The 144,179-nt window shown below is 42.7% G+C and overlaps 2 protein-coding genes and 1 pseudogene across 4 annotated transcripts; all 3 read right to left on the minus strand.

Annotated features, from left to right (window-relative positions):
- Positions 1 to 34,172: 34,172 nt before the first annotated feature.
- On the minus strand, positions 34,173 to 91,528 carry LOC311105098 (ras-related protein Rab-28). Of its 2 annotated transcripts, XM_084147100.1 has the most exons (8): positions 91,314 to 91,528; positions 83,311 to 83,407; positions 80,048 to 80,136; positions 77,814 to 77,943; positions 39,737 to 39,840; positions 39,436 to 39,513; positions 37,083 to 37,181; positions 34,436 to 35,196 (listed from the first exon to the last, which is right to left on the minus strand). In XM_084147100.1, the coding sequence occupies exons 1-7, from the start codon at positions 91,386 to 91,388 to the stop codon at positions 37,089 to 37,091; spliced, it is 666 nt and encodes a 221-aa protein (XP_084003226.1). In that variant the 5' UTR covers positions 91,389 to 91,528; the 3' UTR covers positions 34,436 to 35,196; positions 37,083 to 37,088. The 2 variants fall into 2 exon arrangements, with proteins under 2 accessions (XP_084003225.1, XP_084003226.1); XM_084147099.1 differs by lacking the exon at positions 37,083 to 37,181 and having other exon boundaries at positions 34,173 to 35,196.
- A 9,457-nt stretch (positions 91,529 to 100,985) lies between these two features.
- On the minus strand, positions 100,986 to 104,337 carry LOC311104642 (protein dispatched homolog 1-like; annotated as a pseudogene). Its single transcript has 2 exons — positions 104,299 to 104,337; positions 100,986 to 103,794 (listed from the first exon to the last, which is right to left on the minus strand). The product of its transcript is annotated as a protein dispatched homolog 1-like (transcript).
- Positions 104,338 to 118,834: 14,497 nt separating this feature from the next.
- On the minus strand, positions 118,835 to 120,388 carry LOC311105187 (homeobox protein Nkx-3.2-like; the record flags this gene model as incomplete). The annotated part of the gene is made up of 2 exons (XM_084147244.1): positions 118,835 to 119,271; positions 119,995 to 120,388. 2 exons carry the CDS (start codon positions 120,386 to 120,388, stop codon positions 118,835 to 118,837), a joined length of 831 nt encoding a protein of 276 aa, XP_084003370.1.
- Positions 120,389 to 144,179: the final 23,791 nt, after the last annotated feature.

Below are 144,179 nucleotides of genomic sequence, written 5' to 3' on the forward strand. Positions count from 1 at the left end.
GAAGAGGGCACGACAAAGCCTATTCCCCCTCAGGAGACTAAAAAGATTTGGCATGGGTCCTCAGATCCTCAAAAAATTCTACAGCTGCACCATCGAGAGCATCCTGACCGGTTGCATCACCGCCTGGTATGACAACTGCTTGGCCTCCGACCGCAAGGCACTACAGAGGGTAGTGCGTACGGCCCAGTACATTACTGGGGCAAAGCTTCCTGCCATCCAGGACCTCTATACCAGGCGGTGTCAGAGTAAGGCCCTCAAAATTGTCAAAGACTCCAGCCACCCTAGTCATAGACTGTTCTCTCTGCTACCGCACGGCAAGCGGTACCGGAGTGCCAAGTCTAGGTCCAAAAGACTTCTCAACAGCTTCTACCCCCAAGCCATAAGACTCCTGAACAGCTAATCATGGCTACCCGGACTATTTGCACTGCCCCCCCACCCCATCCTTTTTACGCTGCTGCTACTCTGTTAAGTATTTATGCATAGTCACTTTAACTCTACCCACATGTACATATTACCTCAACTACCTCAACTAGCCGGTGCCCCCGCACATTGACTCTGCAACGGTACCCCCCTGTATATATAGCCTCCCTACTGTCACTTTATTTTACTTCTGCTCTTTATTTTTTTCAACACTTTTTTTTGTTGTTGTTTTATTTTTACTTTTTTTTGTTTAAAATAAATGCACTGTCGGTTAAGGGCTGTAAGTAAGCATTTCACTGTAATGTCTGCACCTGTTGTATTCGGCGCATGTGACCAATCAAATTTGATTTGATTTGATTTGATTTTGGCCCATTCCTCCATGCAGATCTCCTCTAGAGCAATGATGTTTTGGGGCTGTCGCTGGGCAACACGGACTTTCAACTCCCTCCAAAGATTTTCTATGGGGTTGAGATCTGGAAACTGGCTAGGCCACTCCAGGACCTTGAAATGCTTCTTACGAAGCCACTCCTTCGTTGCCCAGGCGGTGTGTTTGGGATCATTGTCATGCTGAAAGACCCAGCCACGTTTCATCTTCAATGCCCTTGCCGATGGAAGGAGGTTTTCACTCAAAATCTCACGATACATGGCCCCGTTCATTCTTTCCTTTACACGGATCAGTCGTCCTGGTCCCTTTGCAGAAAAACAGCCCCAAAGCATGATGATTCCACCCCCATGCTTCACAGTAGGTATGGTGTTCTTTGGATGCAACTCAGTATTCTTTGTCCTCCAAACACGACGAGTTGAGTTTTTACCAAAAAGTTATATTTTGGTTTCATCTGACCATATGACATTCTCCCAATCCTCTTCTGGATCATCCAAATGCACTCTAGCAAACTTCAGACGGGCCTGGACATGTACTGGCTTAAGCAGGGGGACACGTCTGGCACTGCAGGATTTGAGTCCCTGGCGGCGTAGTGTGTTACTGATGGTAGGTTTTGTTACTTTGGTCCCAGCTCTCTTTAGGTCATTCACTAGGTCCCACTGTGTGGTTCTGGGATTTTTGCTCACCGTTCTTGTGATCATTTTGACCCCACAGGGTGAGATCTTGCGTGGAGCCCCAGATCGAGGGAGATTATCAGTGGTCTTGTATGTCTTCCATTTTCTAATAATTGCTCCCACATTTGATTTCTTCAAACCAAGCTGCTTACCTATTGCAGATTCAGTCTTCCCAGCCTGGTGCAGGTCTACAATTTTGTTTCTGGTGTCCTTTGACAGCTCTTTGGTCTTGGCCATAGTGGAGTTTGGAGTGTGACTGTTTGAGGTTGTGGACAGGTGTCTTTTGTACTGATAACAAGTTCAAACAGGTGCCATTAATACAGGTAACGAGTGGAGGACAGAGGAGCCTCTTAAAGAAGAAGTTACAGGTCTGTGAGAGCCAGAAATCTTGCTTGTTTGTAGGTGACCAAATACTTATTTTCCACCATAATTTGCAAATAAATTCATAAAAAATCCTACAATGTGATTTTCTGGATTTTTTTGTCTAATTTTGTCTGTCATAGTTGACGTGTACCTATGATGAAAATTACAGGCCTCTCTCATCTTTTTAAGTGGGAGACCTTGCACAATTGGTGGCTGACTAAATACTTTTTTTCCCCACTGTATATGTAAGGGGGCTACCTAGTCAGTTGTACAATTGAATGCATTCAACTGAAATGTGTCTTCTGCATTTAACCCAACCCCTCTGAATAAGAGAGGTGTGGGGGGCTGCCTTAATCGACATCAATGTCTTCGGTGCCTGGGGAACAGTGGCTTAACTGCCTTGCTCAGGTGCATTTCTACCTTGTCAGCTCAGGGATTCGATCCAGCAACCTATCGGTTACTGGCTCAACGCTCCTACCACCAGGCTACCTGCCGCCCATATGTAAGTAGGTGTAAAGTGACTATGCATAGATCAAAAACGGCGGGGGGTCAATGCAAATAGTCCTGGTAGCCATTTTATTAACTATTCAGCAGTCTTATGGCTTGGGGGTAGAAGCAGTTAAGGAGCATTTTGGACCTAGACTTGGTGCTCTAGTACCTCTTGCCACACTGCCAGGTCTCTGACCTCCTCCCTATAGGCTGTTTCATCGTTGTCGGTAACCAGGCATACCACCGTTGTGACATCGGGAAACTTAATGATGGTGTTGGAGTCGTGCTTGGCCACGCAGCCGTGGGTGAACAGGGAGTACAGGAGGGGACTAAGCACGCACCCCTGAGAGTCCCCCTGTTGAGGATCAGCGTGGTAGAAGTGTTGTTGCCTACCCTTAACACCTGGGGGGACCCATCTGGAAGTCCAGGATCCAGTTGCAGAGGGAAGTGTTTAGTCCCAGGGTCCTTAGCTTAGTGATGAGCTTTGTGGGCACTATGGTGTTGAAAACTGAGCTGTAGTCAATGAACAGCATTCTGACGTACAGTGCATGCTGAAAGTATTCAGACCCCTTAACTTTTTCCACATTTTGTTACGTTACAGCTTTATTCTAAAATTGATTAAATCGTTTTTTTTCCCTCATCAATCTGCACACAATAACCCATAATGACAAAGCAAAAACAGGTTTTTCGTTTTTTTTTTTGAAAATTTATATAAAATAGAGAACTGAAATATCACATTTACGTAAGTATTCAGACCCTTAACTCAGACCTTTGTTGAATAACCTTTGCAGTGATTACAGCCTCAAGTCAGCTATTTTCAGGTCTCTCCAGAGCTGTTCGGTCGGGTTCAAGTCCGGGCTCTGGCTGGGCCACTCAAGGACATTCAGAGACTTGTCCCGAAGCCACTCCTGCGATGTCTTGGCTGTGTGCTTAGGGTTGTTGTTTTGTTGGAAGGTGAACCTTTGCCCCAGTCTAAGGTCCTGAGTGCTCTTGAGCAGGTTTTCATCAAGGATCTTTCTGTACTTTGCTCCGTTCATCTATCCCTAGATCCTGACTAGTGTCCCAGTCCCTGCCGCTGAAAATCAACTCCACCTCATGATGCTGCCAACACCATCCTTCACCGTAGGAATGGTGCCAGGTTTCCTCCAGACGTGACATTTGGCATTCAAGCGATTACAGCATTAAGTCTTCTTAGGTATGATGCTACAAGCTTGGCACACCTGTATTTGGGGAGTTTCTCCCATTCTTCTCTGCATATCCTCTCAAGCTCTGTTAGGTTGGATGGGGAGTGTTGCTGAACAGCTATTTTCAGGTCTCTCCAGAAATGTTCGATCAGGTTCAAGTCCGGGCTCTGGCTGGACCACTCAAGGACATTCAGAGACTTGTTCCGAAGCCACTCCTGCGTTGTCTTGGCTGTGTGCTTAGGGTCGTTGTCCTGGAGCAGGTTTTCAGGCCAAATAGTTCAATCTTGGTTTCATCAGACCAGAGAATCATGTTTCTCATGGTCTGAGAGTCTTTAGGTGCCTTTCGGCAAACTCCAAGCGGGCTGTCATGTGCCTTTTGCTGAGGAGTGGCTTCCATCTGGACACTCTACCATAAAGGCCTGATTGGTGGAGTGCTGCAAAGACTTCCTTCTGGAAGGTTCTCCCATCTTCACAGAGGAACTCTGGAGCCCTGTCAGAGTGACCATAGGGTTCTTGATCACCTCCCTGACCAAGGCCCTTCTCCCTCAATTGCTCAGTTTGGCCGGGCAGTCAGTTCTAGGAATGTCTTGGTGGTTCCAAACTTCTTCCATTTAAGAATGATGGAAGCCACTGTGTTCTTGGGGACCTTCAATAGTGCAGACATTTTTTGATACCCTTCCCCAGATCTGTGCCTCGACACAATCTTGTCTCGGAGTTCTACAGACAATTCCTTCAACCTCATGGCTTTGTTTTTGCTCTGACATGCACTGTCAACTGTGGGACCTTATATAGACAGATGTGTGCCTTTCCAAATAATGTCCAATCAATAGAATTTACCACAGGTGGACTCTAATCAAGTTGTAGAAACATCTCAAGGATGATCAATGGAAACAGGATGCACCTGAGCTCAATTTCGAGTCTCATAGCAAAGGGTCTGAATACTTATGTAAGTAAGGTATTTCTGTTAATTATTTTGAATAAAATTGATAAGATTTCGAAAAACCTGTTTTCGCTTTGTTGTTATAGGGTATTGTGTGTAGGTTGATGAGGAAATGTTGTTATTTAATCCATTTTCGAATAAGGCTGTAACGTAACGAAATGTGGAAAAAGTCAAGGGGTCTGAATAATTTCAGAATGCACTGTAGGTGTTCCTTTTGTCCAGGTGGGAAAGGGAAGTGTGGAGTGCAATAGAGATTGCATCATCTGTGGATCTGTTTGGGCGGTATGAGAATTGTAGTGGGTGTAGGGTTTCTGGGATGATGGTGTTGATTTGAGCCATGACCAGCCTTTCAAAGCACTTCATGGCTACAGACGTGAGTGCTACGGGTCGGTAGTCATTTAGGCAGGTTACCTTGGCGTCCTTGGGCACAGGGACTATGGTGGTCTGCTTGAAACATGTTGGTATTACAGACTCAGTCAGGAACAGGTTGAAAATGTAAGTGAAGACACTTGCCAGTTGGTCAGCGCATGCTCTGAGTACACGTCCTGGTAATCCATCTGGCCCTGTGGCCTTGTGAATGTTGACCTTTTTAAACGTCTTACTCACATCGACTACGGAGAGCGTGATCACACAGTCGTCCGGAACAGCTAGTGCTCTCGAGCATGCTTCAGTGTTGCTTACCTCAAAGCGCGCATAGAAGTAATTTAGCTTGTCTGGTAGGCTCGTGTCACTGAGCAGCTTGCGGCTGGGCTTCCCATTCTAGTCCGTAATAGTTTGCTAGCCCGTCCATATCCAACGAGCGTCAGAGCCGGTGTAGTAGGATTCAATCTTAGTCCTGTATTGACGCTTTGCTTGTTTGATGGTTCGTCGGCGGGTATAGCGGGAATTCTTATAAGCCTTCGGGTTAGTGTCCCGCTCCTTGAAAGCGGCAGCTCTACCCTTTAGCTCAGTGCGGATGATGCATGTAATCCATGGCTTCTAGTTAGGGTATGGACGTACGGTCACTGTGGGGACGACGTCATCGATGCACTTATTGATGAAGACAGTGACTGATGTGGTATACTACTCAATACCATCGGATGAATCCCTGAACATATTCAAGTCTGTGATATCAAAACAGTCTTCTAGCTTAGCATCTGCGTCATCTGACCACTGACCACTTGCACATGTGAAATGAGGTAAAACAGATTTTCCTGCATTAAAGTCCCCGGCCACTAGGAGTGCCGCCTCTGGATGAGCATTTTCTTGTTAGCTTATGGCCTTATACAGCTCGTTGAGTGCAATCTTAGTGCCAGCATCGGTTTGTAGTGGTAAGTAGACAGCTACGAAAAATATAGATGAAAACTCTCTTGGTAAACAGTGTGGTCTACAGCTTATCATGAGGTACTCTACATCAGGCGAGCAAAACCTTGAGACTTCTTTAATATTAGATTTTGTGGACCAGCTATTATTGACAAACAGACACAGACCACCACCCCTCATCTTACCGGATTTAGCTGTTCTGTCTTGCCAATGCACGGAAAACCCAGCCAACTGTATATTATCCACGTTGTCGTTCAGCCACGACTCGTGAAACATAAGATATTACCGTTTTTAATGTCCCATTGGTAGGATCGTCTTGAACAGAGCTCATCCAGTTTTTTCTCCAATGATTGCACGTTGGCCAGTAGGACGGATGGTAGAGACGGGTTACCAACTCGCCGACGAATTCTGCATCCCCTGTATCGGTGTCTCTTCTTCATGAGAATGACGGGGATTTGGGCCTGGTCCGGGAGCAGCAGTAAATCTTTCGCGTCCAACTCGTTAAAGAAAAATCTCCATCCAGTTCGAGCTGAATAATCACTGTTCTGATATCCAGAAGCTCTTTTCGGTCATAAGAGACGCTGGCAGAAACATTATGTGCAAAATAAGTTACAAACAACGCGAAAAAACACACAAAATAGCACTATTGGTTAGGAGCCAGTAAAACGACCGCCATCCCCTCTGGCGCCATTATCATCCCAAGTTGCTCATCAAATGTTTTGCCCCTCTGTCACTCATCAACACCCAGGCAGGCCAGACCTGGATGAGATAGTCCCTTTTCACAGCTGGTGAGTAGATTCCATTGGATAGGCTAGTGGAGGAGGCTTCCCAGATATGCATCAGAGTAGCTGTGCCTTCTGTGATGTTCTTGTAGAGGAAGATCAAACGCCTGCTATAAACCTAAAGATTAATAATGTGGAATAGATGGTCCCATATTTTTTTGTGCTGTCTTGCCAACTCATTCTCATGCCAAACAACCATAGGAGTTGGCAATACAACAGATCTGGAAACAGGAATTATCTGCCTCTCACTGATAGCTTGACAGCCTGCAAAGTTAGTTTTCTGGTTTCTACCAGGGTAAACAAACACATAATAAACAGTCACTCTTTTGGAACCCAAATTCCCTTTAATCCCTGTGATTAACTTTTTCCTGACCATTGTCAACTTGTTATAACTTCATTACATTGAGGGTTCATATTCCTCCCAATGGAGATTGATACCTTAAGTTCTATTGTGCATTTGTTCTGGAGAGTGGAGAAATACAAATATTGGGAGATACAGAGTTCTCACACCTTCGCCACTTCTTTATTCTGCCAGTTTAGGGATTAGTTACCAGATACAACAGATTCCAATTACTTCAATTTCATGAATATTATGTGTCGTCAATATTGTGTTGCTCGATTTAATTTCAGAACATCATAACATAATGGAGGAAAATATAATTCCGGGACCTTACAAAAGAGCTGTAAGTGGTGTTAAATCTTGTTAGATGAACAAAAGCCACAGAATGTTTTTGGGTGTCATCTATACCAACGATAATGTTTCAGGTGATATTCTCCAGCGATACACCTGAGACAGGTGACTTTTGCGTCCAGAGGATTATCTGTTATGTGGCAGGCCAGGATATGAATAACCAAAGAGATGGCTGCGAAAAGGGGGAAGACGCTGGCACTGAACGTCCCGAAAGATAACAACATTATCTATAAGCATTAATTAATAAACAAGTTTAAAATACATACTTTAGGGGTACCTCTAACTAATCACCAACTCCCCCCTGAAAATGATACACTAGCACCAATAGCTTCTGAATAAATGATTGGGTTTCCAAATTTGACTCAATTATTCAGAAGACAATTGGCCCAGCTTGATTGGTTGTGGGGCATAAAAGATTCACAGCGCCTCTTAAGTGCGACACATCAGACCCCACTTATAATGATGACAGATGGCTGTTTGTTGGGTAGGGTGTCAGGTGGGAAGGCTTTGTCATATTCACACTACCCCTTGTTAGGGGGCGGATCAGGTTATTTCTCCCAGAGCGTAACACAGTTTTTCTTTTTCCGGGCCCAACTGTTGACACTGTTGAATTATTGAGACACTGTTCACTGATGAAGTGACAACCACCAAGGGTCTCAGCCGCCACCTCACGAGTCAATCGTTTTTTCTGTATTTTGGGGGGGCTTAGTAAAGTGCTCTGTAAGGAAAGTTCTACAGTTTCTTGGTCAAAAAGGTGTAATATAAGGAAACGTTTTCAGATTTCAAAATGTTTCATGTTTATGATGCTGTATTCTTGTATTCAAAAAATGAAAACAGGTCTTGCTTATTATGACAAATGTCTGCAACAGTAACCATGTTTCCATCCAGAGTTTTTATGTGCATAAAGTCATACCATATCAAAAAAGATCATGACAGCTGTTATGGAAACAGGAAGTTTTGGTACAATTTTATAAATGGTGACAGATAATTTTTTCGTTCGACATGCTGGGGTCTTTTTGTGTCGGTAAAATAAATTATGCAAGAAATGGCAGTGGAAACACCTTTATACGCAAATATTTATATAATAATAATCATACTGAAGTAAACATATAGTCAAGTGATGATATGGTTTGTGGTCCTCCCACTATGACTCGGGAAACCATGCAGTTTATTAGGCTACAGATGAAATAAATTATAATGAACTTCACAGGGTGGTGAAATGCATGGTGATCTTGATGCTCCTTTCCAATAAATATCGAGGGTCTTATTCCCTAGTCAAAAAATCCTATAGGATTAGTGATTTTTCCAATAGAATCCTATAGGATTTTCACAGTCCTTTAGGATTTTGCATCACCTCTATCAGAATCCTATTGGAATTCTATTGAACTACTTTTTTTTCCTATTGGAAATAAAAAAGAATCCTATTGGACCTTATATGATTCTCACAATCCTATAGGATAACTTTATTTTCTTAATTGAACCCATTAAATTATAGGTTGTTGTCATTAGTTGCAGAACAATATAACAACATTAATTACAAAATGTTCATTCATCTGAAACAACAATTCTATATTCATCTGTTTTATTCCCCTGTAAGAAAGCCTGTCCTTTTAAGAGTGACTGATGTCACAGCTAGCATGCGCTTGCAGTGTTAATTAGCAGTGTTAATTAGCTGAACGCACACCACCTGTGGCTGTGCAGAGAACCTCCGGTTTTCTAACATTATTATTCTAAGTGTTTTATCCTTCACTATGCATGAATGCAAGAACTGTGAGAACAGTATTTGTTTTCTTATGTTTGATGACAAAGTTGTCAATGTTTTAGTCATATTTTCTTCATTGTATAGCATTTTATGCACTCGTATTTATGCTAGCTAAGAAACTACTGTTAGCCACATTTTGCCTGTCAGCTGACTAGCTAGCTAGCTAAGTTATAGCCATTTGTATGTCGTTTTTGAGTCACTGTACTGTTATAGCAGATGATAAATGTTTTTTCTTGTTTGTTATTGCTAAATATATGTCCCTCGTTATAGGCAAGTCAACCCCGTTTTCATGATTTCTGGTAGATCGTCAAAATAAATAAATCACTTCACGTTTTTGGACTCATTCAGCAGTTTTTACCTAATTAAGTAAAACACTATTGCAAATTAATGTTGAAAGTTCCATTTATATTCCTAAAACATAAGTTGAAAATGATGCTGTTGCTGCTTTCCATTGACTAACTTTTTGATAAATAGCCCAATGTCAAAACACTATGTCCAAATCAAAAAACAGTTTGTGATATATTGAAAACCTAAACATAAAATCTACACATACATGTGCCACAATAATAATCATGTTACTTGTATTCTTTTAAACTAGCACCTTATAAACTGCATATGCACCAAAAACCCTGTTGTTTTGTGGCAATTAATCACTTACATTGATTAGGGGGGGGGGGGGGGGGGATCAGGTTGTATGCACTGTTGAAACTAACACAACTCAAAAACCACATGGAATCTGGAAATATTCAGTGTTTCTCAATATGCATACTACCGTGTTCCATACTCATGCACCGAGTGCATTCTCCGAGGACGTTCTCTTGAGTATGTTCTTGTGAGGATGAGAGTGTGGAGAACGCATAAAACTTTTGAGATGCACTCGCACTCCCTTACTGTATTACCTCATGCTGCACCTTCTCATTAACTAAACCTTCTTCGAGCCAGGACAATGGCAACAATAGAGACGAAAGAAGATATACACAAAACAAACGTTTTACTTCATATTTATAAGCTAGCTATATGTGAATCGTAATAATCCAGTTAAACAGGCAAAAATGACCGAATGGAATACAATGGTAGATGTTATCTACCAATTTTCGTGGTTAACTAGCTGTGCATCATTTCCGTTGAAGCTTGCATCGATGGATGCTTCAAAATATGTACAAACGGAGTGCACATTCGAAAAGTGCCCTCCGTGCTCCGTTTCGCATACTTTGATTTGGACTTACACTCCGACTCTCCCGTACTCCAATTTGCGTGCTCGGAGCACGGTAGTATGAATTTTGAGAAACACAGATTGTTTAAATCACTCGTTAGAGGGCAACCTGCTGAAGACAACCAGCTACATTTTGGAGTGATGCATTTTGATTTGGGGGTCGCCAAAATGGAAAGAGAAATGCAACAATTATTTGTCAATCACTCATATTGATATTACGTTGAAATCAATAGAATGAGAGGGGGGAGTCGGGTTACACGTCCTGTTCAAATTAACCTTACTAAAAAAGCACACCGAATCTGGGAATAATACTGAGAAAGTGCCTTCAGAAAGTATTCACACCCCTTGACTTTTTCCAAATTTTGTTGTGTTGGTTGACTAGTAATGGTGCCGGACGGGATGGCTGCCGTTTTACAGGCTCCTAAACAATTGTGCTATTTGTAACTTATTTTGTGCATAATGTTTCTGCCACCGTCTCTTATGACCAAAAAGAGCTTCTGGATATCAGAACAGCGATTACTCACCTAGAACTGGACAATGATTTTTTCTTTAATGAGTCGGACACGAAGGATTTACTGCTGCTACAGCCACAGGCCCAAATCCATGTCATTCACTCTCAGAGGACACGTCAACACAGTAGATGCAGATCCGGGTGCCTTATGAGAATTCGTCAGTGAGTGGGTAACCCGACTCTAACATCCGTCCTATTGGCCAACGTGCAATCATTGGAGAATAAACTGGATGAGCTAGCTCTGTTCAAGACGATCCTACCAACGGGACATTAAAAACAGTAATATCTTATGTTTCACAAGTCGTGGCTGAACGACGACATGGATAACATACAGTTGGCTGGATTTTCCGTGCATTGGCAAGACAGAACAGCTACCTCCAGTAAGACGAGGGGTGGTGGTCTGTGTCTATTTGTCAATAACAGCTGGTGATAGAAATCTAATATTAAAGAAGCCTCAAGGTTTTGCTCGCCTGATGTAGAGTACCTCATGATAAGCTGTAGACCACACCATTTACCAAGAGAGTTTTCATCTATATTTTTCGTAGCTGTTTATTTACCACCACAAACCGATGGTGGCACTAAGACTGCACTCAATGAGCTGTATAAGGCCATAAGCAAATGCTCATCCAGAGGCAGCGCTCCTAGTGGCCGGGGACTTTAATGCAGGAAAACTTACATCCGTTTGACCTAATTTCTACCAGCATGTAATGTGCAACCAGAGGGAAAAAAACTCTAGACCACCTTTACTCCACACACAGAGAATCGTACAAAGCTCTCCCACGCCCTCCATTTGGCAAATCTGACCATAATTCTATCCTCTATCCATGCTTAGAAACAAAAACTAAAGAAAGAAGTACCAGTGACTCGCTCAATACGGAAGTTGTCAGATGACGCAGATGCTAAGCTACAGGACTGTTTTGCTAGCACAGACTGGAATATGTTCCAGGATTCATCCGATGGCATTGAGGAGTATAATACATCACCGGCTTCATCAATAAGTGCATTGATGACGTAATCCCCACAGTGACCGTACGTACATACCCCAACCAGAAGCCATGGATTACAGTCAACATCCGCTAAAGGGTAGAGCTGCCGGTTTCAAGGAGCGGGACTCTAACCCGGAGTCTTATAAGAAATCCCGCTATGCTCTCCGATGAACCATCAAACAGGCAAAGGGTCAATACAGGACTAAGATTGAATCCTACTACACCGGCTCTGATGCTCAATGGATGTGGCAGGCCTTGCAATCTATTACGGACTACAAAGGGAAGCCCAGCCGCGAGCTGTGCAGTGACACGAGCCTACCAGATGAGCTAAATGACTCCTATGCGCGCTTCGATGCAAGCAACACTGACGCATAAATGAGAACACCAGCTGTTCCCAATGACTGCGTGATCACGCTCTCCATAGCAAATGTGAGTAAGACCTTTAAACAAGTCAACATTCACAAGGCTGCAGGGACAGACGGATTACCAGGACGTGTATTCAGAGCATGCGCTGACCAACTGGAAATTGTCTTCACTGACATTTTCAACCTGTCCCTGACTGTGTCTGTAATACCTACATGTTTCAAGTAGACCACCATAGTCCCTGTGCCCAGGAACGCCAAGGTAACCTGCCTAAATGACTACCGACCCGTGGCACTCACGAAGTGAAGTGCTTTGAAGGCTGGTCATGGCTCACATCAGCACCATCATCCCAGAAACCCTAGACTGACTCCAATTCGCATACCGCCACAACAGATCCACAGATGACGCAATCTCTATGGTACTCCACACTGCCCTTTCCCACCTGGACAAAAGGAACACTTATGTGAGAATGCTGTGCATTGACTACAGATCAGCGTTCAACACAATAGTGCCTTCAAATCTCATTACTAAGCTAAGTTAGGTCCCTGGGACTAAACACCTCCCTCTGCAACTGGATCTTGGACTTCCTGATGGGCCGCCCCCTAGGTGGTAAGGCTAGGCAACAACACATCTGCCACGCTGATCCTCAACACGGGGCCCCTCAGGGGTGCATGCTTAGTCCCCTCCTGTACTCCCTGATCACCCAAACACTGCGTGGCCAAGCACGACTCCAACACCATCATTATGTTTGCCTATGAAACAACTTGGTAGGCCTGATCACAGACAAGACAGCCTATAGGGAGGAGGTCAGAGACCTGGTAGTGTGGTGCCAGGACAACAACCTCTCCCTCAACGTGATCAAGAAAAAGGAGATGATCGTGGACTACAGGAAAAGGAGGGCTGAGCACGCCCCCCCATTTACATCGACGGGGCTGTATTGGAGCAGGTCGAGAGCTTCAAGTTCCTTGGTGTCCACATCATGGTCCAAACACACCAAGACAGTCGTGAAGAGGGCACGACAATGCCTTTCCCCTCTCAGGAGACTGAAAAAATTTGGCATGGTTCCTCAGATCTTCAAAAAGTTATACAACTGCACCATCGAGAGCGTCCTGACTGGTTGCAACACCGCCTGGTATGGAAACTTCTCAGCATCTGACCGCAAGGCGCTACAGAGGGTAGTGTGTACCGCCCAGTACATCACTGGGGCCAAGTTTTCTGCCATCCATGACCTCTGTACCAGAAGAAGGCCCTAAAAATTGTCAAAGACTCCAGCCACCCTAGTCATAGACCATTCTCTCTGCTACCACACGGCAAGCAGTACCGGAGCGCCAAGTCTAGGTCCAAAAGGCTCCTTAACAGCTTCTACCCCCCCAAGTCATAAAACTGCTGAACAGTTAATCAAATGGCTACTCAGACAATTTGCATTGACCCACACACAATATCCTATGGGTTTTTTTTATGTTTACAAATTAATTAAAAATGAAAAGCTGAACTGTGTTGAGTCAATAAGTAACTCCTTTGTTATGTCAAGCCTACATAAGTTCAGGAGTAAAAGTTTTCTTAACAAGTCACATAATAAGTTAATAGTGTTTAACATGATTTTTGAATAACTACCTTATCTCTGTACCCAACTCATACAATTATCTGTAAGGTCCCTCAGTCGAGCAGTGAATTTCAAACACAGATTCAACCACAAAGGCCAGGGATGTTTTCCAATGCCTCACAATGAAGGGCACCAATTGGTAGATGGGTAAGGTGAAATAAAAAGAGACATTGAATATCCCTTTGAGCATGGTGAAGTTATTAATTACACTTTGAATGCTGTATCAATGCACCCAGTCACTACAAAGATACAGGCGTCCTTCCTAACTAAGTTGCCGGAGAGGGAGGAAACAGCTCAGGGATTTCACCATGTGGCCAATGGTGACTTTAAAACAGTTACAGAGTTTAATGGCTGTGATAGGAGAAAACTGAGGATGGCTCAACAACATTGTAGATACTCCACAATACTAACCTATGGAGATTGAAATCCCTGAGCGGATCCTTCCTCTCCGGCAACTGAGTTAGGAAGGACGCCTGTATCTTTGTAGTGACTGGGTGTATTGATACACAAGTTCACCATGCTCAAAGAGATATATATATATATTCAATGTCTGCTTAGAAAAAAAAAAAATAGCCATCTACCAATAGGTGCCCTTCATTGTGAGGCATTGGCAAACCTCCCTGGTCTTTGTGGTTCAATCTGTGTTTGAAATTCACTACTCAACTGAGGAACTGTACAGATAATTGCATGTGTGGGGGTACAGAGATGAGGTAGTCATTCAAAAATCATGTTAAACACTTATTGCACACAGAGTGAGTCCATGCAACTTATTATGTGATTTGTTAAGCACATGTTTACTCCTGAACTTATTTAGACTTGGCATTACAAAGGGGTTGAATACTTATTGACTCAAGACATTTCAGTTGTTCATTTTTAATTAATTTGTTTAAAAAAATAAGAAACATAATTCCACTTTGACATTACGGGGTATTGTGTGTAGGCCAGTGACAAAAAAATATCAATTTATTCCATTTAAAATTCAGGCTGTAACACACCAAAATTTGAAAAGTCAAGGGGTGTGAATAATTTCTAAAGTGAATCTGCAGGTAGATAAACAGCTAACAAACTAGGTTCAATGTTAGCTAGCTAACATTAGGTTATAACTAGCCATGCAAATGGATTTCTGACTCAAATAATATAGCAATATAGTGTGTGAAAGCGGCCGTGCGTTTGGACAATTGATAGACACTGCAGTAAATAAAACCTAATAAGAACATGTCAGTCTTGTCCAGGACCAGACTCTACACAGAACGGTGTTCCATAGCCTATCAGGGGCCTGCCATCATTCACTTTAAACTGGATTGTGTGTTTACAGACAATAGCGACAGTGCGACTTTAGATCATTAGAAAGAAATTGCCCAAAATCACAAAATACACCTGAATGGATTTATGCAAATATGTAAATACCACGGGAGTTCTCTTACATTTGGGAACTTTACAGTCCTATTGATCAAACAGCCATGAACAGGTAGGCTCTCTATCCCTCAGTTGCCTATGCACATCAACAACAATAACATCAACAACTAATGTTAGCCAGAACGAGATGAGCTAAAAACGAGGCAACCGTAGATAAACCCTCTCAAATGTTTAGCTTGTAGTTGGCCATAAAAATTGCACTGATAAACGATGGGGAATAGTAGCCTGCTCGCCTTTCTGCAGCTTGCCTGCTGTTAGAAATTGCGTAATTCAAATCTGGTATTGGAATAAGAGAAAACATAATCAAGAGATATTCAATCCAAGCTAAATTTATTATATGCAAAATGTATGTATGATAAGTATGATGGTTCGTATAGGGGCTCACTGAAATACCACGCAGGGCAGACAGAGAACTGACTTCCTCATTCTAAATCCTTCCGTAAATACCCTGACAGAGATAGTTCCCGCTCCCTGCTGGCCAATCAGAGTAGAGACTGAGCGTGGTTTAGACTTACTCAGCCAATCCGTTGGCGCACAGGCTGGTCCCAGTCCCTTGGCGCTCCACTGTTGCACACTGTTGCCAGGCATAAGTTGTTATCATAACAACCTGTAGAGTCAGCACCCAAAAGACACCGTTCCACTGTACCTACGTTCAAGGACGGTTCACAGACAACAAAGACGCAGTGTTCGTATCTGTAAGAAATACAAGTCTTATATCATCCTTTCCCCTAACGTTCCTCACATGAATCACAGCTTGTTAGGTGAAACAATTTATATCAGTACAGTACAAACCTTTTATGCTTTAATCATTAATGCATTCTTTCTAAGTTTAGTCATCACATCTAGATCTGAGAAAACAAATCCCCACACTGCCAATGCATGCTTGTCCCAACCCACGTTTTGACAACTGAATGGGAACTTGCCTGTCCTCCCATTTGATCGATGCCAAATACATTTGATTGACAACTAAGAGATATGCTAACTGTGGATAACAGTTGTTCAGCATAGCTAGCTAGCAAAGTGATTCACATTTCTTGCTAGCTAACCAAATGACACCTGCATCTCTAACTGTAGCCACCTAAAAATGATATGGGGGAAAGAGTTGGCCACTCATCCACTCGTTCAATGAGATGGCCTCCTCCCTGCAGCTAGCTAGCTAGCTATCTAGCGTTAGGCTCCGTGTTTTTAGATTGCTAAATAAATAGCTACATAATTAGATAAGCTAACCTATTAGCCACGTTATGACTGACTTGTGGTCCTTGGCCTTGCTAGTTTGATTGTATTGCCATTCCCTGTGGGTGTGCGTGGGTAAAATCACTGGGGAAGCCAAGCCAATAAAACAGCCATATTACAACCTATGTTGTGATATTTGCATTGTTTGCTCTATAACCCATTCGTTCATACGCCACCATGATACACAATAAGGCTGTGACGACAACAAAAAGACAACAGTTACACAGTGGTGGAATAAATTGAACTACACAGGTTTGTTTCATCACAAAACCGGAGAGCAATATCTGTCCGGTGAAGTCCACAAAACAAATATTGCACATAAACAGTTATATGACCTGCAGCATGGTCAAGCAAGTTCATGTTTTCGACAGTTTACTAAACAACTAGCTACTGATTTAGAACCACAGAGTTACCGCAAGTCAGCACAAAGACTTCATGGAATTTTGAGTCAAATATAACCTATTTTTAAAACCTCTTTTAAAGTTTGTTATGTAGCATAAACTGGGAAGTTGATATTTTTGCCTGATATAATGATTGTCTGTTTGTTTTATATCGGCAAAGTAGTTCTACTTTAAAGCACTGAATGGCTCCTGTATCATGTTTAGGATCCACAGTATTTTTGGAAACAGTATGAAATTAATCACAAAAGCACAATACCTTGTAATCTGCCTCAGGCCTGACATTTTAACCACACATATGAACTTTTTTGTGTCTCTCTGCTTATGGATGGGACATCCAAGCAGTGACATCCAACTCAGATCCCTCTCAGCAATTGTCTACATTGTTCAGACATGCCACTTCGGGTTGGTTTCTGGCGCCAAAGACAAGCCGAAGTGGAAAAGTGCCCAGGAGTTTCGTAATTAGTCATTTTAAAAATAATAATATCACTGGGGCGGCAGGTAGCTTAGTAGCTTAGTGGTTAAGAGCGTTGTGCCAGTAACCGAAAGGTCGCTGGTTCTAATCCCCGAGCAGACTAGGTGAAAAATCTGTCGGTGCCCTTGAGCAAGGCACTTAACCCTAATTGCTCCTGTAAGTCGCTCTGGATAAAAGCGTCTGCTAAATAACTAAAATGTAAAAAATAGTTCTGTCTAATGGAGGAGATCTTAATCAAACACATTATATACACAGCCCTCCTCAATAATGAGAGCCCTCCATTATCACCACATAAAGGGACATGTTCATTAATCACTGTCTCCTAGGGGACAAGATATCCTTGCAACAGTGTTTGCGTTGTCTCTCTCTCTTTAATACACACAGGGGCAGATTGGCAAATGCCAGATGGGCTGGCCCATTGTTTTGTTGGGTAGGTTGGTCAAAATTGACATAGAAAAATGAAACAAATGTGGGGCCTGCTAAGAATTTGCCTGCCTGAGGCCTGCTGCTTTGATGAGCGAGTCACTCTCCCTCCATGCACTCAAGAGAAAAATGTGTTCTGATCGTATAACATTTCAAAATGCAATTGCGGGAAAAACACAGCTTTCTGTAAGTATTTTTATTTCTCAACTCTCAATATTCAACTCAATAACTATTTTACAACCAAAATATTTGATATGGCTTTGAGATATGGAAATGCGCACAAGCCATTGCGAGGGCATCGCAACTATTTAACCCAATGAGTCCAACCATGACGCCAGTGTGATTTGAACTTCTAAACACTTTTAAACATTGTGTTTCAGCTACAGACTTCTGGGTTGTACCATTGGAGGGGGCCGGGTCTTTTTACAAAAACGTCTGTAGAGTCCGAATGGTTTGAGCTACAAACTATTAAAAGCTAGATAGATATGAAAAGCTGAGACTCTCATAAACATGCACATGTTTTGCTCAGGCTTTGCTCTATGACCACTGGTGATTTTAGCATGTAAACCTTGGTGGGACAAAAAAAAAAGATGTATGCCAGCAAAGCCACTACACAACACAACACTAAACAATACATTAATTGGACTATAACGGTGACAAGCGGTGCTCACAAACTGTTAGGGCCTACATAACAGCAGTCCCAACACTTTACCACTGTTACACCTGGCTATCAGTGGAGCTTTGTCTGGCAGCGAAACAGTTCATTCAGCCTCATTTACTGCCTTTAAAAAAATACATAGCTGATATGGCTGACTTGCTTAAACAAATGTGTTTTCTACTGACAATTGAAATGTACAAACTATGGCATACGAGGAGCGGATAGGAGGAAATCCATAATTTCTATTAAGACATTAACGAGAGAGCTAGGACGGATGTAGTCAATATAACTATTTGTTCAGCACTTTTGAAATGTACAGCGACAGAATTCAGAACATGGGCCGTTCTTATAGTATTCTCCCTGTACACCAAGTCAGAACAGTAGGCTAAATTATGAGGGGAAAAGGGACCAAATTATTAGGGTGAGGCACATGGGCTACAAACAGTACACTCAGTATTACTTTCTTAGATACAGTATACATATCTCCCTGGCATATTACATCATTTATGCAGCAGCATACAATACATTTTTGGACTCGCCTTGTTGTGCTGTGCTCACTTGAACAGGAAGGTGGCGCGGCGGTCCTTCGTGGGCAAATTTTGTCATCCAACTTTGTCATCAAAGTCTGGCATTCTCTGGATTTATGGTGCTTTCAAAACAACTGGGAACTCGGGGAAAAAAACAAGGTCGAATCATGACGTTAGTGATCTTCAGGTTGGAGCTCTAGAAAGAGGCCCGAATTCCCGACTTGGAATTCCAAGTTGGACAACCGTTCAAAACGTATTTTCCCAGTCTGACCTCGTTTTCTTCCGAGATCCCAGTTGTCTTGAAGTCAATGAAGTCTGAGATTTCCCAGTTCAGAGTTTCCAGTTGTTTTAAAAGCGGCAGAAGTCATGCTGGATTGACAGCATGGCCAATGTTGAATGTTTTTTCCTTTTAAGCTTGGAAAAGAGACCCTTTAACCCAGACTTGGACCACACATCCACTCCACTGAATAGCAGGCCAGTGATTGCTTTGCAATGCTTGCAGTTAACCACTGATTCCTTCCAAACCACTCATTGTTGAATTTACGATTTCCAACTTGTTGTGTAATGTTTTTCCAATGACCGATGAGCACCGACACGTTTTGTCTATAATTTCTCTTCATATGAAAACTCAATGATAATTTTTATTTACATTGTTTGCAAAGTGATATGTGATACGTATTCATGCCTAAATAATATATAAAACAGGCAAAAAATTATTATATATATATATATATACACAGTACCAGTCAAAGGTTTGTACACACCTACTAATTCAAGGGTTTTTCTACATTGTACAATAATAGTGAAGACATCAAAACTATGAAATAACACGTGGAATCATGTAGTAACCAAAAAATGTTAAACAAATCAAAATATATTTTAGATTCTTCAAAGTTGCCACCCTTTGCCTTGATGACAGCTTTGCACACTCTTGGCATTCTCTCAACCAGCTTCACCTGGAATGCTTTTCCAACATTCTTGAAGGAGTTCCCACAAATGCTGAGCACTTGTTGGCTGCTTTTCCTTCACTCTGCAGTCCAACTCATCCAAAACCATCTTAATTGGGTTGAGGTCGGGTGATTGTGGAGGCCAGGTCATCTGATGCAGCACTCCATCACTCTCCTTCTTGGTCAAAAAGCCCTTACACAGCCTGGAGGTGGGTTGTGTCATTGTCCTGTTGAAAAACAAATGATAGTCCCACAAAGCGCAAACCAGATGGGCTGGTGTATCACTGCATAATGCTGTGGTAGCCATGCTGGTTAACTGTGCCTTGAATTCTAAATAAATCACTGACAGTGTCACCAGCAAAGCACCCCCACACCATCACACCTCCTCCTCCATGCTTCACGGTGGGAACCACACATGCAGAGATCATCCGTTCACCTACTCTGCATCTCACAAAGACATGGAGGTTGGACTTATCAGACCAAAGGACAGATTTCCACCGGTCTAATGTCCATTGCTCATGTTTCTTGGCCAAGCAAGTCTCTTCTTCTTATTGGTGTCCTTTAGTAGTGGTTTCTTTGCAGCAATTTGACCATGAAGGCCTGATTCACCCAGTCCCCTCTGAACAGTTGATGTTGAGATGTGTCTGTTACTTGAACTCTGTGAAGCATTTATTTGGGCTGCAATTTTTGAGGCTGGTAACTCTAATTAACTTATCCTCTGCAGCAGAGGTAGCTCTGGGTCTTCCTTTCCTGTACCTTGTCACAACACAACTGATTGGCTCAAATGCATTAAGAAGGAAAGAAGTTCCACAAATTAACTTTTAACAAGGCACACATGTTTATTGAAATGCATTCCAGGTGACTACCTCATGAAGCTGGTCGAGAGAATGCCAAGAGTGTGCAAAGCTTTCATCAAGAGAAAGGGTGTCTACTTTGAAGATGTCACGACTTCCTCCAAGGCTGCCTCCTCTTCTTGTCCGGTCAGGCTTCGGCGTTCGTCGTCACCGGCCTTCTAGCCACTGCCGCTCTTCATCTCATCATTCCATTTGTTTTTTTTCTTGTTTATTGCACACACATGGTTTATATCCCCTCTTCAGTACCTGCATAAGTGATACCTCTGCCCCCTTGTCTTTGTGTGTGATTGTTTATGTTGAGGATCATGAAGCTCGGTTGAGCTCCTTGTATTTTGTATTCAACTGTTTTTTTCCCCCCCGTGTGCCTTGTTGGTTCCAGTGCATCTGTTTTGGGCACTGGACTGTTTTGACGCATTTCTGCGTGACTCTGTATTCCGGAATAAATCCTCTTATTCTGTGATTACCCTCCTGCGCCTGACTCCTTTAAGTCACCCATCACAGAATAAAACACCCACCATGGAGTCAGCAGGAGAGGAGCACATGCCTGGAGTCATGGCACGGGTCCGGGAGCATTCGACGATGCTAGCCAGCTTGGAGTAGCGATGGATCGGGTTCTCCAGGTTGTCCAATGCCTGGAGAGGAGAGGACCTGATCTGTCGGGACCAGTTGGGCGACCGGATCCAGCCACCCACACCCCAGCACCCAGAGGGATCCATATATCCCGACCATGGGACTTCAACAGGACAGGGATTCCTCCTACAACTGGAGTTACCGGATGGCAATGGCAATGTCCACCAATTGATCGAAGGACAACATGGTGTCCCGGCAGGCTAGCTCCCTCCGGATGCCCTATCATAGATGGCACCGGAAGTGGTCGATAAGGGTCCGGCTCCTCGTCTCCTGCCTCTCGGGGAAAGCCCTGGAGTGGGCCAACGCTGTCTGGAGTGAAGGAGGAGCCGCGTTGGACCACTACGTGGAGTTCGCTCGCCTCTTTCGAGCCATCTTCGATCACCCGCCCGAGGGTAGAGAGGCAGGCGAGCGGCTGGCCCACCTGAGGCAGGGGACGAGGACCGCGCAGGACTTCGCCCTGGAGTTTCGGTCTCTAGCGGCTGGGTCCGGGTGGAACGAGCAGGCCCTCATCGACCACTTCCGGTGCCATCTAAGAGAGGACGTCCGAAGGGAGCTAGCCTGCCGGGACACCATGTTGTCCTTCGATCAACTGGTGGACATTGCCATCTGGTTGGACAACCTGCTGGCTTCTAGAGGACGTCCTGGAAGGGGCCTGACACTCTTGCAACCACCCCGTGAGGGGGAAGTGGCGTTGTCATGCCCTCTTCACTACAGTGTTGGTGTGTGTGGACCATAATAGATCCTTTGTGATGTGGACACTTGAAGCTCTCGAGCCGCTCCACTACAGCCCTGTCGATGTGAATGGGTGCGTGCTTGGCCCTCTGTTTCCTGTAGTCCACGATCAGCTCCTTTGTCTTGCTGATGTTGAGGGAGAGATTTTTGTTCTGGCACCACACTGCCAAGTATTTTGTTCTGACCTCCTTCTTATTTGTATTTGCCAAGGAGGCAGCTACTCTTCCTTGGGTCCAGCAAAATAAAGGCAGTTATACATTTTTAAAAACATACAATATATTCATAACAGATTTCACAACATATTAAGTGTATGCCCTCAGGCCTCTACTCTACTAGCACATATCTATGACACAAAATCCATGTGTACAGTGCTTATGTTAATGTGTGTTTGTATGCATGTGTCTATGTTTGTGTTGCTTCACAGTCCCCGCTGTTCCATAAGATGTATTTTTACCTGTTTTTTAAATCTGATTCTTATGCTTGCATCAGTTACCTGATGTGGAATAGAGTTCCATGTAGTCATGGCTCTATATAGTACTGTGCGCCTCCCATAGTCTGTTCTGGACTTGGGGACTGTGAAGAGACCTCTGGTGGCATGTCTTGTGGGGTATGCATGGGTGTCCGAGCTGTGTGCCAGTATTCCAAACAGACAGCTCGGTACATTCAGCTTGTCGACACCGCTTACAAGAACAAGCAGTGATGAAGTCAATCTCTCTTCCACTCTGAGCCAGGAAAGACTGATATGCATGTCATTAATGTTAGCTCTCCGTGTACTTTTAAGGGCCAGCCGTGCTGCCCTGTTCTGAGCCAACTGCAATTTTCCCAAGTCCCTCTTTGTGGCACCTGACCACACTACTGAACAGTAGTCTAGGTGCGACAAAACTAGGGCCTGTAGTACCTGCCTTGTTGATAGTGTTGTTAAGAAGGCAGAGCAGTGCTTAATTATGGACATACATCTCCCCATCTTAGCTACTGTTGTATCAATATGCTTTGACCATGACAGTCTACAATCCAGGGTTACTCCAAGCAGTTTAGTCACCTCAACTTGCTCAATTTCCACATTATTCATTAAGAGATGTAGTTGAGGTTTAGGGTTTAGTGAATGATTTGACCCAAATACAATGTTTTTAGTTTTGGAAATATTCAGGACTAACTTATTCCTTGCCACCCATTCCGAAACTGACTGCAACTCTTTGTTTAGCTGACATGTATAGTGTTGAGTCATCCGCATACATACACACACTGCCTTTACTCAATGCCAGTGGCATGTCGTTAGTAAAGATGGAGAAAAGCAAGGGGCCTAGACAGCTGCCCTGGGGAATTCTTGATTCTACCTGGATTATGTTTGAGAGGCTTCCATTAAAGAACAACCTCTGTGTTCTGTTAGACAAGTAACTCTTTATCCAAAATACAGCATGGGGAGTAAAGCCATAACACATACGTTTTTCCAGCTGCAGACTATGATCGATAATGTCAAAAGCCATACTGAAGTCCAACAAAACAGCCCCCACAATCTTTTTATCATCAATTTCTCTCAGCCAATCATCAGTCATTTGTGTATGTGCTGTGCTTGTTGAATGTCCTTCTCTATAAGCAGGGCAGTTAGAGGGACATAAATTAGGTTACTTTTATGTGTCTACCGATGCCCGTGATGTAATGTACATTTGCTGAAGCATTTTGACAACTCTGTGTCACAATGGTAGGGATTAGCTGAGCTGGGCTTGGGTCATTGCTAAGTCATTGTCTCAACGCAGCCTTATAATGCTGTGAAAGGATCCAGGAACCCAAATGATTTTGGTGGATCCCATCCTCCTTATAAAACGTGTTTTGTTTCCAAAAGGTATCGAAATTGTCAACAAAAGTTACACCCATTGAGCTGCAATAATCACGTAGCCAGTTGTGAAGAGCAAGAATCCTGCTAATGCGTTCAATGCCACGATTCAGAGTTGGCACAGGGCCAGATGTTTTTTTTTGTTAGTGTCTAGCAGAGAGTCAATCAGCTCTTTAAAATCCAGTTTCAACTGTTCAGAGCTGCCCTTCATAATGTAATTAAAACTCACATGGACTACGATAGAATCGATTTCCATGTCCTGACTTAGTACATTCGGGAGCAGCTTAGTAATGTAATTTACTCGAGCTCTGGGATAGGACATTGTTTTTGCACCAGGAACGGTCACATTTCTTACCATGGAGCTGCCCAAAATCACGGCTGGCGAGAAGGATGAGGAAATTCGCCCACTCCCACGCTTCACAGGATGCAGGCCTCCGACAGATGGAGAAGCCCCGCTTGATCCAGAGCAGGGATGGAAGGTTGCCGACGTCGACTTCGAAATCGTGGTAGTAGGCACTGCGGCCGCAGACACAGGCACCCCCAGCAACGAAGGTGCAGGAAGATCAGACTCCAGGACGGCGAAACTATTCGTTATTTGTATCCGCTCCGGGCCTCTCGTTCGGAGTGTAGACTGCTTTGTGGGAGGTCGCTGTCTTCGGCTTCAACGGCTCGTGACATGCGACAATGGCTCGTGACATGCTGTGCTCCTTCGACGGCGCTATCAGATGGGGGAGCTCTGGGCAACACCGGCCAATCGGATAACGACAAACGACATAGGCCTGATCACCAACGATGATAAGACAGCCTACCACCGTCGTGTCGTCGGCAAACCTAATAATGGCGTTGAAGTCGTGCGCAACCATGCAGTCATGGGTGAACAGGAAGCACCCCTGAGGGGCCTCCGTGTTGAGGGTCAGCGTGGCACGACGGTGGTAGGCTGTCTTATCACTTAGTGGCAGATGTGTTGTTGCCTACCATCCCCACCTGTGGGCGGTGTGTCAGGAAGTCCAGGATCCTGTTGCAGAGGGAGGTGTTCAGTCGCAGGGTCCCAGGGTGTTGAACGCTGAGCTGTAGTCAATTAAAAACATTTTTGCTTTTGGCTGACCTTATTTTTTCATTGACATTTGTCAATAAAACTCATGAATGCAACTGTTTATGTCAATTTGTTTTGTCTTCTACTTGTAGCCGGGTTGTCCTGAAAAGAAAATGGTAAACACTTAGTTGTGAGGCTAAATAAATGGGCTGGACATGCAAATAAATTAAAGTCTGATAAATGAAAAGCTGATTTTTGCTGGGGGCTGGATTTGAAATATGGAACAGCTTGCGTTCGAAATGCGCACCAGCCATTGTGAGGGCATAGGTCTATAGGTCTCATTGGTAGTAGCCTATAACTGCAACGTTTTCTCATGAATTTGTTGGTGGCGCAAGCAGGGATGTGGGCTGGTGTGGAGAAAATGCCAGGGTCAAAATCTTGTCCCAGTCTGCTCCTGCACACACATGCACGCAGGCACACACACACATATTACCCACATGCTATCAGAAATAAATATTTATGTACATTTAGTGATCTCAAAATCAGAAAATACATTTTGAAGTTATTGTGAAGTACGGTAAGTGTGTGAGTGTATAGTATGGAAAGGGATACGTTCAGTCTTCTGTCCCTGTATTTGTCTGCTTCAACATTTTAGTTTTTCCTGGCTGGTCCTTTCACCAGACCGCCTGACTATAAATAAGGCTGTTCTGATTGCCCACATCCTTGCCCCTAAAATAAATCCTCCACTATATGGCCAGAGCAGAAACCCAGCACCTATGAGAGACAGCGCAGTCTGACAGAGCAAGCCAAATAGCCACACTCTGCAAATAAGAGGAGCAAAATCCTCAGTCCCTCTGCACGCACGCACATACAGATACACACACACACACACACACACACACACACACGTACACACACACACAGAGAGTACCACAGAATGGGAGCCAGGGTGGGGATCTGGGGACTGGATCCCAAATGTTACCCTTTTCCCTATACAGTGCACTACTTTTGGACCAGGGCCAATAGGGGCCATTTGGGACGTAGCCCTGAAGCTCATCAGAATGGTTGACTCAGTCCTCCTTATTCCCTCAACACGGTGTGTCTGACAATGCACAGCTGTAAAAGGGAAGAGAGTGAGTGGCTAGTCAGTAGGGTGTTGGCCCCTCTCTGCCCACTAACTTTATCCACAACCATAGCCTCTTAGTTACTGTCATCGCTGAGTCTTACCAACAACAAACACAGTCAGTGAAAAAAAAAAGGGGCGAAAGGGGGGGAGAGACTAGCAATAGTAAAAACAGTAACACTGCCTTGTTGGTGCCTACTGTCTTTGAGAGAACACAGGTGCAAAACCCACTGTACCCCTGAGGACTGAGCTTCTATCAGGCCTACAGAATTATATGTGCAAAAGAAGATTCTCAGCGTTGAAGAACTACTTGCAATATCACCTGCTGTAGTTTAAACAACACACAAGTCAATATGAACAGCACCCCATATGACTTTACACATGTCCATTCATTCCCTCTTCATTTGTGCAATAGGCTACTTTCCTTTTGTAGACAATTTTTAATTGTTGCCCTTATCCATGTTCATTTGAAAATAACATTCCCCATTTTAAGCATACAATCATTCATAAGAAACAGGTGAGAAACAGGTAGGCAAATGCATTTTTACTCAAACCCTCTTACCAATCAATCTGTCAAAGCCTCACCCCTTTCCTCACATTATCCACGGTATTATTATTTTTTCATGTCTTTGTGGGGGCACTTCACTGTTGTGAGAATTTAAGATGGAAACTGTCTGCATTTGTTTTCTTTACAAAAACACCTGTCTAAACAGTGGCAAAGCCAAGGGTGAGTCTCAAACAAAAATCCAGTAGAGAAAATCCTAAAGACAACCACTCAAGCGAAGCAATGCAAGTGCGCTGGATGAATTATCCAAGATGGTATAGCAGTGAGGTCGTGTTTTCTGTAGTGTCCTCATGTAAATAGCCAGTTTTTTTGTTTTATTTTGTTTTTTTCGTATATATTTCTCAATCTCACTTTCCATCCTTTAACTAAATATACTTTCCTGCAACCCGCCTCACCCAATGTGGAACGGATTCTATTATTTCTTCATACATTTTTATTCAGAACCTCTGGCTGAAATTAGCCAGCTAACTAGCTACTTGCTATTAGCCACCGTTAGCGGGTTTCACCATTGTCCGTGGCCATGGCCTGCACTACCTACCAGCCAGCTCTAGCCTGGACAATTATCGGCCAGTCTGCACATCGCGCTATCGAGCCAGAGCATATCGGATTTTCTGCCGGGATCACTGAATCGCTGGACCTTAACACTGGATCATCGCAACTAGCTAGCTGCAACCGAATGGCTGTTGTCGTTGTTGGGTAATCACCACTAATCACCACTGTCCTGAAGCTAACCCCAGTTAGCCTTGAGCTAGCCTCGAGCCAGGCCCATCTCCCGGCTATTTACCTCTCTGTCAACCGGACGGGACCTCCTAGTGTTGACACGGAGCCCCGCCGATCCATCCCGACTGGTCTGCCGACGTAATCGACTGTGGTTTCAACAGGCTTCCCGTTGCGACGACCACGAAGATCCATCTGCTAGCCCCGGCCCGCTAGCACACGCAATCAACAGCCGTGCCTCCAGCTCGCCTGTAGCGTAGCAGCCACTGAACTGCTCCCGGACTTACTTATCGCTGTTCACTGGACCTTATGATCACTCAGCTACACAGCTGATGCCTGCTGGACTGTTCCTTTATACGGTACCCCATCCTGTTGATCTGTTTAGCCTCAGCTCAAACTTTCGTCGCCATTACCAGCTGATGTCGTAGCTCTCTCGAATAACACCTGTGACTGCTTTATGCCAATCTCCCATGTCAATATGCCTTGCCTATTGCTGCTTCGGTTAGTTCTAACTGTACTTTTTCAATGTAGAGCCCCCAGTCCTGCTCAACCTGTCTCAGATAGATCCTTTGTCCCACCCCCCACACACGCGGAGACCGACTCAATCGGTGCCTCCAGTGATGCTATCTCTTTCATCTTTACCCAACGCTTAGGTTTACCTCCACTGTACTCATATCCTTCCATATCCTTGTCTGTACATAATGCCCTGAATCTATTCTACAACGCCCGGAAATCGGCCCCTTGTTTTCTCTGTACCCAACGCACTAGAAGACCAGTTCTTAAAGCCTTTAGCCGTATCCTTATTCTACTCCTCCTCTGTTCCTCTGGTGATATAGAGGTTAACCCAGGCCCTGTAGCCCCCAGTATCACTCCTGCTCCCCAGGCGCTATCATTTGTTGACTTCTGTACTCGCAAAAGCCTTGGTTTCTTGCATGTTAACATCAGAAGCCTCCTCCCTAAGTTTGAGTTATTCACTGCGGTAGCACACTCAGCCAACCCTGATGTTCTAGCAGTGTCTGAATCCTGGATTAGGAAGGCCACCAAAGATTCTGAAATGTCCATTCCCAACTACAATATTTTCCGTCTAGATAGAACTGCCAAAGGGGGCGGAGTTGCAATCTACTGTAGAGAGAGCCTGCAGAGCTCTATCATACTATCCAGGTCTGTGCCCAAGTTTGAGCTTCTACTTCTAAAAATCCACCTTTCCAGAAATAAGACTCTCACTGTTGCCGCTTGCTACAGACCCCCCTCAGCCCCCAGCTGTGCCCTGAACACCATATGTGAATTGATTGCCCCCCATCTATCCTCAAGAGTTCGTATTGCTTGGTGACCTAAACTGGGATATGATTAACACCCCGGCCGTCCTACAATCTAAACTAGATGCCCTCAATCTCACACAAATTATCAAGGAACCTACCAGGTACAACCCTAAATCCGTTAACAATGGCACCCTCATAGATATCATCCTGACTAACTTACCCTCTAAATACACCTCCGCTGTCTTCAACCAGGATCTCAGCGATCACTGCCTGCGTCCGTAATGGGTCCGCGGTCAAACGACCACCCCTCATCACTGTCAAACGCTCCCTAAAACACTTCAGTGAGCAGGCCTTTCTAATTGACCTGGTATCCTGGATGGATATTGACCTAATTCCGTCAGTAGAGGATGCCTGGTTGTTCTTTAAAAGTGCTTTCCTCTCCATCTTTAATAAGCATGCCCCATTCAAACATTTCAGAACTAAGAACAGATATAGCCCCTGGTTCACCCCAGACTTGACTGCCCTTGACCAGCACAAAAACATCCTGTGGCGTACGGCATTAGCATCGAAAAGCCCGTGCGATATGCAACTTTTCAGGGAAGTCAGGAACCAATATACACAATCAGTTAGGAAAGCAAAGGCTAACTTTTTCAAACAGAAATGTGCATCCTGTAGCACTAACTCCAAAAAGTTTTGGGAGACTGTAAAGTCCGTGGAGAATAAGAGCACCTCCTCCCAGCTGCCCACTGCACTGAGGCTAGGAAACACTGTCACTACCGATAAATCTACGAACATTTCAACAAGCATTTTGCTACGGCTGGCCATGCTTTCCACCTGGCTACACCTAACCCGGCCACCAGCTCTGCACCCTGCACTGCTACTTGCCCATGCCGCCCCCCACTTCTCCTTCACCCAAATTCAGATAGCTGATGTTCTGAAAGAGCTGAAAAATCTGGACCCCTACAAATCAGCTGGGCTAGACAAGCTGGACCCTTTCTTTCTCAAATTAGCTGCCGAAATTGTCGCAACCCCTAACACAAGCCTGTTCAACCTCTCTTTCATATCGTCTGAGATCCCCAGAGATTGGAAATCTGCTGCGGTCATCCCCCTCCTCAAAGGGGGTGACACTCTAGATCCAAACTGTTACAGACCTATATCCATCCTGCCCTTCAAAAGAATTTGAAAGCCAAGTTAACAAACAGATCACCGACCATTTAGAATCCCACTGTACCTTCTCCGCTATGCAATCTGGTTTCCGAGCTGGTCATGGGTGTACCTCAGCCACGCTCAAGGTCCTAAACGATATAATAACTGCGATCGATAAAAGATAGTACTGTGCAGCCGTCTTCATTGACCTGGCCAAGGCTTTTGACTGTCAATCACCGCATTCTTATTGAAAGACTAAATAGCCTTGGTTTCTCAAATGACTGCCTCGCCTGGTTCACCAACTACTTCTCAGATAGAGTTCAATGTGTCAAATCGGAGGGCCTGTTGTCTGGACCTCTGGCAGTCTCTATGGGGGTGCCACAGGGTTCAGGGGGTGCCACAGGGTTCAATTCACGGGCCGACTCTATTCTCTGTGTATATCAATGATGTCGTTCTTGCTGCTTGTGACTCTCAGATCCACCTCTACGCAGACGACACCATTTTGTATACATCTGGCCCTTCATTGGACACTGTGTTAACAAACCTCCAAACGAGCTTCAATGCCATACAACACTCCTTCCGTGGCCTCCAACTGCTCTTAAACACTAGTAAAACTAAATGCATGCTCTTCAATCGAACGCTGCTTGCACCCGCCTGCCCGACTAGAATCACTACTCTCGGCGAATACGTACAAATACCTAGGTGTCTGGTTAGACTGTAAACTCTCCTTCCAAACTCACATTAAGCATCTCCAATCCAAAGTTAGATCTAGAATCGGCTTCCTATTTCGCAACAAAGCCTCATTCACTCATGCTGCTAAACATGCCCTCGTAAAACTGACTATCCTACCGATCCTTGACTTCGGCGATGTCATTTACAAAATAGCTTCCAACATTCTACTCAGCAAATTGGATGTAGTCTATCACAGTGCCATCCGTTTTGTCACCAAAGCCCCATATACTACCCACCATTGTGACCTGTACGCTCTCGTTGGCTGGCCCTCACTACATATTCGTCGCCAAACCCACTGGCTCCAGGTCATCTATAAATCCCTTATAGGCAAATCCCCGCCTTATCTTAGCTCATTGGTCACCATAGCAACACCCACCCGTAGTGTCCCAGCAGGTATATCTCACTGGTCATCCCCAAAGCAAACACCTCCTTTGGTCCCATTCCTTCCAGTTCTCTGCTGCAAATGACTGGAACGAACTACAAAAATCTCTGAGCTGGAGACACTTATCTCCCTCACTATCTTTAAGCATCAGTTGTCAGAGCAGCTTACCGATCACTGCACCTGTACACAGCCCATCTGTAATTAGCCCACCCAACTACCTCATCTCCATATTGTTATTTACATTATTTATTTTGCTAATTTGCACCCCAGTATCTCTATTTGCACATCTATAACTCCAGTGTTAGTGCAAAATAATTACAATTATAATTTAGTATTATGTCCTATTTATTGCCTTACCTCCATAACTTACATTTGCACACACTGTATATATATTTTCTATTGTGTTATTGACTGTACGTATTGTTATTCCATATGTAACTCTGTTGTTTTTTCCGCACTGCTTTGCTTTATCTTGGCCAGGTCGCAGTTGTAAATGAGAACTTGTTCTCAACTGGCTTACCTGGTTAAATAAAGGTGAAAAAAAAATAAAAGAAATAAAAATAAATGACTCCAGCTGTGTCTATGTTGCAATGGCTCACTTTTCTTTACAAGGCAATGATTTCTTTATCTAGATGAAAAATGCAACAGGTAGGCTAAGGTGGACAAATTCGTTCCCTCCTTTAAATTTGTTAAAAAAAGACACCCATTTTTTTTCCCATCACCTTAAATGTCTAAAAGTAGGCCTATAGAAAGGTTTTAGTGACTTTGACTCAGCAAGAAAGATATACCTGAAACAAAAACCCTCACAGGTTTGTGGCGACGACAAAAGACCAGACTATTTAAGTGATTATTAATACAGTTTACATCTTATACTGGCATTTGGATCCTCTGTCCGGAGTCGATTTAAATCTGCACAAATTAAGCACTTTGTGTGTCCAGACAAATATACAGCAATATGTTGGAAAATCCCCTGGTGATCAGTCATCTGTAGAGTCAAATCATGTCAATCAATTACAAGTGTAAACACACACACACACACTAACATACTACTTATTTCCAGAATTCCAAGTAGGGGGCACAACGTTGCACAAACTATATACCAGTAGCCTAATAATTACATAAACTATTGCACTTGTTTTCAACAGCAGTTTTATTTTTCATATACAAACACACAATGTCTGTACCACTTTTTAATGTTTACTAGACAACCATTTTCTAAGTGTACAGAGTATATAACATAATTTTTTCATACTTTACTTTTTGATACTTTATTTTTATGACCAAAAGTAATAGAGTACAGAGCCTATTCCATCCAATGAGAGAAGCTCTTTACATCTCACTGAAATGTGAGCAGCGTTGAAAATAAGATCTTCCACAAAGCAATGCATATACAGGTAAAAGTCAGTAAATTAGAATATTTTGAAAAACTTGATTTATTTCAGTAATTGCATTCAAAAGGTGTAACTTGTACATTATATTTATTCATTGCACACAGACTGATGCATTCAAATGTTTATTTCATTTAATTTTGATGATTTGAAGTGGCAACAAATGAAAATCCAAAATTCCGTGTGTCACAAAATTAGAATATTGTGTAAGGGTTACATTTTGAAGACACCTGGTGCCACAAAATAATCAGCTGATTAACTCAAAACACCTGCAAAGGGCTTTAAATGGTCTCTCAGTCCAGTTCTGAAGCCTACACAAACATGGGGAAGACTTCAGATTTGACAGCTGTCCAAAAGGCGACCATCGACACATTGCACAAGGAGGGAAAGACACAAAAGGTTATTGCAGAAGAGGCTGGCTGTTCTCAGAGCTCTGTGTCCAAACACATTAATAGAGAGGCAAAGGGAAGGAAAAACTGTGGTCAGAAAAAGTGTACAAGCGATAGGGATCACCGCGCCCTAGTCAAGATTGTGAAAAAAAACCCATTCAAAAATGTGGGGGAGATTCACAAGGAGTGGACAGCTGCTGGAGTCAGGGCTTCAAGATCCACCACCAAGAGACGCTTGAAAGACATGGGTTTCAACTGCCGCATACCTCGTGTCAAGCCACTGTTGACCAAGAAACAGCGCGAAAAGCGGGACTGCTGCTGAGTGGTCTAAAGTCATGTTTTCTGACGAAAGCAAATTTTGCATTTCCTTTGGAAATCGAGGTCCCAGAGTCTGGAGGAAGACAGGAGAGGCACAGGATCCACGTTGCCTGAAGTCTAGTGTAAAGTTTCCACCATCAGTGATGGTTTGGGGTGCCATGTCATCTGCTGGTGTCGGTCCACTCTGTTTCCTGAGATCAAGGGTCAACGCAGCCGTCTACCAGCAAGTTTTAGAGCACTTCATGCTTCCTGCTGCTGACCTGCTCTATGGAGATGGAGATTTCAGGTTCCAACAGGACTTGGCGCCTGCACACAGCGCAAAATCTACCCGTGCCTGGTTTACGGACCATGGTATTTCTGTTCTAAATTGGCCAGCCAACTCCCCTGACCTTAGCCCCATAGAAAATCTGTGGGGTATTGTGAAAAGGAAGATGCAGAATGCCAGACCCAACAACGCAGAAGAGTTGAAGGCCACTATCAGAGCAACCTGGGCTCTCATAACACCTGAGCAGTGCCAGAAACTCATCGACTCCATGCCACGCCGCATTAATGCAGTAATTGAGGCAAAAGGAGCTCCAACCAAGTATTGAGTATTGTACATGCTCATATTTTTCATTTTCATACTTTTCAGTTGGCCAACATTTCTAAAAAATCCCTTTTTTGTATTAGCCTTAAGTAATATTCTAATTTTGTGACACACGGAATTTTGGATTTTCATTTGTTGCCACTTCAAATCATCAAAATTAAATGAAATAAACATTTGAATGCATCAGTCTGTGTGCAATGAATAAATATAATGTACAAGTTACACCTTTTGAATGCAATTACTGAAATAAATCAAGTTTTTCAAAATATTCTAATTTACTGACTTTTACCTGTATCATTTATAAAGACAATTTATACAAGGCGAACACCATGGTTTACAGAGTAAAATCCAACCATGTCGTCATGTTTTGTTATGTATTTTCTGTTGTACAAGCTTCTGGTACAATGTTGACATCCTCCGTGTGCAAGTACACCATATTAGTCAAAAAAATATTTGGGACAAATACAAACTGCAAGATAAACCGACTTGAGGGATGAGTATCTGTACAAAACAACACATGCCTATAACTCAGCTTGTTTGGTCAAAACGATGATCCTACGAAGCACCTTGTGTCAAAGCAGTTCTTCATTGCAGACTTTTCTGTTCTACAACGGACAGTTGAAAAAGGCTACAAACATACAGATATTAATTGTCATACATTTAAGCTGCACCAATACATACTTAAATGTCCATTGTCAAGGTAAACATATATACTGAACAAAAATATTATACGCAACATGCAACAATTTCAAAGATTTTACTGAGTTAGTTCATTTAAGGAAATCAATCAATTGAAATAAATTCATTAGGCCCTAATCTATGGACTTCACATAACTGGGGAGGGGCGCAGCCACTGGGGAGCCAGGCCCAGCCAGTTTTCCCCACAAATGGGCTTTATTACAGACAGAAATACTTTAATCAGCTGTCCGGGTGGCTGGTCTCAGACGATCCCACAGGTGAAGAAGCCAGATGTGGAGTTGCACAACATTTTAGAGAAATACGTTATTTGTGCGTATGGAACATTTCTGGGGATCTTTTATTTCAGCTCATCAAACATTGGACCAACACTTTACATGTTGCGTTTATATTTTTATTGAGTATATATACAATCAAATGGTCCTTTGAAGAATAATTGAATAATGAAAACAGTAGAAAAAAAACAAGGACAAAAGAGTAACAGTTGCCCAAAACTAAAGAAATATTGACAAATGTGTTTAAACTGCTAAAAAAAGTGGAGGTCCCATTTGCTTTCAGCATATCTTCATGTTTAAACAGATGTATGCTGCAACCAAAGCTGATTACTACTCAAGAAATCATTCATGAAAATATATTAAATGTATTGAAGCCAGGAATATACTGTGGGGTCCCTTTAAATAACTGTACATACAGAGGGAGAGATCCTCACATTCAAATCTTAAAATATGCAGTACTTGGTCCGATGACACAGAAAAAAATAAAAAAAGGAAATACTGATAAAGCCTTTCTAAAGACTTGTGTGTTGAGAGAGAGAAGGGAGGAGTGTGTGTGTGTGCGTGTGCAGCAGAATAAACCAAGCTGGCTCAATTCCCCTGCTCTGGCTATGGGTCAGTGTGTTGGGGGCAGCCTGCTGGTCAGAAGCCCTCACTGCTTTAGTCCGTTTGTGGAGGGGCAAGAGGGCAGGTGGGGGAGAGAGGGGGTCACTGCACCGCACACATGGAGCTGCGCGGGGGGTTGACTGTCCTCGCCACAGGTTCTTGACTGTAGTTCACGATGTCTGCCTTCACCACACGCTATGGAGACACATAGACAAAGAAAGACATAAACAGAGGCAAAATATGAGAAAGTTGCCACCATACTAGAAAATCCATCTGATTTTAAAGTGGCAATATGTAACTTTTTGGGCGACCTGACCAAATTCACATAGGAAATGTGAGTTATAGATCTATCATTCTACTTGAAAGCAAGTCTAAGAAGCGGTATATCAGTTCTATGTGCGCTATTTCTGTGCTTCCCGTTTTTAAAATGTTGTTTTCGTGTCTTTTACTTTCGGTTTTGTACAACAGCTTGAAATAGCTGAAACAACAATATTTCTGGTTATGGAAAATATATTTCACAGCGGTTCAGATGGTACAATGATTCTCTACACTATACTAGCTTATTTTGTCACATAAACTGAAATTAGGCGAACTATTAGAGTTTTAGCAACCAGGAAATGGAGGAGCGATTTTAAACACCAATTATACAATTTGAGATTAATTTACCTAATTGATACTACTAAATATTTGCCATTTGTTCCTGCATAGGCCAGAAATCTATATGGATCACATAAAACAGGTCCCAGGTCTTCCTTCCCAGGCCCCAGACCTTACTTGTATAATTCAAATACATTTAATTTGTCACATTCAGGAAAAACATGTAAACTGAAGTATACAAGTTAATGGATGAATGTTATGGTAAAAATAAAGATGGAAAATCTGCTCTATAGTAAAGATCTGCTCTACAGTCTTTTTGCAGATGCAGCCAGCTCAATGCCAATCACAAGTGTAGAAACAGGTCAAACAAAGGTCAGTCTGACACAAACTCTGTCCGGGGGCCAAGCCCACTTCTCTGGATCATACTAATGCAGCCCACTAAAATAGTCGAAAATTCCTGGCAACATCTTCTCATGTTTTTCTTCTCAATGATAATATCTTTTTAGTACCAAACTACTGTAGGACTAGCCTAAATCAAACTTTCTTTCATTAATTACAAACTAACTAATAACTAACTTAAAGTGGAACTGACAGCATTAACTACTTTGCAGATATGAAACGGACAATCATAATATCAGTCAAAAATATAAAAAATCCCAGTTTATGCTACAAAACCAACTTTATAAGAGGTTTTAAAAATAGGTTATATGTCATGATGTAGAGTAAGGCATTGTTGGCAGAATACATGGATGCAGTTCAACGCATGATTAATATAGCTAATTCACCAACACTTTTCTTGGTAGTCCAACAAATATTGCTATCAGGTTGTAAATCACAGCTGGTCTGGTACATTGTTTGCTGCCTCCAGCCCTTCGGGATGCACTGTTTCAGTTTCAATGACTCAATGTTTTAGACATAAACGGACGAATTTAACTAAGGCTGGGAATGTCAATACAATCAAACTAGCAATGGCAATGACCACAAGTCAGTCATAACGTGGCTAATAGGCTAGCTTATCTAATTATGTAGCTAATTATTTAGCAAGCTAAAATGCCTTAAAGGCATTTATGAAAATTCTATAGCAATATGGAGTTGGAAAGCGGCCGTGCGTTTGTACAATGGATAGACACTGCAATAAAACATGTCATTCTTGTCCAGGACCGGACTCTACACAGACTGGTGCGCCATAGCCAATCAGAGCTACAGTATTCTCAAACATTCTATGAAAGTACGAAATTGTGAAGATGACCATATCTAAGTGCTCGCTTCTCTATACACCTGTGGGTGTATATGAACAGATTTTAATACGATTTGATTTTGCTAAAACGCTGTCAGTTCCACTTTAATTCCCACAATTAAAATACAACAACAACCTCTACCACTACCACTTCGTATGGTGCTCTTGTGGTTTTATACCAGGCACTAATAGATACAGTATATTTCAGGAGATAAATATATCTATGTGTGACTGTGTATAGACATACTTCCAACTACTGAACCGAACAGATTTTGCTCTGATTGGTCTCTTGTCTAATGGGGACTTCGTCCTGAGGGTAGTCCACCAGCTCAGCTTTCACGATCCTCTGAGCAGCACACACCAATGGAGAGATGGAAGGAGACAAAACCAGGCAGGAGAGAGAGACATGGAGAGGGAAATCAGGGTAAATGGATAAAAAGGAAGACGCGTGGGTAGAGGAGGTGAGGATGGAAAGGAGAGAGAGGACAGGAAAGAAAACAAAGATGCAGACGGGAGGTACAGTTGGTTGGAATGGAGGATGGGGAGAGGTGAAGACAGGGTCGTGGAGGTGACAGTGAGAAAAATGAGAAAGAAACGTGAGAAATGGATTTGAACAGGAGAATAAACAAATGAGAAGCTCCGGGGTTTACGTAGGAAAATGTCCATGACCAAAATACATTTGTGAAACATTTCGTCATGTACAAAATGAAGAACACTCAGATATTATAATACTCCCAGACAGATATGAATTGTGTGTGCCAAATATTGGTTTATCCATTCAATAAAGATCTGGGAGTATTGTAGCGAGTGAGACTTTTTTTATTTTCTTAAAGTTTAAGCCGTTAGTCTGCACTTTTATTTGGGTGTGCATCCTCGGCTCCTCTTCTACTAACATTTTACCATGCCAAGTTTTAAATCAATCGTTACATCTTCAATGAGGAAAGGTATAGCTATCACCTTTACCTATTCTTGACTTGGTGATGTAGCTCTGAGTGAAAGTGATCTTACAGCCAACCCTGTCAGAAATCCAACTGAGCTCATCTGGGCTAATATTCATAAAACATCTCAGAATAGGAGTGCTGATCTAGAATCAGTTCCCCTCTCTGTCCATGTAATCTAATTCATTATGATCTAAAAGGCAAAACCGATTCTAGATCAGCACTCCTGAGACACTTTATGAATACGGGCCCTGGATATTGAGTACCAGTAACAGGACAGGTTCTGAACTTACAATTAGACCTCAGACCTGGATTGGGGAGCCAGCAAAGACCAGACATCGTGGTTGAACCCAGGCCCTGGTTGGTTGATTAATGAGCTGCCGATGCCTTTTGTCAGACCCCATGAGTGATCAGCGGCCCCAGTATCTGTTCTTCCAGACAAGGGACAATGATGGAGTGGGCTCCCAAGCCAATAAGATCTTGCCAGGGGCTCTGACCCCCATGCACAGCTCTCTAAACCCGACAGCTGATAATGAGGCTTTTCTGGCCCCCCAACGAGACCCTAGAGCTTCCCCCTGACCTCCATCCCCAAATGCCTACAACTCAGAACATAATTCCAACCATTGTTAGCACTGCACAAGGTAGAAAAACAGACAATTCAAAAACATTTCTATTTTCCTCAATTTCTTTCTACTTATTTTTTCTTTCTCCAGTGAATGTTGAGGCCTTCAACTACTGTAACCACAAAGTCTTATCCCCAAACCTAACCCATTCTCTATCCAAGATGAAGATACACCATTGAAGTGGGATAGTCTTTACTCTACTTATTTTATTTAGAAAGATATCTTCAGAGAACTTGCATCCCTGGAGTGACACATGGACATCATAGATTACGTTTCTGTGACAGGCATCTTGACTGACAGATCAGACCACTCATCCGGCTTGTTTAGCTTGGATTAAAGCACTTGGGTTTATTGAGGAAGCTATCATGGGATGTGACGGAGGGGAGCGGAGATGAACACCTTCATTAGCCTCTGTCTGTTGACAGCAGAAGGGGCAGGGTAGGGGTGGAAGTGTTTTTGAGAGTCATCTCCTAGCCTTCGCTCCCTTGGTCCTCTCATTTCTCTGGGGGTCCTGACCTCCCCATAGCCCCAGACTTATCAGCCGCTCTCTAGCCAGCGCGGCACCAGCCAGTCATATCACAGCCAGGATTAATGCCTCTTGGGGAGATGCCCTGCGTAATCCCACTGCTGCCACCAGTGACGGGGCCACCTTGTCTGGCTGGTTCGAAGAGGCCGAGCTCGGAGGACCTGTTCAGCCCACATCAGGGGGAGATAAACGCAATAAATCCGAAGATGCAGCCAAACCTTCCTACCCTACACCGCCAACCTCTTGACCTCTCGTTTCACGCACCATTGGGCTCTAACGTCATCAACGTGGCTGAATTTACAGATGGACAGTGTCAGTCACAGGTACAGCGTCACAGGAGTAACAAGCATCCTCTACAGTGTGCGGTGAACTCGTGCCCTGACACACTTTGTTTGACCTCGTGTACATGCGTGTGGTTATAAGAAACCGTCTAAAAAATGGCAACATGACTCCAGGGGCTGCTACATAATTCTCTATGGGAAACGTGAGAGAAAAGGCCTAATGAAGGCTCACCTGGGACTGCTCCATCTCTGCTTTGTTGAGCTTCACCCCCAGAATCTCTGCAGCCACTCTCTGGAATGCCAGGAACACCTGAAGGGAAGGCAGGGCGGGAAAGGGAAAGAGAGGAGACATGAGCAGGAATATAGAATATGCTTTCAATGTGCACAAATAAACAAATATTGCACCGCATCAATTTTGTTTAGTCTCATCTTCTTCACAGCAAACAAGAGTATTTCAGTGGTAGGTTTTACATGTCATTTTCTTGGTGCATGTGCGTCACTTTTGATGTGATTTATTGGGTAAACTGACTCACTGAGTCTCCAGACTTGGCTGATACGAACTGACTGATGAGGCTGTTCTCTTGGCAGAAGCGCTGGTGTTTGTCAGCCTTCACTGTCCTCATATGCTCCAGGTCGACTGTGGAGAAAATGCAGCGTAACATGTCAGCAAATTCACAGATAGCATGATTGACTTTACACAAGGTTACACAGACAGGGCGAACCTCATATCTGGACTTGCACAGAAAAGATAAAGGTTTACACTAGCTCAAGATACACTCAGGGTCTGCCTGATATAGATAATTGGCAACATAATTGAATTGTTGTGTGTCACGTTAAGTTAAGGCACCTTCTTCTAAATAAATTTCTCTCCTTTTGATGTCCTGTCGGGGGAGGAAATTAGGGATGCAAAGGGAGGGTATATTACTGGAAACATTCTAAGTTTACCAGTAAACTACCAGAATTTTGGTATGTTTCTATCACAAGACATCTAGTGGCCCATTTGGGTACTTTATATTGTCACAGGTGTCTGTAATTACCTCTGGCCCTCTGTGTGGCCTTATCACATACAGTGCATTCTGAAAGTTTTCAGACCCCTTCACTTTTTCCACATTTTGTTACGTTACAGCCTTATTCTAAAATTTATTAAATTGCTTTTTCCCCCTCATCAATCTACACACAATACCCATAATGACAAAGCAAAAACTGGTTTTTAGAAAATGCAGCACATTAATATATAAAATAAATAAATAAATAAATAATAGAAATAACACATTTACATAAGTACTCAGACCCTTTACTCAGTACTTTGTTGAAGCACCTTTGGCAGCGATTACAGCCTCGAGTCTTCTTGGGTATGACGCTACAAGCTTGGCACAACTGTATTTTGGGAGTTTCTCCTATTCTTCTCTGCAGATCCTCTCAAGCTCTGTCAGGTTGGATGGGGAGCATTGCTGCACAGCTATTTTCAGGTCTCTCGAGATGTTCGATCGGGCTCAAGTCCGGGCTCTGGCTGGGCCAATCAAGGACATTCAGAGAGACTTGTCCCGAAGCCACTCCTGCGTTGTCTTGGCTGTGTGCTTAGGGTCGTTGTCCTGTTGGAAGGTAAACCTTTGCCCCAGTCTGAGGTCCTGAGCACTCTGTAGCAGGTTTTCATCAAGGATCTCTTTGTACTTTGCTCCATTCATCTTTCCCTCGATCCTGATTAGTCTCCTAGTCAGCATGACGCTTCCACCACCATGCTTCACCATAGGGATGGTGCCAGGTTTCCTCCAGACGTGACTCTTGGCATTCAGGCAAAAGATTTCAATCTTGATTTCATCAGACCAGAGAATCTTATTTCTCATGGTCTGAGAGTCCTTTAGGTGCCTTTTGGCAAACTCGAAGCGTGCTGTCATATGCCTTTTACTGAGGAGTGGCTTATGTCTGGCCAATCTACCATAAAGGCCTGATTGGTGGAGTGCTGCAGAAATGGTTGTCCTTCTGGAAGGTTTTCTCATCTCCACAGAGGAACTCTGGAGCTCTGTCAGCGTGATCATCGGGTTCTTGGTCACCTCCCTGACCAAGGCCCTTCTACCCCGATTGCCCATTTAAGAATGTTGGAGGCCAGTGTGTTCTTGGGGACCTGCAATGCTGCAGAAATGTTTTGGTACCCTTCCCCAGATCTGTGACTAGACACAATTCTGTCTCGGAGCTCTACGGACAATTCCTTCGACCTCATGGCTCGACCTCATGACAAAGCGAAAAACCTGTTTTCCCTTTGTCATTATGGGGTATTGTGTGTAGATTGATGAGGAAAATGTTTTATTTAATCCATATTAGATGGATTAAATAGTGGACTAAATAGTTGGAAGAGTTGCAGAGCATTGAAAATAATGCCATTGTTGATTATACTTTTTTCATTAATTAGGCTATTTTCTCTTGAACTATATGGTCTATCTACTAGAAACTCATGGACAATATGGACACAGATATAAATACAAAACAAAAACATATATATATATAAACACACATATACACATCTATCTATCTCTCTCTCATATATATATATATATATATATATATATATATATATATATATATATATAAAATACATTTAAAAAATGTTATTCAAGTATAAATTACCAAAGTTACGATAGATTGCCATAGATTCTGTTAATTACCAAAAAGTTTCCAGTAACTTTGGTAAATTACCAGTAGCTTTGCAACCCTAATTCAGAGACCCAAGGCCTCCATTTCCAGGTGCGATTACAGCTCAGTGTCACACATTCCATAACGTAGACCTAGTACAGCTGCACCCTGAAGCCATGCACATTTAGCTCTACATGACCCAAGTAAGTCAAAAGAGCCCAGCTCTACCCCGAAGTATGGATGTCTGCTGAGAGAAAGCCATGACATATCATGTAATTACATATTTAATTATAAAATCAGGCCTTTAAGTTGCACACATGGGCCTAAAACCTAGGTCTGTCAAAACCACGCTCATTTACGGAATGGGTACAATGATAGTGCCTTCCTTTCTAGCCATCGTGCCTGTCTCCGTGCATTCAACTCCGGTGATACCAGGCGTTTCACTTCTCCCCTTCCTCAATACGGGTTCACGCCAGGGTCACAAGGGAAGGTCATCTGGGGGTCTTGCTGCTGAAAGCAATAGCTTCCCAGTTTATTACTGGCTTTGTGTGACAAGGCGGCCACGCCCGGTATCTGGTGCATACGTGTCCATGGGAGCCGGAGGAGGTAGTAGGCTACTGTACGGTGTTGAATTCCTCTCGTCCCCCTCGAGTTTTGCTCTTTGTATGAACTTAATTCAAGCTGTCAGTGTTTTCTCCTGTTCTCATGACCCCTGATTTAGGGGTGTGTGTGTGTGTGCGTGCGTGTGTGTGAGCGAGAGAGTGTGTGTACGTGCATGTGTGTGTTCTGAAGAGCAATGTAAACAGTGCCCTCCAGTATTATTAATCATATATTAAGTCATAGTGACCAAAATATAAAAGGCCAGTCACCATCCATAGCCATTTCCAAGAGAAAGGCACATTTTGGGACAGTGTTTTGTGATTTTTTTGTGAATCATTCTAAGAATGTTGGCACCACATAACTGGGAAAAAGTTACCGTATATGTCATGACATAGGAGTCTGGAACTTACAAACCTTTCTAGTCCCCCTAGACGGACACACACACAGGTTGTCGCGTCTCTCCGCACGCATACACATGGCTGTCTTGTAGGTGTCAGCACATTATTAATTTCCTTTATTTAGAGCGAAGGCATGCTACCAGAAGTAAACTGTGCTAATCCTTTGGATCCTGCACACTTGGGAGTGGTTATCAATCATCTGTCAGAGTCAGACTAGCCAACATTAACACACTGGGGCCGGGGAGTGGCAGGACACTAAGTAAACCTGACAATGGGGAGAACTGAAGATAAAGCAATTAACGAAGGTTTCTCTGTGCTGTCATGACTGACGGGGCATACAAAGACAAACAATCATTTTTGTCTTCTATCGTTGCATAGTCATACAGGTGACAGTTTTAAAACTCTTGGACCTATTATGGATTTATTTTTTTCAAGACGTGTGCAAATAATGAACATACAGTATATCCCTAGAAATACTAGAAACACATGGTTTGATGAGTTGCAAGAACACTAAAAAATACTGACTATTTGGTAAGACATTGTGTGTAAGGACCAGGCCCAATTCTGTCAGCCAAAACGGCCTAACAAAACCCAATTCATTACACAAAGCAATAGACAAAATGTTTATTTCGAAAAACCTGCTCCATAATTACTAAAGACTAACTTATAGAACGTATAGAATTTGTGAGCCAATCTTAAGACATGGGAGAGTAGGCATGTGTTATTTTGCTCTTGCTCTTTCAGTCGCCGGGAGAGTTAGCCTAAGTTATTATGTTCCCTCATACAGGAATACCAGAGAAACAATACTGACCAAGAGACTCAAAGTGCCTTCCTAATGAAAATAAAACACGAGCTATGTATACATTTGGATAATTTTTTTGGACAATTACTTACATTTTCATACATGCCAAGACAGAAGGCTTATAATGTTCAGTAAATTAATAAAAATTCAATAAAACAATACTGCATATAATAATATAGGAATGCAATGACTGATATGTTAAGGCTTAAATGAATATATATTTTTGTTAGAATTCAAATAGCCAGAAATAATACATATTTTCATTCTTGAGAGGACTGCCAATGACAACCGCAAATACTGTTTAATTTGCAACAAACCAAAAGTACAATCTCTCCAAAACAGATTCTAGCTACATGTGTCATCTGTCTGCGGACACAGAGTGCACAAAAAGCCTACAGTTATGGTGTTTCTTATTTTTTTACCCGTGTTAATGTAGCCATTTCCACTAATCAGGTTGAAATGATCTTCCTCCGCTGATCTGGTTTCCCTCCATTCCTGACAAACTGTAAGCCAGGTTAACTTCCCCCAGGAAGTGACCGCAAACATGAAATAAACTGTTTAGGCCTCCTACCATATAGAGATAGCAGAATGGATCATTACTCGCCAAGACCGATGACTCCACCCCAGTCACCACAAATGTGTTTACTTTAAGAGTCGGTTATGTCATTGTGGTTAATCTCAGTACATTTGGAGAGACAAATACTTTGGTAGAACTAATTTGTTAGATAGAAACATGAAAATATCATGAGGTCATAGCCAAAGTGAGAAATATAAACGATGATAAGGAAACGCCGGACTGATTTTAACATCTAGAGTTGGCTGTATCTAAGTAATACAATGAGGGGACTTTAGAAAGTCAAGTTAGTTAGCAGCCTATAGGCAAAGAAAATCAGAAATGTAATCTGCCTGGCCATTAGTAGATTTGTGGCAGCACAATGAGTGTGCATTTTAATCACACAGTTTTCTTCAAATAAAAAATACAATTTGGTCAGTCAAGGAATTAAGACAGTATTTACATTTGTAATAGGCCTATTCATTTCACACATTCCCAGTAACAAAGGTGTATCACTTCACAGGAGATAGTGAGTGTAGTGCTGTGTGGTCCCCGGTGTCATGGGTTTTTAAAAACACATTGTGATAACGCAGGGACTCGTTGCACTGTTCCACTGCGTCGACTGCTGGGGACCAAGTGGAACATTAAATCGAGTGAGAAACTGCCAGCGAATAAACTTGACATAACACAGTTAATCACTGTCAGCCTCATTTAAACCAAACAACTGTTGGATTATTGGGGAGGGGACTTGAGGGGTGTCTGGGGTCATACCCCCCTTGTGAAAGTTGCAGGGTTTAATAAAACCTGAGGGAATACCTCTAACTTCCAACATTAACTCACTGTGCCTTGCAGACCCATCAGTATGGGGTTCCCTTTCCCTTCATAATCATCCACAAACTGACAGATTGAGCTACTACCCTTGCTGCTGGATTGTGTGAGTTCTCTCTACTCTGAGGGTGTATCGAGCTGAACAGTAGCCACACCCAGACCACAATCTCCCACAGTCCTCGTTGGTCTCAGCCACATTTTCCTCTTCAGGTCTACTCTGTATCCACTAGAAAAAGACAAGAATAGGCTGGATCTTCAACCCATCTTCTCTCAAATCTATACGGTTCTCCCCTCACACCTGTGCCATTATAATGAGTGATGTTCCATTATGGCGCCTTAGGTGCCATTACTATCATGGTTGACAGGGGCCTGATATCAATCGTCCCTTTTGTTGGCACAGGGAATTAAGATGCTATCCTGGAAGACAGACCACCGGCACACCCAGTAGAGCAGATGTTCAGCTCACTAAAACAGCTCTACTCAACACTCCACAGCATGGCCAACTGCTGGGTTTGGAACTCTTGGGTCATGTTCAGTAGGGCACACCGTAGCAAAACGTTTTGCAATGGTTCTTTTTGGACAAGTTCAGGTAACGCCTCCCTGTTTCAAAACATTTCCTCCCTACTGAACAGGACTCTGGATGTGTACTGGAAATGACGCCAAAATAAGAGACTGAGGTGTTCTGCCAAGAAGATACCAAAACCATACTCTAGTAGTGTGTCTGAGACAGGCCCATGACATCATGAAAGAATTCTGCTGCAGCTGCAATTTTTCATGGGATTTATTTTCTCTTCAAATGTGATACAGAACCTGGGATAATAGCAATGTGACATTTTATTTAGTGTTAAAATTAATGTTACTAGACATCTGGAAAACTTCTACAATCTCACAAAGCCCATGAATGTTATTACAGAGAGACTTGTCAGTGTAATGTTTAATGGCTTTCGGCATTGACTGCGTTTTTTGTGCAAGACGTGGCCTGTAAAACTAATCTGTAACTCGAAATCATGCAGCACAGTTAACCGATTAATACCCTACTGGTTTACGTGACATGAGCACAGCTCATAAAAAGCGCAGAGTTACGAAATGTAAAGCGCTTTGGCACTTTGACATTTGTACGAAGAACAACACGAACATTTCATAAATGTCATGCCATAATTCACCATTCTAAACAGGATAACACGGCTCCACCAACAAACAGCAACGTTTGTCCCTGCTATTCATTGTAAAATTATGACCCATTTTAGGCATTTGCTTTAAGTACATTGCATTCGGAAAGTATTCAGACCCATTGACTTTTTCCACATTTTGTTACGTTACAGCCTTATTCTAAAATGGATTAAATTGCCACCCCCCCCCCATCAATCTAATCACAATACCCCATAATGACGACACAAAAACAGGTTTTTAGATTTTTTTGCCAATTTATAAAAATAAAAAATGGAAATATCATATTTACATAAGTATTCAGACCCCTTACTCAGTACTTTGTTGAAGCACCTTTGGCAGCGATAACAGCCTGGAGTCTTCTTGGGTATGACACTACAAGCTTGGCACACCTGTATTTGGGGAGTTTATCCCATTCTTCTCTGCAGATCCTCTCAAGCTCGGTCAGGTTGGATGGGGAGCGTCGCTGCACAGCTATTTTAAGGACTCTCCAGAGATGTTAGATCGGGTTCAAGTCCGGGCTCTGGCTGGGCCACTCAAGGACATTCAGAGACTTGCCCCGAAGCCACTCCTGTGTTGTCTTGGCTGTGTGCTTAGGGTTGATGTCCTGTTGGAAGGTGAACCTTCACCCGTCTGAGGTCCTGAGCGCTCTGGAGCAGGTTTTCATCAAGGATCTCTCTGTACTTTGCTCCTTTCATCTTTCCCTCGATGCTGACTAGTCTCCCAGTCCCTGCCGCTGAAAAACATCCCCACAGCATGATGCTGCCACTACCATGCTTCAACGTAGGGATGGTGCCAGGTTTCCTTCAGACGTGACACTTGGCATTCAGGCCAAAGAATTCAATCTTGGTTTCATCAGACCAGAGAATCTTGTTTCTCATGGTCTGAGAGTCCTTTAGGTGCCTTTTGGCAAACTCCAAGCGGGCTGTCATGTGCCTTTTACTGAGGAGTGGCTTCCGTCTGGCCACTATCATAAAGGCCTGATTGGTGGAGTGCTGCAGAGATGGTTGTCCTTCTGGAAGGTTCTCCCATCTCCACAGAGGAACTCTGGAGCTCTGTCAGTGACCATCGGGTTCTTGGTCACCTCCCTGACAAAAGGCCCTTCTCCCCCGATTGCACAGTTTGGCCCGGCGGCCAGCTCTAGGAAGAGTCTTGGTGGTTCCAAACTTCTTCCGTTTAGGAATGATGGAGGCCACTGTGCTCTTGGGGACCTTCAATGCTGCAGACATTTTTTGGTACCATTCCCCAGATCTGTGCCTCGACACAATCCTGTCTCGGAGCTCTACGGACAATTCCTTTGACCTCATGGCTTGGTTTTTGCTCTGACATGCACTGTCAACCGTAGGACCTTATATAGGACAGGTGTGTGCCTTTCCAAATCATGTCCAATCACTTTACTTTACCACAGGTGGACTCCAATCAAGATGTAGAAACATCTCAAGGACGATCAATGGAAACAGGATGCACCTGAGATCAATTTCGAGTCTCATAGCAAAGGGTCTGAATACTTATGTAAATAAGATATGTTTCTTATTTTTAATAAATTTGCAAACATTTCTAAAAACCTGTTTTTGCTTAGTCATTATGGGGTATTGTGTGTAGATTGATGAGGAACAGTTTTAATGTAATCCATTTTAGAATAAGGCTGTAATGTAACAAGATGTGGAAAAAGTCAAGGGGTCTGAATACTTTCCGAATGCACTGTACATACTATATACATTATACGGACACAATGTATTTTACAATAGTTATTTGGTTTGTTTTTAATCCCATCCTTCAGCTACCCTCAACCCCTCCCATCCATCTCTGAAGACTACCCAGTTAGAAATATATGCTAAATATAAATCAAACTGTGATGTTTCACAAAAGTTCTGAACCTTTCTATTTTCATAGATTCTACAGATTGTAAATTAAATAAACATTTTTGCTAAAAGTATTATTATATTATTGATCAATTGACTATGACTTTTCAAATCACCCAGCAGCGCTATTTGCAGAGTTAGCTCCAGGCAAATGTTGCAATTCTTCAGCCATTCCTGAATCTGCGACCAAACACAAGCTACATATGGACAGTACCAAAACAAATGATGTAATGATTCTGTCTCTTTGCAGCTAAATCTGCAGGGCTGGGAAGATTGTATCCCCATATATATATATATATATATATATATATATAAATAAAAACGTTCTATTGGTTGCAAGAATTACGTATCATAATTTAAATAGAAAAAAATGTTTTGCGTATCAGTTCACAAACCATGTGCCATGGAAACCGTACATTCGAAATTGTCTTCCCAACTATTTTGCAATCTATATGGCAAAGCTGTCAATTTGTTGGTCCTTAAATGAAACTGGTATACTTTATTTATCACAATTTTCTTTGACCAATTTTTCCCCCTTTCACTTGCCTCTTCCATTTTTGCGTTAATGCTGCAATTAGTTGGCTGTAATGTATGAAAATGTATGCACTCACTAACTGTAAGTCACTCTGGATAAGAGCGTCTGCTAAATGACTAAACATGTAAATGTAAAATGTAATTTTGGGTAGAGCAGACATTTCCATATATTTGTGTTAGCTGCATGTGTGACATAACTCCACCAGTCCTATTTATGATATATTTTACAAAGATAACATTTTATCAATTAGTATATTTGATTTTAACCATAATATGTTGTATTATTTGTTCTGTCTTTTCTGGTGAATTAAACTGAAATTGCAACCAATTTATGACTTACTTCAAAAATAGCTATATTTTGGAGATGATTTCATTTTCAAATTACCAAAAGTGAGAGGTTGTAATCTGAATAAAGGGAAAAAGGCAATTCTTGAACATGGGGTGAGACATTCTTACGAATCTGCAAGACAACCAGTTCGGATTTAAGTATAACTTTTGTATGACTGAAGCCTTTAGTCAGAGGTCTACAGTCGTGGTCAAAAGTTTTGAGAATGACACAAATACTAATTTTCACAAAGTCTGCTGCCTCAGTTTTGATGATGGCAATTTGCATATACTTCAGAATGTCATGAAGAGTGATCAGATGAATTGCAAAGTCCCTCTTTGCCATGAAAATGAACTTAATCCCCCAAAAACATTTCCACTGCATTTCAGCCCTGCCACAAAAGGACCAGCTGCCATCATGTCAGTGATTCTCTCGTTAACACAGGTGAGAGTATTGACTAGGACAAGGCTGGAGATCACTCTGTCATGCTGATTGAGTTAGAATAACAGACTGGAAGCTTTAAAAGGAGGGTGGTGCTTGAAATCATTGTTCTTCCTCTTAAGCATGGTTAACCTCAAGGAAACGCGTGCCGTCATCATTTCTTTGCACAAAAAGAGCTTCACAGGCAAGGATATTGCTGCTAGTAAGACTGCACCTAAATCAACCATTTATCGGATCATCAAGAACTTCAAGGAGAGAGGTTCAATTGTTGTGAAGGTGTCAGGGCGCCCAAGAAAGTCCAGCAAGCGCCAGGACCGTCTCCTAAAGTTGATTCAGCTGCAGGATCAGGGCACCACCAGTGCAGAGCTTGCTCAGGAATGGCAGCAGGCAGGTGTGAGTGCATCTGCACGCACAATGAGGCAAATACTTTTGGAGGATGGCCTGGTGTCAAGAAGGGCAGCAAAGAAGCCACTTCTCTCCAGGAAAAACATCAGGGATAGACTGGTATTCTGCAAAAGGTACAGGGATTGGACTGCTGAGGACTGGGGTAAAGTCATTTTCTCTGATGAATCCCCTTTCCAAATGTTTGGGGCATCCGGAAAACACCTTGTCCGGAGAAGACAAGGTGAGCGCTACCATCAGTCCTGTGTCATGCCAACAGTAAAGCATCCTGAGACCATTCATGTGTGGGGTTGCTTCTCAGCCAAGGGAGTGGGCTCACTCACAATTTTGCCTAAGAACACAGCCATGAATAAAGAATGGTACCAACACATCCTCAGAGAGCAACTTCTCCCAACCATCCAAGAACAGTTTGGTGACGACCAATGCCTTTTCCAGCATGATGGAGCACCTTGCCATAAGGCAAAAATGATAACTAAGTGGCTCAGGGAACAAAACATCGACATTTTGGGTCCATGGCCAGGAAAGTCCCCAGACCTTAATCCCATTTGAGAACTTGTGGTCAATCCTCAAGAGGCGGGTGGACAAACAAAAACCCACAAATTCTGACAAACTCCAAGCATTGATTATACAAGAATGCGCTGCCATTAGTAAGGATGTGGCCCAGAAGTTAATTGACAGCATGCCAGGGCGGATTGCAGAGGTCTTGAAAAAGAAGGGTCAACACTGCAAATATTGACTCTTTGCATAAACTTAATTTAATTGTCAATAAAAGCCTTTGACACTTATGGAATGCTTGTAATTATACTTCAGTATACCATAGTAACATCTGACAAAAATATCTCACAACAATGAAGTAGCGAACTTGGTGAAGACCAATACCAATACCAATACCAATACTATATAAATAGGCCCGTGTAATTTGGTCTGGCTTGCCGTTCCAAATAAAATGAAATTTTTTTTGTTCATATAATAAAATAAAATAAAAATTTCCACAAATAGACAGGTATTTTCCTTTCCATGGTAGCAAGATCTTATCTATTTTTGCTAACTTTCTTCAAAAATGTATTGTAGTTAGAACTTATTTCTTTCAGGATAAGCATATGTCCACATCACAGTCAGACCATTTTATTGGTAAACTACACAGTAATGTAAAATATCAATTTTTTAGTGATCTAGTACGTAATATAGTACACATCATAATTTGGTTGAAAAATTATCTAGATCCTCTATGAGGCTGTGGAGGGATCCAAATTGTGGATTTATAAAAAAAACATCAACCATCAGCGTACAATGACACCTTTGCTTTTAAGCCCTGGATTTCTAGCCTCTTGATATCATTGTTGGATCTGATTTTAATAGCTAACATTTCAATAATAATAAAATAGATATGCCGATAGTGGACAACCTTGTTTTACTCCTCTTGACAGTTTAATACTTTCTGAGAAGTAGCCATTATTTACTATACATAACTAACCCATTGTATAAGAGATTCTCCATAATTGAAATAGTCCAGGCATTTATATATAAATTCCAGTCGTACTTTATCAAAAGCCTTTTCAAAGTCAGCTATGAACACCAGCCCTGGTTTCCCAGATTTTTCATTAGTGTTCTATTGTTTCCAGTACTTGTCTTATATTATCTCCAATGTATCGTCCATGTAAAAAACCTGTCTGATTAGGATGAATAATATCTGACAATACCTTTTTAATTCTATACGCTAAGCATTTTGCTATAATTTTTGGATCTTTATATTTACCACTTGGATCCTGTTTCAGTAATAATGAAATCAGACCTTGTTGAGTATCTGATAATCTACCATTTATATAGGAGTGGTTAAAACATGCTAATTCTCTGAGTACATCAAAAAAGGTTTGGTATACCTCAACTGGTATGCCAACCAACCCTGGAGTTTTCACAGACTTAAAGGCTGTAATTGCATTAAGAAGTTCCTCTTCTGTAATTTGGCCTTCACATGAGTGTTCCTGTACAGCTGTTAATTGTACATTATTAATAGAAAAAAATCCATTCAATTACCTTTGGTTAGTGGAGATGGAGGAGACTGAAATGAAAACATATGCTTAAAGTACTTTGCTTCCTCTTTCAAAATATTGTTTGGTGAATCATGGTTGACTCAATTTGTAACAAGTTTCAGTCAATTATTTTTGGTAGAATTTCTATGTTGAAGATGAAAAAATTATTTGGTGCATTTTCCCCCATATTCCATCCAGTTCGCTTTATTTTGCTAATATATTAGACTTGATCTTTCTTGAATAAGTTCCTCCATTTCTTTTTGTACAGTTTTTGTCTGATTTTGTATGTTTGTCCACTGACAAAGAAATTATCAATCAATAATTTTAAATGGTAGATTTATTTGAACAGTGAGAGACAGAATAACAACAAAAAAATCCAGAAAAACGCATGTCAAAAATGTTATAAATTTATTTGCATTTTAATTAGGGAAATAAGTATTTGCTGAGGAGCACACTCTTCAAGGGAGTGCTCCTAATCTCAGCTTGTTACCTGTATAAAAGACACCTGTCCACAGAAGCAATCAATCAATCAATCAGATTCCAAACTCTCCACCATGGCCAAGACCAAAGAGCTCTCCAAGGATGTCAGGGACAAGATTGTAGACCTACACAAGGCTGGAATGGGCTACAAGACCATCGCCAAGCAGCTTGGTGAGAAGGTGACAACAGCTGGTGCGATTATTCGCAAATGGAAGAAACACAAAAGAACTGTCAAATCTCCCTCAGCCTGGGGCTCCATGCAAGATCTCACCTCATGGAGTTGCAATGATCATGAGAACGGTGAGGAATCAGCCCAGAACTATACGGGAGGATCTTGTCAATGATCTCAAGGCAGCTGGGCCCATAGTCACCAAGAAAACAATTGGTTACACACTACGCCGTGAAGGACTGAAATCCTGCAGCGACCGCAAGGTCCCCCTGCTCAAGAAAGCACATTTACAGGCCCGTCTGAAGTTTGCCAATGAACATCTGAATGATTCAGAGGAGAACTGGGTGAAAGTGTTGTGGTCAGATGAGACCAAAATGGAGCTCTTTGGCATCAACTCAACTCGCCGTGTTTGGAGGAGGAGGAATGCTGCCTATGACCCCAAGAACACCATCCCCACCGTCAACCATGTAGGTGGAAACATTATGCTTTGGGGGTGTTTTTCTGCTAAGGGGACAGGACAACTTCACCGCATCAAAGGGACGATGGACGGCGCCATGTACCGTCAAATCTTGGGTGAGAACCTCCTTCCCTCAGCCAGGGCATTGAAAATGGGTCGTGGATGGGTATTCCAGCATGACAATGACCCTAAACACACGGCCAAGGCAACAAAGGAGTTGCTCAAGAAGAAGCATATTAAGGTCCTGGAGTGGCCTAGCCAGTCTCCAGACCTTAATCCCATAGGAAATCTGTGGAGGGAGCTGAAGGTTCGAGTTGCCAAACGTCAGGCTGGAAACATTAATGACTTGGAGAAGATCTGCAAAGAGGAGTGGGACAAAATCCCTCCTGAGATGTGTGCAAACCTGGTGGGCAACTACAAGAAACATCTGACCTCTGTGATTGCCAACAACGGTTTTGCCACCAAGTACTAAGTCATGTTTTGCAGAGGGGTCAAATACTTATTTCCCTCATTAAAATACAAATCAATTCATAACATTTTTGACATACGTTTTTCTGGATTTTTTTGTTGTTATTCTGTCTCTCACTGTTCAAATAAACCTACCATTAAAATTATAGACTGATCATGTCTTTGTCAGTGGGCAAACGTACAAAATCAGCAGGGGATCCAATACTTTTTTCCCCTCACTGTATATGTACTGTTAGTCCTTCTATTTCCTTTGTTAATATGGCCTCTTTTGACCTAAACTGCTTTGGTTTTAGAGATGAATATTGAATTATATGGCCTCTAAAGGCATATTTTTAAAAAAGTGTCCCATACAATAAAGGGGATCTGCTGCACCTACGTTATGTAGGAAAAAGTCAGTTATAAAGTCTTCTGTCCTAGTTAAAAACAAGTCATCATCCAATAGGCTGATTACATTTCCAATATCCTCGCCCATGTGGAAATTCTGTAAGAGTAATGTATAAGCCAATGATTTGATGGTCCGACCGCATTCTGTCCCCTACCAACACCTTAACTTTTGCCAGTGAGAATGACATAAGAAAGTATGTCAAGACGACTAGCTTGATCGAGCCTCAGTGGGGGAAAAAAGTATTTAGTCAGCCACCAATTGTGCAAGTTCTCCCACTTAAAAAGATGAGAGGCCTGTAATTTTCATCATAGGTACACGTCAACTATGACAGACAAAATGAGATTTTTTTTTTTCTGAAAATCACATTGTAGGATTTTTAATGAATTTATTTGCAAATTATGGTGGAAAATAAGTATTTGGTCAATAACAAAAGTTTCTCAATACTTTGTTATATACCCTTTGTTGGCAATGATACAGGTCAAACGTTTTCTGTAAGTCTTCACAAGGTTTTCACACACTGTTGCTGGTATTTTGGCCCATTCCTCCATGCAGATCTCCTCTAGAGCAGTGATGTTTTGGGGCTGTCGCTGGGCAACACAGACTTTCAACTCCCTCCAAAGATTTTCTATGGGGTTGAGATCTGGAGACTGGCTAGGCCACTCCAGGACTTTGAAATGCTTCTTACGAAGCCACTCCTTCGTTGCCAGGGCGGTGTGTTTGGGATCATTGTCATGCTGAAAGACCCAGCCACGTTTCATCTTCAATGCCCTTGCTGATGGAAGGAGGTTTTCACTCAAAATCTCACGATACATGGCCCATTCATTATTTCCTTTACACGGATCAGTCGTCCTGGTCCCTTTGCAGAAAAACAGCCCCAAAGCATGATGTTTCCACCCTCATGCTTCACAGTAGGTATGGTGTTCTTTGGATGCAACTCAGCATTCTTTGTCCTCCAAACACGACGAGTTGAGTTTTTACCAAAAAGTTCTATTTTGGTTTCATCTGACCATATGACATTCTCCCAATCCTCTTCTGGATCATCCAAATGCACTCTAGCAAACTTCAGATGGGCCTGGACATGTACTGGCTTAAGCAGGGGGACACGTCTGGCACCGCAGGATTTGAGTCCCTGGCGGCGTAGTGTGTTACTGATGGTAGGCTTTGTTACTTTGGTCCCAGCTCTCTGCAGGTCATTCACTAGGTCCCCCCGTGTGGTTCTGGGATTTTTGCTCACCGTTCTTGTGATCATTTTGACCCCACGGGGTGAGATCTTGCGTGGAGCCCCAGATCGAGGGAGATTATCAGTGGTCTTGTATGTCTTCCATTTCCTAATAATTGCTCCCACAGTTGATTTCTTCAAACCAAGCTGCTTACCTATTGCAGATTCAGTCTTCCCAGCCTGGTGCAGGTCTACAATTTTGTTTCTGGTGTCCTTTGACAGCTCTTTGGTCTTGGCCATAGTGGAGTTTGGAGTGTGACTGTTTGAGGTTGTGGACAGGTGTCTTTTATACTGATAACAAGTTCAAACAGGTGCCATTAATACAGGTAACGAGTGGAGGACAGAGGAGCCTCTTAAAGAAGAAGTTACAGGTCTGTGAGAGCCTGAAATCTTGCTTGTTTGTAGGTGACCAAATACTTATTTTCCACCATAATTTGCAAATAAATTCATTAAAAATCCTACAATGTGATTTTCTGGATTTTTTTTCTCAATTTGTCTGTCATAGTTGACGTGTACCTATGATGAAAATTACAGGCCTCTCTCATCTTTTTAAGTGGGAGAACTTGCACAATTGGTGGCTGACTAAATACTTTTTTCCCCCACTGTATATCTCACTTGGTCAGGATATTTAAGCCTCCATATATCCACTAGTTCCAATATATCCATGATATTCGTGATTTCCTTAAGTGCATGAGGGTGATCGTTTGTAGTGCAAATTCCTTTACGGTCCATTGAGGTATTTAAAACCGTATTTTAATCTCCCACAATAATACAAGTATTTTATTGCTTGTAGGCTTGATAAATTATTAATTTTATTTTCAAAGAAGCGTGGCTCATCATTATTTGGACCGTATAGATTAAATGAGCCAAATATGTTTTTGGTCCAATAACATACTTAAGATAATCCATCTACCTTGCGGATCTGTTTGGACAATTTGCACATTCTGATAAAAATTATCGTTAATTAATATAATCACCCCTTTTGAGTTTCTTTGCCCATGGGAGAAGAATATCCCCCCCCCCCCCCCCCCCGTATCTTGCGTATCTTTAATTTCCACAATGAATGAATAATATGCGTAAACATTTAGCAGTTCATGAGAAAGATTGTTAACTATAACCAGGATTGCCATTACAAAACTTACATTTTGGGCAAGCAATTATTATTTTAGCAAACAATTATTGTGATTTATCCTATATTGTCCCTAACACCATTACCCCATAGCAACAGATGTGGGATACACACTCACAATCCCCACCCTTCCCTCACAAACAACCACAAACTCAATGTTCAACAGTTGTTCCATCCCAGAGCCCAACTCACGAAAGGACTTGATGTGCGAAGGCATATACAGTTGTAGCTGTTTGAGAAGGCATGCAAAATTGAGCAAGAATGGGGAGATTTGATTAACCAATGTCAACTCTTTGTGCTCCGGCGCCCCTGCCCCGGTGGCCTGAAACAGGACAGGACCATCAAGGGACCAGCTTTCCTCCAGGTCAGAAGTGTTCTGTCGACAGCTCACTGATCACAGTTCACTGATCATTGACCGTTCCTCCCAAAACGCACGTGCGGACACACGCACACTGAGCGTGGTCTTCCTCCCCTGCAAGCCTGTGTAAAACTGTAAAGCGGACAGTGGTAAACGGTGGGGACAGACTGGGGAGTGTGAGGCTGTCACTGCCACAGTAAAACACAGGGGCGGCGGGCCTCGCCAGCTGGGTTAAAGGGCTCAGAGGACTTGTGAAAGTGAACAAAAGGCTGAGTTCTGAGCCGACCGCACAAAACACTGCCTGGGGTTTCACTGGCCGTGTCCTTGGAGCTCTCCTGTCGCAGTTAAAGTAAGTGGGCTTTTATGGGCGAGGTGTAATACTCTGCACTATGAGCCATGGGCAGGCCTATGAGCTATAGTAATCATACAGGCCACTAGGAGCCTTCATAATTACACACATGCCATCTCCAGGTCACAACCCATAATCATACAGTTACCCAGTGCTTAATTTGTAAATCGGGAGGTGCCGGAACAAAAAGTGAGCGTGAGAGGGTGGTGACCTGGGGAGCTCTGAGGTACCAGAAAGCATACAATAAAATAAAAAATAACCTTTATAATAAATCATTGCATGCATATCGTCATATTTGCGTAGCGGCATAGAGCAGTAGAACTTACAGAAATGTTGGGCCTTTTATAAATGCATTTCATGCAATTCTACATATTTTTACATGATTGGAGACTTGGCATAATTTGTTTTAATGCCACGTTCAAAACAACTGGGAAATTGGAGCTGGGAAAACTCTGACTTCCGACTTCAGTGTGTTCAAGACAACTGGGAAATCCGGAAAAAATTGCTCTGACTGGGAAAATTAGTTTTGAACGGTCATCCAACTCGGAATTCCAAGAGGGGAACTCTGGCCTCTTTCTAGAGCTCCGACTTTCCGACCTGAAGATCACTGACGTCATGATTAGACCTAGTTTTTTTTCTCCAAAGTTCCCAGTTGTCTTGAAATCACCATAACACCTCACAAAAGATCGAAACTACAGGCTACTTTGACACTGACAAACTGAGATCAATGAAAATGACCTTGTCTTGAATTAATCAATAGCCTAAGCCTAGGTGTGAGGAGACATACGTTCAAAAGTTTGTGGTCACTTAGAAATGTCCTTGTTTTCGAAATAATTTTTATTTTTTTTGTCAATTAAAATAACATTTTTCATTTATTTATTTCATTTCAACTTTATTTAACCAGGTAAGCCAGTTGAGAACAAGTTCTCATTTACAACTGCGACCTGGCCAAGATAAAGCAAAGCAGTGCGATAAAAACAACACAGAGTTACATATGGGGTAAAAAAACAAAGTCAAAAAATACAACAGAAAATATATATACAGTGTGTGCAAATGTAGCAAGTTATGGAGGTAAGGCAATAAATAGGCTATAGTGCAAAATAATTACAATTAGTATTAACACTGGAATGCTAGATGTGCAAGAGATTATGTGCAAATAGAGATACTGGGGTGCAAAAGAGCAAAATAAATAACAATATAGAGATGAGGTAGTTGGGTGAGTTAATTTCAGATGGGCTGTGTACAGGTGCAGTGATCGGTAAGGTGCTCTGACAACTGATGCTTAAAGTTAGTGAGGGAGATAAGAGTCTCCAGCTTCAGAGATTTTTGCAATTCGTTCCAGTCATTGGCAGCAGAGAACTGGAAGGAATGGCGGCCAAAGGAGGTGTTGGCTTTGGGGATGACCAGTGAGATATACCTGCTGGAGCGCAGACTACGGGTGGGTGCTGCTATGGTGACCAATGAGCTAAGATAAGGCGGGGATTTGCCTAGAAGTGATTTATAGATGGCCTGGAGCCAGTGGGTTTGACGACGAACATGTAGTGAGGACCAGCCAACAAGAGCGTACAGGTCACAGTGGTGGGTAGTGTATGGGGCTTTGGAGACAAAACGGATGGCACTGTGATAGACTACATCCAATTTGCTGAGTAGAGTGTTGGAGGCTATTTTGTAAATGACATCGCCGAAGTCAAGGATCGGTAGGATAGTCAGTTTTACGAGGGCATGTTTGGCAGCATTAGTGAAGGAGGCTTTGTTGCGAAATAGGAAGCCGATTCTAGATTTAACTTTGGATTGGAGATTATTAATGTGAGTCTGGAAGGAGAGTTTACAGTCTAACCAGACACTTAGGTATTTGTAGTTGTCCACATACTCTAGGTCAGACCCGTCGAGAGTAGTGATTCTAGTCGGGTGGGCGGGTGCCAGCAGCGTTCGATTGAAGAGCATGCATTTAGTTTTACTAGTGTTTAAGAGCAGTTGGAGGCTACTGAAGGAGTGTTGTATGGCATTGAAGCTCGTTTGGAGGTTTGTTAACACAGTGTCCAATGAAGGGCCAGATGTATACAAAATGGTGTCGTCTGCGTAAAGGTGGATCTGAGAGTCACCAGCAGCAAGGGCGACATCATTGATATACACGGAGAAACATCAAATTGATCCGAAATACAGTGTAGACATTGTTAATGTTGTAAATGGCTATTGTAGCTGGAAACGGCTGATTTTTAATGGAATATCTACATAGGCGTACAGAGGCCCATTATCAGCAACCATCAGTCCTGTGTTCCAATGGCACGTTGTATTTGCTAATCCAAGTTTATCATTTTAAAAGGCTAATTGATCATTAGAAAACCCTTTTGCAATTATGTTAGCACAGCTGAAAACTGTTGTGCTGATTAAAGAAGCAATAAAACTGGCCTTCTTGAGACTAGTTGAGTATCTGGAGCATCAGCAATTGTGTGTTCGATTACAGGCTCAAAATGGCCAGAAACAAAGAACTTTCTTCTGAAACTCGTCAGTCTATTCTTGTTCTGAGAAATGAAGGCTATTCCATGCGAGAAATTGTCAAGAAACTGAAGATCTCGTACAACTCTGTGTACTACTCCCTTCACAAAACAGCACAAACTGGCTCTAACCAGAATAGAAAGAGGAGTGGGAGGCCACAGTGCACAACTGAGCAAGAGGACCATTACATTAGAGTGTCTAGTTTGAGACACAGGCACCTCACAGGTCCTCAACTGGCAGCTTCATTAAATAGTACCCGCAAAACACCAGTCTCAACGTCAACAGTGAAGAGGCAACTCCGGGATGCTGACCTTCCAGGCAGAGTTGCAAAGAAAAAGCCATATCTCAGACTAGCCAATAAAAATATAATATTATGATGGGCAAAAGAACACAGACACTGGACAGAGGAAGATTGGAAAAAAAGGGATCTTGAAGAAGGAAGGGTATCACTCCATTTTGCAATGCCATGCCATATCCTGTGGACGGCGCTTGATTGGAGCCAATTTTCTCCTACAACAGGACAATGACCCAAAGCACAACTCCAAACTATGCAATAACTATTTAGGGAAGAAGCAGTCAGCTGGTATTCTGTCTATAATGGACTGGCCAGGACAGTCACCGGATCTCAACCCTATTGAGCTGTTGTGGGAGCAGCTTGACCGTATGGTACGTAAGAAGAGCCCATCAAGCCAATCCAACTTGTGGGAGGTGCTTCAGGAAGCATGGGGTGAAATCTCTTCAGATTACCTCAACAAATTGACAACTAGAATGCCAAAGGTCTGCAAGGCTGTAATTTCTGCAAATGGAGGATTCTTTGACGAAAGCAAATTTTGAAGGACATAATTATTATTTAAATTACCTAACCTTGTCAATGACTAAATGTCCTATTCATTTTGCTATCTTTCCTATTCAAACTAATTTAATGTATGTTTTCATGGAAAACAAGGACATTTCTAAGTGACCCCAAACCTTTGAACGGTAGTGTATATATACACACACAGTTGAAGTCAGAAGTTTACATCTTAGCCAAATACATTTAAACTCAGTTTTTCACAATTCCTGACATTTAATCCTAGTAAAAATTATCTGTCTTAGGTCAGTTAGGATCACCACTTTATTTTAAGAATGTGAAATGTCAGAATAGTAGAGAGAATGATTTATTTAAGCTTTTATTTCTTTCATCACATTCCCAGTGGGTCAGAAGTTTACATACACTCAATTAGTATTTGGTAGCATTAACTTTAAATTGTTTAACTTGGGTCAAACGTTTTGGGTAGCCTTCCACAAGCTTCCCACAATAAGTTGGGTGAATTTTGGCCCATTCCTCCTGACAGAGCTGGTTTAACTGAGTCAGGTTTGTAGGCCTCCTTGCTCGCACACGCTTTTTCAGTTCTGCCCACAAATTTTCTATAGGATTGAGGTCCGTGCTTTGTGTTTGCCACTCCAATACCTTGACTTTGTTGTCCTTAAGCCATTTTGCCACAACTTTGGAAGAATGCTTGGGGTCATTGACCATTTGGAAGACCCATTTGCGACCAAGTAATCCCATAGACCTTAATCCCATAGAAAATCTGTGGAGGGAGCTGAAGGTTTGAGTTGCCAAACGTCAGCCTTGAAACCTTAATGACTTGGAGAAGACCTGCAAAGAGGAGTGGAACAAAATCCCTCCTGAGATGTGTGCAAACCTGGTGGCCAACTACAAGAAACGTCTGACCTCTGTGATTGCCAACAAGGGTTTTGCCACCAAGTACTAAGTCATGTTTTGCAGAGGGGTCAAATACTTATTTCCCTCATTAAAATACAAATCAATTCATAACATTTTTGACATGCTTTTTTTCTGGATTGTTTTGTTGTTATTCTGTCTCTCACTGTTCAAATGAACCTACCATTAAAATGATAGACTGATCATGTCTTTGTCAGTGGGCAAACGTACAAAATCAGCATTGGATCAAATACTTTTGTCCCTCACTGTATGTACAGTTGAACCACTCCACAAATTTCTTGTTAACAAACTATCGTTTTGGCAAGTCGGTTAGGACATCTACTTTATGCATTACACAAGTAATTTTCCAACAATTGTTTACAGACAGATTATTTCACATATTATTCACTGTATCACAATTCCAGTGGGTCAGAAGTTTACAAGTTGACTGTGCCTTTAAACAGCTTGGAAAATGTCATGGCTTTAGAAGCTTCTGATAGGCTAATTGACATCATTTGAGTCAATTGGAGGTGTACTTGTGGATGTATTTCAAGGCCTACCTTCAAACTCAGTACCTCTTTGCTTGACATCATGGGAAAATCAAAAGAAATCAGCCAAGACCTCAGAAAAAAAATTGTAGACCTCCACAAGTCTGGTTCATCTTTGGGAGCAATTTCCAAACGCCTGAAGATACCACAATCATCTGTACAAACAATAGTACGCAAGTATAAACACCATGGGACCACGCAGCCGTCATACTGCTCAGGAAGGAGACGAGTTCTGTCTTCTAGAGATTAACGTACTTTGGTGCGAAAAGTGAAAATCAATCCCAGAACAACAGAAAAGGACCTTGTGAAGATGCTGGAGGAAACAGGTACAAAAGTATCTATATCCACAGTAAAACGAGTCCTATATCGACATAACCTGAAAGACCGCTCAGCAAGGAGGAAGCCACTGCTCCAAAACCGCCATAAAAAAGCCAGACTACGGATTGCTACTGCACATGGGGACAAAGATTGTCCTCTGGTCTGATGAAACAAAAATAGAACTGTTTGGCCATAATGACCATCGTTATGTTTGGAGGAAAAAGGGGGAACTTGCAAGCCGAAGAACACCATCCCAACCGTGAAGCACGGGGGTGGCAGCATCATGCTGTGGGGGTGCTTTGCTGCAGGAGGGACTGGTGCACTTCACAAAATAGATAGCATCATGAGGAAGGAAAATTATGTGGATATATTGAAGCAATATCTCAAGACATCAGTCAGGAAGTTAAAGCTTGGTCGCAAATGGGTCTTCCAAATGGACAATGACCCCAAGCATACTTCCAAAGTTGTGGCAAAATGGCTTAAGGACAACAAAGTCAAGGTATTGGAGTGGCCATCACAAAGCACGGACCGCAATCCTACTGAAAAAGCATGTGCGAGCAAGGAGGCCTACAAACCTGACTCAGTTACACCAGCTCTGTCAGGAGGAATGGGCCAAAATTCAGCCAACTTATTGTGGGAGGCTTGTGGAAGGCTACCCGAAACGTTTTACCTAAGTTAAACAATTTAAAGGCAATGCTACCAAAAGCTTAAATAAATCACTCTCTACTATTATTCTGACATTTCACATTCTTAAAATAATGTGGTGATCCTAACTGACCTAAGACAGGGAATTTTTTACTAGGATTAATTGTCAGGAATTGTGAAAAACTGAGTTTAAATGTATTTGGCTAAGGTGTATGTAAACTTCCGATTTCAACTGTATGTATGTATGTATGTATGTATATATATATATTTTTTTATCCAGTCGGATAAACGCTCCAAACAGCCTACCTGACCGCTCGGAGGCGTTCGCATTGTCCTAAAGCACACCGTTCCCTCGTTTTGTATCACATTCCAATGATAAAACTTGAGGGGACAAAAATGCAATTTCAGAATGTGGGGGGGGGGTGCAAAATTAATGGAGGACTTTCTGTGTTACCGCAGGCTCGGGATGGAGCAGGAGAGATTAGTGTAAGGACATGTTCGCAATGGACGCCATTTTTCTATTGGGTGCCTGGCTGGCTTATAAGCAACAAAGTGCTAAACCTTCCCATTCATTACCTAACACTGTAATAATAATGATAATACAGTCATTGTTAATTATCACACAGAGACTTTATTAGAGCCAAGCAGGCCTGCTGCTTTAGCTAATGAGGTCGTGCTTTGGATTCGATACAATCAACATCCTATTCGATTCCTTTACCTTTAAGAAAAAAAAGAAAGGAAAGGAAAGGCTGGATGTATACTGTAAACATTTCACATCTTTACCTGACCGTGCACCATACCTTACCGGGATCTATATACTGTATATATAAAATGTTTTACAGCGTCGAACCTGCGATCACCCTCCCCACAGCGCTACACACATTGCTGACATGTGCATCACCTATATCTCGTGAGTGGAGGGGGGAGGGGGGGGGGTGAAGGACTGGGCTTTTGTTCCACCACATGTCCATTGTGGCTAAACCGTCCCCTGGGGGACCGTTAGGACCTTTTCGTTTGTTGTAGGAGGACCTAAGTACTGGTGGGCCCAGCCAGGAAAAACATTTCTGAACTAAACCAAAAACAGAAGCGCATTGAGCTCCTCCGGGCTCCTTGACTTCTGAGCATCTCTATTAAGAAATGTGCAGGCCTACACTGAACAGACAGGAACTGTGGCAGATTTACTGGGGCAGGGGGTTGAGGGGAGTTAGTGGAGTGGAGATGAGGAGGGGGGAGGTGAGGGAGGCCTTCAAACTCCAACCTGGGCCTTGCCAAAAGGGAAAACAACTCCGTCCGGACAATGTCGGTGGTGGAGAGACATGTTTCAGTTTCAAGTTTGACGTTTTAATGCACAAGTACAGTGAAACGTCTGTCTTGCTAACTCAAAACCCAACAATACAATAACAATGTAACACTAGAAGAAAAAAAACATGAGAAATAAGAAATATGAAGAACACAATAAGTAAGCAAGCATACTATATACAGGGTCAGTTCCAATACCATATTTACAATGTGCAGCGAAACTGGAGTGATGGAGGTAGATATGTATAGGGGTAAGGTGACTACGCAAAAGGATATAAGAAACAGAATAGAAGCAGCTTGTATGTGAGTGGGTGTGTGAGTGAGAGAGAGAGAGAGTGTAGGGCCCTGTGAGTGAGCATATAGACAGTGCAAAAATAAAGTCAATACGAGAACAGAGTTTTGAGAGAGAGGCATTTGAGTATTCACATGGCCGAATGGCTGGCAGTGAAGAAGAGTACCATGGGTAACGGTACGTGGAAAGGTTTGCCGTACCGTGCAGAAGGTAAACACACGCATGTTGTTTTACATAAGTGACACAGAGCCAATGTAAAAGGCAAGGAAAGTGAACATGTTAGTTCACACTTGCGAGACAGTGTGTAAGTAGAGGACTGAGTGTGTGAGTGAAAGGAAGTGTGAGAAAAAAAGATGGGACAGTCTCTTCGTGCAGGAGTCTTATCTCCCAGCCAGAGGAGGGGAACATTTCCAATGGAGAGCCAGTGTGGATCTCCCGAGGTGAAAAGCTTCAGAACATCCATGCTAAAAGGCATGAGTGATGAGGAGGGGTTAAGAGTGAACCCATTTAAGTCACCCAAATAAGGGCTATGGGAGCCCATAATGAATGCCCCCAGAGTTCCTAATGGATAGCGAGCTAGAAAAGAAAGGGGAATGGATGGGTGGAGAGGGTAGAGGGGTCCAGTGATCCCTTCTTAATAAAAACAAATTGGCTTCATAAACTGCAGAATGAAAATCGGATGCACAATTCCAATGTTGGCATAAACATGTCACTTGTTAAATACGTTAAATAAATTATTCAGGTAATGACCCAAAACACAGTATTTCAAGGTTTTAAAAGGGCTAGTTCTGCGATTTTACATACAGTGCATTCGGAAAGTATTCAGACCCCTTGACTTTTTCAAAATGTTACGTTCAAGCCTTATTCTAAAATTGATTAAATTATTTTCCCCCCCATCAATCTACACACAATACTCCATAATGACAAAGCAAAAACAGTTAAAATAAACAAATTTCACACATATAAGTATTCAGACCCTTTACTCAGTACCTTGTTGAAGCACCTTTGGCAGCAATTACAGCCTCGAGTCTACAAGCTTCGCACACCTGTATTTGGGCAGTTTCTCCCATTCTTCTCTGCTCTGATCCTCTCAAGCTCTGTCAGGATAGATGGGGAGCGTCGCTGCACAGCTATTTTCAGGTCTCTCCAGAGGATGTTTGATCGGGTTCAAGTCCGGGCTCTGGCTGTGCCACTCAAGGACATTCAGAGACATGTCCCGAAGCCACTCCTGCGTTGTCTTGGCAGTGTGCTTAGGGTCATTGTCCTTTTGGAAGGTGAACCTTCGTCCCAGTCTGAGGTCCTGAGCGCTCTGGAGCAGGTATTCATCAAGGATCTCTGTACTTTGCTCCGTTCATATTTGCCTCGATCCTGACTAGTCTCCCAGTCCCTGCCGCTGAAAAACATCCCCATAGCACGATGCTGCCAACACCATGCTTCACTGTAGGGATGGTGCCAGGTTTCCTCCAGACGTTCAAATGTTGGTTTCTTCAGACCAGAGAATCTTGTTTCTCATGATCAGAGTGTCTTTAGGTGCCTTTTGGCAAACTCCAGGTGGGCTGTCATGTGTCTTTTACTGAGGAGTGACTTCCGTCTGGCCACTCTACCATAAAGGCCTGATTGGTGGAGTGCTGCAGAGATGGTTGTCCTTCTGGAAGTTTCTCCTGTCTCCACAGTGGAACTCTGGAGCTCTGTCAGAGTGACCATCGGGTTCTTGGTCACCTCCCTGACCAAGGCACTTCTCTCCCGATCGGCCAGCTCTAGGAAGAGTCTTGGTGGTTCCAAACTTCTTCCATTTAAGAATGATGGAGGCCACTGTGTTCTTTGGGACCTTCAATGCTGCAGAAATGTTTTGTAACCTTCCCCAGATCTGTGCCTCGACACAATCCTGTCATGGAGCTCTACGGACAATTCCTTCGACCTCAAGGCTTGGTTTTTGCTCTGACATGCACTGTCAACTGTGGGACCTTATATAGACAGGTGTGTGCCTTTCCAAATCATGTCCAATCAATTGAATTTTCCACAGGTGGACTCCAATCAAGTTGTAGAAACATCTGAAGGATGATCAATGGAAACAGGACGCGTCGGAGCTCAATTTCGAATCTCATAGCAAATGAGTTCAGTAGCTCAATTGGTAGATCATGGCGCTTGTAACGCCAGGGTAGTGGGTTCGATCCCCGGGACCACCCATACGTAAAAATGTATGCACACATGACTGTAAGTCGCTTTGGATAAAAGTGTCTGCTAAATGGCATATTATATTATTATTATTAAATGGTCGGAATACTTATGTAAATAAGGTATCTGTTTTTTATATTTCATACATTTGCAAAAACTTCTCAAAACCTCTTTTCGCGTTGTCATTATGGGGTATTGTGTGTAGATTGAGGAGGATTATTTGTTTATATCCATTTTAGAATAAGGCTGTAATGTAACAAAATGTGGAAAAAGGGAAGGGGTCTGAATACTTTCCGAATGCACTGTTTTCAGATGTTTGTTTCCTTACCTTGAAACCTTTCTATGGACAAGGAGTGACTGCAATCCACACTTTGGTTTTGTTAAACTGGCCACTGCAAACAATTAGTAACATTAGCATTTTGATTCCTCATGTAAATCAATCTGTCACGTTTAGCATGTATCAAATGTCATGCCATAATTACCTCTTAAATGGATTGGGTAACTCACTTAATTGGTTTAAAATATTTTTAGATGATTTATTTTGGACATTACATTTAAAACATGCTAAACGTGGGCAATTGCTTTAGATAGGGAATTGATCCCAAAAATGCTAATGTTGCTAATTGTTTGCTGTAGCTAGTTTAACAAAACCAGTGTGGATTGCAGTCACTCCTTGTTCAGACTGCATTCAAGGTAAGGACAGAAATATACTTAACAAAAATAAAAACGCAACCTGCAACAATTTCAAAGATTATACTGAGTTACAGTTCATATAAGGAATAAATTCATTAGCCCTAATCTATGGATTTCACGACTGGGAATACAGATATGCATCTGTAGGTCACAGATACCGTACCTTTAAAAAAAATTAAGGGAGTGGATCAGAAAACCAGTCAGTATCTGGTGTGATCACCATTTGCCTCATGCAGCGCATCATCTCCTTCGCATAGAGCTAATCAAGCTGTTGATTGTGGCATGCTGTCAAACTCCTCTGCAATGGCTGTGCAAAATTGCTGGATATTGGTGGGAACTGGAACACACGTCGATCCAGAGCTTCCCAAAAATGCTCAATGTGTGACAGTTCTGGTGAATATGCAGGCCATGGAAGAACTGGGACATTTTCAGCTTCCAGGAATTGTGTACAAATCCTTGCGACATGCATTATCATGCTGAAACATGAGGTGATGGCGGCGGAAGAATGCCATTTGACAATTTTTAGGGCCTTCCTCTGACACCGCCTGGTAAAGAGGTCCTGGATGGCAGGAAGCTTGACCTCAGTGATGTACTGGGCCGTACGCACTACCCTCTGTAGTGCCTTGCGGTCAGAGGCCGAGCAGTTGCCATACCAGGCGGTGATGCAACCAGTCAGGATGCTCTTGATGGTGAAGCTGTACAACTTTTTGAGGATCCATGCCAAATCTTTTCAGTCTCCTGTAGTCCACAATCATCTCCTTTGTCTTGATCACGTTGAGGGAGAGGTTGTTATCCTGGCACCACACAGCCATGTCTCTGACCTCCTCCCTATAGGCTGTCTCATCGTTGTCAGTGATCAGGCCTACCACTGTTGTGTCGACGGCAAACTTAACGAGGGTGCTGGAGTCGTGCTTGGCCATGCAGTCATGGGTGAACAGGGAGTACAGGAGGGGACTGAGCACGCACCCCTGAGGGGCCCCCGTGTTGTGGGTCAGTGTGCCAGGTCGCAGTTGTAAATGAGAACTTGTTCTCAACTGGCTTACCTGGTTAAATAAAGGTGAAATAAAAATAAATAAATAAATAAATAAATAAATAAATAAATAAATAAATAAATAAATAAATAAATAAAGTGGCAGATGTGTTGTTACCTACGCTTACCACCTGGTGGTGGCCCGTCAGTAAGTCCAGGACCCAGTTGCAGAGGGAGGTGTTTAGTCACAGGGTCCTTAGCTTAGTGATGAGCTTTGAGGGCACTATGGTGTTGAAAGCTGAGCTGTAGTCAATTAATAGCATTCTCACGTAGGTGTTCCTTTTGTCCAGGTGGGAAAGGGCAGTGTGGAGTGCTATAGAGATTGCATCTGTGGATCTGTTGGGGCGGTATGCAAATTGGAGTGGGTCTAGGGTTTCTGGGATAATGGTGTTGATGTGAGCCATGTCCAGCCTTTCAAAGCACTTCATGGCTACAGACGTGAGTGCTAAGGGTCGGTAGTCATTTAGGCAGGGTGCATTGGTGTTCTTGGGCACAGGGACTATGGTGGTCTGCTTGAAACATGTTCGTATTACAGACTCAGTCAGGGACAGGTTGAAAATGTCAGTGAAGACACTTGCCAGTTGGTCAGCGCATGCTCTGAGTACATGTCCTGGTAATCCGTCTGGCCCTGCGGCCTTGTGAATTTTGACCTGTTTAAAAGGTCTTACTACCATCGGCTACGGAGAGCGTGATCACACAGTCGTCCAGAACATCTGATGCTCTCATGCATGCTTCAGTGTTGCTTGCCTCGAAGCGAGCATAGAAGTAATTTAGCTCGTCTGGTAGGCTCATGTCACTGTGCTTCCCTTTGTAGTCCGTAATAGTTTGCAAGCCCTGCCACATCCGACGAGCGTCGGAGCCGGTGTAGTACGATTCAATCTCAGTCCTGTATTGACGCTTTGCCTGTTTGATGGTTCGTCAGAGGGCATAGCGGGATTTCTTATAAGAGTCAGAGTTAAATTCCCGCTCCTTGAAAGCTGCAGCACTACCCTTTAGCTCAGTGCGGATGTTGCCTGTAATCCATGGCTTCTGGTTGGGGTATGTACGTACGGTCACTCTGGGGACGACGTCGTCGATGCACTAATTGATGAAGCCAGTTACTCATGTGGTGTACTCCTCAATGCCCTCTGAAGAATCCCAGAACATATTCCAGTCTGTGCTAGAAAAACAGTCCTGTAGCTTAGCATCTGCGTCATCCGACCACTTCTGTATTGAGCGAGTCACTGGTACTTCCTGCTTTAGTTTTTGCTTGTAAGCAGGAATCAGGAGGATTAAATGATGGTCAGATTTGCCAAATGGAGGGTGAGGGAGAGCTTTGTACGCATCTCTGTGTGTGGAGTAAAGGTGTTCTAGAGTTTTCTTTTTCCCCATAACAATTAAAGACATGCTCTGGAACTTTGGCGACTACTAAGTATTTTTTAAATCTCCCTTTGGGCTGGATGTGTGAATTAGTAGTTCAGATCAATCAATCACATTTTAATTTGTCACATGCTTCGTAAACAACAGGGATAGACTAACGGTCAAATGCTTACTTAGGGGTCCTTTTCCAACAATGCAGAGTAAAAAATAAAAGATACAAAAACAACATTGAAATAGTGACACAAGGAATGAATACACAGTGAATAACAAGTAAAAATAACTAGGCAGGGAGTGCCAGTACCGAGTGGATGTGTAGGGGTACGAGGTAATTGAGGTAGCTATGTACATATATTATGTACATATAGTAAAGTGACTAAGGCAACAGGATAGATAATAGACAGTAGCAGTAGCGTATGTGGCTGTGAAAGTGCGTGTGAGTCGTCAAGTATGCATGTGTGCACGTGTTGTATGTGTGGGCGTATATGGTTTGCCTGATGACTCAAACTGAATTCTTCCACTGCTCCATGTTCGCTGGATACAGTGATTCAGGTCTTAGACTGCCATCGTTGAAGTCGTTTGTGGTGATGTCAAAATGAGGGGTGTTGTACAAAAGCAAGTCATCAGCGATTGGATCATCTCTATAAAAGACAACGACACATTTTCTGGATCGGGCCCAAACCATCGTTTCTGGACGAATCAGAACAATTAGAATGCGTTTACTTTCTAGAAATCGTCGGGAAGGTACTCGGATGTGGAGAAGAAACTAACGTCTGTGGGCGTGGCGTAGCATTTGGCCGGAGCAAGGAGTTTGGGTAGCCAGGCAGGTATGTAGTGTGTGTATGTGTGTGTTGGGATGTCAGTATGTGTGGGTAGAGTCCAGTGTGTCTGCATAGAGTCAGTGCAAGATAGTTAGTGCAGAAAAAGGAGTCAATGCAGGTAGTCTGGGTAGCCATTTGATTAGCTATTTAGCAGTCTTGTTTAGCAGTCTTATGGCTTGGGGGGGGGGGGGGGGGGGTAGAAGCTGTTCATGGTCCTGTTGGTTCCAGACTTGGTGCACTTGTATCGCTTTCCGTGCGGTAGCAGAGAGAACAATCTATGGCTTGGGTGGCTGGAGTCTGATAATTGTTTGGGCCTTCCTCTGACACCACCTGGTATAGAGGTCCTGGATGGCAGGGAACTCGGCCCCAGTGATGTACTAGACCATACTCACCACCCTCTGTAGCGCCTTGCGGTCAGGTGCCTTGCAGATGCTCTCAATGGTGCAGCTGTAGAACTTGAGGATTTGAGGGCCCATGCTAAATCTTTTCAGCCTCCTGAGGGGTAAGAGGCGCTGTCGTGCCCTCTTCACAACTAGTAAATGGGGACAACGAGTAACTTGAAGCTCTCAAACCACTCCTCTGCAGCTCCATCGATGTGGATGGGGGCTTGCTCGCCCCTCCGTTTTCTGTAGTCCACGATCAGCTACTTTGTCTTACTGACGTTGAGGGAGAGGTTGTTGTCCTGGCACCACACTGCCAGGTCTCTGACTTCTTCCTATAGGCTGCTTCATCGTTGTCTGTGATCAGTCCTACCATATTCGTGTCATCAGCAAACTTAATGTCAGTGTTGGAGTTGTGCGTGGCGAAGCAGTCGTGGGTGAATAGGGCTCTGTCGTAGCCGGCCGCGACCGGGAGACCCATTGGGCGGCGCACAATTGGCCCAGCGTCGTCCAGGGTAGGGGAGGGAATGGCCGGCAGGGATGTAGCTCAGTTGGTAGAGCATGGCATTTGCAACGCCAGGGTTGTGGGTTCGATTCCAGTATATAAAAAAAATGTATGCACTCACTAACTAAGTCGCTCTGGATAAGAGCGTCTGCTAAATGACAAAAATGTAAAAAATGAGTACAGGAGTATAATGCGCACACACCGTTGAGAAGCCCCTGTGTTCATGGTCAGCGTGGCGGATGTGTTGTTGCTTACCCTAGCCGCCTGGGGGCGGCCCATTAGCAAGTCCAGGATCCAGTTGCAGAGGGAGGTGTTCAGTGCCAGGGTCCTGAGCTTTGTGATGATTTTGGAGGGGACTATGGTGTTGAATGCTGAGCTGTAGTCAATGAACAGCATTTTTACATGCATAATCTATGAGCCGAAGCAAGTTTGAAGCAACCGTTTTTCTGGAAGCTGTGCTGCGCCATTTTCCCAACATTTGGGCCAGCAATTAGAGTTCTAGCAAATGAGGTTCAGCCCCTCGCCATTTTAGTGACAGCTAGCAAGATGCACACACAGCAGAGCGAGAGGGCAATGACGTGGTGCACGTGACAAAATACGCAATTTTCGGGGACCAACTTTTGCTCGTGTGCGCTACTTTCAGAACTACTAGCTAAAAAGAATACAAAAGTACCAGATCATTTATTTAAAATGGTGCCATCTTAAACCTAGAGGTGAAAACATTTACATCATGTCCTCACACAGCACGACACCTTTCGCTTCACGAACCACAGGTCTTAAACTAGCCCAACAATCACCCTTAAGACTATCAATCAGTAATTCATAAGTTGTATGACAGTAAAACTCATTTAAAAAATCAAACATAATTTTGAATAATATAGGAAAACACTATCTTCGTGAGTGCAGGAGACTGCATGCATATGAAGTCTACATTTTCCTGAAAGGATCCTGTGTACCATACGGTGTTAAACTGGGCCGTGCTGAAATAAACAGTTATAGTATGTTTAGACAGACCAAGAGCTTAGCATTCTTCCATTACCCATGCTTTCCCAGCAAAGCCCACCCTCTGCAAGTGTTTCAGTGTCTATGTTTTTGAGTGCCTCTACGTTTCTCTGTGTGAGTGTGCGTGCGCACAGTGTTTGTGTTTCTGTGTGCACGGTGTGTGTTTCTGTGTGCGTGCATTTTTGTGTGTATGTGTGTGTCCTCAATCAAATATTTCATTGGCTTCCTCCCTGAATTGTTACAAGTGGTGCCATTATTTAACATAAGAGTATGGGCAGCATGTGTAGGGCAAGGGGTGCACAACGCCGGCCTTAACAAGCAAACTTATCACTAGACGGCCGTGTTAAGCAGAAGAATGGGGAGGCTGTTCCCCACTTGCCAAATGGCACAGGAGGGCGGTCAGTCAGGCCAGGGTAAGGAGAGGAGGGAACAACAGCATACTAAATAAAGAACATCAGTTTAGTTTACAAGCTCAATTAGTATACTGAGGTTTGGCAAAGATAAAGGGGGAGGGTTCTTATTAGCGGCTGTCTCAAAAGCACTGCATAGGTAAGAATAAATGGTGGGGGTCATACTGTCCCTGTCAGATTTTTTGTACAGGATAGTGTAGACCTCCAAAAGCAACTTGAGTCGATAACGCACTAGTACTGCATATATGGTAAGTGAGAGTGAATGATGAAGGGAAACACTAAAACATGTCAGTGGTTAAGTGAGAGAAGGGATCTCCCAGAAGACATGCCCTCTCGTGGACATACATTTGTATAGTGCAGATGATCTTGCTATAAACTCCTGGTTAGGTTCGTCGTTCTATTTCAGTTGTCATAAACATGGTCTGAGGATTGGTGGCTGCTCCACTCATTTGGATTTCATGGGAACCTACAACACAAAATCTCAACAGCGCCGCGCCGCGCCCCCCCCCCCCCCCAAGAACGGTGTATATTTTTTGTTCTATTCATTGTAACTGGCCGATGGCCGGGCACTCGGTAAAAAAAAGAATAGAAAAACAGAAACGTCTGTGTGTGCAATTCCCACAAGAACGCTAGACTAAGTCTCTCTTCATGCCCAGAGTCTGTGAGAGGGTTCAGGGATTCATAAAGTCTCGCTAGGTAATTGATTGCTCCTGGTAGGGCAATCTGTGTGGGATTTTGTTTTTCTTTGCGGACTGTAGGAGCAGAAAAAACACACACAGGCGATTCTCAGCACTATGGCCAGTAAGAGCAGACTGACTGAGTGGGCGAGGGGGAGACCCTGACAGTGGGGTATACACTGCTTAAATACATATTACAGTACACACATTGACACACACTATACAAATGCACTTACACAGACACACTCACCGGCAGTATACAAAATGTAGCCTAAATACGGAGGCGCCTGCTGTTAGGCCTGGGCATTAAGAGATGTGCCCTAATGCGAAGACAAGAGAATCCCCATGCTAGCCTGGCGTATTAAGCCCTGACCTAAAGGCCCGGGTTGAGTAACATTAGCGAGAGGCTTCCTGAGTAGACACCACTCTGTGGGCCGTTCATCATTGGGGCGGAGGAAGAGTGGGGGGGGGTTCAATGCGGGACAGTCGATAGCCATCATTACACACGCAATGGGGCTGTGTGTGTGTGCGTACTTTACAATAACACGGCGGCAACAATGTCTCCCCATCGGTCAGAGGGGATGTTTAAAAAAAGAGAGTAATCATTATTAGTCTATTTTTTTTTTCGAGAGGGACGGACTGGGGGAGGTGTTGTCTGGTTATCATCTAAGATTCTCTCCTCATCCAAAGCGGTGTCCGGGCTGGGATGTTGGAGGACAGGGGGGATGGAGTTAGAGTAGAAGAGGTAGCCCTGGTAGCAACCGGACCAGAGTGCTAAATCACAGAGAGTCACATCCCAGAGCAAGCAAACATCACCGTTCCGATCGCTCCAGGAGACCCTGCTCCTCGCTATCAATTAGCTTAATCGCAACACAATAATTAGCTTGAGCCCTAACACACAAAGGCCTATCTGGTATTATCGGTTGCAACACACATTTACATTTTAGTCATTTAGCAGACGCTCTTATCCAGTTGGTGCATTCATCGTAAGATAGCTAGGTGAGACAACCACACATCACAGTCGTAGTGGGGGGGGGGGGGGGGGGGGGGGTCAAGGAGGCCGATGGCCGATATTTAAGGCCGATATTCAATATCATTAAACTTGAACATTTTGATGACAAACTTTCCCAGAGACAGCCATGTATGCATTAATGCATCAATTTTAAACAATCTAACAATAAATATCACTTTGTTTTTACCAATCTAACTACATAACAAAATAATGATAATCATTTTATTTGAATGGTAAATCATATTCAATAGGAGTGTGGGCATGCATTGAGTTATTGAGCTTGTTTTGGCTGATCAGTGGAGTCTATGGTGCTACAGATGACAATCTGTTTGCCTTCCACTTTGGACTTTTATTAGCCTACTGATCAACATTTGCATAGAATCATCACTCCAGCATGCCACGCCTGTATGGAAGGACATCATATAGGCACTGCTGTTAGTTTAAGAATATAAAATAACATATATTCAATGCAAATTTGTCCAACATAAGGTCATGATTTGTGATCACGGATGCTTATGAAACTAGTATTTTTAGTCATAGGAACGCATCTAAACAACTCGGCTGCCAGGACAACATTTTAAATAACTCAATTGGCTAGTTCAGCTATCTGTCAAGAAATGGGCCGGTTGTAAGTTGATCCTACTGCTACGATTGGATAGAGCAAGGCTCTAACTCTGCTCCCTTTCACATCTCCTCACACTATGAGAACTAGCTCAATGGCGATGACATTTGCTACCAAGCCATAAATGTGCATAATAGCTAACAAGGAGAGTGAGGGTAGGAAAAATGATGACAATGCACATTCTGTCTGAATGACTCAAATCTGCCCATAGTTTAAGTGAGAACGCAAACACGTGCGCTGAGCTTTCGTGATTCATAAACATGCAGCGAGATTCTTAGGTAGCTAAACCTATTGCCAACCTTTATTTAGGCATTTTAAAACACTTCCTTTTTTCCCTATTACGACAATCATCTAATCCGACTATCAACTGTCAATTTACGGATACGATTGCGGCTGGTCAGATTAGCACACCAGTAAATTGTTAACGTTACAACGCAAGTCAGATGGCTCATTTCCGAAAATGCTGCAGGATTAAAATGATAACCAACTCATGTTAGATAACTACATTGGCTATTGACTCCTATCTGATACCTTAGCACCATGTTTACCTAGCCAGCTAGCTAGCATAGTAGCTAATATACAGTGGGGGAAAAAAGTATTTAGTCAGCCACCAATTGTGCAAGTTCTCCCACTTAAAAAGATGAGAGAGGCCTGTAGTTTTCATCATAGGTACACGTCAACTATGACAGACAAATTGAGAAAAATATATTTCCAGAAAATCACATTGTAGGATTTTTTATGAATTTATTTGCAAATTATGGTGGAAAATAAGTATTTGGTCACCTACAAACAAGCAAGATTTCTGGCTCTCACAGACCTGTAACTTCTTCTTTAAGAGGCTCCTCTGTCCTCCACTCGTTACCTGTATTAATGGCACCTGTTTGAACTTGTTATCAGTATAAAAAGACACCTGTCCACAACCTCAAACAGTCACACTCCAAACTCCACTATGGCCAAGACCAAAGAGCTGTCAAAGGACACCAGAAACAAAATTGTAGACCTGCACCAGGCTGGGAAGACTGAATCTGCAATAGGTAAGCAGCTTGGTTTGAAGAAATCAACTGTGGGAGCAATTATTAGGAAATGGAAGACATACAAGACCACTGATAATCAGCCTCGATCTGGGGCTCCACGCAAGATCTCACCCCGTGGGGTCAAAAGGATCACAAGAACGGTGAGCAAAAATCCCAGAACCACACGGGGGGACCTAGTGAATGACCTGCAGAGAGCTAGGACCAAAGTAACAAAGCCTACCATCAGTAACACACTACGCCGCCAGGGACTCAAATCCTGCAGTGCGAGACGTGTCCCCCTGCTTAAGCCAGTACATGTCCAGGCCCGTCTGAAGTTTGCTAGAGTGCATTTGGATGATCCAGAAGAGGATTGGGAGAATGTCATATGGTCAGATGAAACCAAAATATAACTTTTTGGTAAAAACTCAACTCGTCATGTTTGTCCTCCAAAGAATGCTAAGTTGCATCCAAAGAACACCATACCTACTGTGAAGCATGGGGGTGGAAACATCATGCTTTGGGGCTGTTTTTCTGCAAAGGGACCAGGACGACTGATCCGTGTAAAGGAAAGAATGAATGGGGCCATGTATCGTGAGATTTTGAGTGAAAACCTCTTTCCATCAGCAAGGACATTGAAGATGAAACGTGGCTGGGTCTTTCAGCATGACAATGATCCAAAATACACCGCCCGGGCAACAAAGGAGTGGCTTCGTAAGAAGCATTTCAAGGTCCTGGAGTGGCCTAGCCAGTCTCCAGATCTCAACCCCATAGAAAATCTTTGGAGGGAGTTGAAAGTCCGTGTTGCCCAGCGACAGCCCCAAAACATCACTGCTCTAGAGATCTGCATGGAGGAATGGGCCAAAATACCAGCAACAGTGTGTGAAAACCTTGTGAAGACTTACAGAAAACGTTTGACCTGTGTCATTGCCAACAAAGGGTATATAACAAAGTATTGAGAAACTTTTGTTATTGACCAAATACTTATTTTCCACCATAATTTGCTAATAAATTCATAAAAAAATCCTACAATGTGATTTTCTGGATTTTTTTTTCTCATTTTGTCTGTCATAGTTGACGTGTACCTATGATGAAAATTACAGGCCTCATCTTTTTAAGTGGGAGAACTTGCACAATTGGTGGCTGACTAAATACTTTTTTTCCCCACTGTAGCTAGCATAGTAGCTATTATAGCTACCTAGCTAACACCACAGATGAAAGAGTTAGCTAATTATCATAATCCTTGCTAACATGTCACATAGCTAGCTAGCTTGCTTATTGCATGCATGTCCTGACATGTCGACACAAGCCTTATTATTAGTGAATTAACTAAACACATTTTTGTTGTTACAGGAGTTTGATTTTGGTTAATGTGTCAATTCATCCGTTTCTCAATACTGTACTTTTCGGTTGGAGAATGAGCTAGCTTGCTGCTGATTTTCCCAGCTAGACATTCTTCGGCATTGTGCAGTGCTCGTGGCTCAGGCGGTGAGTGGCGTTTGACATAGTCCCTTTACATAGCAAAACTGCGGCTATCGGTAAAGCCGATAGAGAAGGGCCGATTGACAATATCGCCCCAATACATTGGCTCTGCCGATTATTGGTCGTTCTCTAGTCGTAGTAAGTACATTTTTCCTCACCTAGCTATCTTACACACACACACACACGAGGAGTCGAGACAGAACAGGAAGTGAATAATCAACAGCCCCAATAGACAAATCAATTTCCAGTGTCTAGCAAAATAGAGCTGGATACAGTAATATGGTTGTGCTGTACTGCAAATACATGCAGTGTATAAAAGACTGCAGTGTATAAAAGCGTGAATAAAACATTTAGCCAGCAGAGAAACTAGTGATTTATCTTTACTGCATTGTAAATCGCATTCTCTTCACAGCTCTCTGCGTTTATACATTATGGTTGACTCGTCTGCTTTAGTCTCTTATGGTACGTAGGTGTGTGGCCTATGAGCAGAAGAAAGGAATATAACTAGTGTGTGTGTGTGTGTGTCAGAGAGATGTGTTTTAAATACTCACTTTTGTTTCCCACCAGTGAGACCACCGGCTGGACGTCTGACTCTTCATTGGCCTTCTTGACCATGCCGTACCAGTCCTCCAGATTCTCAAAGCTCTGGTAGTTTGTAATGTCGTACACTAGAAGAACGCCCTGAAAAACAATACCACAGAAAGTCTAAAATGGTGTAGCCTAATCACAACATTACAAAATGAATTACATTTGACATAAGATGAGAACAATCATGCCAGATAGGTCGAATGTGGGAAAGTGAGCAGTAGGTGGCACTAGTGTCTGAGAGAAGTCAATTGCTCCTCCACACACACAAACACAGTCCCCAAGGAGTTGGCAGAGAGACATGCTAAGAACATACAGCTGAGCCACTACGTCTATGCTATAAATCGGTCTGTCTGCGGGCATCGAGGCGAGGGGGACCACAGAGATTTGTCCACCCAGCCAAACACACATAGGAAGGCAGGATAGGGGTGAGGTTGGGTTATCTCTGTGTCACAAAAGGTGTCTGGGCTTACAAATAAAAGTAAGGTCTCCTCTCCCTCCCTTCGTCGAAATACTTAGTGTAAGTATTGTCAGCATAAGTACAAAGGCGGAAGCAGTTGCGTAGAAAAGCGCAAACGTGAGGGAGTTAACAGACAGGCCTCACCGCTCTCCCTTTGTCTTATCCGAAGGTATTGTCAGGTGTAAAACCGGAATCAGTCGTATGGCAAAGCACAAAAAGGTGTCCGTCGGAATAAAGAGGCCGTTAAAGCTGGCTGCTGTACCATTTTTTTATGTAAACAAAAATGAAACACTTCAGTGTACAAAAGCCTCAAGTGCCAAAATTGTGTCATAAGTCTGCTCTTTACCAATCCAAAAGACTATAGAATATGAAAAGGAGTCAGAATAAATAGACTACCTCGACTTTGATTGCCTCATTATGAAACAGAATACAGCTCTTTTATTCTTCAGGATGCGTCTGGCCCAGGACACGCAATGTCACAACACAGAAGGCCGGTGACGACAGTTTGCGTCAGTTACAATTACAGTGCGGTGCTCCCAATGTGTATGATTGATTATCGCCCGTGGCGCGTAGAACAATGGTCGTGAAAGCCCCATAAAGAGCTTGTGAGAAACCCGAGGAGCAAAGTTTTCTAGTGTGGCATTGATGGACGACACCTTGTTTTTGTGTGAGTGAGTGGGGCGGCTGAGGAGGTATTACAGTACAGAGACAGACATGACCGACCTACACATAACAGCCAAGTGTTGTCTCTGTCTTATTCTCTACATCCCATACAGGCCCCATGCTCTTCAGCTAGACCAGACCTATAGCTATATCTATACCTCTTCAAACAAGTACAACTGAGCCTCCCGTGTAGTTTCAGTTGGTAGAGCATGGCGCTTGCAACGCCAGGGTTGTGGGTTCGATTCCCACGGGGGGCCAGTATGAAAAATGTATGCACTCACTAACTGTACGTCGCTCTGGATAAGAGCGTCTACTAAATGACTAAAATGTAAGTGCAGCTTTGAGAGCGTAGACTGTTGCTGTGGGTGACAGATAATGGTAGCCTATATAGCAACAACCATTTATGGATGTTGTCTAGTGGAGTGCGGCAAACGCACAAATAAAATACTCCCACCCACTTGTTATTGCAGTGTCAACACGAACACTAACTTATTTTGCTCATAAATAATGAAATTAGAGTGAGAAACAGCAGGGGAAGGGAGCGAGGAGAGAGAAAGATATTTCTCACTCCCCTTCATACTATACATAAATGTAATCCGTATGACCAGCTAAGAAGTAAAACTTGGCTGCAGTCTGCGCAGGGTCCTGTTGCACTAATATTATCATAAAGGCGTATTAATTACCCAAGCCAAATAGGAAAACCCTATTACATTGTAAATGATAACAGTTAAAAAGTTCAGAGCTCTAACATGAAGAACGACGGACCACCTCAGCGTTTATTGAGTGTGTGTGTGTTCTTTTGGTTTTACTATCCTTGTGGGGACCGGAAGTCATCACAAGGATAGTTAAACAAGGAAATTCCAGACAAGTGGGGATATTTCGCCGGTCCCCACAAGGAAAAAGGCTATTTGTGGCTTAGGGGTTAGGTTTAGGGTTATGTTTAGGGGTTAAGGTTAGTATTAGGTTAAGGGAAATAGGATTTTGAATGGGAATCAATTGTTTGGTCCCCGCAGGGATAGTAAAACAAACGTGTGTGTGTGTGTGTGTGTGTGTGTGTGTGTGTGTGTGTTATAGTACCTGAGCCCCGTAGACATATTTATCCAGCATTTTCCCTCCGATCGTTTGACCTCCAATATCCCACACTTGCAAAGTAACATTCAAGTTGCCTGAGGGAAGAGAACATTTTGAAACTTAAAATCAGTAAATTATGAAAGGACTTTATTAACGTTTCCATCCACAGTTTTTACGCGAGTTAAGTTATACCGTATAAAAAATTATCACAACAGCTGTGATGGAAAACAGGAAGTGTCGGTGCAATTTTATAAATGCCGACAAATTTGTTCGTTCGACATGATAGGATCTTTATGTGTCGGTCAAATTAATTATGCGATAAATGGCGATGGAAACACCTTTATGTGCAAATATTGATATAATAACCATCATATCGAAGTAAATTTGGAGTCATATGATGATATGGTGTGTGGTCCTCCCACTATGACTCGGGAAACCATGCAGTTTATTATGCTACAGATTAAAATAAGTTTATGAACTTCATAGGGTGGTGAAAGTGCACGGTGATGAGTTTGATGCTCCTTTCCAATAAATATTGAGGGTCTTATTCTGGGGACATGATGATCAATGCTTGACAAAAAAATATTCTCACTCAACCATAATAATCTCATCATGTAGACTAGCCTACCCGCACTGTATCTGTTAGCTAGAGCGCACGTGCCAAGACCAGAGTAGGCACATTTGCTATTTAACGCAACAGTTTTTGTGACAAAACTATCGGTAGAGTTAAATGCGATGGAAACACATGTAGATATTGGAAACAATAAATCAGATATTAATCTTTCATTTTTAACTGCTCGCCTCTGGCAGGTCACACACGCTCCACATCCAAGAATATCCAGCGGAGAGATTCAGGGGGATAAATAGGTATGCTTACCCTGTAATTTAAACATTCTCAATACCCCGGCCAAAAAAACTAGCACTTATTAGCCTTGGAATAGCTGTTGGCATTGTGCCGTTCTCAGCCAAGTCGAGGAGACTGAGGAGAAATATATGTGGTGTTAAGAAAAATACTGATAATTAAACAAAATAAGAAGCAAAAGAAAACTCCTGTCCCAATTTATGTAGGAGGGAGGTAGGGAAAGAGCGAGAGACTGGGTACAAAACCAAATCCAAATAAATATTTTATTCCTCTGGAAAATGAAAGGGGTGGTTGAGAAAAGAAGGAGGGGAGGACCAGACAGTGAGGAGTTTGTCGTTGTGATGAGGGCCCTTCCTTGGCCTAGAGCGCTGATGGTGAGCCGAGCGTACAGTGTGGACACGGCTGGACGAGCCGACCCCCACCACACAAGTCCCGGTTTCACAGAGGAAGGAAGCACAAGTGTTCACAGTGACTACATCTAGACTATACAGTGTCATTGTAAAGCTACATTGAAGAGTGCAATGAATAACTGCCCTTGGTGTTACACTATGTGAGCTATCCCCACCCATCCTCTGCACTCGGACATAAACATTGTGTGTGTTTCAAAGACTCAAGCTGACTCGACAGACCCAAAGTCTTCCTGCTTATTTGGTGGTTAGAGGCCGTTTGTGTTCTTAGAATTCTTCACTAGCTATTAGCACTGTTCAGTGGAACCCAATAAATTCACAATTAAAACAGTAACATTTTGCTTCAAAAGCGAACATTGAGAATTTGCGTGATCTTCAGTAAGATTCGAATTGACAAGACTAGCTAAAATTATGAAGTTAATATCCATCACAGGTCAATCGCTCCCCCCACCAATTTAGCGGACGAGACATCTGGAAGAGGTATTGTTATAAAAAGCACACACAGAGGAGGCTGTTGTGTGCGCCAAATCGGCCTCGCATCACCTTTCCCGGCGTTGGAAAATGTACATTAAGTTTGACAAGCCGAGCCTTCATGGTGAGAGGAGCCAGCGCAAGCTATACTCCCCCCCCCCCTCATTTTGGAGAAACCCATAGAGCCCCAGAAACCCACACAACACATCCAGTCGAAGGCGGGGATCCTAACGAAGCTCAGAAGGACCAACCAAACGGCAGACCCAGCCCTTCTCTTCATCAGGTCATCAACACCCAATCCCCCACAAAATGTTCCATTTAACAACTCTGGTGTTGAACCAACGTTTACTATTATTATATCTATGATATTGATACAGATGGATTAGGGAATAGGCCCCATCTTGCCATGCTGCATATCAGTAATGCTTTTCAACTAGTTTTACCAGAATCACAATACCTAAGATTGGCGTCATTTGTGGGATTTCTCATTGAAGCCTTGCGTTTCCCAACTTTCACGAAGGTCTGCCAAATGATCTCTACTAAAACGTTTAATGTTTTCTTTCTCCTACTATTACCAACTGAAACTGAATATAGGACTGAATGTAACACTTTCAACTTATCATATATTTATTTTTGTACTTAATCCACCCTTATTAGTCATAAAAGAATGGAGCTATTTTGCAGACTTTTACAGCTTTATGCATTGGCACCGTTTTAAATATGCAATTTCAAATGGTGAAAATCCCAATTTCATATGGTAGGAAGTGAAATCGGAGGGCTTTAGTCTAAATATAGCATTAGTCAAACATTTATTTTACACATCCAAGGGGATACAGACCAAGGCTTTATTTTTGTGGGTTTGAAAGTAAACAAATAAGAACATGAATGTTTTATGTGGTGCAGAACAAAGATCAGTTGAACCCCAGGATCAATGATAGGAATATAAAATGCTAAAATGTATTTACTCTCTACAGTGCCCACATAATGTGTAAAGCTCGCCTCTCTGGACATAAGCTGTCCATTGGCTTCATAGACGGAAAAAAGCCTGGTGTTTGCTCTAGAGAGAACAGATTTCAGAATGAATAAGGCTGAGAACAGGAAGACTCTCCACAATGTGGTGCTACCAAGAAAGACACATTCAGTCCTGAGATAACCTGAGGAACAAAATTGTTTGGTTCTACCCTGAAATGCTAGGGAAGGAACAACATCGTTTTTTATAATTTGCAAAGAAATTGAGAAATTCAAATTCCTTTGTGTAGAAAATAAAAAATTAAAATTGTGCACAAACTAAAATTGGCAAACTAATTAAGGCTACTTTAATGATATCTAAATACTTTTAGATATGCATAAGCAGTATTCAAGAGATTTAAAGTCAGACACTGCAGCATCTTACATCAATGTGCCTTTAACAGGTAAAGTTCAGTATGTGCACGTGTTACCGTGTGTGTGCATGCATGTGCAAGTGTATGCCTGTATCTGTGGTGTGGTACAGAGCAGGCCAGCAATCCTAAAGGATGAAAGTGTCTTACCTGGCAGAGTTATTCTCTTCAGAAAGAAATCCAGGCCAATGGTTTGTTTGTACTGTTTCCCAAAGGCCTCCTGCGCAAACCTGGTGGCGAGTGACGTCTGAAACAGAGAGAGAGAAAGATCATGCTAAGCGAACAACTAAACCAATTGAATTCAAGCCTTATGAACAAGCTTGAGTGTTGGAGTGGTGTTCTGTATGACAACTAGGCCCATTCCATAACTCCAAATGAACTGGGCCCATGACTTTTCTCAATTTAAAAAAAGATAACACTGATTGGGAAGATGTTTATCCTAGCCATTGTAATTAGTGTGGGATAAGCTAAAGCTGTTGTCTCGCAAAACTGGCCTGACTGTAAAAATAAAACAGGTGTCTGGGTAGACGAGTCATGCATCTGAACTACAGCCTCTAACTGCCACAAGAACTCCAAAACGCCATGTCACTTACAGTGAGGGAAAAAAGTATTTGATCCCCTGCTGATTTTGTACATTTGCCCACTGACAAAGAAATGATCAGTCTATAATTTTAATGGTAGGTTTATTTGAACAGTGAGACAGAATAACAACAAAAAAAATCCATGTCAAAAAACGTTATAAATTGATTTGCATTTTAATGAGGGAAATAAGTATTTGACCCCCTCTCAATCAGAAAGAGTTCTGGCTCACAGGTGTCTTTTATACAGGTAACAAGCTGATATTAGGAGCACTCCCTTTAAGAGTGTGCTCCTAATCTCAGCTCGTTACCTGTATAAAAAGACACCTGTCCACAGAAGCAATCAATCAGATTCCAAACTCTCCACCATGGCCAAGACCAAAGAGCTCTCCAAGGATGTCAGGGACAAGATTGTAGACCTACACAAGGCTGGAATGGGCAACAAGACCATCGCCAAGCAGCTTGGTGAGAAGGTGACAACAGTTGGTGCGATTATTCGCAAATGGAAGAAACACACAAGGACTGTCAATCTCCCTCGGCATGGGGCTCCATGCAATATCTCACCTCGTGGAGTTGCAATAATCATGAGAACGGTGAGGAATCAGCCCAGAACTACACGGGAGGATCTTGTCAATGATCTCAAGGCAGCTGGGACCATAGTCACCAAGAAAACAAATTGGTAACACACTACGCCGTGAAGGACTGAAATCCTGCAGCGCCCGCAAGGTCCCCCTGCTCAAGAAAGCACATATACATGCCCGTCTGAAGTTTGTCAATGAACATCTGAATGATTCAGAGGAGAACTGGGTGAACGTGTTGTGGTCAGATGAGACCAAAATGGAGCTCTTTGGCATCAACTCAACTCGCCGTGTTTGGAGGAGGAGGAATGCTGCCTATGACCCCAAGAACACCATCCCCACCATCAAACATGGAGGAAGAAACATTATGCTTTGGGGATGTTTTTCTGCTAAGGGGACAGGACAACTTCACCGCATCAAAGGGACGATGGACGGGGCCATGTACCGTCAAATCTTGGGTGAGAACCTCCTTCCCTCAGCCAGGGCATTGAAAATGGGTTGTGGATGGGTATTCCAGCATGACAATGACCCAAAACACACGGTCAAGGCAACAAAGGAGTAGCTCAAGAAGAAGCACATTAAGGTCCTGGAGTGGCCTAGCCAGTCCCCAGACCTTAATCCCATAGAAAATCTGTGGAGGGAGCTGAAGGTTCAAGTTGCCAAACGTCAGCCTCGAAACCTTAATGACTTGGAGAAGATCTGCAAAGACGAGTGGAACAAAATCCCTCCTGAGATGTGTGCAAACCTGGTGGCCAACTACAAGAAACGTCTGACCTCTGATTGCCAAAAAGGGTTTTGCCACCAAGTACTAAGTCATGTTTTGCAGAGGGGTCAAATACTTATTTCCCTCATTAAAATGCAAATCAATGTATAACATTTTTGACATGCGTTTTTCTGGATTTTTTTGTTGTTATTCTGTCTCTCACTGTTCAAATAAACCTACCATTAAACTTAGACTGATCATGTCTTTGTCAGTGGGCAAACGTACAAAATAAGCAGGGGATCAAATACTTTTTTCCCTCTCACTGTATACAGTCGTGGTCAAAAGTTGAGAATGACTCAAGTATTGGTCTTCACAAAGTTTGTTGCTTCAGTGTTTTTTTATATTTTTGTCAGATATTACTATGGTATACTGAAGTATAATTACAAGCATTCCATAAGGGTTAAAGGCTTTTATTGACAATTACATTTAGTTTATGCAAAGAGTCAATATTTGCATTGTTGTCCCTTCTTTTTCAAGACCTCTGCAATCTGCCCTGGCATGCTGTCAATTAACTTCTGGGCCACATCCTGACTGATGGCAGCCCATTCTTGCATAATCAATGCTTGGAGGTTGTTAGAATTTGTGGGTTTTTGTTTGTCCACCCGCCTCTTGAGGATTGACCACAAGTTCTCAAATGGCATTACGGTCTGGGGACTTTCCTGGCCATGGACCCAAAATGTCGATGTTTTGTTCTCCGAGCCACTTAGTTATCACTTTTGCCTTATGGCAAGGTGCTCCATCATGCTGGAAAAGGCATTGGTCGTCACCAAACTGTTCTTGGATGGTTGGGAGAAGTTGCTCTCTGAGGATGTGTTGGTACCATTCTTTATTCATGGCTGTGTTCTTAGGCAAAATTGTGAGTGAGCCCACTCCCTTGGCTGAGAAGCAACCCCACACATGAATGGTCTAAGGATGCTTTACTGTTGGCATGACACAGGACTGATGGTAGCGCTCACCTTGTCTTCTCCGGACAAGCTTTTTTCGGATGCCCCAAACAATCTGAAAGGGGATTCATCAAAGAAAATGACTTTACCCCAGTCCTCAGCAGTCCAATCCCAGTACCTTTTGCACAATATCAGTCTGTCCCTGATGATTTTCCTGGAGAGAAGTGGCTTCCTCGCTGCCCTTCTTGACACCAGGCCATCCTCCAAAAGTCTTCGCCTCACTGCGCGTGCAGACGCACTCACACCTGCCTGCTGCCATTCCTGAGAAAGCTCTGCACTGGTGGTGCCCTGATCCTGCAGCTGAATCAACTTTAGGAGACGGTCCTGGCGCTTGCTGGACTTTCTTGGGTGCCCTGAAGCCTTCTTCACAACAATTGAACCTCTCTCCTTGAAGTTCTTATGATCCGATAAATGGTTGGTTTAGGTGCAATCTTACTAGCAGCAATATCCTTGCCTGTGAAGCCCTTTTTGTGCAAAGCAATGATTACGGCATGTGTTTCCTTGCAGGTAACCATGGTTAAGAGGAAGATCAATGATTTCAAGCACCACCCTCCTTTTAAAGCTTCCAGTCTGTTATTCTAACTCAATCAGCATGACAGAGTGATCTCCAGCCTTGTCCTCGTCAACACTCTCACCAGTGTTAACGAAATAATCACTGGCATGATGTCAGCTGGTCCTTTTGTGGCAGGGCTGAAATGCAGTGGAAATGTTTTTTGGGGATTAAGTTCATTTTCATGGCAAAGAGGGACTTTGCAATTAATCTTATCACTCTTCACAACATTCTGGGGTATATGCAAATTGCCATCATAAAAACTGAGGCAGCAGACTTTGTGAAAATTAATATTTGTGTCATTCTCAAAACTTTTGACCATGACTGTACTGTATTCTATACTATTCTACGGTATCTTAGACCATGCCACTCTGACATCGCTCGTCCATATATGTATAGATTCTTAATTCATTCCTTACTTAGATTTGTGTGTATTGGGTATTTGTTGTGAAATTGTTAGATATTACTTGTTCGATATTACTGCACTGTCGGAGCTAGAGGCAAAAGCATTTCACTACACCCACAATAACATCTGCTAAACACGTGTATGTGACCAATATAATTTGATTTGGAGTCGTTTACCAAGAAGACAGTGAATGTTCCTGAGTGGCCGAGTTACAGTTTTGAATTAAATCTGTTTGAAAATCTAAGGCAAGACCTGAAAATGGTTGTCTAGCAATGATCAACAACCAATTTTAATTGGAATTTTGAAAATAATAAATTGACAAATGTTGTACAATCCAGGTGTGGAAAGCTGTTGGAGGCTTACCCAGAAAGACACAGCTGTAATCGCTGCCAAAGGTGATTCTAACATGCATTGACTCAGGAGGTTGAATACTTATCTAAATCAATATTATTATCATCATTTTTTACCAATTGAAAAAAAAAAATCCATTTGACAGAGTAATTTGTGTAGATCGTTAACCAATTAAATCAATTTTAATCCCACTTTGTAACATAACAAAATGTGGAAAAGGTTAAGGGGTGTGAATACTTTAAGGCACTGTAAGTCAAAACAGTCAAGCATAGGCTAGTTCAAGTCTTTGTGCCATCAAATCATGCCCAATTTCAGTCAGTCATTAGGTTCCAACTCTGCTGTAGTATTGTAAGATCTATCCCAACTAGAATCACTGAAGGGGAGTCATCTTGACAGCTGTTTCTCATGTGGCTGAATAGGACAGATTTTCATTAGATAGCTTTGGCTTTTTCAACATACAATACCAGTCAAAAGTTTGGACACACCTACTCATTCAAGGGTTTTTCTTTATTTTTACTATTTTCTACATTGTAGAATAATAGTGAAGACATCAAAACTATGAAATAACACACATGGAATCATGTAGTAACCAAAAAAAGTGTTGAACAAATCAAAATATATGTTATATTTGGGATTCTTCAAAGTAGCCACCCTTTGCCTTGATGACAGCTTTGCACACTCTTGGCATTCTCTCAACCAGCTTCACCTGGAATGCTTTTCCAATAGTCTTGAAGGAGTTCCCACATATGCTGATCACTTGTTGGCTGCTTTTTGTTTTTGCTGCTTTTCTGTCACTCTGCGGTCGAACTCATCCCAAACCATCTCAATTGGGTTGAGGTCGGGTGATTGTGGGGCCTAGCTACATGTAGGCTATGGTATTACAATCACAAACACCACAAATATGTTGAGTTAAAAGTCCTTTAGCTTCTGTAATACCATGTGAGGCCTGCTGAAACTGTGAGTGTCCATATTCTTGACAGCTCCTAACTCAGCTGGTGGACAAGCCTTCACACATCTACACCCCCCCCCCCCCCCCCCACATATTTCTGAATGGACAACCACAAGTGAAAATACCCCGCAAGATGGCGTCCAAGAAAAACTGAACCATTTGCAATTTGCTCAGCAGATTGACATTAATAGGGGGTGCCTATTCAAAGATTGGGGGTAGGGGTCCTGTTTTCTGCCCAAAACAGACAAGCGGGTAAGTCATGGAGACAGTGATGAACTGACACCTGGCAGCAGTGTGAGGAGGGTTATTAATGTAGCGTATCTACTGAGAACCGAGTTGTGCATGTTCTCTGTCCGCCTGAAGAAAAAGTGATTTTTCAGACTTGGAACATTAATTTCTCTCGTTGAGCCTACATAGAGGAACTGCTCCATTCATTTTGTTTCTCTTTGAGGGGGAGGAATGTCTTTCAAGAGAGGTTAGTGAAGCCAAAAAGCACTTAAAATCACTGCAGTACATTCACACTCAATCATTTGAGGATTCAGAGACACAGCGAAGAAGAACCGCTGCCGCATTGGTCACGACAACCTCTTTGCTGCAAACAGTCTGTGCTGTGACAAAGAGAAATGTTGGTACATTTGGGTTACCTGCATTATGACCATACAGACCAAGCAGTCTCAAAATATTTGCCCAGAAATACATGTCTTTCTAAAAAATAAATCTGAACTGAACATTTGCATTCAGGCTATTCTGCAAAGTAGGCTACAGAGCCTAGGTCTGGAAAATGTAGGCCTATATCTACCAAGAAGAGAATGAATGAAAGACTCATTAAATATGTATGGTACAAAACAGTCTTGGCTGGGTCTAAAGCCTATGCATAGAATGTTACAAGTTTTAGGTGAGGTTTATGAGTTTCTAGTTTTAAAGAAAATGTGTCCAGAATGGTGACTGGTTTTATTACTGGCCTCAGTGTTGACAGCAAGCTAGTAGCCTAACAACGATTCAGATGCCGCCTGAACATTTAAATCACTGCAGAATTCTCCATGCCTCCTCCCACTAAGCTTATACCACAGTTGGTTCAATTCCAAATGTAATAGAAGAACATAATGATAAGCTTCCAGATTAAGCCTAAGAAATACATAAATGCCATTTGAGTCTTAAAAAGGTGTGTGTAATCTGGAGCGAGGTCAATCCCATTTCTGCAGACTGAGACTTGTCCCTTGCTGGTTCATATGAAGGAATTGGTCATTACTGCAAGAGCTGTCATGTTAAAGCATCCCTTGTGCAGCAGGGAGTCAAATGAGAACATTCACTCCTGAGTATAGCAAGGAAGGGTTCGCTTGAAAATATAGGCTACACTTTTTCGCCTACTGAACAATCAAGCTTTAGATTCTAGGCACAATTTTATCTACATTGAATGTTATGCCTGCATGAGTAAATAGGCCTAGGCCCATATTATTTCCCTGTAACTTAGACCTACAACATTGATTATGTGAGAAGAGGCTTTAATCATTATATGTAGGCTAGGCTGTTAGGCCACCTTGTACTAGGCAATACAGCAACGGAATTATTGTGTAGTCCACACACACACCTTTGTGGCCTACCTGTAATCACTGGCTAACAAAGTAACATTAGACAACCAGAGTACTACGGTCCAAAGCTCTCCAGAAAGTCCCTCCAACAGCACACGTAACCTGGATTAAGGGTCAGGTACGATTAATAGGTTTACAAAATAGGATTCATGCCAGATTTAAATCCACTATGCTATCTTCGAAACAGTTTATGGATCTGTTACACAGTAACAGTAGTTTGATAATCTTGGCAATCTCCCTCTGAACAATTCTGAATTGAAGGTTGGAGCATATATATTGAGATGTATTCAGGGGTGACAGTAAGGCGGTATGGTCCGGTCCGGCGTCCCGGCTAAATAAATAGTGGGGGTACGCCATACCGGTAAAATGTCCAGAAAACTGTAGGCTATTACACCACTTTTTATAATTACCGCATGTCAGAGGCATACAAAAATGAGTGAATGGATTTGACACCGGGTGGTATAGCCTACGCTCCAAAATGCGATGTGATTTGACGAAAACACAGACATTTTGCCAAGGCAGAGATGAGTGGCCGACATCAAGACACGCGCGGACAGGAGTGGATGCATAAATTATGGCCTAATGACAATCGCCAAATGTCATTACACTTTTTGGTGTTGTGTGTCTCTTTCCATAAGAGTTTTGAGCAGTGTATTTATGAACCAACCTAGTTATGCTATTCTAATCAATTTAGGCCTGTTGATGCACTCAGCTGCTCAACCCAAAATAATAGCCTGCTGAACTCATCAGCCCTAAATGTGGCAGATTTGGCTGCGACTTTTTCGGTCTCTTTCAAGATTGATGATGTTCTTCAACCGTTTTCCTGGTCACTGTCTGTGGCCGGGCAACATGTTGCGCACCACAGGCTTAATTGTCCATTCTGTTGACACTGTGACTGTTAATAAGACAATTCAGAGGAAAGTAGCTTGGTAGCTCATCATTGACAGTAACTGGACTTTGTTTCCATGTCGTTAGCTAGCTAACGTTAACGTTCCGCCCTGGTCCAGAGCTAACTAACTAACTAGCTATTTACATTACTCTGCCCCTGTTGTGCAAAATGAAGACGGTAACTAAGGTTAACCAACTAAATTATCATCATCATTGGCTATAGTTATGCAACAACAAAAACACTGCCTGTCTGACAACCCTAGGTGATGGTTCCCCTTTTACCTGGCTGAAGAGCTAGCTAGCTAACGTTAACTAGCTAGTTTAGCAGCTAACAAGCATAGCCAAAACGTTGGCCTAGCACACGCAGCTATGAAGGACAATTATGTAAGATACTCTGAGCTAAAGTTATCCACTGCACAGTAATTTACCCAATTAGCCACATAGTTATGTTGCTAGCTAGCCAACTAAATTAACGTTACTCAAAAAAACAAGTCTAACGTTATCTGTTAGCTTGCTAGCCAATGTTAGCTAGCTCAGTTAGCTTGAACATCCCTCACCTTCCCCGATGCGCCGTCTCCGATGACTACAATTTTAAGTTGCTTATCTTGACTGTCCTCTTCTGAATCCGACATGTTGAAATATATTGCAATGAAGTTATTTATTCTACTGAAAATGTACTGCCATTCACAGTCAAAGGTTATTGAATATAGCTAGCTAACCAGATAGCTAAAATAGACCGAGCACTAGGCAACCAGACGCCATTTCACCAACTAGTGTTGCCAGGCATGTTCCATTTATATTTTGCAAGCCTGTTATTTACAAACACTTTATCGGCTAACGGAAATACTTGTACATTAAACACACATTTGACGTTACAGCTTTTATTATTTTTTTATCATCCAAGGTTAGCTAATAAAGGAGGTTGAAAAAATATATATATCATGACACTGTGCTTTACAATGGACAAGTCCTAGCAGGACCTGACCAGTCACATCAGTGACAATAGATGACGCGTCCCTGTTGCTATGGTAATCAAGGTCAAAGGTGAAGAGGCATTCTTTCCTATAAATAAATGTAGGCTAAGTATTTACCGTTCCTTAAATAATAATGTACTTCCCCCACACGATGTAGCCTAATGTGCATCAAACTGTATGAACTGAAGTACGTAGCCTAGCTACACCTTCGAAAACGCCCCACATATCTTAACCTAGCCTATTCATCATGCATTGATGGTCCATAAAAAGTATTCAAATTATCCATAGCCTATAGGTTATAGGCTACGAAGTGCATGCTCAGAGAATCACAGAGCAAAGTTATATTTCTAAGGTAGCTGCTGAGATGGTGTAAATAAAACTAGGCTGCATTACACACTGCAATGGATATTCCAACCCCGAGCCCTGGCCCCCTACTCAAAACATCCTATAGACTTAGTGATTTGTCCAATAGAATCCTATAGGATTTGTGTCACCTCTATCAGAATCCTATTGGAATCCTATCGGACTACTTTTTTCCTGTTGGAAATAATAATTTTCACCTGTAAGAATTGTTATAGCAGATGATAAATGTTTTTTCTTACATTTAGCAGATGCTCGTATCCAGAGCGACTTACATTACATTTTAGTCATTTAGCAGACGCTCTTATCCAGAGCGACTTACAGTTAGTGAATACATATTATTTTTTTATACTGGCCCCCCGTGGGAATCAAATCCACAACCCTGGCGTTGCAAACGCCATGCTCTATCAACTGAGCTACATCCCTGTCGGCCATTCCCTCCCCTACCCTGGACGACGCTGGGCCAATTGTGCGCCGCCCATGAGTCTCCCGGTCGCGGCCGGCTGCGACAGAGCCTGGATTCGAACCAGGATCTCTAGTGGCACAGTTAGCACTGCGATGCAGTGCCTTAGACCACTGCGCCACTCAGTTAGTGCATACAGTTAGTGCATACATTTTCATACTGCCCCCCCGTGAGAAACGAACCCACAACCCTGGCGTTGCAAGCGCCATGCTCTACCAACTGAGCTACAGGGGACCAGTATGTTTGTTATTGCTAAATATATGTGCCTTATATGATGATTTCTGGTAGATAATCCAAATAAATCAATCACATCATGTTTTTGGACTCATTCAGCAGTTTTTACCTAATTAAGTAGCTAGAACACTATTGGAAATTAATGTTGAAAGTCCCATTCATATTCCTAAAACACATGTTGAAAATGATGCTGTTGCTGCTTCCCATTGACAATAACTAGCCCAATGTCAAAACACTGTTTTGAAGTGTCCAATAAACCGTTTGTTATACAGTAATATTGAAAACATTAACATAAAATGTTAATCTATGGCAAGACCTGAAAATGGTTGTCTAGCAATGATCAACAACCAATTTGACAGAGCTTGAAGAATTTTGAAAATAATAATGGGAAAATGTTGCACAATCCAGGTCTGGAAAGCTCTTAAAGACTTACCCAGAAAGAGGCACAGCTGTAATCACTGCCAAAGGTGCTTCTACAAAGTATTGACTCAAGGGTGTGAATCATTTAGTAAATAATATATTTGCAAAAAATTCTAAAAACATGTTTTCACTTTGTCATTATGGGGTATTGTGTGTAGAAGTGGATCGCCAATGCGGAAAGGTAAACGCAACACTATTTTGTTAATCACTCATCGATATCAATTTGAAATCAATAGAGCAGAGGCAAACGTTTGGGGTCTATGCACTGTTTAAACTAACACTATTCAAAGGACACACTGAATCTGAGAATAATTGTAATATCACTGGTTAGAAGAGAATTAGCTGAAAACAGTAGAATGTCGGATGGAAGTTTTGGGAGGCTGCCGAAACGGGGATGGAAACAAATCACTTGCTTTGTTATTTAATTTCAACGAATCACGACCTGCCATAGGATATCAACAGTGACAAGGGTTGGCTGTTATTTGAGTGATAGTTTGACTCTGAAATGTATAGGTGTGAGGCCAGCGACTTTTATACAGAGAGCGCCCTGAATTTTCCCTGCCATTTGAGTTTGAAAATGAAGTCCTGAGACTGCCAGCACGTATGACAAAATCAACGTTCCAAAACCAATGATATTGATATGTTTTAAGCAATCGATTTTGTGTCATTTTGATTACTATAAAAGTTTATACTAACATCACTAATCTGAGGTAAATACAATGTGCAATTACCCTCAATTCGATGTGGTCAAAATGTGAGGTTGTGTAACGTAGTAACACATACTGTCGTCTACGTGCAGGAAATTAGCGAAATATTTAACAATCTAAAGTGTAAAAATAAATTTACATTTCAATTAAGGCTAATAGTGTACACATATATTTTTCACTAGTTTAACCATTTACAGAGTTAAATGATGCTCTTATGCACAATTTAACCGGGCGATCTAGAAAGAGCTCCCATAGTGATTGTGCAGCAGCGGGTTCATTTGCCCTGCATACTTGTTACAACCTGTCAAACCATATTATTGTTATTATTCTATTCATTGTTATTTCAGACCACATTGCATGGGCACTACAATTGGATAAATACAGCTTTATTGGACAATCTCACAGATAAATATGGCATAGAAACCTGAACATGAATGTTAAACTGCAATCAAGATTAAAGACCAGTAAACTGAGTAACAGCCTCTCTCCCTTGTCTCTGGAGCACAATCTCCATATCTTTGCCTACTCACACCAGTGATAATTCCCTGAGGTTCTCAACCTCTTCAACACACCATCACAATATGGAGTGTGCAAGTTCATTTGCAGTATGACCAATAGACAAATCCTATCAGATTCTGAAACCAGTCCATTTGGGATTGAATATTATAGGATCCTATAGGATTCCAATAGAATAATCTAATAGAAAACTCCTATCAGATTTTGGAACCAGTCCTATTGGGCTCCTATGGGATTATATCCTATAGGATACAGTCCTATAGGATAGCTGGCAAAATCTGATAAGATTTTCTATTAGATTTTATTTATTGGAATTCTATAGGATTTTTTGACTAGGGCATTATTACTCAATCCTCATTAGCCTAATCAAGGATGGTAATGCTGCTGTCACAGTCTCCAAGTCTGGAACACACTATCTATCCCTGTCATTTGCAGAGGACTATGAAATAAAATATATCAAAATACACTATATACACAAAAGTATGTGGATACCCCTACAAATTAGTGGACCGTTTCTGACAGATGTATAAATTCGAGCACACAGCCATGCAATCTCCATACACAAACATTTACAGTAGAATGGTCTTACTGAAGAGCTCGGTGACTTTCAACGTGGCACTGTCATAGGATGCCACCTTTCCAACAAGTCAGTTCGTTAAATTCTGCCCTGCTAGAGTTGCCCCGGTCAACTGTAATTGCTGTTATGGTGAAGTGGAAACGTATAGGAGCAACAACGGCTCAGCAGTGAAGTGTTTGGCCACACATGGCCGAGCAGCCGCACACAAGCCTAAGATCAACATGCGCAATGCCAAGCGTCGGCTGGAGTGGTGTAAAGCTCGCCGCCTTTGGACTCTGGAGCAGTGGAAATGTGTTCTCTGGAATGATGAATCACGCTTCACCATCTGGCAGTGCAACAGACAAATCCGGGTTTGACGGATGCCAGGGGAACGCTACCTGCCCAAATGCATAATGCCAACTGTAAAGTTTGGTGGAGGAGGAATAATGGTCTGGGGCAGTTTTTGATGGTTCGGGCTAGGCCCCTTAGTTCCAGTGAAGGGACATTTTAAAGCTACAGCATACAATGACAATATGACACAATTAATTGGAACGGGCTCCCGCCGTTGCAGTGCTCTTACCAGCCTATCGATTCCCCACGAAACTGGTGCAACAATCAGGGCGTTGGGGACAATGGGGTCGTCCCTCTCGACCAGGTCCACAGGGTCAAACTGCAGGAGAGCACTTGGTGTTCTTCGACCCCTGAAGGTATGAAATGGTGAACCGGAACCTGGTGAAGAACAACGCCCACCTGGCCTGGCGCGAGTTGAGCCTCTTAGCCCCCTGAATGTAGACTAAGTTCTTATGGTCCGTCCATACGACGAATGGATGGGCGGCCCCCTGTAGCCAATGTCTCCACTCCCCCAGGGCGAGCTTGACCGCTAGTAACTCTCGGTTCCCTACGTCGTAATTCTGCTCCGCCGGGGACAGCCGACGTGAGAAAAAGGCGCACACTCGTCTGGGTGAAGGCTGTCAGTGAAGCGGCTAGGGAGCTAAAATTGCAAATAAATCGCCTATAAAAATTAGCGGTTGTAGTTGCTTGAGGGATGAGGGCTGGGGCCAATCCAGTACCGCGCTGACCTTGGCTGGGTCCATCCGTAGGTCCCCCTGGGTGACAATGAACCCCAGGAAGGAGACTGTCTCTGTTTGGAACACGCACTTCTCCGCCTTGATGTAGAGCTGGAGACGGAGAAGGCATTGGAGGACCTGCCGAACATGCTGCTGGTGTTCACTCATGTCCTTTGAAAATATTAGGATGTAATCCAAATACACGAAGACGCTGTAGTCGAGGAGGGCCCGGAGCACGTCATTGACCAACATCTGGAACACCGCAGGCGCGTTGGCTAGACCGCTCCACCCTTGGGCCAGCCCCGCGTCCATCAGGTTTCCCGCGGCCCCAGAATCCACCAGTGTATGCTCCCGACGCGCAGCGCAGGCCCACTGAACCCTGACGGGGAGAAAAGTCTGGGAGTCTCTGGAGTTGGGGTTTCGGTTTCGCTAGCACCCCTCCCGATACTAGCGAGCCCTCCCGTTTCCCGGCTTCTCCGGGCAAGAGTCGCAGTTGTGACCTGCCTGGCCACAGTACAGGCAACGTCCCTGGCACAGACACCTCTGCCTCTCCATCCTGGACAAGCGCGCTGCCCCCAGCTGCATAGTCTCTTCCTGAGGCATCTCCTACCTGAATCGGCGGAAAGCCTCCGGGTTGATAGGGGGACGTGGAGGCGCACCTTGCGTCATCCCTCTCTCATGCGCCCTCTCACGACGCCGATTGTCTACCCGCACCGAGAGTTCGGCGAGGCCGTCCAGTCGCTCAGGCAGCTCCCTGAAGGAGAGTTCATCCTTCATCCCCTCCGATAGCCCCTGCGCATAAAGGACAACCAAGGCGGCCTCTTCCCATCCTGCATGTTTCTGTTATAGGGGAAAGAGACACACCTGGTAACCGGGCCGGCCAGCACTTAATCCAGAGGAATTTGCACCTGCAGCGGTTTGAGCCAGGTGGCCACAGGCGTTGCATGCATAAGGTAAAGAGAAGACAATGAAAATACTCTAATCTGTCTTTTACTTATCAAAATGCTCAACTTAACTGAACGAACGGTATAGCCTATCTTATTGGCACTAGCGGAGAGCATTTGCCATATTCCAGCGAGTGCGCATATTCACTCTTTGTCATTGTTGGGTCAGTTCCACTTGAAAGTTTGTTTTTGGACAATAATTTCCTCCTCCAGGTTAGATGAACATCATATTGTATTTGTGTATCCCCTTCTCGTAGGCCTATTATATGGATCTGACAATGTCGTTTTTATTGATCCCTTTGTCACACTCTTAGAAAAAAGGTTCTTAAGGACCTTTTGGTTCTTTGGACAAGATTAAAGAACCCTGTACTAAAGGTTAAAGGTTCTATATATTGTCAATAGAACAATATACAGTGAGGGGAAAAAGTATTTGATCCCCTGCTGATTTTGTACATTTGCCCACTGACAAAGAAATGGTCAGTCTATAATTTTAATGGTAGGTTTATTTGAACAGTGAGAGACAGAATAACAACAAAAAAATCAAGAAAAACACATGTCAAAAATGTTATAAATTGATTTGCATTTTAATGAGGGAAATAAGTATTTGACCCCCTCTCAATCAGAAAGATTTCTGGCTCCCAGGTGTCTTTTATACAAGTAACGAGCTGAGATTAGGAGCACACTCTTAAAGGGAGTGCTCCTAATCTCAGTTTGTTACCTGTATAAAAGACACCTGTCCACAGAAGCAATCAATCAATCAGATTCCAAACTCTCCACCATGGCCAAGACCAAAGAGCTCTCCAAGGATGTCAGGGACAAGATTGTAGACCTACACAAGGCTGGAATGGGCTACAAGACCATCGCCAAGCAGCTTGGTGAGAAGGTGACAACAGTTGGTGCGATTATTCGCAAATGGAAGAAACACAAATTAACTGTCAATCTCCCTCGGCCTGGGGCTCCCTGCAAGATCTCACCTCGTGGAGTTGCAATGATCATGAGAACGGTGAGGAATCAGCCCAGAACTACACGGGAGGATCTTGTCAATGATCTCAAGGCAGCTGGGACCATAGTCACCAAGAAAACAATTGGTAACACACTACACCGTGAAGGACTGAAATCCTGCAGCGCCCGCAAGGTCCCCCTGCTCAAGAAAGCACATATACATGACCGTCTGAAGTTTGCCAATGAACATCTGAATGATTCAGAGGAGAACTGGGTGAAAGTGTTGTGGTCAGATGAGACCAAAATCGAGCTCTTTGGCATCAACTCAACTCGCCGTGTTTGGAGGAGGAGGAATGCTGCCTATGACCCCAAGAACACCATCCCCACCGTCAAACATGGAGGTGGAAACATTATGCTTTGGGTGTGTTTTTCTGCTAAGGGGACAGGACAACTTCACCACATCAAAGGGACGATGGACGGGGCCATGTACCTTCAAATCTTGGGTGTGAACCTCCTTCCCTCAGCCAGGGCATTGAAAATGGGTCGTGGATGGGTATTCCAGCATGACAATGACCCAAAACACACGGCCAAGGCAACAAAGGAGTGGCTCAAGAAGAAGCACATTAAGGTCCTGGAGTGCCCTAGCCAGTCTCCAGACCTTAATCCCATAGAAAATCTGTGGAGGGAGCTGAAGGTTTGAGTTGCCAAACGTCAGGTTCGAAACCTTAATGACTTGGAGAAGATCTGCAAAGAGGAGTGGGACAAAATCCCTCCTGAGATGTGTGCAAACCTGGTGGCCAACTACAAGAAACGTCTGACCTCTGTGATTGCCAACAAGGGTTTTGCCACCAAGTACTAAGTCATGTTTTGCAGAGGGGTCAAATACTTATTTCCCTCATTAAAATGCAAATCAATTTATAACATTTTTGACATGTGTTTTTCAGGATTTTTTTGTTGTTATTCTGTCTCTCACTGTTCAAATAAACCTACCATTAAAATTATAGACTGATCATGTCTTTGTCAGTGGGCAAACGTACAAAATCAGCAGGGGATCAAATACTTTTTTCCCTCACTGTATAGACTATTGTTGGATTTGTGATGGGTGGTAGTGTCACAAATTCAACAACACGTGGCCTCATGAACTTTTCGAACCCCTCCAGTTGGGATTCCGGGCTATGAATAGCACCGAAACTGCCTTTGTAAAGGTTGTGAACGACCTCCTCTGTGCTGCTGATGCTAGGAACATCTCCATCCTCATAATCCTGGACCTGTATGCAGCATTTGACACTGTTTGGGATCAGATTTTTACTTACTGCATGGAGAGGCTTCTTGGAGTTTCCAGAACACCCCTTGTCTGGTTCCACTCCTATCTATATGATAGACAACAGTTTGTCTCCCTTGGAAACTGCAGGTCTGCCCCAGCCCCTGTATCACAAGGTGTCCCAAAAGGCTCAGTGTTAGGTCCATTACTGTTTAGTATTTACATGCTACCCCTTGGTCAGATCTTCGATCAATTTGGACACACTGTTATGCAGATGACACACATCTACTGTACATCCACACAAAACCCAACTCCACTCTGCCACCCCTCTCTGCTGTCTCCGTGAAGTGAAAACTTGAATATAACTCAGAATGGCGCCGGAAGGGATGGCTGACGGTTTACGGGCTCCTAACCAATTGTGCTATTTTGTCTGTTTTTTTCACGTTGTTTGTAACTTATTTTGTACCTAATGTTTCTGCCACCGTCTCTTATGACCGAAAATAGCTTCTGGATATCAGAACAGCGATTACGCACCTCAAACTGGACAAAGATTCTTTATTTAATGAGTCGGAGGCTAAATATTTACTGCTGCTCCCGGAACAGGCCCAAATCCCCGTCATTCGCATGTTTCACTGAGTCATGGCCTTAACCAACAATGCAGTTCAAGAAATAGAGTTAAGAAAAGATTTACTAAATAAACTAAAGTAAAAAATAAAATAAAAAGTAACACAATAAAATAAAAATAACAAGGCTATATACGGGGGTACCAGTACTGAGTCAAAGTGCGGGGGTACAGAGGAAAAAAACTCTAGACCACCTTTACTCCACACAAAGAGACCCGTACAAAGCTCTTACGCTCCCTCCATTTGGCAAATCTGACCATAATTCTACCCTCCTCATTCCTGCTTACAAGCAAAACCTAAAGCAGGAAGTACCAGTGACTCGCTCAAAACGGAAGTGGTCAGATGACGCAGATGCTAAGCTACAGGACTGTTTTACTAGTACAGACTGGAATATGTTCCAGGATTCATCCGATGGCATTGAGGAGTATACCACATCAGTCACCGGCTTCATCAATAAGTGCATCGATGACGTCGTCCCCACAGTGACCGTACGTACATATCCCAACCAGAAGCCATGGATTACAGGCAACATCCGCACTGAGCTAAAGGGTAGAGCTGCCGCTTTCAAGGAGCGGGACACTAATCCGGACGCTTATAAGAAATACTGCTATGCCCTCCGATGAACCATCTAACAGGCAAAGCTTCAATATAGGACTAAGATTGAATCCTACTACACCGGCTCTGACGCTGGTCGGATGTGGCAGGGCTTGCAAACTATTATGAATTACAAAGGGAATCCCAGCCGGGAGCTGCCCAGTGACACGAGCCTAGCAGACGAGCTAAATTACTTCTATGAGGCAAGCAACACTGAAGCATGCATGAGAGCACCAGCTATTCATGATGACTGTGTGATCACGCTCTCCGTAGCCGATTACCAGGATGTGTACTCAGAGCATTTTGACATTTGACATTTTAGTCATTTAGCAGACGCTCTTATCCAGAGCGACTTACAGTTAGTGAGTGCATACATTTTTCATACTGGCCCCCTGTGGGAAACGAACCCACAACCCTGGCGTTGCAAGCGCCATGCTCTACCAATTGAGCTACAGGGGACTATGAAATATACCAAGCACTTTAACTGCACAGGGACACTGCACATTATAGCTTAATATGACAAAAGTTTACTCTTTAGATATAGTCTCTCAGAATTCTCTTCTAAGTCTCTTTGCTGTCAACATAAACTTTCAGATGAGGGTTTTGAATTTATTGCAAGAGCAGGCACACTGGCTTCAGCTTTTGGCACATTAAACTCGACAGAATTGCACTTTACTTTCAAAGTTCTGTTAAAACAGTAGTTTCTTAGGAGAGGCTGAGGATGCCCTCTCCTTTTTGGGGTTCTGTTTGCACTTTTCAACACTTTCTTCCCGTGTGATGGGAGTTGTACTAGTTTCAAGCTTCTCCTGGTTGCTGGACATCTTATGACAAGCGCCCTTTTGCGTTGTGGTGGACACATAATTATCCATGCTCTGATCACTTGGAGTGTTTACCGTTCTCTCTCCCGCCCTCTGTGTTCCATGATTGGCTCTGCAGCAGCCTGTGTGTGTGTGGGCTAACGTGCAGCCCAGAGGGGAGGCAGGAGGACCTTGAGTCCAAGTCTGGGCTGGGGTGTTAGGACAGCCGCTAGGGCCAGATGACCCTCCAGTCCGGTGTGACTCCTCCAGCCCAGCTGGGTCTGGGGCAGAGCTCTGGTCCCTGGGAAGGCCACCCAGGAGGGGGACAGTGTGAACACAGTAGTTTCTGAGGTGGCAGCTGTGAGCGCCCTGTCTGGGCACCCTGCCCGGGGTGCAGTTGTGGAAGTGAGCTGGAGGACAGTGTACATAGTGCATACGGCAATCTATGGGTTTGTAGACTGCATCCAGAGCAGACAGGTTCTGGCCTTTGTTGGCATGGCTGCCTGTGAGGGGGAACTGAGGAGTGGGGCATGGGGAGTCCTGGGTTGTTTGAGTGCATGGGTGGGGGATCCACTGCATACCCATAGACTGCTGAGGAGGAGGGGGTTCCCCACATGTGCAGGTTGTGTTATGAGGGTACTGGCATTTGGATGTGGGGTTGGTGGCCAATGTGCCCAGTCCATTTTCAGAGCCGGGCCCTCTGCCGGGCTCTGCCTTGCTCTTAAAGGGGATGTGTGTGCAGAGGGCAGAGTGGGGGGCTATTCCATTATAGAGCTGGGTGCACGCCTCCTGTTCCTCTGCAGGTTTCTCCTCATTCCTAGGGTTTGAAGCTAATGGATCCAGCTCGTAATGCTCATGCTCCACCTCCCCTCCTCGACTGTCCAGTTGGTACTTGGTGCCATGCTTGCCCTGGGGTGAGGGGATGTTGGTGGTGCCCTCTTTGAAAGCCTGGCACTGAAACCTCTTGGGCAGGGGGATCTGTCCGCAGGTGCCCTGGGGGACCAGGCAACGGCACATGCACTGGAAGAAGAAGGTGGCAAAAGCCCAACCGATGCACATGATGAGCATCATGAAGGTGCCCAGCTGGGTGTATGCCAGCACCGTGGATGGCATCATCATCGCTCCAGCGACAAATGTGGTGAGCGCCGCCATGGCAATAGCAGAACCCATCCGGCCGAGGGAGAATACGACTTTCCCCTCACGGTCAGGGTCAGGGGCAAGGCGATAAGAAACTCCATAGTGCACGGCGAAGTCCACTGACAGACCCACCGCCACTGAGATGGTGACTGACTGCAGCATGTTGAGCTCCCAGCCCAGCAGAACCAGCGAGCCCACCGTGACGAAGATGGTGCCAGCGATGGAGAGGATGGCGTAGAGGCTGATGATGATGTTCCAGGTGGTGAGGAGCATGACTACAAAGGCCACCACCACGGACAACGCCATGGCGATGAGAGTGCCGTCCGATAGGCTGACCTGCAGGTCGTAGAACTCCAGGTTGCTGACAAACCAGCGTAATTCAGCCCGGCCAGGGCGTTCTTCAGCTCCTCCTGGATCCAGGTGTCCACCTCGTGGTAGAACTGGTGCATCTTCTCGTAGGCCAGTGTGAACAGGTAGGTTCTCTGGAACTCCAGGACAATGGCCCGGATGGTGTCGTTGATGTCGAAGCGAGGCCCGGGGGTCTTACTGTCCAGGTGGAAGCTGGTGCTGCGGTCCAGCTCCATGATGGCCCTCTTGATGCACAACTCAAAGATGTCCTGCTTGTAGGGGAATGTTGACTGGCTGCAGCAAGGGTAGACCGAGGACTCTTCACAGTCCCGGTTCTCATCCACTGCTTAAAGGTCTCAATGAAGCAGCTGGTGAAGTCCTGCTCCTCCGACTGGAACACAAAGCTCTGGTTCTTTAGCCTCTGGCAGAAGTTGAGGATCCACAGCTGGGAGGCTGGGCTGGCGATGTTGAAGGTGATGTCCAGCATAAGCTTGCCTTTATGCTTAGGGTTGAGGGGGTCCCAGTTGTCCACGGGGGTGACCCCCAGATGATGGTGATGGGCATGTGCAGGTCCTCCCCATGGTGGACCCTCTCAAACATGAACAGTTTCTTGTACTCAGCGTCATAACGCTCAAAGGGGTGGGAGGAGCAGAACACCTAGAACTCTGAGAGCTCCAGGGAGGGCAGCTTCATCTTGGGGTTGACACACACCACGTATGCCCCTCTCACAGTGAAGGCCAGGAACCAGAAGAGCCAGAGGTAGCGCAACTTGATCACGATGCAGGGCAGCACCTTCTCAAAGAAGATCCGGGAGGCCTCGGAGACGGTGAACAGGCACTTGCTGGCCTTCTGGCACAGGTTGGCACAGAGGGTGTGGGTGCAGAACCCACTCTGCTGTGGGGGAGGTTTAGAGCAGGTGAAGATGTTGGGTAGGTAACGCTCATGGAGCACCACCACGGCTGGCAGCCAGGTCACCATCAGCATGTAGTTAACCAAGATGGCCGTGCCGGCGTAGACGCCAAAACAGCGGTTTGCGGTGATGATGCATGCACTGACAAACTGGCAAGTGTCTTCACTGAAGTTTTTAACCTCTCCCTGACCGAGTCTGTAATACCTACATGTTTCAAGCAGACCACGATAGTCCCTGTGCCCAAGATCACCAAGGTAACCTTCCTAAATGACTACCGACCCACATCACTCACGTCTGTAGCCATGAAGTGCTTTGAAAGGCTGGTCATGGCTCACATCAACACCATCATCCCAGAAACCCTAAACCCACTCCAGTTTGCATACCGCCCCAACAGATCCACTGATGACGCAATCTCTATTGCACTCCACACACCTGGATAAAAGGAACAGCTACGTGAGAATTCTGTTCAGTGACTACAGCTCAGCGTTCAACACCATAGAGCCCTCAAAGCTCATCACTAAGCTAAGGACCCTGGGACTAAACACCTCCCTCTGCAACTGGATCCTGGACTTCCTGATGGGACGCACCCAGGTGGTAAGGGTAGGCAACAACACATCTGCCACACAGATCCTCAACACGTGGGCCCCTCAGGGGTGTATGCTTAGTCCCCTCCTGTACTCCCTGTTCACCCATGACTGAGTGGCCAAGAACGACTCCAACACTGACATTAAGTTTGCCGACGACAAAACGGTGGTAGGCCGACAATGATGAGACAGCCTATAGGGAGGAGATCAGAGACCTGGCAGTGTGGTGCCAGGACAACAACCTCTCCCTCAACGTGAGCAAGACAAAGGAGCTGATCGTGGACTACAGGAAAAGGAGGGACGAACATGCCCCCATTCACATATATGAGGCTGTAGTGGAGCGGGTCGAGAGCTTCAAGTTCCTTGGTGTCCACATCACCAACAAACTATCATAGTCCAAACACACCAAGACAGTCGTGAAGAGGGCACGACAATGACTATTCCCCCTCAGGAGACTGAAAAGATTTGGCATGGGTCCTCAGATCCTCAAAACGTTCTACAGCTGCACCATCGAGAGCATCCTGACTGGTTGCATCCCCACCTGGTATTACAACTGCTTGGCATCCGACTGCAAGGCACTACAGAGGGTAGTGCGTATGGCCCAGTACATCACTGGGGCCAAGCTTCCTGCCATCCAGGACCTCTATTTCAGGCAGTGTCAGAGGAAGGCCCTAAAAATTGTGAAAGACTCCAGCCACCCAAGTCATAGACTGTTCTCTCTGCTACCGCAATGCAAGCGGTACCGGAGCGCCAAGTCTAGGTCCAAAAGGCTCCTTAATAGCTTCTACCTCCAAGCCATAAGACTGCTGAACAGTTAATCAAATGGCTACCCAGACTATTTGCAGCTACTCGCTGTTTATTATCTATGCATAGTCACTTTACCCCTACCTACAAGTACATATGGCCTCAATTATCTCAACTAACCAGTATCCCCGCACAGTACCGGTACTCTCTGTATATAGCCCAGTTATTGCTTTTTTATTGTGTTACTTTTTTAAATTTAGTTTATTTAGCAAATATTTTCTTACTCTGCATTGTTGATTAAGGGCTTCTTGTATTCGACGCATGTGAGAAATACAATTTTATTTTATTTGGTTGAGCAATAACTTTTAAAAACGAAACGACGACAAAACAGAGATCATGCTCATGGGCCCCAACTCCCTGATCAAGAAACTGGGTCAACTCAACATGACAATCAACGGCTGCACAATCCACTCCAACGCAACAGTCAGGAACCTTGGTGTTACATTTGACCCCACTCTGTCATTTAAACCCCACATCCAGAACATCACCAAGTCAGCCTTCTTCCACCTCAAAAACCTCTCACACTGCAGACCCTCTTTCACTGACACCACTGCTGAAATCTTAATTCCTGTCTTTGTTTTATCACGCCTGGACTACTGCAGTGCCATTCTCTACAGACTCACCGCCAAAACTCTGGACAGACTTCAACATATTCAAAATTCAGCTGCATTAGTCCTCACACACAACACACCTTGGGACCATATCAACCCCACCCTCATCAAACTCCAATGGCTCCCAGTTCAATACAGGATCATCTTCAAATTGCCCATGCTCACCTACAAAGCACGCAATGGACTGGCGCCCACATACCTTACTGACCTTCTGCACCCCTACACTCCCACCTCTTCACTGCGCTCCTCTGACACATATGATCCCTCGCACCAGGCTCCGCTCCATGGGAGACTGGGCTTTTAGAAGTGCAGCTCCCAAACTCTGAAACTCCCTCGCGCTCCATGTCAGAACCTCAAAATCCATACACGTATTCAAGTTCACACTAAAGACATACACGTACAGTGCATTCGGAAAGTATTCAGACCCCTTTACTTTTTCCACATTTTGTTACATTGCACCCTTATTCAAAGATGGATAAAAATATATATATATCTCATCAATCTACACACAATACCCCATAATGACAAAGCGAAAATAGGTTTTTAGAAATGTCTGAAAATGGACACCTATTGCGAATGAAACGCACACCTATTTAGGCGAGGTGCTGGCTGACGGCGTAAAACACTTGAAAAAGAAAAGGAAAGCCGCACACTCTAGGAGCTCAGATGCAATAATTTAATATCCTAATAACCAACGTTTTCGACAGACAAGCTGTCTTCATCAGGGTATAATGACAAACACTGCGGGTCACTAGTTTATATAGTGTCAAAGGACACACGCAGGTGTCTGTAATCATGGCCGGGTGTGGCCTAATAGCATTGGCCAATTCACAGATAAAAACAACATACAAAAAACATGGATAGCACATAATCATAGATACTTGGCTACATAGGCCCACAACATTTACAATGAATAGCAAAATCACAAGAATGGCTTCAAATCAAAGTCTACGTTGAGACCGAAGGGAGCAAGGGTCTTTAAATTAAAGATCCAGGCAGCCTCTCGTTTTAACAATAAGTTCTCGAGGTCACCCCCTCTCCTAGGGAGGGTGACCTGTTCGATGCCGATATAACGTAGGGAAGAAATCGATTGGTTCGCTTCCAAAAAGTGGGCAGCGACTGGGTATGTAGAGTTTTTGCACCTAATGGTGCTACGATGCTCCGAGATTCGTACTTGTAATTCGCGCTTTGTTTTACCCACATAATGTGTACCACAAGGACAAGTTATAAGATAAATAACTGCCTTTGTGGAGCACGTAATAACACCTTTGATTGGGATCTGTTTCCCTGTTTGGGGGTGTTTGAAGGATCTACATTTGTAAGTGCCATTGCATTGAGCGCAGCTGTTACACTTGTATTTTCCATCCGGTAGAGGCGCAAATAGACGTTGTGCAGGGATATTTAGGGGTGGTAAATCAGAGTTTACCAATTTATCTCTGAGATTTCTGCCCCGTGAGAATACAACCAAGGGAGGGTCTGAAAACACATTACCAATACTGTCATCGGATCTTAGAATGTGCCAATGTTTGTGAACGATTCCCTTAATTTGTTCAGAGCACTTTGAATAGCGTGTAGTTAGAACGCAAGAATGCTTATTTTTGCGAGTCCTTGAAAGAGATCAGGTCTCGATTTGTTTTGAATTTTCTCAATGGCAGTATTAATCTGACCATTTTTGTACCCCCTCTCCTTGAATTTTCTTTGCGTCTCAGCCATATTACGGTCGAAATCTGATTGTTTTTTACAAAATCTTTTGATTCGACAGAATTGGCTGTAGGGCAAACTGTTTTTCAAGGGAAGCGGGTGACAACTATTAGCCCTCAACAAACTGTTACGATCAGTAGGTTTCCTGTAAAGATCAGTGTATAGAACATTATCCTCACACAAAATCAGAAGATCAAGGAAACTGATTTGACGTGTGTCGGATTGCATAGTAAATCTCAGGTGCTCAGAACAAGAGTTAAGAAAAGCATGGAATGCCTGGAGCTGTTGTAACATTTTGTTACATTGCACCCTTATTCGAAAATGGATTTTAAAAAAAATGTATCTCATCAATCTACACACAATACCCCATGATGACAAAGCGAAAATAGGTTTTTAGAAATGTCGGAAAATGGATTTTAAAAAAACCCCAGAAATACCATATTTACATAAGTATTCAGACCCTTTGACATGAGACTCGACATTGAGCTCAGGTGCATCCTGTTTCCATAGATCATCCTTGAGATGTTTCTACAACTTGATTGGAGTACACCTGTGGTAAATTCAAATGATTGGACATGATTTGGAAAGGCACACACCTGTCTATAGAGGATCCAGAGTTCCTCTGTGGAGATGGGAGAACCTTCTAGAAGGACAACCATCTCTGCAGCAATCCACCAATCAGGCCTTTATGGTAGAGTGGCCAGACAGAAGCCACTCCTCAGTAAAAGGCACGACAGCCTGCTTGGAGTTTGCCAAGAGGCACCTAAAGGACTCTGACCATGAGAAACAAGATTATCTGGTATGATGAAACCAAGATTAAACTCTTTGGCCTGAATGCCAAGCGTCACATCTGGAGGAAACCAGGCACCATCCCTACGGTGAAGCATGGTGGTGGCATCATCATGCTGTGGATAAGTTTTTCAGCGGCAGCGACTGGGAGACTAGTCAGGATCGAGGGAAATATGAACGGAGCCAAGTACAGAAAGATCCTTGATGAAAACCTGCTCTGGAGCACTCAGGACCTCAGACTGGGGCGAAGGTTCACCTTCCAATGGGACAACGACCCTAACCAGACAGCCAAGACAACGCAGGAGTGGCTTCGTGACAAGTCTCTGAATGTCCTTGAGTGGCCCAGCCAGAGCCCGATCAAACATCTCTGGAGAGACCTGAAAATAGCTGTGCAGCAACGCTCCCCATCCAACCTGACAGAGCTTGAGACGATCTACAGAGAAGAATGGGAGAAACTCCCCAAATACAGGTGTGCCAAGCTTGTAGCGTCATACCCAAGAAGACTCAAGGCTTTAATTGATGTCAAAGGTGCTTCAACAAAGTACTGAGTAAAGGGTCTGAATACTTACAGTACCAGTCATAAGTTTGGACACACCTACTCATTCAAGGGTTTTTCTTTATTTTTAATAGTTTCTACATTGTAGTAATAGTGAAGACATCAAAACTATGAAATATCACATATGGAATCATGTAGTAACCAAAAAAAGTGTTAAACAAATCAAAATATATTTTATATTTGAGATTCTTCAAATAGCCACCCTTTGCCTTTATGACAGCTTTGCACACTCTTGGCATTCTCTCAACCAGCTTCATCAGGTAGTCACCTGGAAATAGTTTTAATTAACATGTCTGCCTTCTTAATAGTTAATTTGTGGAATTTCTTTCCTTCTTAATGCGTTTGAGCCAATCAGTTGTGTTGTATACAGAAGATTTGGTAAAATACCAAGTCCATATTATGGCAAGAACAGCTCAAATAAGAAAAGAGAAATGACTTTAAGACATGAAGGTCAGTCAATACAGAAAATGTCAAGAACTTTGAAAGTTTCTTCAACTGCAGTCGCAAAAACCATCAAGTGCTATGATGAAACTGGCTCTCATGAGGACCGCGACTGGAATGGAAGACCTAGAGTTAACTCTGCTGCAGAGGATAAGTTCATTAGAGTTACCTGCCTCAGAAATTGCAGCCCAAATAAATGCTTCACAGAGTTCAAGTAACAGACACATCTATACATCAACTGTTCAGAGGGGACTGTGTGAATCAGGCCTTCATGGTCGAATTGCTGCAAAGATTCTTGTTGAGCAACACGATAAAGGTCTTCTGAACCACCAGCATGCCAGGTGATGCCTTAAAGATGAACTTTTTGTGAAAATCCAATGCAGTGGTGTAATGGCACGGAGAAGGACACAGATTCAGTCAAGCGAGAGGACACAGATTCACTAAATATGGCTCCAAATAATTAATCCAAAACCAACAATCAATGTATGAATGCATGACTTTGTCACTTTGGATAAAAGCATCTACTAAATGGCATATATTATTATTATTATTATATATTGTTTTCATTTTCTCCCGTCTCACTTTGGTTGTTTGAAAATGCAGAGGAAAAGTAGAGATTCAGTTGACGACCCATGGGCAAATAGCTATGGTCATGTGGTATAGTAATTACATGTTACAATATTAATGTTTATAGGTCTTTAACTACATTTGCTTGTTGGAAGGACTTGTCACTAGAGGTCATCCCTAATCCTTATTAGATATTCCAAGTAACATAATAATGCATAATATACTATATTGTGTTTGAAAAATATCATACTAATACAGTATTATGCATTATTATGTTATTAGAGTTATCTAATGCTTAGTATATATTCTCTTAGGTGAGTATATTAATCAATAAATCAAATCTTCTTTTTTTATGAGCAAAAAATAAATGTGAGAATCAATCTTCAGGCTACGCAGAATGTTATACTATTGGCCCTATTTAATGGATTAAGGTATAGCCTGCCCTGCAGTAGCCTACACAGTAGCCTACACACCTACATGTTTAGGTATAGGCTCGTGGTTAAGTTTATTTTTATACATTTTTCACATAACATTTCAAACACCATATACTGATATCCATACAGTAGACTAAATCATTATTTTCAACCAGAATAATTGCCTCTACCACGAATTGCAGCATGAAAGGCTACATTTCATTGCTTCAGGTTAGCGGGAGAATATCTTATGTGCTATTTTAAAGTAGGCTTACTATCTCATTCATAATTAATTTTTTTATGTAGACTATAGGCCTGCTCCGTACGTACTATAAAATAGTATATTTCCAAATTACATGACAGAAAATTGCATTATGCTGTGCCAGTATTATAACATTTAAAATAATTGCCCGTATTCAGCCTGTTTATGCAGTAGGCTAAACAATCAAATGAATGATATAGTCTAGGATATAACTTTGATATTTGAAACGATGTCTTTCTTGCACGTTACATTTGTATACCTTCGGAATCGAATCACTGAAAATAGACAGACATCGCACGCTATAGGCTGTAGACCGTTTTATTCTAATAACCAATTTTTGTTGGACTACAGGCCTATCCATAATAACTACTTATTATTAGAACTTTGATGCACGAGACCAATCCAACCAATTTGTCTCGCGACTAACATTCCAGCATCCTTTTTCCACCGTCATGTCCACAAGCACTATTCTATACATAGAGCTCTGTACCCTCTCCATGTTTATGCCTCTCAGCTCATCGTTTATAACCTACAGTATAGTTTCCCATTCGAGACTGGGTGAGACACACTGAACCAGTAGCCTACAGCTGATGTAATGTCGGCCATTGTATAACTATCACAGTTCAGCAATTATGTGAACGTCTATCTATGGCATGCAGTTCAGGTGCGCTCATGAAATTCTCAAACCTAGTTGCTTCTGTTTTGCGCTTCATTTCATTCGTCAGATTAACATTAGCAACATCTTGCATTTTTTATCTAGCATTTTCTCGATCGGTATGTTTGAATGTTGCTTAAACATTATTGAAATAGACTACTAGAATGTAAGCGCTTGATTGGCCTTCAACACGAATCAAGCCGTCTGGAAATAAACCTATATATCTGATATTACATTTTTATTAAAAAATGTAGGGTAGGCCTACTGTATAGGCGGTATAATCACTTTTACAATGATAAATAGCTTAAACGATATATTATTACTATTTACTTTGATGTGATAATTTATGCTATAATTCCACCATGTCAACATTGTTCAATATTTGCCTTTCTCCACACATTCATCCAAACTATGAAGCAGCGCAATAGATGATGTTCCGTCAGTTAATTTTCCTTCCCACAAGTTATAGGTGTAGGATCTTAATTTGATCCCCCTGTTGTTACAGGACATTTCCTGCACACCAGAAAATGCAAACTTCATACCCAGCCATCACCTGTGTCTTGAGACGTCCTAAGACATGGTGATAGCTGGGTATGTTGTAGTGTATTCAAGATTTAAAAAGGCTTCTAAAGTTTGTAATTTCCACTTAAACATTTCAGACTTGGTTTGCCCTAACTAAAAATGTCCATTAATTATAATCCACGCAATAAATCACATTTCCTTCTTGTTGCTGCAGGATTATTTTCCTGCTGTGAGAAACTGTTCAAATGAAGATTCTGCATTTGTAGACACAAAGTAGCTGTGGATGGTAGGCCTATAATACATTATTCGTGTGACCGCATAATGGGGAAAAAATACCACTGGCAGCATTAAGCAATAGCCTACATGACTAAATGTAGAGGTTCTGTAATTGTGCTCTTGTAACCTGACATGTCCACATATAATTACATTTTGTATGTAATTTTCTATAGCCTATATGCACCGCACATTTGTCCACATGGCCTACGGATTAAAGTGTCAAAGAACGTCATTAAATGCCCATTTTCTATCATTAGCTCTGCAACCTGATCTAGAACAACAACTGGAACATGTCTCTTTGTGAGAGAAAATAATTTCGCTGATTTAGTCTCATTATAGGCGACGTGTCAAGAGAACATGTATGGAATTGTCCTTGAGATCATGCAAGATGGCACAAAAAATATGCGGGCATTCAGATGATTGTACAGTACCATTAAACTGGTAAATTACTATACCATGTTGAGTAAATCTTATGAAATAGAATGTATCATCAATTGTGTATTGGCAAACAAAGGAGTCGTGACTAAGTGTGTGTGTGTGTGTGTGTGTGTGTGTGTGTGTGTGTGTGTGTGTGTGTGTGTGTGTGTCAGACAGAGACCGAGAGAGAGGGCCGGTGGACGACGCAGAGTAGTTCGAGGGCAAAGGTGTTTGTGTGCGAGTCGAGAAACATATCTATGTGGTAAATACACTGTATTCATTCATCTCAAGTGAAACTCTGTCTACCAGCCTCTAACAGCTTGATCTCTTAGGCCTACAACACTCACGAATCATATTCCGAAAAAGTGCAGAATAAAATAATGCCAATAGATATTAGCGTTCCATACATGCACTGAGGAGTTCGTTCGGTGGAGACAAAATGGAGCATATTGACCAATATGGACACGCATATTATGGGAATGTTTGGTTTGCAGTTGTACTCTATCCTTTGATGCTACCAAATATTGACCTATATTGGCACTGTTATTAAGGGCTGGGCCCGCTCGAATAAAGAATAAGGTGACACGCATATGTTGGAATAAACTAAAATTCTGTTTGGAAGGACCTTCATTAACTGGCCTAGGCGACAAATATGATGTCTTAATAAAATAGAAGGAAGAATGCCAAACAATTTGTCAAAATGATAGGCCTAGCTGATTGTAGGCCTATGCGGAGTTGTATTGAGCCACCTGTTGGATTGCTTACTTCAGTATTCCTTTTGGATCATTTTCAATCATAGTAGTTCTTTTGAGATGTATTAGATTGGACTGTGTTATTGTCTTAAAGTCACAATTCCGCAGAATGGGCCTCTTGTGATCGCTCTTGCGATTTCAAAAGTGACAAACCATAACATACACGAAGTGATGGGACTGCACTCCATGCACGTATATAGCCCTACAGCCTAGCCCTTACTCCCAGTTCAGTTTTATTTCTATGTTCTTTGAAAATAAACGAAGAATATTTCATTTGTTAGAGTGGAGTCGTTTTCGTTACTTTAAGCGAAACATCCCACTGGGCACAGGCGTCAGTTCAAAGTGTAGTTTTTATTTGAGTTGTCAACTAACGTAAATTCAACAAAAAATGTCACCATTTATTTATATATTTTACCTTTATTTAACTAGCCAAGTCAGTTAAGAACAAATTGTTATTTACAATGACCGCCTACACCGGCCAAACCCGGACGACGCTGGGCCAATTGTACGCCGCCCTATGGGACTCCCAATAACGGCGGGTTGTGATACAGCCTGGAATCGAACCAGGGTGTCTGTAGTGACGCCTCAAGCACTGAGATGCAGTGCCTTAGACCGCTGTGCCACTCGGGAGACCATGCCATTAGATTTAGGTTAAAAGTTGGGTGAGAAAAATAACAAATTCCCTTACGTGGATGTCTTTTTGCGTTTATTTTGTTGTTGTTGAAATGACGTGAAAACAACGTTGATTCAACCAGTTTTTGCCAAGTGGGATATCTCTTTAGCCAAGGCTGTATGCCCGCCTGTGGGAAGCTGGCGTGCAACGCAGGAATGGGCAGTGCTGGCTGAGATGAGACCAGCAGGGCCGAGGTGCAACACAGAAAAAGTAAGGGTGAAATAATTGTTTTCCTGGAAGAGACAATCCATTTTTAGGACATGCGTAATTCGTGCGTAAGTGTTTGGTTATGTGTACATCTCTGCAAATGGTTGGCGCGAATGGCCCATGTCGTGCGCATGAATCAGACATGCTCAGAATCTGAAAAAAATATGTAAAATCATGACGTAGCCTACGTTTTCAATTATTTTAATGTACGTAATGGTTGAAAATAATTTATACATAACTGGGGTTGCCACGGGCCTATAGCCGATCAAAATTACAGGCCTACAGTTGTGGCCTACCAACGTGTTACATAACATGGTGTTCCAAATTTGACCTACCATGGTACGGGCATAGGACAAACAATCTCACAACATGCTCTTAGCCGTCTTTATGCTTTGCGAATAGACCTACACGCATATTCCCTCCCTATTGCATGCTAGAACACAATTCTAATGAGAAGACAATGGGATGGGGCTATTGCACACCTTTGTGGGTGTTTGTATTTCACCGAAGATGAACAGAAAAACAGCCAGGATATTTCACACTTTATCAGATATCTTCATATGCAGGTATGAGACGGATATGTCATGTCAATGGGATGTGGGATGGGCTGTGCAGAATAAAACAATAATAACGCAGATCTGTATTTCATTTGACCAATTCTCTTTTGTAATCCTTAGCTGTGTTATATTGTAGAGAAATGAGCAATAAACAGTAGTCGATAAGATATTTGTAACTTTGTGGAAGAATTCTCCAGAATACGGTTTAAAATGTCATTTGTGCTTGGGACCATTTCTGTTGCTTTGGTCTGTGAGATGATATGTTGAAACATACTATAAAAGTTCCTCTGATTGATTAAATAATATTGTTTGTTGTTTATTTCTTGGCCCATGAAAAAACTATCTAACCGAAATGGTATCGAGATTGAAATTAGTTGTGGTTATAAAAGTCAGTAGCCTTATTTTCTATCTGCCTCAAAAACAAGCCAGAGTTGTTGGGTAGGATACATCTTTTGGGCTGAAATTCCTCTGGTAGATCAAATGTTCGGCCTGTGCTCAAACGAACATTGGCCTCGGTCTTCATAGCTGAGAATTAGGATGTAACATAGGCTTACGTTTTTCTCTCCCTTTTCCTCCTTAGCCTCTTAGATGTTAAATCACCCATATGGGGACTTTGAGCGGTTCTGGACCGGTTTCGACTGACATGTTGGTGTACAAAGCGCTCTGTGAACGCTGTAGGGTCCGGTGCCTTATAATGCCAAAAAGCCCCATACGTCTGCTCTCCGTTTCCACTCTCTAAGCGGAGCTGACTTGAAATGTCAGGTTTCAGACCATACATTTGCATAGGTGGTGACGTGTCACATTTTCTGGGCTATAGAGACAATGATTAGATTATCTCTTCCTTTGAGCGAGTGAGCCCAGCTTGGGAAATGGCAAATGAACGGTTACAGTCTAACGAGTCCACCCATTGTGATATTCTCAGACGGATTTGGAGCTCTCAATAGGAAGAAAAAAAAAAGAATTTAAAGAAGACCACTTTCTCTTGGTCACAGACGGACGAAATCACTTCATCCTTTACCCCTACCTACATGTACAAATTACCTCGACTAACCTGTACCCCCGCACATTGACTCGGTATATAGCCTGGTTATTGTTATTTTTTTGGTGTTACTTTCTATTATATTTTTTACTTTAATTTATTTAGTAAATATTTTCTTAACTCTATTTCTTGAACTGCATTGTTGGTTAAGGGGTTGTAAGTAAGCATTTCACGTTGTATTCGGCGCATGTGACAAATAACATTTGATTTGATTTGATTTGAATGGTGTCTGCGCAGCTCAGTGGACGTTTAGGATAATATTCTCTGTCAACAGTTATATGAAATAGTGCCAATATTGTACTGTCACTAAGTATGATCATATTTATTTTACAGTTATAAAAATGTGAAATTTTATAGTAAGTCGTTTATCATTTGATTGTTACTATATTTAGAAAGCATTTCAGTCATTTCAAGCCCTATTGCCCCACTTTTGTTAAATAGGAAAGAAATATGTATAATTTTGTATATTTTTATAATATTTGTACTATGTACTTGAGCTTGTGTCCTCAAAAGTGAGTACACCTCAACAATTTATAACTATTTGTACCAGAAAGGTGAGTTCCAAACTATGCAACATTACAAGTTATTGGTTATGGCCAGCTCATGAAAAATAATTACCTTTGGGTATGACTATTTAGGCGGAAATCAACATTTTGCACTATCATTCAACTGGATTTAACCCCCAAACACTCCTGGGTGTAGATATCTTCATGTTGACATACACCTTGAAGGTCCCTGACAGTGTACATAGTTCAGGAATTGTGGAGACATAAATCCTTGTCTGATAGGTGTGTTAGTGGGGAGGAAAATTAGGATTAGTGTATGGCCAACCTGTCAGGAAGTTGTGCAGTAAGGGTGGAAGCACTGAGGTGTGTGTGGTGCAAACTAAGGCCTAAATGAATGGTAATTGTGTCATGAACCATTCTTGTTGTCATAAAGATAACAAAATGATAATGATAATGATAACTTAATAATCATAATCATAATAATCATAATAGTAATAAGAAATTAAATACCCATGATGCATTGACTACATGAATACCTGTTCATCACAACAACAAATGTAGGCTTTTATTTTCTTGACCTAAATTACTAAATAAATTGGTGGTTATACATTACATCATACACTACGTTTATAACAGAATTTGGTCCGTTTCCTTTCATAATCCTCATAGCTTCAGGTAGGCCCGCCCACCATATTCTGCAGCTATGTACCATATAGGCCTACAGCTAAGGAATTACCCTCAAATCAGTTACAAAATAACTATTTGGTGATTATTTATTTACTACTGTATTTAAAAGACTTTAAACTGTTCAGGAACTATTGTCATAAAGATAACAAAATGATAATAATAACTTAATAATACAATTATTGTCTGACAGGTGTGTTAGCGGGGAGGCAAATGAGGATTAGTGTATGGCCAACCTGTCAGGAAGTTGTGCAGTAAGGGTGGAAGCGCTGAGGTGTGTGTGGTGCCAACTAGGGCAGCTACAAGCCTCTCATTGAAACTCTGGAAACGAAGATAAGCGAGATGTAGGCCTATAGGCTAAGATTATGATGTCATTATATCAGTATACAACAGACTACTAGGCTACCTTTACTTCTAATAATAATTAAAATAAATTAATAATTATAAGAATAATTATATCATTGTTCGTTTTATGGTTCATTATTTGTATATCTATTAATTTTGTTCAGCTCATTAAAATAATATGAATCAGTACAATTCCATTTTCTGACATTGAATTAATCCAGTTCATTCAATCAATTATTCAGTTTCACAGGAAGAAGATAAGGCAATTAAAACAGTCACATTTTGGGCCAGTGCTCTTGAACCCTGCAGTTTTCATCTTTGCAGAATCTTTCTCTCCCAATCTAATTAGACCATCGTGAGACAAGTTAGTTTTACCCTACTAATAATGAGTACAGCAAAAAATTGTTCAATGTTTATAGAGTCCAAGCTTCTGTTTGAATTTCGGTATCGCCCTTGATTTTGGAATAGGCAATATTGTCCTATGTTGGCCGTTAACTAAAATAATAAATAGTTCCTGAACTGTTTAAAGTATTTTAAATACAGTGGTAAATAAATAATCACCAAACAGTTATTTTGTAACTGATTTGAGGGTAATTCCTCAGCTGTAGGCCTATATGGTACATAGCTGCAGAATACAGTGGGCGGGCCTACCTGAAGCTATGAGGATGATGAAAGGAAACTGACCAAATTCTGTTATAAACGTAGTGTATGATGTAATATATGACCTCCAATTGATTTAGTAATTTAGGTCAAGAAAATAAAAGCCTACATTTATTGTTGTGATGAACATGCATTCATGTAGTCAATGCATCATGGGTATTTCATTTCTTATTACTATTATGATTCTGATCATAATTATGATTAAGTTATTATTATCATTATACTTTTGTTATCTTTATGACAACAATAATGGTTAATGACACAATTACCATTCATTTAGGCCTACTGATCATGGTCAATACAATCCCTATTATAGCCTACTAACATAAATTCAAAGTCTAAAAAGGAACAAAGGACATCCATCTAAACATAGTTAAGGCTAGAATCAAACACGATAGCTTTGAAATATAATATGCCTGATTTGTTTTTAATGTTTGATTTCGCTCTTAATAAACAATCAGTTTTAGAACAATTTTAAAAAAAGTACATTTTAACAAGAGTTCAATTGTTACTGTCTCTGCCAAAGTCCACTTTAAGGTAATCAGTAAAACATACCTTCACATCGATATTTCAGTCGGATGTCGGTACCAGTCAAAAGTTGGGATACACCTACTCATTCAAGGGTTTTTCTTAATTTTTACTATTCTCTACATTGTAGAATAATAGTGAAGACATCAAAAATATTTTGATTTGTTTAACACTTTTTCGGTTACTACATGATTCCATATGTGTTATTGCATAGTTTCGATGTCTTCACTATTATTCTACAATGTAAAAAATAGTAAAAATAAAGAAAAACCCTTGAATGTGTAGGTGTGTCCAAACTTTTGACTGGTAGTGTATGTCCACACTATCTCTGTTTCGAAAAGTGCTGAAAATCTTACCGTTATTACACCACAGCAAGAAAAGAAAAGCAGTAATGGAGTTATTCGAAATGTCACTTTGGGCTCTGATATCTCTCTCCAATACTCGTAGCATACATGGAAGGTTTACACTCCATGGGCTACATTCGGAAACAATGGCATCACTATACCAAAAACGGGGACATGTTCAGTCTAGACACCATTAGGCAGTTCAAATATGTGAGACATAAGCATTTCTGAGTTTATTTAATCTCTCCTGGTTTCGTCTTAAAAGGTCAATAAAGCAAATGCCTCGATTTCCTGATGGGGGAAAAATAAATACAACGTAGGCTATTCAAATCTCATTGATTCCCAGCACAAGTAGAGTGTGTCCATGCAGGGAGGCAATAGGCGTAGGGGTAGTAGTAAGACGGCTGGAGAGAGAGGAGAGGATGCCGCAGTAGTTCTCCGGGGTTGTACTGTCTCTGGTCGTCTCGAACTAACACTTTCACAGCCACTTTCTTTGCTGCAGGGGCCGAGACAATCAAGTCGGCAGCCATTTGACGACGTTTTGTTTTATATCTGCGGTTCTGGAACCATATTTTGACCTGCGTCTCTGTCAGCTTCAGGGAGGCCGCCAGGTCTGCTCTCTCCGGTCCGGATAGGTATCTCTGGTGATTGAACCTCCGCTCGAGCTCGAACACTTGCGCGTGGGAGAACGCCGCCCTTGAGCGTTTTTTCCTCTGTTTGGGCTGATCCGATTTTTTATCACAACTGGCATCTTCTACGTTGTTGGAATCTAAAAGAAGAGATAGTGCGCACAAGATGGAATCGTCATTTAGGCCTTAGTTCTGAAAATGTATCCAAGGTTGTCTGAAATCTAACCTCACACCTCATAAACCACACTATCACGGCCATATAATACGTTAATGATATATATATATATATATATATATATATATATATATATATATATATATATATATATATATATATATATATATATATATATATACATTGAAATAAGGCCTAAAAATGTGTTTGCCATGGCATAACATCCTGCTGCCTCATGCGTAAAGGCGTTGCATCCTGCGAGTAAAATAGCCTGTTTATCATCACATTGGCTATAGCCACGAAATGATCCCATAGGGGAAAAAATTGCAGAGTGCAGTATAACTGCAGTATGCTGTAAATACTGCGTCCAAAATAATAATACTTTTTTTTTACTGCAGTAATTTTGCAGTGCAACTGCAGTTAGAGTGCAGTATAACTGCAGTTATTCTGCAATTACTGCGTCCAAAATACCACAGTGGACTGCAGTTACTCCACTTTTACTGCAGTTTCAAAACTGCAATCTTTTTTTGTAATGGATTTAAAGGGATTAGACTTGGATCTTCCACATAAAGTATTTTTATATTATATTATTTATTATTTTTAGAATACTAGATCAAATGATGGTTTCAATTTATGGGTTTACAAACTATTATCCGATATCTCACTAAAAATATCAGCATAAACTTACCCGAAACACTAGGTTCACAGTCACTAAGACCTTTTGCGTTATCGACAGCATTGGATTCATGGTCCGTTTCGTCCTGCAAACTTTCTTCCAGCACGTCTGAAACAGGATCCCTGTTTTTCTCTGACTTGCAAAGGGCCAGCGTCTTGCTGTCATTGTCGTCACTGAGACCTGAATCGGAGTCGTAACTTTTCTGATTGCTGACCATGCAAGCCCTCTCGTCACTTCTACACGATGCGGGAAAGTCCTCCGAACCAGTATCCATTTCCCCAAATATTTTCCAACACGCAGTCTTCGAGAAGCAGATGTCCAAATCTGGCAAGTGTCCACTGTACTCTTTTTTGTTCAAAATGGCTTGGATAGAGAAAGGCATTAAGGAGTTGCTGCGAAATGTCATTTTCAAAAGCGAAGTTTATTTCTTGCAAAAAGTGTAGATATGGACCAATGTCAATTCTTCGGCATCGTATCCCACCTGAAGCGCTATTACTGCTTTTTGTTCCTCCCTTGTTTGGTATCTCATTGCATTCCCACTGAAAAGGCGATGGAAATACCGTGTTCAGCCTATATCCCGAGGTACTATTATTGTCCTCCGTTTAGCTCCTGCATCAGCCTAAGCCTTCTCTCGTTTCCTGCAAATCCAACATCACCTGTGACTGACAGCGATCCCACTCCATTTCCTATTGGACAAGAGGAGAGGAAAGTCGCGTGGTGATTGGCCACCGTAAATTACGACACGCTCACGGCGGTTTGGCAATATGTTTTTGAAAGGTTAACCCCTCACAAGCCAAACCATGAAAAGAACCGTGAAAAGAAAACGACCTCTTTAAATGAGAGTAGGCCAGCCTATTTTTGTCTTAACCCTCCCGTTGTCCTAGGGTCAAAATGACCCGCCACTGTGTTGAACCAAGTTTATTTAATTTTTATATTTTTTGGATCATTTGTGAGAAGGAGGCAGTGATACTTTCTTTAAAGTCTCACTGCCTCCTTCTCACAAATGATCCCAAAAATATAAAAATTAAATACATTTGGTTCAACACAGTGGCGGGTCATTTTGACCCTAGGACAACGGGAGGGTTAACCAACGCACACCAATAGATAGGCATACACAACTTTAGCCAATCTGACTCATAATAAATTGAACTTCGAGGTTAATACTAATACAGCCTACCTGGGTGGCTGATGTTGTGAGCCTTCTTTTAACATTTTTAGTCATTTAGCAGACGCTCTTATCCAGAGCGACTTACAGTTAAGTGCATTCCTTTTCATACTGGCCCCCCGTGGGAAACGAACCCACAACCCTGGCGTTGCAAGCGCCATGCTCTACCAACTGAGCTACAGGGGACTGACTACGCCCTATCCACACATACAGCTGTAGGTCTACAGTTCGCTCTACTGTAGATACCAACAGTGTCGTGTATTCATGCCAAGGGAAGCCAGGCTTCCCCCAAAATTTGACCAATAAAATTGATAAAATAATGTATGTTTTGTTTCTGTGTTTTCATCATTTTCCGTCAATTCGCAAGTGTCTGAAAACATCAGAGTGAGGGGAAACAGCGCCCCTCTGTTTAGTCCATGTATCTGATGCTGTCTGTAACAAAAGATTATGACATGTTGCTGCTGTAGAATTTGATTGAGTAATGCCAGCAGGCATTTGGCTTCCCTTGTTAAAAATATATAAAATAATTAGCCAATCACCATTGAGCTGAGCTCAACTGTGGGTTGTCCAGGCACAGCAAAACGCCCCCCAAGGGAGGCCAGTTTGGATTTGACTTCACACCAATCAAATCATATCCTAAGGTAAATGTCATCATTGTCAAACAAACTTGTCTGTTTCTGGTCTGCTTGTGTTGATGTTCTGCAGTACCTAGCTTGCTAAATCTTCCCTTTTCTAAGCCATGGATGGAGATGTGGATTTGGACTTGTGGTTTTGACTGAATTCTCTGTACAGGCCAATGATTATGATGGCGATTCTGATCTAACCATAAATTCATATATTGTGCCACCAGCCTGAGACGATTTAAGTTCAATATGTAGCCTAGATGTAGCCTAGTAGGCTCACGTTAACTAGCTAGCTAACTTAGCTGATTCGTTTTTTGCCCATGCGAGGAAGGCTAGCAAGCATTTTAGCTAGGTAGCCTATGAAAATGAAAACTAAAAGCGTATTGTATGACAGAGCCATAGACCGTTCTGCCAACATGAAAGAGAGGAGGATGGGATTGGCATTCAACTAGTCTACAAGTAGGGTGAGTTAACTTTATTCTTTTAAATTGCGCGCACACAAGCACACACAGAAATCAGTACCATGGACCGCCACATGATATTTGGTATCAAAGTTTATTTCAGTGTATTAAACTAAGCATATATAGCCTTGTTGATTTGATGATGTAAATGTTTAAGTTGAAATGGTGCTGGAATAGCGGAGGCAGTGCTCTTGTTGTCTTTGTGCTGACTTGCTTTAACTCTGTGGTGCTAAATCAGTAGCTAGTTGTTTAGTAAACTGTTGTAAACATGAACTTGTTTGACCTTGCTGCAGGTCATATAACTGTTTATGTGCAATATTTGTTTTGTGGACTTCACCGGACAGATGTTGCTGTCTGGTTTTGTGATGAAACAAACATTTGTGTAATTCAATTTATTCTGCCACTGCATGACTGTAGTCTTTTGGTTGTCACGGCCTTATTGTTTATCACGGTGGCATATGAACGAATGGGTTATAGAGCAAACAACGCAAATACAGTATCACAACATAGGTTGTAATATGGCTTTTTTATTGGCTTGGCTTCCCAGTGATTTTACACATGCACTGCTACTGGATACCAACCACCTGAATCACAGGTAAGCTGTTTGAAAGGTTAACCCCTCACAAGCCAAACCATGAAAATAACCATGAAAAGAAAACTACCCCTTGCAATGAGAGTAGGCCAGACTATTTGTGTCTTAACCAATGCACACCAATATATAGGCATACAAAACTGTAGCCAATCTGACTCATAATAATGAGAACAAGGTTAATACTAATACAGCCTACCTGGGTGGCCTTCTTCTCCCTATCCACACAGACGCCTACAGTTTGCTCTAATGTAGATGCCAGCCACCTGAATCACAGGTAAGCTTCACTCATTGACAAGTTGATTCCATTAATGTTGATTCCATTAATGTTGATTCCATTAACTCCTCATAGACTGTACAAAGAACTGAGCGATATATTGTAGGGAAGTTTTTGCATAATGTATGGGGTTCTTTCTGAGGAGCATCTTCCCGTGAAATAATGATATAGGCTACATGCTTCTCTTCCTGTATGTTACGTCGTTTTAAAGCAAGTGCGCATAGGCCATTTAATTTAAATACACGCACATTATGTTTTTCATGGTTTGCCACATGTAGGCCTATATCACAGTCCTCTTGTATCGGCGACATGGTCTGTAGGCCGATAGGCTGAATATTGCAGCCCATTGATGTAAGAGGAATAATTATTTTCGTAATGGCAATTGCATCGTAGGGAGTGGATGTCAAAATAAATTCGTCCTCGTGCAGTGATAGGCCTGTTGTTATGCTATTACTTACATATAGACTACTATTTTAAACTAATATTTCAGATTTATTCATATCACCATGTTATAGTGCATTTGGCTTGGGATATAATTAAAAACGAAATTAAGTCCAGCAATGTGTGTGTGTGTCTTGTAGATGTAGGCCTTATGATTAACACGAACCACCATAATACATAGGGTAGTTTACTTTAAGGCATATCATTCATGCACTAGCCTGTCTAAATTGTATTTGGTCAGAATATTGTTGTCTTGTCTGAGAAAGAATGATACTACCAGATGTAGTTTATAGCCTATGCCAAGGCCTACCTCTAAAAATAGACTAATAATAATAATAGATTTCATAGTATAGTTAATATTGGTATTGTTATTATTATAGGCGTACATAATTGAATTTTTGATCGTGATGATAGTCATAACATGTTAATAAACAACAACATTCATTCAGCCCACAATGCACAAATTATATTTGAGAGACCACGAGCGTGAATATTTGATGGTTTACAGAATGCTTCAGCGGCTCTCATAATATATGCCTACGACTTCTAGCCATGTCACTGAAGCGTTTATCCACTATCCGCTTTTACATTGACTCATATTAATTGAAAGTTAGTGATATCAGTAGGCCAAGACCTGATGTACTATTAACACTAGATACAGGCCATGCATCAGCTGATTTTTGCATTCTATGAAAAAAAGTCACCTAAATCAATAGGGCTACAATAGGCATACCAAGTAAAATATTTAAAAAATCGAGTTATGCGCGATATAGGCTCAGGCCTATGTATTTTATTATATAGGCCTAGATTAATAATATCTTGTAGGGCTAATAATTTATTTATGTTGAATAAGTAGTGATTTTTACATTTGTTTTGAATATGACCCGTTCAACAGAATCAGAAAGGGATTTTGACCTTGAATCGGATCATATAATTTCAGATATTTGCAGTTGTCGTATTTCCACTGGAAGCTTCCTCATCTAGATGACAGTTTGATGATTGCAACACACCCCAGTGAATTTGAGGTGACGTCATATGTCTAACAAATGTACATAGGACAACCTATTGTATTGTCGGCAAACGTATGTTATGAGTATGTAATCCTATCACACATAGGCTCATTTAAAAATATTAAAGGTTTCTCAGTTGTCAAGTTGATCAATGATGTCATTGGCAGACCTGTTGCATGTATATGTTCTACCACCTAGTGGTCATACTGAGTATACTACTTTGACATTTGCATATTTGGCAACCTTGACTTTTCTCATTCCAATATGATGATCCACACATGACAGTAGATTCTTTCCAAAAAATAAAAAATAATCCTTCAAACAAACTTCCCATATTGTTGTTGGGAGCTTGATAAATCAGGGATATAATAGAATTCTTCTTTTAATAAAAATCTCTGAGATAATGAAATTATACTCAATAAATCCAGATAAAAAGACTGTTACTTACTTCTGTCCTTGCAGTTAAAGACATAAACTAGTGAAAACACTGGCAGCCTGAAGTACATATAGGACATTTCCTGCTGTGCAACTGCATGGGCCCTGCGCCTTTTACATGTCATTTAAAGAGACTGCCGTTGTGTACAGACAATTGATTGTTTGTTGTGTTACATTTGCATGTTTATGACCATATAATTACTTATTATTCTTGCAAAAAGTTGACTGCTGATCTGACAACAACTCCTTCCTTACCTCAGCTGACTTCAGACTTAAAGTCTGACTAAGTCTTGAAGAGAGTTTAAAAGGTTTTGCAATGAGTCTTCCTTGCTTTAGCCACTGAAGAAAGGTAAAGAGAAGCTAAGGGAGAATAGGATGAAAATGGGTAAAATGGAGAGTTTGTTCACGTGCCACAGGTCCACAAAAGAGGGACTCACCCTGGCTATCAATATAATGTCAACCAGAACTCCCTGGGCTCCAGCGTGTTTGGATAACCAAACTGGGATGACTAATAGAAAGTAAGTAGCTGTAAGTGGCAGGAAATCTAAACAGTGCAACAGCAGTTTGCTGTACAGCAAGACAATGAGTGATGCATAGTAAGTGATATGCAATGAAAGCTTCAGTGTGTGTATGTATAGAGTAAAGCAAGATTGATGTCGCAGATGTATAAAAGCATTTCTTTGCAAAGGAAAGTATTTCACAGCACTGAAGGGGAAACATTTACCTCTAATGAATTCATTCCAAATCGGCGTATCCAATTCAAGGTTCTCATTTGTATAGCATTTTAAGTATTGGCAGCAGTGGTCAAAGAATTCATCGGAAATAAATCAAATGTTCCACTTCAATTCCACACATTCTTTCAGACCATCAACAAAAGCATAAGCTACCTGTCCCTTTTCAGAGTTTAGCTTCTCTTCTGCCATTTCATTTCTGGGTGTGGGACTTATGGGCAAATAGGTGTACAATTAGTTATGTATAGAGAGTCAGGAACCACCCAGACACATGGGCCCTCTAGGACCTGGTTTGGAAAAGTATATAGAAACCCCATAGTGTTTGAGTAAATTGCTGTTTATATGGTCCACATCATGCCTATAGGGGGGACAGCCATTACAAGAGGTAGCCTAGATGAGAGAAGATGAGTCCCTCTGTTGGCTGGGAAAGGACACTGACATGGAGAAGGTCTCGGGGACCTATAGGGAGGCTAAGTCAGGGATTTGTGGCATAATGTTCATGTATCAAGATTCTGTTAGGGAATAAAACTGCACCTAGGCCCTCTTTACGTCCCCTATCAGTTTTTTACATGCCGTTTTAAACATGTATTGAATCTATAAATTGTTTCTTTTCAAACACAGTTTTACAGAAAATGGAGAAAAACAACCTTATGGGTTAAAATGGGGTAAGACATTTGTACTAAGAGTAAAAATGAATGTTTTATGATACCTGTGGTATAAGGTCTGATATACCATGGCTTTCAGCCAATCATCATTCAGGGCTCGAACCACCCAGTTTATAATGTTCGTTAATCAATGGGTGGTTATCATTAATTGAAATGACCATTGTAGCATTAAAGGAGAAGTTCACTTTATTTGAACCAAATCTGTATTTTGGATGTAAATTGCATGTTATAGAAGAGTCCAGACACTTTTTATTTTGCGATTTCACTTGCGAACATTCCGCAACATTAAATTCAATTTTACGCAACTCAAGCCATACTTTTTCATGTGCGCATACACAGAGAAATATCCCAGACCAGACCAGACAGACAAATATCATAGCTGGAAAGGGGAAACCACTCAAGTCGCACAAAATGGAATATACCATAGCAGATAAAGTTCAGGATGACACAATTTCATGTGTACAACATCTAAAGACCCGCATCACTATACTGAGAGCGTTGCCAATTCTAAAAGGACGAATTTTGATGTTTTTGGCGCTTTCGTTCATGTTTTAGCTAATCGCTGGCACTGTAGAACGAGTATGAGGAAGTGTATCTATCGCTGGTTGGGGTAAGTTTATCAAAACCAAGTGAAATCACAAAAAAGGTTTATGGACTCTTCTATAACATACTGATTTGGTTCAAATAAAGTAAACCAATCCTCTAACTATTGCTGATTGCACCTTTAATGGTGATTATATGTCATCAGAATTTCAATTATTGTTATATTCAATTACAATGATGGCAGATCATTCTCTGTGTTGGTGTTATGGAGAGTTGACATAATTATGTATTAATTTGTCCATAGATTTTATTTTCACACGCTGAATACTTACTCAGTGTCATGTAAGGGCAGAAAACTGTACCACAAAACCGTTACACAAGACAAACATATACTGGATTAACATTACATTTTTGTCATTTAGCAGACGCTCTTATCCACATTTTTCATACTCAAGGGCAGAACAGCAGATTTTTCTTCTAACCTTTGCCGGCTCGGGGATTCGAACCAGGTACCTGCCGCCCTCTGTGTTTGTCTTTGTGCATGTTTGTGTTTGTGTCTCTCTCTGGGGTTTAGATTGCTAAACGACATATAGCTGTCTTCTGAAAGTTAAACACAATAAAGTTCCCTATTCATAGACAGAGCTGGAATCGTTCTGAGGCCATTCAGCACAGAGTACATCACCTGCAGGATGTCCATGTCCTTTCTTATGTTTCAACATGCCTACTAAATAGGTGAACCTCTCCCCACATATATCACAACTGTAAGGCTTCTCTCCGGTGTGGGTGCGCTTGTGTACTGCCAGTGCATCGGTTCGGGAAAACCTCTTCCCACACTGATCACAGGCGTGAGGCTTCTCTCCAGTATGAGTTCTCTTGTGTGCAGCCAGGTTTTGTGACCGACTGAAGCTCGTCCCACAAACAGGGCATGGGTAAGGTTTCTCCCCGGTGTGTGTTCGCTGGTGAGTCACCAAAGAATGGGACTGAGAAAACCTCCTCCCACATTGATCACAGACGTAAGGCATCTCTCCGGTATGCACACGCTGGTGTGTTGTTAAACCTTGGCGGAATATGAAGCTCCTGCCACAGTCAGGGCAGTGGTACGGTTTCACTCCTCGGTGTATCTTCGTGTGAGTTCTGAAGTTGCTTGGATGGTTGAAAGTCTTCTCGCACAGGTCGCAGACAATGGACTTGTCTTTACTGTGCCTTTTCTGGTGTTTCTTCAGATATATTGGATGAGAGAAACAATGCCCACACTCAAGGCAGCGGTAAGGACTCTCTCCCGGGTTGTGCATCAGCTGGTGAAATTTTAGACTACCTTTCGTGGCAAAACCCGCATCACATTCTGAGCAGTGGAAGGGCCTTTCGTCGGCAGGCTTGTATTTAAACTTGTGTAATTTCAGTAAGTAGGCTTGAATAAACTGCATTCCGCAGTCGGAACATGGCATGAGAGTGGTTGTGTCTCTTATTAATACACAGCATATAACTTCAATGTAATTTTTTTAACAGAAATCCTGATTAATCGAGCCACATGACATAACCATGGTAACATAATCTGTTCCCCCTCCTCTCCAAGGTGTGTTTATGACAGGTCCTGAACCTTTGCATGCTGGTATGAGGAAGGAGGCTTGCAGAACGCCAGGAAAATGATATACACACGTTGGTAATGTCCCTTTTTCCCACAGGACTGACACATTACTTCATTAGCTGCGCACTGTACTCTTGGATGGTCAAGGATTTTGCCACAGTTTCAAGACTTTGACTGCTTTTTGTCATTAGCATAAGCATTTTCATGGCTAGCTTTCTTAATCTAACTGTATCTGTTCTGACAGACGCATGTCCGCTAACCCAACGACTAGCCTGTCTCTAATTAGTTCATCATGCAAAAGTCCATAGTTGCAATGCTCTGCTAGGGCATATAAGGCTGTGACAAAAGAATCCACTGTTTCATTTTCCCCATCTCCGCATGTTAAAATAACAGTGTATCTTTATTAAGGCAAATGTATTGCTAACTTGACGTTGCTTCACATTACAAGCCACATGAGAGAGAGCGAGATGCTTTCCTCATAACCCCTAAATTCCCACAGGACCTCATTAGCATATGGCCAATCAGGATGCAATATGTAAATAACACCACACAAGGTGTCTAAAGTGTTCGACAGGGATGCTGGCCCATGTTGACTCCAATGTCTCCCACAGTTTTGTCAAGTTGGCTGGATGTCCTTTGGGTGGTGGACCATTCTTGACACAAATTGTTGAGTGTGAAAAACCCAGCAGTGTTGCAGTTCTTGATACAAACTGGTGCGCCTGGCACCATACCCCGTTCAAAGGCACTTCAATCTTTTGTTTTGCCCATTCACCCTCTGAATGGCACACATACACAATCCATGTCTCAAGGCTTAAAAATCCTTATTTAACCTGTCTCCTCCCCTTCATCTACACGGATTGAAGTGGATTTAACAAGTGACATCAATAAGGGATCATCGTTTTCACCTGGATTCACCTGGTCAGTCTGTCATGGAAAGAGCAGGTGTTCCTGGTCCTCTGTAGCTCAGCTGGTAGAGCACGGCGCTTGTAACGCCAAGGTAGTGGGTTCGATCCCCGGGACCACCCATACACAAAAAAATGTATGCACGCATGACTGTAAGTCGCTTTGGATAAAAGCGTCTGCTAAATGGCATATTATTATTCCTAATGTTTTGTATACTCAGTGTACACAGAGTTTTATATGTTTATCCAGGCTTCAAGGACCATTTAGACGTTGTAGAATTAAGAGAGGATAGATGGACTGAGGTGACTTAGGCTGTATATTACCACTTTGAGGTCAATACTGCTAGTATGGCAGACTTATTATATACATATTTATCTAGTCTGTGTAAAGCTCTCGCTCACTGGGTTTGGTCAGTAGTGGCCAGCAGCATATTATTTCTGTGACACATTTGAAACACTTCTGACGTTAAACACCTGTTAACGTCTTGTGAGAGGAGCGGCTGAATGGGAGGCCATTATATTCAGTGTCAGTCGCCTTGGCCAAATCCCAGTAGAGGAAAGACCACTCCCAATATGGAGGGGCTATGGGAGTGAGCCCCCTTATCCCAAACAGCCGAGAAAGGCAGGCTGGGAGGATCTCTCAGTTCAAATCTAATATGCCTTCTATTTTACTTGACAGCTAAGATGAAACCACAGGCTTTCCATAGTGCTCTCCAGGATAAACCACATGGATAACCAAGAGCCTTGCTGACATTCATATCAAGTCAAGACACGAGAAGCAAAGATCTCTGATTTGGAGGATGGGATAAGGGTAAGTGATGTGGAAAACCTTTTGTAACAAGTATGTCCGGCGACATCAGGTGGTTTAAAAAGTGGGTATCTGGTTTCAAAGGATCCGCCTATCACGTGGTAACATGGCTGAATGTCTCAGTTGGATCATGACTGCGCTGTACCAACCGATCTGTCTCTCCACAACAGTAGCTAACACATGGATCCTATTAAATTATGTTCTATATGTAATTCTATGACCTTACATTACAGTCCCCATTGTCACAAAATCCCTAGTCAGTCTATGGTATCAATCACTGAAAGGGGTCTTGTTTGTCTACCAGGACCAGTGGCTAAATGAAAACTGATCCAAAAACTTTAAAAATGTGGATTCCTGCACCAGGAAATAATGGTCGGAAAATTCCATCCAGCCTCTTAAAAAAACACCAGCGTTTCTTAGACCTTTTCGATGCCTTTGGATTTTGTGGGCTTAGGTGCAGTAAAGATTTAAATCCATGTAATGTGTTAACGATCATGGAATATTTCATTCTTAGCTTGTTCATTTTATTCCCCATTAGTAACCATGACTGTCTTCTCTTCTCTCCCCTTGGCTGATTGGTTCAGACTTGAGCTATGTACACGTTACAGACAGCATATCCATTCACACAACGACTCCACTGAAAAGCTGAGAGACAGTTAACTGCACAGCAATTAAACCCTATATGGTTGTGTTTAGTCATGCAGCCCAATTCAGATGTTTTTTCTCACTAATTGGTATTTTGACCAATCAGATCAGCTCTGAAAAAGATCTGATGTGAAAAGATATTATGTGATTGGTCAAAGACCAATTAGTAGGAAAAAGATCAGAATTTGGCTGCCTGTGTAGCCACTCCCATAGTTTTGTAAGTGAGTTCGTCACGAGTTTCTGGAGGGTTGGGTATGAATTAAGATCATGCCCACTTGCCCAGTGCCCACTAACACGAGAGAAGCAGCTTTGCTGATTGCGCTCTATCAGCTGTGTGCGCTCTATCCAATCATACCAGCCAGAACCTCCAGACACAGCGCATCAGACTTGTTTACGTATGACAACACGTTGCCAATGTTATGTTGAAATAACCACTTGGCCCTAAGACAGGGATCATCAACTGGATTCAGCCGCGGGCCGACTGCAAATTGACCGCAAGAAGGCCAATAATTTCAAACCCTGCTTAGTGTATAGTGTATACGACCACACATATCACTCTATTATGCGTGGGCATACTTTGCAACAGATTTCCAAAATTAAAATCATTTGGCGCTGATTTGCTGGTGTTTTTGCCGTCTTTGATTTATTATTTTCCACAGAAAACTTTGGGGGGGGGCGGAACCCTGCCCGATCACCGCCAGTTGGGGAACCCTGCCCTAAGCCCTTTATACAGTGGCCACTTGCTGATTTGTTTGATAGAGTCAATCACTTGAGTCTGCCACTTTTTGGGGCAAAATGAGAATGAAGACAATCAGAGTACACTTGCATCCCAACTGCAACTTGTCAATATTCCAAAACCCATTTGCAAGCATCTTGTGTTCCCCCATGACCTGTTTTGTAACATGATTCCCTATGAAACACTGCCAGACAGAGGCACACTCTAGATAGTGAGAAAGTTGTAAAAAACTAAACGGCACAGAAGCACACACGTCAACACTCGCCAGTGACTTGATAAGTTGATTGTGGCCTGGCTGCTCAATGTGCCTGCTAGCTAATACTTGCTAGCTTCATTGACTAACACAGAGTTGGAACTTGTAGCTTTTGCTTTATTTATGATAGTTTGACAGCTTGCAGATTATGAAGTTGTAGACATGTTATTGTTCTCAGAAATCAGTCCTGAGCACGCAGCCAGACTTTCCCGACTCGATAGACTGTATGCAGTGCACTGACTAGTTTTTCATGCAATATTTTTTACTTGAGATAATACTGCACCAAACATGTTAGCGTGCCAAAAACGACAAAATTAACGAGATGGTAATTTTCCATGAAGATAAATGGTGTGACTTGCTTCAGCTCTTTAAAGGTATATAGGATAGCCTGAAGATATACAAGTTGGTTTGGGGTGTCCAGCTTGAAGGCTGTACAGTGTTTACATTTACTTTGTTTACAAACATTGGAGTTAAATAAGCTTATATTTTGGGTTCTGATGGGGAACGACAGTTGAACTAAACTCATGAGTTGTTTATAAGTCATATTCTTCAAGAATCAATGGGTACAAACTGTGAAGTGTAACATGCGTCATGTGTTTTGAATTCAATTCACATGTAATAATGTCCTGAAACATATTTTCCAATATAATCAAATGAGTCAATGAGTGAGGAAAGAGTCCCACACACGCCAATTGTACTAATCTCTTCCAATACTGACAACAGGGCATAAGCTCTGCAAGCACATGTTACAAAAATAGAAGTCACTTAATGGGAAAAGTAGTAAGGAGCACAGGCAAATGTGTAGTAAAAACAAAAAAAGCTTAGAAAAAAAGCACAGGGAGAAGATAAACACCTCCTTTACATTCATAGAATGAATATTTTCATGTTCAAGTCCAGTGACAGGAAGAGGCTTTTGGGTATGGAAATAATCAGCAAATCCACAACACAAATGGTAAAAGCACTTATGAGACTTTATCTGGGTTTATAGCTTCATTACAACTCTGTATGAATGATATCTACATGTATCCCCCTTTCCTTTCCTTACATGGATTTGAAGGTCGAAGAAATATAAAACACTTGAAAGTGGTACAGGAACCGAAGGGCGTATGTCTGCGAGATGGGAAATCCTTGGAGTGACCAACACTGAGACAGAAGTCAAATTGTCAGTAGGCAGGTTTCCATTGACCCAGGTTTATTCTACAAAAGCAATGTTGCAACCCAAAGAAATTGCGACGTGTAATGGTAACAGCAGATACAGTGGCTTGCGAAAGGATACACCCCCCCTTGGCATTTTTCCTATTTTGTTGCCTTACAACCTGGAATTAAAATTGATTTTTGGGGGGTTTGTATCATTTGATTTACACAACATGCCTACCACTTTGAAGATGCAAAATATTTTTTGGGGTCAAACAAACAAGAAATAAGACAAAAAAACAGAACTTGAGCGTGCAAAACTATTCACCCCCCCCCCCCCCCCCCCCAAAGTCAATACTATGTAGAGCCACCTTTTGCAGCAATTACAGCTGCAAGTCTCTTGGGGTATGTCTCTATAAGCTTGGCACATCTAGCCACTGGGATTTTTGCCCATTCTTCAAGGCAAAACTGCTCCAGATCCTTCAAGTTGGATGGTGTACAGCAATCTTTAAGTCATACCACAGATTCTCAATTGGACTGAGGTCTGGTCTTTGACTAGGCCATTCCAAGACATTTCAATGTTTCCCCGTAAACCACTCGAGTGTTGCTTTAGCAGTATGCTTAGTGTCATTGTCCTGCTAGAAGGTGAACCTCCGTCCCAGTCTCAAATCTCTGGAAGACTGAAACAGGTTTCCCTCAAGAATTTCCCTGTATTTAGTGGCATCCATCATTCCTTCAATTCTGACCAGTTTCCCAGTCCCTGCCGATGAAAAACATCCCCACAGCATGGATAGTGTCCTCGGGTGATGAGAGGTTTTGGGTTTGCGCCAGACATAGCGTTTTCTTTGAGTTCCTTCTTCCATATGTTTGGGGAGTCTCCCACATGGCTTTTGGCGAACACCAAACGTGTTTGCTTATTTTTTTCTTTAAGCAATGGCTTTTTTCTGGCCACTCTTCCATTAAGCCCAGCTCTGTGGAGTGTACGGCTTAAAGTTGTCCTATGGACAGATACTCCAATCTCCGCTGTGGAGCTTTGGTCTCTTTGGTCTCTTTCTTGCCTCTCTGATTAATGCCCTCCTTGCCTGGTCCGTGAGTTTTGGTGGGCGGCCCTCTCTTGGCAGGTTTGTTGTGGTGCCATATTCTTTCCATTTTTTAATAATGGATTTAATGGTGCTCCGTGGGATGTTCAAAGTTTCTGATATTTTTTTATAACCCAACCCTGATCTGTACTTCTCCACAACATTGTCCCTGACCTGTTTGGAGAGCTCCTTGTTCTTCATGGTGCCTCTTGCTTGGTGGTGCCCCTTGCTTAATGGTGTTGCAGACTTCGATGAACGCGGAAGCCTGCCTGAACAAGGAGAGGAGGTAGCTTCGGAGGAAGTCGTGACACTACGCCTGTTGTATTCGGCGCATGTGGCAAATAACATTTGATTTGATTTGATAAATGCATAGATCAAAATAATTTGACAGATGATAAAATAAAATAATGCTGTTGAACCACAAAATTTGAAACATACATTTTATGGGGGTGGTAGGGATGTTGCGGAGGATCAGAAAGTTAAGTAAAAAATGTAATACATGTTTTGAATACCATGCTATTTCGATGGCAATACTTCCGTTATGCAGCATAATGGACAATGTGATTTCCAATTTTGGAAGGAAGTTGCCAAAACTTTGCAATGGCCAATTAGAAGACCCATTGTCTATAAACGTAGTGTAAAAAATCATAGAATTTTGTGGGACAAGAATAGAGGTAACATTCTATTGCTAGTGACAACAAGGTGAAATTAAACAAAATGATACAAACAGAGAATGTAAATGAGGCTCAGGTACAAAACCTATTGCCAGTGAAGAGTTTAAATGAGGGAATGTCAACTGCTCAGAGAAGACCCTCAGACTGCCAACTTAATATGAAAAATGTACACACACACTTTTGAGGATAAAGAACCTGCTTCTGATCTTCATCCTGATGTATCCAAAAGTTAATATGATGGAGTGTCAGTGGTGCAGCCCAATCAACTCTCAGACACCCAAGATATTGGGACTGAATACTACCACTTAGAGACATAAAGTTGTGGTAGAGGTTAATCAGATAGAAATCATAAGCTCTATGAAAACTGAATCAGAGAAGCAGCATGCAACTAGAGATGTTGACATCGAAATAAGCAAGGATATACTGAAGTGTGTTTTATCAGATGAGACACATTTTGGAGGGTTCAGGCTTACCACTCGAAATAAAAGTTTGTTTATGTTGACTCATGACGAATGGGAGAGGGTCCATTCAGAGAGAAGTGGTAGGTATTTTAAAAAGTTCTCATGGGTAGGCCTATTTGCACAGCCGAAAAGCGGGGTCCAGAAAAGTTGTCTCTGCAGCATCTTTTAAAAAACAGTAGCAGTTGTGTTGTTTATTTATGCTTGTTCTCTAAAGCAGTCTTATGAGAGGGCAATGTGAATTCAAAAAATCACAATGGCATGCAAGACTATGTTTTACATGAGTTATCGGAGCGGAAATTACTTAGTTGAAAGAAGTTAAGATTTTAAGCTTGAATGACAAAGCAGACTGATGAAATGAAGCTATATGCTTAATAATATATATTATATTTAAATATAAATGTGTTATTTATTTCAGATAGCGGTGGGCACCAATATCGATCATTTGATATGATATCGATACTGTTTGCTATCGACATGAGCAAGGCATATCGTGATATTGGTTACGAATTGATAAAATATCAATATCGAATCGAAAAATGCAACTGATATTCGTTGAGGGATTGCAACAAACGAATGTACACTATATATACAAAAGTATGTGGACACCCCTTCAAATTAGTGGATTCGGCTATTTCAGCCACACCCGTTGCTGACAGGTGTATGAAATCGGGGCACACTGCCATGCAATCTCCATAGATAAACATTGGCAGTAGAATGGCCTTAATGAAGAGCTCAGTGACTTTCAACGTGGCACCGTCATAGGATGCCACCTTTCCAACAAATCAGTTCGTCAAATTTCTGCCCTGCTAGAGCTTCCTCTGTCATCTGTAATTGCTGTTATTGTGAAGTGAAAACCTCTAGGAGCAACAAACGGCTCAGCCGCGAAATGTAGGCCACACAAGCTCACAGAACAGGACAACTGAATGCTGAAGCACATTGAGCATAAAAATTGTCTGTCCTCGGTTGCAACACTCACTATCGAGTTCCAAACTGCCTCTGGAACCAACATCAGCACAAGACCTGTTAGTCGGGAGCTTCATGAAATGGGTTTCCATGGCCGGGCAGCCACACACAAGCCTAAGATCACCATGCGCAATGCCAAGCGTCGGCTGGAGTGGTGTAAAGTTCACCGCCATTGGACTCTGGAGGAGTGGAAACGTGTTCTCTGAAGTGATGAATCACGCTTCACCATCTGGCAGTCCAACGGACGAATCTGGGTTTGGTGAATGCCAGGAGAACGCTACATGCCCTAATGCATAGTGCCAACTGTAATGTTTGGTGGAGGAGGAATAATGGTCTGGGGATGTTTTTCAAAAATAGTTTGTCGAGATCGGTGTGGAAGAACTTGACTGGCGTGCACAGAGCCCTGACCTCAACCCCATCGAACACTTTTGGGATTAATTGGAATGCCGACTGCGAGCTAGGCGTAATCGCCCAACATCAATGCCCGACCTCACTAATGCTCTTGTGGCTGAATGGAAGCAAGTCCCCACAGCAATGTTCCAACATCTAGTGGAAAGCCTTTCCAGAAGAGTGGAGGCTGTTATATGAGCAAAGGGCGGACCAACTCCATATTAATGCCCATGATTTTGGAATAAGATGTTTGACGAGCAGGTGTTTGATGAGCAGGTGTGTTAGACCACACATTTTTAGCCTAAACATTTTATGAAATGGGGGACTAAAATGAATTAATGTATCCTAGAGTGTGAATGACCATGAATTTTAACTGACACGTTTTATAAAATTGGTGACTGTAGTGACGTGTAGCTGGTTGATGTTCATTACATTTCAATTGTAAATAAAAACATTTTTAGTTTTGACTAAAACGTTAGCCTTATGTGTTTGTTTTTTGAGTGTTGATAGTTTAGTGTCTATAGAGGCATTGACTTCAGGACCATGGATAGCACCGGATCATTAGAAGGTGGTTTCTACAGACTTTACTGAGTACTACCCACCTCCTTTTACTTCGGTACAAATAATTGTTTTTTCCTGTACAGTGCTATATTTGTACCATATAGTGTCCAAACACCTAATTTTAAGCTGTTTGACCACAGTAAAATGACAGCAACATATTATTCAGAGCTCTATAAGCCACTATGTATTCCATATACAGTGATTCGTATTGTGGCCGCCAATGGAATGGGTGGAGGAAAAGGCCAGCAACACTGAAATGACACCATATATACATTCTACAGACCCTATTGAGTATACCCTACAATACTGCTCTATAAGCCAATAAATATTCCATATGCAGTGATTCACATTGGGGGCATTTATTTGACCTTATTTTAAAACCCACATTTAATGCAAATGTCACTTACAAATGAACAAATATGAATCGTCGTTAATGTTTAGAAAACTATTTATCATATATCATGAATAAATACAGGTTATTGACACTTTTCTACTATTACGTGTGGGACTTTTATTTTGAAAATGTCCCTGACCCGGAAGTACTTTTTTGGTGTTGCTGAAGACAAGCTGAACAGAGCATGCCGCCTAGAGTTTTCGAGAGATACGATTGTGGTAGAAACTTGTGAAGGCAACAGCCTGGTAAAATGACTATTGATATTGCTACTAAGTATTAACTAACTAACACTGTTTCATTCATCATTTGTGAGTAAACTGCCTCTTCCATCAATCCTACTAGCCAATGTTCAATCATTTGAAAATAAATTGGACGACCTAAGATTAAGGTTATCCTACCAACGGGACATTAAAACTGTAATATCTTATGTTTCACCGAGTTAAGCTGAATGACGACATGGATAACATACAGCTGGTGGGATATACACTACATCGGCAAGATAGAACGGCTGACTCCGGTAAGACAAGGGGTGGCGGTCTGCGTATATTTGTAAACAACAGCTGGTGCATAAAACCTAATACTAAGGAAGTCTCGAGGTTTTGCTCGCCTGAGGTAGAGTATCTCATGATAAGCTGTAAACCACACTATTTACCAAGAGAGTTTTCATCTATATTTTTTGTAGCTGTCTATTTACCACCACAAACCGATGCTGGCACTAAGATTGCACTCAATGAGCTGTATAAGGCCATAAGTAAACAGGAAAACGCACATCCAGAGGCAGCGTTCCTAGTGGCCGGGGACTTTAATGCAGGGAAACTTAAATCAGTTCTACCCAATTTCTACCAGCATGTTAAATGTGCAACCAGAGGGAAAAAAAAACTCTAGAACACCTTTACTCCACACACAGAGATGCGTACAAAGCTCTCCCTCGCCCTCCATTTGGCAAATCTGACCATACGTCTATCCTCCTGATTCCTGCTTATAAGCAAAAACTAAAGCAGGAAGCACCAGTGACTCGGTTAATAAGGAAGTGGTCAGATGACACAGATGCTAAGCTACAGGACTGTTTTGCTAGCACAGACTGGAATATGTTCCGGGATTCTCCCGATAGCATTGAGGAGTACACAACATCAGTCACTGGCTTCATCAATTAGTGCATTGATGACGTCGTCCCCACAGTGTACATACCCCAACCAGAAGCCATGGATTACAGGCAACATCCGCACTGAGCTAAAGGGTAGAGCTGCCGCTTTCAAGGAGCGGGCCTCTAACCCGGACGCTTATAAGAAATCCCGCTATGCCCTCCGACGAACCATCAAATAGGCAAAGAGTCAATACAGGACTAAGATTGAATCGTACTACACCGGCTCTGACGCTCATCGGATGTGGCAGGGCATGAAAACTATTACAGACTACAAAGGGAAGCACAGCAGTGAGCTGCCCAGTGACACAAGCCTACCAGACGAGCTAAATCACTTATACGCTCGCTTCGAGGCAAGCAACATTGAAGCATGCATGAGAGCATCAGCTGTTCCAGATGACTATGTGATCACGCTCTCCGTAGCCGATGTGAGTAAGACTTTTAAGCAGGTCAACATTCACAAGGCCGCATGGCCAGACAGATTACCAGAACATGTACTCCGAGCATGCGCTGACCAAATGGCAAGTGTCTTCATTGACATTTTCAACATGTCCCTGACTGAGTCTGTAATACCACCATAGTCCCTGTGCCCAAGAACACTAAGATAACCTGCCTAAATGACTACCGACCCGTAGCACTCACGTCTGTAGCCATGAAGTGCTTTGAAAGGCTGGTCATGGCTCACATCAACACCATTATCCCAGAAACCCTAGACCCACTCCAATTTGCATACCGCCCCAACAGATCCACAGATGATGCAATCTCTATTGCACTCCACACTGTCCTTTCCCACCTGGAAGGGAGGAACACCTACGTGAGCATGCTATTCATTGACTACAGCTCAGCATTCAACACCATAGTGCCCTCAACGCTCATCACTAAGCTAAGGACCCTGTGACTAAACACCTCCCTCTGCAACTGGATCCTGGACTTCCTGACGGGCCACCCCCAGGTGGTAAGGGTAGGTAACAACACATCTGCCACACTGATCCTCAAAATGGGTGCCCCTCAGGGGTGCGTGCTCAGTCCCCTCCTGTACTCCCTGTTCATGGCATGGCACGACTCCAACACCATCATTAAGTTTGCCGATGACACAACAGTGGTAGACCTGATCACCGACAACGATGAGCCTATAGGGAGGAGGTCAGAGACCTGGCCGTGTGGTGCCAGGATAACAACCTCTCCCTCAACGTGATCAAGAGAAAGGAGATGATTGTGGAATACAGGAAAAAAAAGTGGACTGAGCACGCCCCCATTCTCATCGTCGGGGCTGTAGTAGAACAGGTTAGAGCTTCAAGTTCCTTGGTTTCCACATCACCAACAAACTATCATGGTCCAAACACACCAAGACAGTCGTGAAGAGGGCACAACAAAGCCTATTCCCCCTCAAAAAGTTATACAGCTGCACCATCGAGAGCATCCTGACTGGTTGCATCACCGCCTGGTATGGCAACTGCTCGGCCTCCGACCGCAAGAAACTACAGAGGGTAGTGCGTATCACAAACAGAAAAGTATTTAGTATTTTTAATAGTTTTTTTCACACCTATTCCCAACTTAATCCGCCAATTCAATGTGCTGTAGGACATTGGTACCCAGCCAGGTGCTAATGCGTCTCTCTCTCCTCACTGAATGACAAATGGATGAATGGGCAATAATTGTGCATCTTACTTCACAATTGAATTTAAATTAGGCCTAACTAAATGATAAGGAGGATGAAGAAGTTGATTTAATTTAGAACAACAATAGTGTAATGATGAGTTTGTGTTATGCGTATTTATCAGCATTGGTGCTTATATTAATAATTTGACCAGTCGCCTTGCAGGTTGAGATCATTCTCTTTTACGTAAAAATAAGCCGTTATGAACTGTTTTATTTACTATAACTCTATTACTAATCACATTTATTGTAAGGGAAACGAAAACATGCTGCATGTTGCAGTAGGCCTTTAGAATAATGCAAAACATAACCTTGACTCTATCCAGCGACGCAAACGATGCCAGCCTGTCACACCAGCCAAAGCTTTGGCTCCCCCTCCTGTCCAGCTCAGGCGTTCGGCATCGCCCGCCTTCTAGCTGCTGCTGGCAAACGCCCTTCACTCATCAACCCCGGACTTGTCTCGTCATTATCACACACACCTGTTTCCAATCCCCACTCTATCACTGTATATATACTCCCTCTGCCATTTGTCTTTGTCGGTCATTGTATATGTTACTTGTTTTCCTGAGAGGAATCTCTCCTACTATTTCCTGAGTACTTTATATTTTGCACTTTGGGTTCGCCCTGTGCCTTTTGTTTATGAAGATATATTTTGAGCACAACAGCGTTTGGGTTTCGTCCTGCTTTGATCTATGGTGCATTAATAAATTCAGTAGTTCTAAACCTGCGACTGCTTCCTGCCTACTCCTCTCTACACCTGTGACACAGCCCACTGAATGAATGACAAATGGATGGAATGGGCGATAATTGTGCAATTTACTTCCCAATATAATGTAAATTAGGCCTAACTGAATGATGCCCTATTGTAAGGGAAATGAAAACAGGCTATGTGTTGCAGTAGCACTTTAGAATAATGCAAAACATATCCTTGACACTATCCAAGTTGATGAGCGGGAAACAAACGATGCCAGTCAGCCTACACAGCCGGCCCATCGAAACTACACCTAAACCATACCAAAACTAATATCACACATAATAAGAGTTAGCCTATAGACAAGATTAAATTGACAATCTGAGTGACAGTATTGGGCCTATCAGTTGTCAAATTGTACATGACGAGGAGCATCGATTTATCAAATCCTCCTTCAGAGTCACATGCAGGTAAAACATTTTGATTTCTATATAGTATCTGAAAGAGCATATTCTGCAGTTTCTATGACACTTACCTTTGTCAAATAACAAAAAATGAAAGAGGTGCAGCTCTATTTCCAAATGTCCCTTTTTCCTAGATTATCCGTGCTGTCCATGCATTCAGCACATGACCACTCGCGCGGCATAATGCTCTGGCTACTAATCAAAAACTAGTACCATAATAAAATTAAAATATGCTATTCTGTCGTCAATGGATAAATGGGCGATAAACACCAAATAGAAACTGATAATGTTGCATGTGACTTCAGTTATGTTTTGGTTAGCCGCCGATGTCGACACCAAGTACTTGCTCAATAGCTTTCCATATCTCTGAAAATATGAAACCAGGCCAGCGGGTGAGCGACTGTCTGAGACTGTGGTTTTGGGACTCGTGGAGCCTTACATGGGCAGAGGCAGAAATGTGACCATGGACAACTTCTTCACATCAATTTCCCTGGCCGGCAAATTGATTGCAAAGAAGACTAGCCGGCTCAGAACAGTGAACGAACAAAGGTGGGAGCTGCCCCCCTCTGTGCAAAACAACATACCAGCGGAGCTGTACTCCACATCAGTGAGCTACAGCTGCCAAGCAGGCCACCAAGGCAGCAGGTCCTGCTCTCCCTCTTCCCCAAGCACTCGGGGGAAAAAGAAGACACAATGTCAAGTCGGCAGGTACACACGAAACAAGGCCCATGAAAACTGTGTGCAGTACAACCAATTTGTTTGTGGTGCTTGGGGGGGGGGGGGGGGGGGGTAGAGGGATTACTTTATCCTATCCCAGGTATTACTTAAAGAGGTGGGGTTTCAAATGTCTCCGGAAGGTGGTGAGTGACTCCGCTGTCCTGGCGTCGTGAGGGAGCTTGTTCCACCATTGGGGTGCCAGAGAGGTGAACAGTTTTGACTGGGCTGAGCGGGAACTGTGCTTCCGCAGAGGTAGGGGAGCCAGCAGGCCAGAGGTGGATGAACGCAATGCCCTCGTTTGGGTGTAGGGACTGATCAGAGCCTGAAGGTACGGAGGTGCCGTTCCCCTCACAGCTCCGTAGGCAAGCACCATGGTCTTGTAGCAGATGCGAGCTTCAACTGGAAGCCAGTGGAGTGTGCGGAGGAGCGGGGTGACGTGAGAGAACTTGGGAAGGTTGAACACCAGACGGGCTGCGGCATTCTGGATGAGTTGTAGGGGTTTAATGGCACAGGCAGGGAGCCCAGCCAACAGCGAGTTGCAGTAATCCAGACGGGAGATGACAAGTGCCTGGATTAGGACCTGTGCCACTTCCTGTGTAAGGCAGGGTCGTACTCTCCGAATGTTGTAGAGCATGAACCTACAGGATCGGGTCACCGCCTTGATGTTAGCGGAGAACGACAGGGTGTTGTCCAGGGTCACGCCAAGCCTCTTTGCACTCTGGGAGGAGGACACAACTGAGTTGTCAACCGTGATGGCAAGATCATGGAACGGGCAGTCCTTCCCCGGGAGGAAGAGCAGCTCCGTCTTGCCAAGGTTCAGCTTGAGATGGTGATCCGTCATCCATACTGATATGTCTGCCAGACATGCAGAGATGCGATTCGCCACCTGGTTATCAGAAGGGGGAAAGGAGAAGATTAGTTGTGTGTCATCTGCGTAGCAATGATAGGAGAGGCCATGTGAGGATATGACAGAGCCAAGTGACTTGGTGTATAGCGAGAATAGGAGAGGGCCTAGAACTGAGCCCTGGGGGACACCAGTGGTGAGAGCACGTGGAGCGGAGACAGCTTCTCGCCACGCCACTTGGTAGGAGCGACCGGTCAGGTAGGACGCAATCCAAGAGTGAGCCGCGCCGGAGATGCCCAGCTCGGAGAGGGTGGAGAGGAGGATCTGATGGTTCACAGTATCAAAGGCAGCAGACATGTCTAGAAGGACAAGAGCAGAGGAGAGAGAGTTAGCTTTAGCAGTGCAGAGTGCCTCTGTGACACAGAGAAGAGCAGTCTCAGTTGAATGACCAGTCTTGAAACCTGACTGGTTTGGATCAAGAAGGTCATTCTGAGAGAGATAGCAAGAGAGTTGGCTAAAGATGGCATGCTCAAGAGTTTTGGAGAGAAAAGAAAGAAGGGATACTGGTCTGTAGTTGTTGACATCAGATGGATCTAGTGTTGGTTTTTTGAGAAGGGGTGCAACTCTCGCTCTCTTGAAGACGGAAGGGACATAGCCAGCGGTCAAGGATGAGTTGATCAGCGAGGTGAGGTAAGGGAGAAGATCACCGGAGATGGTCTGGAGAAGAGAGGAGGGGATAGGGTCAAGCGGGCAGGTTGTTGGGTGGCCGGCCATCACAAGTCGCAAGATTTTACATGGAGAGAGAGGGGAGAAAGAAGTCAAAGCATAGGGTAGGGCAGTGTGAGCAGGACCAGCAGTGTCATTTGACTTAACAAACGAGGATCGGATGTCATCAACCTTCTTTGTAAAATGGTTGACGAAGTCATCCACAGAGAGGGAGGAGGAGGGGGGGAGGGGGAGGAAGATTCAGCAGGGAGGAGAAGGTGGCAAAGAGCTTCCTAGGGTTAGAGGCAGATGCTTGGCATTTAGAGTGGTAGAAAGTGGCTTTAGCAGCAGGAACAGATGAAGAAAATGTAGAGAGGAGGGAGTGAAAAGATGCCATGTCCGCAGGGAGTCTAGTTTTCCTCCATTTCCGCTCGGCTGCCCGGAGCCCTGTTCT

The sequence above is a fragment of the Coregonus lavaretus genome, assembly GCF_964263955.1.
Source record: "Coregonus lavaretus genome assembly, chromosome: 29".
NCBI lineage: Eukaryota > Metazoa > Chordata > Actinopteri > Salmoniformes > Salmonidae > Coregonus > Coregonus lavaretus.

What these genes read in the sequence shown, in the direction of transcription:
- LOC311105098 (XM_084147099.1), bottom strand. Translation starts at nt 91,388, where the DNA reads ATGTCGGATTCAGAAGAGGACAGTCAAGATAAGCAACTTAAAATTGTA. An exon ending in GAGACGGCGCATCGGGGAAG is followed by an intron (nt 83,408 to 91,313) that starts GTGAGGGATGTT and finishes TCTCTGTTTCAG; the next exon opens with ACGTCACTCGCCACCAGGTT. An exon ending in AATATGTCTACGGGGCTCAG is followed by an intron (nt 77,944 to 80,047) that starts GTACTATAACAC and finishes ATTGTTTTTCAG; the next exon opens with GGCGTTCTTCTAGTGTACGA.